General features: G+C 42.2%; 1 protein-coding gene across 2 annotated transcripts; it reads right to left on the bottom strand.

Annotated features, from left to right (window-relative positions):
* Window positions 1–28,038: 28,038 nt before the first annotated feature.
* On the bottom strand, window positions 28,039–127,795 carry LOC115150525 (E3 ubiquitin-protein ligase RAD18). 2 transcript variants are annotated; one of them, XM_029693931.1, is made up of 13 exons: window positions 127,584–127,795; window positions 127,127–127,205; window positions 126,909–126,970; window positions 126,724–126,794; window positions 108,672–109,117; window positions 106,517–106,616; window positions 104,518–104,705; window positions 103,408–103,478; window positions 103,158–103,218; window positions 77,169–77,309; window positions 73,017–73,188; window positions 50,930–50,965; window positions 28,039–28,745 (listed from the first exon to the last, which is right to left on the bottom strand). In XM_029693931.1, the coding sequence occupies exons 1-13, from the start codon at window positions 127,632–127,634 to the stop codon at window positions 28,619–28,621; spliced, it is 1,605 nt and encodes a 534-aa protein (XP_029549791.1). In that variant the 5' UTR covers window positions 127,635–127,795; the 3' UTR covers window positions 28,039–28,618. The 2 variants fall into 2 exon arrangements, 1 of the variants encoding a protein (XP_029549791.1); XR_003867121.1 differs by having other exon boundaries at window positions 28,728–28,745; window positions 72,982–73,188.
* Between the last annotated feature and the right edge of the window lie 16,384 nt (window positions 127,796–144,179).

The following is a 144,179-nucleotide window of genomic DNA, read 5'->3' as shown; positions in this document are numbered from 1 at the left end:
AAGTGGCAGTAATAAAGCCTCTCTTGAAAAAGCCAAACCTTGACCGAAAAATATAAAAAACTATCGGCCTATATCGAATCTCCCATTCCTCTCAAAATGTTTTGAAAAAGCTGTTGCGCAACTACCTTCCTGAAGACAAACAAAGTATACGAAACGCTTCAGTCTGGTTTTAGACCCCATCATAGCACTGAGACTGCACTGTGAAGGTGGTAAATTACCTTTTAATGGCGTCAGACCGAGGCTCTGCATCTGTCCTCGTGCTCCGAGACCTCAGTGCTGCTTTTGATACCATCGATCACCACATTCTTTTGGAGAGATTGGAAACCCAAATTGGTCTACATGAACAAGTTCTGGCCTGGTTTAGATCGTATCTGTCGGGAAGATATCAGTTTGTCTCTGTGGATGGTCTGTCCTCTGACAAATCAACTGTAAATGTCAGTGTTCCTCAAGGTTCCGTTTTAGGACCACTATTGTTTTCACTATATATTTTACCTCTTGGTGATGTCATTCGGAAACATAATGTTAACTTTTATTCATGCTTTTGTCACTAGTAGGTTAGACTACTGCAATGCTCTACTTTCCGGCTACCCGGATAAAGCACTAAATAAACTTCAGTTAATGCTAAACAAGGCTGCTAGAATCTTGGCTAGAACCAAATAATATGATCATATTACTCCACTGCTAGCCTCTCTACACTGGGTTCCTGTTAAGGCAAGGGCTGATTTCAAGGTTTTACTGCTAACCTACAAAGCATTACATGGGCTTGCTCCTACCTATCTTTCCGATTTGGTCCTGCCGTACATACCTACACGTACGCTACGGTCACAAGACGCAGGCCTCCTAACTGTCCCCAGTCCACCTGGCCGCGCTGCTGCTCCAGTTTCAACTGTTCTGCCTGCGGCTATGCAATCCTGACCTGTTCACCGGATGTGCTACCTGTCCCAGACCTGCTGTTTTCAACTCTCTAGAGACAGCAGGAGCGGTAGAGATACTCTGAATGATCGACTATGAAAAGCCAACTGACATTTACTCCTGAGGTGCTGACCTGTTGCACCCTCGACAACCACTGTGATTATTATTATTTGACCCTGCTGGTCATCTATGAACATTTTAACATCTTGGCCATGTTCTGTTATAACCTCCACCTGGCACAGCCAGAAGAGGACTGGCCACCCCTCATAGCCTGGTTCCTCTCTAGATTTCTTCCTAGGTTCTGGCCTTTCTAGGGAGTTTTCCCTAGCCACCGTGCTTCTACACCTGCATTGCTTGCTGTTTGGGGTTTTAGGCTGGGTTTCTGTACAGCACTTTGAGAAATCATCTGATGTAAGAAGGGGTTTATAAATACATTTGATTTGATTTGGTTTGATACAGTGCCTTCAGAAAGAATTCACAACCTTTACATTTTTTCACATTGTGTTGTGTTACAGCCTGAATTCAAACACATATCCAACACAAAACAACACATCACTGAGAAACACTTCATATTTTCAAGCATGATGATGGTCACATCATGTTATGGGTATGCTTGTCATTGGCAAGGTCTAGGGAGTTTTTTTTGTATATAAAAATAAATGGAGTAGAGCTACGCACAAGCAAAATCCTAGAGGAAAACCTGGTTCAGTCTAAGGGGTGTGAATACTTATATAAATACATGTTTCACTGTCAATAAATGTGCAATAAAATTCTAAAAACATGTTTTCACTTTGTCATTATGGGGTAGTGTGTAGATAGGTGAGCATTTAAAAAAAATATTTAATACATTTTTAATTCATGCTATAACAACAGCCTTCCCTGTAGCTCAGTTGGTAGAGCATGGTGTTTGCAACACCAGGGTTGTGGGTTCGATTCCCATGGGGGGCCAGCACAGAAAAAAAAAAAAAATGTATGATATGTATGAAATTGTATGAAATGTATGTATTCACTACTGTAAGTCGCTCTGGATAAGAGCGTCTGCTAAATGACAAAAAAAAAAATGTAAAAAAATGTAAATGAAGTCAAGGGGTATGCATACTTTCTGAAGGCACTGCATGTTCTTGCATTTCTAGGAAAGTTGTCTCAATCAATACATCTTAAGTGGACAATTCTAATGGTTAGTTGAACCTCACAAATGAATGCAATTACAGAGCAGATCAGACAACGAACTGTATTGAGTCAGCAGAGAGCATGGTCTGAATGTATAGCTAGGCTATATAGGTTGGGCAGTCAATAACAAAAGAGACCCCACTCTCCTAATCAAAACGCAGTACAGAAATTCACAATTGCAATACACAAAGCTGATAAGTTTGACTTAAAACTGCATTGAGTGGCGAGTGACACCCACTTGATAATTTCATGTCCATTTCAGATTTTATATTTGTCATTTTGCTTCCTTTGTTGCCATTGTCTAACAAAAACAGAACATTAATACATTTGAAGTGTGAAGATTGCAGGAATGAAAACAGACAGACGGGTCTAGGAGAGAAAGGCCAGTGTGCTTCCCTGTTTCCTCCAAATAGAGTGATAATTATACAAATATTCCATTGGATTTCATATTCAACTTGTACTAATTTCTCTTGGCTGAAGTGCTCACCATTGTTGAACAGTCTCCACTGACTGAAAGAGCAAGAACAGAACAGGCCGATGAGTGGGGTTCCATGGCACCAAATAGAGGGGCTCCCTTCACAAATAATTAGGATGAAAGTGGATGAGGGGATGATAGTGTTTCTAAAAGAAGAGGCCTTCATTGAGTTGTATTTTACCTGCTAATTAAACCTCTTGTCCATTTCATTAGCAGATATCTTGCCCCCGTTCCCCAGGCCCCTCCCCCTCTGCATCTTAACTAGCTGTGGGAGGAGGAGGACTGACAGGGGAGCTGAGGTTACGTGCGGGAGCAGAGAGAGTTTCAGTCGGCTCATGTTAGTCAGCTGACTCTAGGGAAACTGTCTGGCTTCATCATGTCTTTCCTGAATCACATCATTACCAGCTGTCATGTAGCCTTTGATAAAGCGTATGTCAGCAAAGAAAGTCTTTTAGAGTCCTCGATGGGAATCTGCCTATTCATCTTTGTTGATATGCTATTAAAAAACACAAGGCAATAGTTTAATCACCAACTCCAATCATTAACTACTTTACACGTTAATCATTGTGTATTAATTCCTTGTGTTATAATTGTTTTTCTATAATTTTCTCTTTACATTGATGGGAAGGTCCCGTAAGTAAGCATTTCACAGTAAGTCTACACCTGTTGTTTACAAAGCATGTGACACATGCAATTTGATTTGATTTTGACAATCCAGTTTCTTTCTCTCGCTCTGCCAAGTAGTGAAAATGAAGTTTCTCCCATGAGGGTAAAGAATTCTGCCTTTCTTCTCTATCATTATCACTTCAACAGGTGAACATGGCAACAGTGTAGTCGAGCAGAGCTCTGGTCTGGGGAAATGACTGAGAGAATGCTTCATGCTTTGTAGCTATTGGGAATCAGAGTCAATTACAGGCTGTCCAATGACTGATTGGAGAGGCACTCCAGACATCCCTGGCACTAGACTGCTACGCACTAAAATGGAACAGAAACCATCCACAAGGAAATGTACTTTTTGAGGTCAATGGTGTGTGTCCGTGAGCCAATTTTCTAGTTACAAAACCCATCTGTTGATTGTGACCACACAATCAAATAAAATTGTCAAATACACATATTTTGCAGATGTTATTTCAGGTACAGCGAAATACTTATGTTTTAGCTTCAACAGTACAATATACCTAACAGTACACACAATTCCCCCTCCCGCCCAGTATATAAATACACTGAAAAAAAATATAAACGCAACATGCAACAATTTCAAAGATTTTACTGATTTACAGTTCATATAAGGAAATCAGTCAACTGAAATTAATGCATTAGTCCCTAATCTATGGATTTCACGACTGGAATACAGATATGGGTCTGTTGGTCACAGATACACTATATATAAAAGTATGTGGACACCCCTTCAAATTACTGGATTTGGCTATTTCAGCCACACCAGTTGCTGTCAAGTGTATAAAATTCAGCACACAGCCATGCAATCTCCATAGACAAACATTGGCAGTACCAGTGGTGTAAAGTACTTAAGTAAAAATACTTTTAAGTACGACTTAAGTAGTTTTTTGGGGTATCTGTACTTTACTATTTAAATTTTTGAAAACTTTTACTGCACTACATTCCTTAAGAAAATAATGTACTTTACTCCTTTCATTTTCCCTGACACACAAAAGTAGTCATTACATTTAGAATGCTCAAGCATGCCAGAATTATGGCACCTATAAATATAACGCTTTGTCATCCTGTAACGGCTGTCTTCGGGTAGAGAGGACCAAAACACAGCGGGTTGCGTGCTCATCATTATATTTATTAAATAAATGAACACGGAAAAACAATAAAACGACGACAGGAAACAGTTTAGCAGGCTATACACATAACAGCAGTGCTAAAACACAACTACCCACAAAATCCCCAGGTGAAAACAAGCATCTAATATATGACTCCCAATCAGGAACAACGACGCACAGCTGTTCCTGATCGGGAGCCACACAAACCACACAGAAATAGACAGACTAGAAAACCATAGAAAACCAACACTAGAACATATACTCAAACCCCACACTACATAAACCAAACACCCCTTTAATAACACACACAACCCCAACCATACAAAACAAATACCCTTCTGCCACGTCCTGACCAAATATTAATACAATTACTCCCTCTGCTGGTCAGGACGTGACACATCCCTACTGTCTCTGATCTGGCGGACTCACGAAACACAACTACTGTGTTTGTAAATTATGTCTGAGTGTTGGAGTGTGCCCCTTTCTGTCCATAATTAAAAATTATATGAAAATAGTGCCGTCTGGTTTGCTTAATATAAGGATGTATAGCATTTACTTTTACCCAAGTATGACAATGTAGTACTTTTTCTACCACTGTACTTAAATACACTGCTCAAAAAATAAAGGGAACACTTAAACAACACAATGTAACTCCAAGTCAATCACACTTCTGTGAAATCAAACTGTCCACTTAGGAAGCAACAGTGATTGACAATAAATTTCACATGCTGTTGTGCAAATGGAATAGACAACAGGTGGAAATTATAGGCAATTAGCAAGACACTCCCAATAAAGGAGTGGTTCTGCAGGTGGTGACCACAGACCACTTCTCAGTTCCTATGCTTCCTGGCTGATGTTTTGGTCACTTTTGAATGCTGGCGGTGCTTTCACTCTAGTGGTAGCATGAGGCAGAGTCTACAACCCACACAGGTAGTGCAGCTCATCCAGGATGGCACATCAATGCGAGCTGTGGCAAGAAGGTTTGCTGTGTCTGTCAGTGTAGTGTCCAGAGCATGGAGGCGCTACCAGGAGACAGGCCAGTACATCAGGAGACGTGGAGGAGGCCGTAGGAGGGCAACAACCCAGCAGCAGGACCGCTACCTCCGCCTTTGTGCAAGGACGAGCAAGAGGAGCACTGCCAGAGCCCTGCAAAATGACCTCCAGCAGGCCACAAATGTGCATGTGTCTGTTCAAACGGTCAGAAACAGACTCCATGAGGGTGGTATGAGGGCCCGACGTCCACAGGTGGGGGTTGTGCTTACAGCCCAACACCGTGCAGGACGTTTGGCATTTGCCAGAGAACACCAAGATTGTCAAATTTGCCTGACTGCCATTAGGTACCGAGATGAGATCCTCAGACCCCTTGTGAGACCATATGCCGGTGCGGTTGGCCCTGGGTTCCTCCTAATGCAAGACAATGCTAGACCTCATGTGGCTGGAGTGTGTCAGCAGTTCCTGCAAGAGGAAGGCATTGATGCTATGGACTGGCCCGCCCGTTCCCCAGACCTGAATCCAATTGAGCACATCTGGGACATCATGTCTCGCTCCATCCACCAACGCCACGTCGCACCACAGACTGTCCAGGAGTTGGCGGATGCTTTAGTCCAGGTCTGGGAGGAGATCCCTCAGGAGACCATCTGCCACCTCATCAGGAGCATGCCCAGGCGTTGTAGGGAGGTCATACAGGCAAGTGGAGGCCACACACACTACTGAGCCTCATTTTGACTTGTTTTAAGGACATTACATCAAAGTTGGATCAGCCTGTAGTGTGGTTTTCCACTTTAATTTTGAGTGTGACTCCAAATCCAGACCTCCATGGGTTGATAAATTGGATTTCCATTGATTATTTTTGTGTGATTTTGTTGTCAGCACATTCAACTATGTAAAGAAAAAAGTATTTAATAAGATTATTTCATTCATTCAGATCTAGGATGTGTTATTTTAGTGTTCCCTTTATTTTTTTGAGCAGTGTACATTTAAAACCAGATACTTTTAGACTTTTACTGAAGTAGTATTTTATTGGGTAACTTTCACTTTTACTTGAGTCATTTTCTGTTAAGTTATCTTTACTTTTACTCAAGTATGACAATTGAGTATATTTCCACCACTGGGCAGTACAATGGCCTTATTGAAGAGCTCATTGACTTTCAACGCGACACCGTGATAGGATGCCACCTTACCAACAAGTCAGTTGTCAAGTTTCTGCCCTGATAGAGCTTCCCCGGTCAACTTTAAGTGCTGCTATTGTGAAGTGGAAACGCCTAGGAGCAACAACGGCTCAGCCGGGAAGTGGTAGGCCACACAAGCTAACAGAACGAGATCGCCGAGTGCTCAAGAGCATAGTGCGTAAAAATCATCTGTCCTTGGTTGCAACACTCACTACCGAGTTTCAAACTGCCTCTGGAAGTAAAGTTAGCACAATAACTGTTTGTCGGGAGCTTCATGAAATGGGTTTCCATGGCCGAGCAGCCGCAAACAAGCCTAAGATCACCAGGCGCAATGCCAAGCATAGGTTGGAGTAGTGTAAAGCTCGCTGCCATTAGACCCTGGAGCAGTGGAAACACGTTTTCAGGAGTGATAAATCAGCTTCACCATCTGGCAGTCCGACGGACGAATCTGGGTTCAGCAGGTGCCAGGAGAACGATACCTGCCCGAATGTCAACTGTAAAGTTTGGTTGAGGAGGAATAATGGTCTGGGGCTGTTTTTCATGGTTCGGGCTAGGCCCCTTAGTTGCAATGAAGGGAAATATTAACGCTACAGCATACAATGGCATTCTAGACGATTCTGTGCTTACAACTTTGAGTCAACCGTTCGGGGAAGGCTCTTTCCTGTTCCAGCATGACAATGCCTCCGTGCACAAAGCAAGGTTCATAAAGAAATGGTTTGTCGAGATGGGTGTGGAAGAACTTGATTGGCCTACATAGAACCCCATCGAACACCTTTGTGATGAATTGAAACGCTGACTGCGAGCCAGGCCTAATTGCCCAAAATCAGTGCCCGAACTCACTAATGCTCATGGCTGAATGGAAGCAAGTCCCCAGAGCAATATTCCAAACTTGAAGGTCACTTTTTGCCCACTGAAGTCGGTTACGACACTGAACTGCAGTCAGATCAAGACCCTTGCTAAGGACGATGCGCTTCCCTGAGACGGTTTTGAACAGTTTGTGCAGAAATTCTTTGGTTGTGCATACCCAGTTTCATCAAATGTCCGGGTGGCTGGTCTCAGACGATCCCGTATTTGAAGAAGCCATATATGAAGGTCCTGGTTTGGCGTGGTTACATGTGGTCTGCGGTTGTGAGGCCAGTTGGACGTACTGCCAAATTCTCTAAAACGATGTCGGAGGTGTCTTATGGTAGAGAAATTAACATTAAATTATCTGGCAACAGCTCTGGTGGACACTCCTGTACTCAGCATGCCAATTGCACTCTCTCTCAAAATTTGAGACAACTGTGGCATTGTGTTTTGTGACTAAACTGCACATTTTAGAGTGGCCTTTTATTGTCCCCAGTACAAGGTGCAACTGTGTAATGATCCTGTCAGGAGGATGGATTATATTTGCAAAGGAGAAAGGCTCAATAACAAGGATGTAAACAAATTTGTGCACAACATCTGAAAGAAATAATATTCTTGTGCATCTATTTCTGGGATCTTTTATTTCAGCTCATGAAACATGGGACCAACACTTTACATTTTGAGTGTATATTTTTTCAGTGATTTAAAATGTATATAATGGCGTGTATTGACATTACGGACAGTTTATGAATAGGAAAGTTGTGTACAGCAGTATTTATATAGGTGGAGCCTTGACTACAATAGAGTATATACATATGAACAGTGCCTTCAGAAAGTATTCCTATCACTTGAATTTTTCCACATTTTGTTGTGTCACTGGCCTACACAAAATACCCAATAATGTCAAAGTGGAATATGTTTATATAAATGTTTACAAATGACCAAAAAATGTAAAGCTGAAATGTCTTGAGTCAATAAGTATTCAAACCCTTTGTTATGGCAAGCCTAAATAAGTTCAGGAGTAAACATTTGCTTAACAAGCCACAATAATTTGCATGGACTCACTCTGTGTGCAATAATAGTGTTTAACATGATTTTTGAATGACTACCTCATCTTTGTACCCCACACAATGCCTTGCAAAAAGGGCACCTATTGGTAGATGGGTAAAAATAAAAATAAACACATTGAATATCCATTTGAGCATGGTGAAGTTATTAATTACACTTTGGATGGTGTATCAATACACCCAAAACATGCATCCTGTTTGCAACTAGGCACTAAAGTAATACGGCAAAAAATGTGGCCAAGCAATTCACTTCTTGTCCTCAATTCAAAGTGTTATGTTTGGGGAAAATCCAACACAACACATTGCTGAGTACCACTCTCCAAATGTTCAAGCATAGTGGTGGCTGCATCATGTTATGAGAATGCTTGTAATCGTTAAGGAATGGGGAGTTTATTCAGAATAAAAACTAAAAGGAATGGAGCTAAGCACAGGCAAAATCAGAGGAAAAGCTGGTTCAGTCTGCTTCCAGCAGACACTGGGAGATGAATTCACCTTTCAGCAAGACAATAACTTAAAACACAAGGCCAAATATACACTGGAGTTGTTTACGAAGATGACATTGAATGTTCCTGAGTGGCTTAGTTACAGTTTTGACTTAAATTGGCTTGAAAATCTATGGCAAGACTTGAAAATGGCTGTCTAGCAATGATCAACAACCAACTTGACAGAGCTTGAATAATTTAAAAACGATAATGTGCAAATATTGTACAATCCAGGTGTGCAAAGCTCTTAGAGACTTGCCTAGAAAGACTGGCAGCTGTAATCACTGCCAAAGGTGATTCTAACATGTATTGACTAAGAGGTGTGAATACTTACGTAAATTCAATTTCTGTATTTCCTTTGTCACTATGGGGTATTGTGTGTAGATTGGTGAGGGAAAAATATATTTAATACATTTTGAATTCAGGCTATAACACAACTAAATATGGAATAAGTCAAGGGTTATGAATACTTTCTGAAGGGCAGCAGTCTCTAAGGTGCAGGGTAGAGTACCAGGTGGTAGCCGGCTAGAAACAGTAACTAAGTTCAGGGCAGGGTACTGGGCGGAGGCCGGCTAGTGCTGACTATTTAACAGTCTGATGCCCTGGAGATAGAAGCTGTTTTTCAGTTTCTCGGTCCCTTCTTTGATGGACCTGTACTGTCTCCGCCTTCTAAATGGTAGCCGGGTGAACAGGCTGTGGCTCGGTTGGCTGAGGTGATACCAGGTGCTGTAGATGTCCTGGAGGGCAGGCAGTGTGCCTCCGGTAATGCGTTTCGCTGACCACAACACCCTCTGAAGAGCCCTGCTGTTGAGGACGGTGCAATTGCCGTACCAGGCGGTGATACAGACTGACAGGATGCTCTCAATTGTGCATCTGTATTAGTTCATGAGGGTCTTAGGGTCCAAGATTAATTTATTCAGCCTCCTGAGGTTGAAGAGGCACTGTTGCACCTTCTTCACCACACTGTCTGTGTGGATGGAGCATTTCAGGTTGTCAGTGATGTGCACGCTGAGGAACTTTTCACCCTCTCCTCTGCGGCCCCATCGATGTGGATGGGGGGTGTGCTCTCTTTGCCTCCTCCTAAAGTCCACAATCAGCTCCTTCGTTTTGCTGACATTAAGTTGGTTATTTTCCTTACACCACTCTGCCAAGGCCCTCATCTCCTCCCTGTAGGCTGTCTCGTCATTGTTGGTAATCAGGCCTACCACTGTTGTGTTGTCAGCAAACTTAATGATTGAGTTACCACAATCACCCAATGAAACATACCACAGCCGCCGGGATGATTATTCTTTTTCCTGGAGAGTTCTTTCTTCCTGTCCGTGCAATGGACAGAGTACCCTAATGGTTGAATGGACGGGGACAGTACATCCGGAGAAAGCTGTGATTCCGTAAAACAGAATATGTGACAGTCCCTGATGTCTCTCTGGAATGAAATCCTCGCCCTGAGCTTGTCTACTGTATTGTCCAGTGACTGAACGATAGCTGGTAACATACTCTGAAGCGTTGGATGGTATTCACACCTCCTGGGTCTGACTAGGAGCCCAGACCTTATTCCTCTTCTCTGTCAACGGCGTCTCGGGGCAGCCGCCGGGATGATTAGAATTACCTTGTGGGAGTTACAAACAAAGGATCACATTATACTGTATCTGAATATCTAAACAACATGGAGACAAACAAGCTTGATGTGTTGTATGCAGTCACAGTGAAGTTCTGTACAATAGCTCCAACCCAAACGCAGCTGTTGGTAAAGTTCAAAACCAGTGTAAATGAGGAAAGAATGAGGTTTTGCAAATCAACTTCCATTAACAGGATATAAAAGAACACTACAAATAATGTTCAGAAATCTCAATCAGGGTAATAGCAGACAAAAAACTACCAATCATGTGGGTATGTTTGTGATATTAAATTCACAGTACTAGTCTATTCAGCAGTGATGGGTACTATGTCTGACAATTCCTCATTAATTTATTCTGCTGTTATTAGGGTTGCCAAAGGAGGGTATATCTCTGGTAACTTTCAAAGTTTAAACTACCCACATTTTTGTAACTTCAAAGTTAGTGGCCTTTTTGGGTACTTCAGATTATCACAAGTGTCTGTAATTATCTTTGGCCCTCTGTGTGACATTATTATATGTAAAATATATAAAATAATAAAATAAGCTGTCTTTGATATAAATATTTTGGTGCCAAACTGGTGGCATTTGTGAAAAATGTCAATAGCTGAAAGAGTTGCAAATGCCACTGTTGATTGGATATATTTTTTCCTTAATTAGGATATTTTCTCTTGAACCATATGGTCTATCAACTAGAAACGAATGGACAATATGTAGATACCAGACATGGATAGTATAGTATTATTCTATCACACATTCAATAGTCAGTCCTCTGGACATTGTAACAGAGAGATACATTTTGGCCCCTTAGAGGGGGAATGGCTGACTAGTCCTTGGCCATTGTCCTTTGTGTTTCCTTGTGTTCCTGGACCATTTGCAATGCAGCTCCAGGTGACAGAGAGCACATACATTAGGGCCAAGCCTACATTACCATAAATTGCCATAGATTACCTGTTAATTACCAAAATTACTGAAAGTTCTAGGTAACTTTGGTAAATTACCATTAGCTTTGCAAGCTGTCATGTTACATAGAAACATACATGAAACATATTGTACATCTAATCTCTTTTCTATTAAGAGTTCCTCAGAGAATTTGGACCAAGTCCAAGTTGGACCACCCCCCTGTCCCCGAGGTCATCGCTCAGTGTCGCCGTCACTTGCTTGTCACACTCTGCACCCTCCACCCCTTTCCCCCCAGTCTGAAGGGCAATGATGAACCTGCTCACGTTCAGAGCTCCTAGGAGATGTGCTGGTGGCACACAATGTGACATCCTTCCCCTCTGACACACATACACACACACATACACACACAGGTCTGCAGGGCAATGGACGGCTACAGATGTTGTTAAGCATACGTCTCCATTGATGCAGCACTGATTAGCCACCCATAATGACTCTGACCTTTCCAGTGAAACTCCTTACAGACTAAACATGACGCACAAACACCACTACCACACTGATAATTAAAATGAGGTACAGGGACAAGAATAGTCCAATTCAACAGCAACAAAACAAATGCTCAGAGCCCTAGGCATAGACACTATGACACCAGCTCTGTGCTCCCAACAAAGAGTTTACCGCAGGGATCCATTTCCATATTGCTATCAGCACTATTATGTTGCTGCAGTCATCCAGCACTGCGTACAGTACCTTCAAATCAAATGTTATTGGTCAGATACACATATTTAGCAGATGTTATTGTGGGTGTAGATAAATGCTTGTGTTCCTAGCTCCAACAGCGCAGTAGTGTCTAACAGTGCAGTAGCATCTAAAAACGGTTCACAACAATACATACAAATCTAAAAGTAAAAGAATGGAATTAAGAAATATATAAATATTCGATGGAGCAATGTCAGAGTGGCAATAACTAAAATACATTACAATATAATACAGTATATAAATATGAAATGAGTAAAGCAGTATGTAAACATTATTTAACCATTATTAAAGTGACTAGTGTTCCATTATTAAAGTGGCCAGTGATTCCAAGTCTATGTATATAGGGCAGCAGCCTCTTAAGGTGCAGGGTTGCGTAACCGGCTGGAAGCCGGCTAGTGATGGCTATTTAACAGTCTGATGGCCTTAAGTTGGCAATCAGCTTTGATGCCCCAGCTTTGATGCACCTGTACTAGAGGTCGACCGATTAATCAGAATGGCCGATTAATTAGGGCCGATTTCAAGTTTTCATAACAATCGGTAATCGGTATTTTTGGACACCGATTACATTTTAATTTTTTTTACGCCTTTATTTAACTAGGCAAGTCAGTTAAGAACACATTCTTATTTTCAATGACAGCCTAGGAACGGTGGGTTAACTGCCTTATTCAGGGGCAGAACGACAGATTTTTACCTTGTCAGCTCGGGGATTCAATCTTGCAACCTTACGGTTAACTAGTCCAACGCTCTAACCACTTGCTTTACATTGCACTCCACGAGGAGCCTGCCTGTTACGCGAATGCAGTAAGAAGCCAAGGTAAGTTGCTAGCTAGCATCAAACGTATCTTATAAAAAACAATCAATCAATCAATCATAATCACTAGTTAACTACACATGGTTGATGATATTAATAGTTTATCTAGCCTGTCCTGCGTTGCATATTATCAATGAGGTGCACATTCGCGACTGTCATTGCTCCAACGTGTACCTAACCACAAAAATCAATGTCTTTCTTAAAATCAATACACAAGTATATATTTTTAAACCTGCATATTTAGCTAAAAGAAATCCAGGTTAGCAGGCAATATTAACCAGGTGAATTGTGTCACTTCTCTTGAGTTCATTGCACGCAGAGTTAGGGTATATGCAACAGTTTAGGCCGTCTGGCTCGTTGCGAACTAATTTGCCAGAATTTTACGTAATTATGACATAACATTGAAAATTGTGCAATGTAACAGGAATATTTAGACTTAGGGATGCCACCCGTTAGATAAAATACGGAACGGTTCCGTATTTCACTGAAAGAAAAAACTTTGTTTTCGAGATGATAGTTTCCGGATTCGACCATATTAATGACCTAAGGCTCATATTTGTGTGTTTATTATATTATAATTAAGTCTATGATTTGATATTTGATAGAGCAGTCTGACTGAGCTGTGGTAGGCACCAGCAGGCTCGTAAGCATTCATTCAAACAGCACTTTCGTGCGTTTTGCCAGCAGCTCTTCGCAATGCTTCAAGCATTGCGCTGTTTATGACTTCAAGCCTATCAACTCCCAAGATTAGGCTGGTGTAACCGATGTGAAATGGCTAGCTAGTTAGCCGGGTGCGTGCTAATAGCGTTTCAAACGTCACTCGCTCTGAGACTTGGAGTAGTTGTTCCCCTTGCTCTGCATGGGTAACGCTGCTTCGAGGGTGGCTTTTGTCGATGTGTTCCTGGTTTGAGCCCAGGTAGGAGCGAGGAGAGGGACGGAAGCTATACTGTTACACTGGCAATACTAAAGTGCCTATAAGAACATCCAATAGTCAAACGTATATGAAATACAAATCGTGTAGAGAGAAATAGTCCTATAATTCCTATAATAACTACAACCTAAAACTTCTTACCTGGGAATATTGAAGACTCATGTTAATTAAAAGGAACCACCAGCTTTAATATGTTCTCAAGTTCTGAGCAAGGCACTTAAACGTTAGCTTTCTTACATGGCACATATTGCACTTTTACTTTCTTCTCCAACACTTTGTTTTTGCATTATTTAAACCAAATTGAACATGTTTCATTATTTATTTGAGGCTAAATTGATTTTATTGATGTATTATATTAAGCTAAAATAAGTGTTCATTCAGTATTGTTGTAATTGTCATTATAACAATTAAATAAAAAATAAAAAAATCGGCCGACTAATCAGTATCGGCGGTTTTTGGCCCGCCAATAATCGGTAGCGGTATCGGCGTTGAAAAAAAAATCATAATCGGTCGACCTCTAACCTGTACTGACCTCGCCTTCTGCATAATAGCAGGGTGAACAGGCCATGGCTCGGGTGGTTAATGTCCTTGATCATTTTTTTGGCCTTCCTGTGACATTGTGTGCTGTAGGTGTGCTAGAGGGCAGGTAGTTTGCCCCCGGTGATGCGTTGGGGAGAATGCGCCACCCTCTGGAGAGCCCTGCAGTTGCAAGCGGTGCTGTTGGTCGTACCAGGCGGTGATACAGCCCGACAGGATGCTTTCAATTTTAATCTGTAAAAGTTTGTGAGGGTTTTAGGGGACAAGCCAAATGTCTTCAGCCTCCTGAGGTTGAAGAGGCTCTGTTGCGCCTTCTTCACCACATAGTCTGTGTTGGTGGACCATTTCAGATCGTCAGCGATGAGTACGCCAAGGAACTTGAAGCTTTCCACCTTCTCCACTGCGGTCCTGTCGATGTGGATAGGGGCGTGCTCCCTCTGCTGTTTCCTGAAGTCCATAATCAGCTCCTTTGTTTTGCTGACGTTGAGTGAGAGGTAATTTCCTGGCACCACTCTCCCAGGGCCCTCACCTCCTCCCCTGTAGGCTGTCTTGTCATTGTTGGTAATCAGGCCTACTATTGTCTTGTCATCTGCAAACTTGATGATTGAGTTGGAGGCGTGCATGGCCACGCAGTCATGGGTGAACAAAAGGGGGCTGAGCACGCATCCATGTGGGGCCCCTGTGTTGTTTCATATGTTCACCACTGGGGGGCCGCCCATCAGGAAGTCCAGGACCCAGTTGCACAGGGTGGGTTTCAGACCCTGGGCCCCGAGCTTAATGATGAGCTTGGATGGTACTATGGTGTTGAATGCTGAGCTATAGTCAATAACAGCATTCTTAGATAGGTATTCCTCTTGTCCAGATGAGATAGGGCAGTGTGCAGTGCGATGGCGATTGCATTGTCTTTGGATCTATTTGGGCGGTAAGCAAATTGTAGTGGGACTAGGGTTTCAGGTAAGGTAGAGGTGATATGATCCTAAACTAGCCTCTCAAAGGACTTCATGATGACAGAAGTGAGTGCTATGGGGCGATAGTCATTTTGTGCAGTTACCTTTGCTTTCTCGGGTACAGGAACAATTGTGGACATCTTGAAGCAAGTGGGGACAGCAGACTGGGACAGGGAGAGAATTAATATGTCCGTGAACACTCCAGCCAGCTGGTCTGTGCATGCTCTGAGGATGCGGCTAGGGATGCCGTCTGGACCGGCAGCCTTGCGAGGGATAACACGTTTAAATGTCTTATGTCAGCCACGGAGAAGGAAAGCCCACAGTCCTTGGTAGCGGGACGCGTTGGTGGCACTGTGTTGTCATCAAAGCGGGCGAAGAAGGTGTTTAGCTTGTCCGGAAGCAAGACGTCAGTGTCCACGACATGGCTGGTTTTGCCTGTGTAGTCCGTAATTGTCTGCAGACCCTGCCACACACGTCTCGTGTCTGAGCTGTTGAACTGTGACTCCACTTTGTCTCTGTAGTGATGTTTTGCGGCCATATTCCCAGTCACCTTGCCATGGCTAAATGGCTACCCGGAACATATCCCTGTCCGCGTGATCAAAACAATCTTGAAGCATGGATTCCGATTGGATAGACCAGCGTAGAAAAGACCTTAGCACGGGTAATTCCTGTTTGAGTTCCTGCCTATAGGAAGGGAGGAGCAACATTAAGTTGTGATTAGATTTGTTGAATGGGAGGCAGGGGAGGGCCTTGTAGGCATTTCAAAAAGTTGAGTAGCAGTGGTCCAATATTTAACCAGCGCGAGTACTACAGTCAATGTGTTGGTCTAACTTCGGAAGTGCTTTTCCCAAATTTGCTTTGTGAAAATCCCCAGCTACAATAAATGCGGCCTCAGGATATGTGGTTTCCAGTTTGCATAAAGTCCAGTGTAGTTCCTTGAGGGCCGTAGTGGAATCAGCTTGAGGGGGAATATACACGGCTGTGACTATAACCAAAGATAATTCTCTTGGGAGGTAATACAGTCGGCATTTGATTGTGAGGTATTCTAGGTCGAGTGAACAAAAGGACTTGAGTTTCTGTATTAATCATGAGTGGTTAATCATGAAACATACACCCCCGACTTTATTCTTCCCAGAGAGTTCTTTATTCTTGTCTGCGCGATGGACTAAGAACCCAGATGGCTGTACGGATGGGGGCAGTATATCCCTGGGGCTTAGGATAGTCGAGGTAATATGTATATCTACAGTTGAAGTCGGAAGTTTACATACACCTTAGCCAAATACATTTAAACTCAGTTTTTCACAATTCCTGACATTTAATCCTTGCAAAAATTCCCTGTCTTAGGTCAGTTAGGATCACCACTTTATTTTAAGAATGTTAAATGTCAGAATAATAGTATAGAGAATGATTTATTGCAGCTTTTATTTCTTTCATCACATTCCCAGTGGGTCAGAAGTTTACATACACTAAATTAGTATTTGGTAGCATTGCCTTTAAATTGTTTAACTTGGGTCAAACGTTTCAGGTAGCCTTCCACAAGCTTCCCACAATAAGTTGGGTGAATTTTGGCCCATTCCTCCTGATAGAGCTGGTGTAACTGAGTCAGGTTTTTTAGGCCTCCTTGCTCGCACACACTTTTTCAGTTCTGCCCACAAACTTTCTATAGGGTTGAGGTCAGGGCTTTGTGATGGCCACTCCAATACCTTGACTTTGTTGTCCTTAAGCCATTTTGCCACAACTTTGGAAGTATGCTTGGGGTCATTGTCCATTTGGAATACCCATTTGCGACCAAGCTTTAACTTCCTGACTGATGTCTTGAGATGTTGCTTCAATATAGCCACATAACTTTCCATCCTCATGATGCCATCTATTTTGTGAAGTGCACCAGTCCCTCCTGCAGCAAAGCACCCCCACAACATGATGCTGCCATCCCGTGCTTCACGGTTGGGATGGTGTTCTTCGGCTTGCAAGCCTCCCCCTTTTCCCTCCAAACATAACAATGGTCATTATGGCCAAACAGTTCTATTTTTGTTTCATCAGACCAGAGGACATTTCTCCAAAAAGTACGATCTTTGTCCCCATGTGCAGTTGCAAACCGTGGCCTGGCTTTTTTATGGCTGTTTTGGAGCAGTGGTTACTTCCTTGCTGAGCGGCCTTTCAGGTTATGTCGATATAGGACTCGTTTTACTGTGGATATAGATACATTTGTACCCGTTTCCTCCAGTATCTTCACAAGGTCCTTTGCTGTTGTTCTGGGATTGATTTGCACTTTTCGCACCAAAGTACATTAATCTCTAGCAGACAGAACGCGTCTCCTTCCTGAGCGGTATGATGGCTGCATGGTCCCCTGGTGTTTATACTTGCGTACTATTGTTTGTACAGATGAACGTGGTACCTTCAGGGTTTGGAAATTGCTCCCAAGGATGAATCAGACTTGGGAAGGGCTACATTTTTTTTTCTGAGGTCTTGGCTGATTTCTTTTGATTCTCCCATGATGTCAAGCAAAGAGGCACTGAGTTTGAAGGTAGGGCTTGACATACATCCACAGGTACACCTCCAATTGACTGAAATGATGTCAATTATCCTATCAGAAGCGTCTAAAGCCATGACATCTTTTTCTGGAATTTTCCAAGCTGTTTAAAGGCACAGTCAATTTAGTGTATATAAACTTCTGACCCACTGGAATTATGATATAAGTGAAATAATCTGTGTCATGCACAGAGTAGATGTCCTAACCGACTTGCTAAAACTGTAGTTTGTTAACAAGAAATTTATGGAGTGGTTGAAAAACAAGTTTTAATGACTCCAACCTAAGTGTATGTAAACTTCCGACTTCAACTGTAGGTAGATATAAAGTGACTATGCATGGAGAATAAACAGAGAGTAGCATTAGCGTAAAAATGCAAATAATCCGGGTAGCCATTTGATTAGCTGTTCAGGAGTCTTATGGCTTGGGGGTAGAAGCTGATCAGAAGCCTTTTGGACCTAGACTTGGCGTTCCTGTACCGCTTGCTGTGCGGTAGCAGAGAGAACAGTGTATAACTAGGGTGGCTGGAGTTTTTGGCAATTTTTTAGGGCTTTCCTCTGACACCGCCTGGTATAGAGGTCCTGGATGGCAGGAAACTTGGCCCCAGTGATGTAATGGGCCTGTACACACTATCCTCTGTAGCGCCTTGCGGAGGGAGGCCGCAAGTTGCCATACTAGGCAGTGATGCAACCAGTCAGGATGCTCTCGATGGTGCAGCTGTAAAACCTTTTGAGGATCTAAGGACCCATGCCAAATCTTTTCGGTCTCTTGAGGGGGAATAGGCATTGTCGTGCCCTCTTCACGACTGTCTTGGTGTGTTTGGACCATGATAGTTTGTTGGTGATGTGGACACCAAGGAACTTGAAGCTCGTAACCTGCTCCACTACAGCCCCGTCGATGAGAATGGGGATGTGCTCGGCCCTCCTTTTTCTGTAGTCCACAATCATCTCCTTTGTCTTGATCACGTTGAGGGAGAGGTTTTATCCTGGCACCACACTGCGAGGTCTTTGACTCCTCCCAACAGGCTGTCTCATCGTTGTTGGTGATCCTTGCCCTGAGCTTGTCTACTTTATTATCCAGAGACTGAACATTAGCGAGGAATATACTCGGAAGCGATGGATGGTGTGCATGCCTCCTGAGTCGAACTAGAAGTCCACTCCGAATACCTCTTCTCCGCCCGCGGTGTTTTGGAGCAGCCTCTGGAATAAGTTCAATTGCCCTGGGGGGTAAAAACAAAGTATACAATTCGGAAAAGTCGTATTTATGGTTGTAATGCTGGTGACTTACCGCCACTCTGATATCCAAAAGTTCTTTACGGCTGTATGTAATAACACAAAAAAATGTCTGGGCTAATAATGTAACATAACACACCTGGCCTCCTAATCTTTATTTGGCGATGCACAAGGCTGCAATATTTAGATAAATAGAAAGGCTCCGTGTTCATGGCTGCATGCTTAATATTAAAGTGGAATCCTGTAGTGTTGATTAACCATTTTTGCCTGTGCTAGCCTAAAGATCTGGGCTCTGATAGCACATAGCTCAGGCTGCTAACATGCCTCTGGGGAATGCATTGCAATTCAGTGGCAATTAAATGGGTACTTTTCATCACTCTGTAGTCCGTACCACAGCACACCGCACACATATTCACCAGTCACTCACAGGATGTCTAAAGTTTAAACAGGCTGTCAAACTCTGCCCCTCGTCTCAGAATTAAGTTAGAACTGATTTTCAGTTTAGTATTTGACTGCCTGCTTCATGTGTCATTACGCATACTGCAGCATTTACAATATGCCTCTGAAAATAAATGCAATTAGAAAGGGAGGAAATGCAATAACCCATAAATGAACCTCATGAACGTGGGTGAAATGCTTTTCCCCCATCTGAATGTGAGAAGAGCAACCCAGCGCTAAGACAGACTGGGGCTCTAAGGCAGGAACTCAATATAACCCCTCATAGCAATGTTAATACAGTGTCTTTGTTTACAAGACTTGGCACATCTTATTCTGAAAATTGGAAAGGTGAAACTAGGCCCTGCTCTGTACTGTGTAAATGCTGCATTGCAGTAGTAATTGAATTGAGCCCATAATGTACTGCCAACCCAGCAGTGGAGGAGTTCAGCAGGGCAGACAGGGTGGTGTGGTGCATGACTGGCTGTGTGTGAAGGAGAGTTGGATAAACTGGCCCTGCCCGAGGGAGAGATTGCTCTGATCCCTGACTGTGACATTGAGATTTGACCCCACTCTCTGGAGGCTGGTGGTCACCCTGAGGGTCTTAACTGGGACAGCTCTACTGTCTTCTAGGATATTCTTGTACCTTTTGTTACAGGTGTTGCACCTGTCGCCTTGATAGTAAGTCATTAGTTTCATCTGTGCTGGCACAGGTGATATTTAATAGCTGCAGAGCCAATGCTCCAGGTGGCATGAGAGATGTTAGAAGAGCTAGACTGCTGTTTAACTCTCACTCTTTAAAGCTGCACTATGTAACTTTTTGGACAGCCTGACCATATTCATATAAAAATGTGTTATAGATGTGGCATTCTCATTGAAAGCAAGATAAGAAGCGGTAGATGTTCTGTGTGTGCTATTTCTATGCTTCCCATTCTGTAACGGCTGTCTGAGGAAGAAGTGGACCAAAATGCGGCGGAGTTAGGGTTCGTCATATTTAATTAAACGAACACTATGCAATTTACAAAACAACAAAAACTGACAGCCAACACAGTCCTGTCAGGTACAAGCACAATGACATGAACAATTACCCACAACCCCACAAGGCAAAGTAGGCAACTTATGTGTGACTCCCAATCAACCACAACCCTCCACAGCTGTGCCTGATTGGAAGTCACACGGCCAAAATCAATGAAACAATAAAAAACACACTCCCTTCTGCCACGTCCTGACCCAACTACCCCCTCTACTGGTCAGGACGTGACAGTACCCCCCCCTCAAGGTGCTGACGCCGGGATGCACCTAAAAAAGGAAAACATGAAAATCCTCAACAAAATTTAACACCTAAACAATAAGGGAGGGAAGGGAGGGTGGCTGCCGTCACCGACGGCACTGTGCTACACCCTCCCTCCCCAACCCACCTATCCTGGAGGTGGCTCAGGTGCAGGACGTGGACCTCGCTCCACCTTCGGCGTCGCCCACTTTGTTGGCGCCGATAGCTGCGCCGGGCAGACGGGCCACTCGGGCTGACCCTGGCAGACGGACCACTCTGGCTGGGTCGGAAGACATGCGGGCCACTCGGGCTGGGCCGGAAGGCATGCGGGCCACTCGGGCTGGGCCGGAGGGTAGGAGGGCCACTCGGGCTGGGCCGGAGGGCAGGAGGGCCACTCGGGCTGGGCCGGAGGGCAGGAGGGCCACTCGGGCTGGGCCGGAGGGCAGGAGGGCCACTCGGGCTGGGCCGGAGGGCAGGAGGGCCACTCGGGCTGGGCCGGAGGGCAGGAGGGCCACTCGGGCTGGGCCGGAAGGCAGGAGGGCCACTCGGGCTGGACCGGAGGGCAGGAGGGCCACTCGGGCTGGACCGGAGGGCAGGAGGGCCACTCGGGCTGGACCGGAGGGCAGGAGGGCCACTCGGGCTGGACCGGAGGGCAGGAGGACCACTCTGGCAGATCCTGACAGGCCGGGCACCCTGGCAGATCAGGGCAGGCGGGCACCTCTGGCAGAACAGGGCAGGCGGGCCACTCCGGCGGTTCAGGGCAGTCTGGCCACTCCGGCGGTTCAGGGCAGTCTGGCCACTCCGGCGGTTCAGGGCAGTCTGGCCACTCCGGCGGTTCAGGGCAGTCTGGCCACTCCGGCGGTTCAGGGCAGTCTGGCCACTCCGGCGGTTCAGGGCAGTCTGGCCACTCCGGCGGTTCAGGGCAGTCTGGCCACTCCGGCGGTTCAGGGCAGTCTGGCCACTCCGGCGGTTCAGGGCAGTCTGGCCACTCCGGCGGTTCAGGGCAGTCTGGCCACTCCGGCGGTTCAGGGCAGTCTGGCCACTCCGGCGGTTCAGGGCAGTCTGGCCACTCCGGCGGTTCAGGGCAGTCTGGCCACTCCGGCGGTTCAGGGCAGTCTGGCCACTCCGGCGGTTCAGCGCAGTCTGGCCACTCCGGCGGTTCAGCGCAGTCTGGCCACTCCGGCGGTTCAGCGCAGTCTGGCCACTCCGGCAGTTCAGCGCAGTCTGGTGACTGTTGACTGGCGGGCAGCTCTGGCGACTGTTGACTGGCGGGCAGCTCTGGCGACTCTTGACTGGCGGGCAGCTCTGACGACTGTTGACTGGCGGGCAGCTCTGACGACTGTTGACTGGCGGGCAGCTCTGACGACTGTTGACTGGCGGGCAGCTCTGACGACTGTTGACTGGCAGGCAGCTCTGACGACTGTTGACTGGCGGGCAGCTCTGACGACTGTTGACTGGCGGCCAGCTCTGACGACTGTTGACTGGCGGCCAGCTCTGACGACTGTTGACTGGCGGGCAGCTCTGACGACGGTTGACTGGCGGGCAGCTCTGACGACGGTTGACTGGCGGGCAGCTCTGGTAATGGTTGACTGGCGGGCAGCTCTGACGACTGTTGACTGGCGGGCAGCTCTGGTGATGGTTGACTGGCGGGCAGCTCTGACTGTTGACTGGCGGGCAGCTCTGGTGACTGTTGACTGGCGGGCAGCTCTGGTGACTGTTGACTGGCGAGGCTGGGCTGACGCACTAGACTCCTGATGCGTGGGGCTGGTATTGGACTTGCCAGCCTGGAGACACGCACCTCCATGCTAGTGCGTCTAGCGGGAAACACCGGACCGAAAGGGCACACTGGCGGTCTTGAGTGCAGGGTTGGCATCACCCCTTCCGGCTCGATGCTCCCCTTGCCCTGGCACCTGCGGGGCGCTGGTACTGGGCGAACTGGGCTGTGCGTCCGTATAGGCGAGATGGTGCGTACCACAGCGTAACATGGCGCCCTCCACCTCATACGCACCTCCCTGTAATCACGGGTAGCTGGCTTACGGCTCTTCCCTGGCCTGGCCAAACTACCCGTGTGCCCCCCCAAAAAAAAATCTTGGGGCTGCCTCTCGGGTTTGAACGCTAGTCGTGTACCTCGGAAACGTTCCCGGTGGTTCCTCTGTCCAGCTGCCTCCGCTCTCCTGAGTGCCTCCACCTGTTCCCATGGGAGGCGATCCCTTCCGGCCAGGATCTCTTCCCAGGTGTAGGCTCCCTTGCCATCCAGGACGTCCTCCCATGTCCATTCCTCCTTTTTTCTCATCCGCCGCTTGGTCCTGGTTTGGTGGTGGGTAATTCTGTAACGGCTGTCTGAGGAAGAAGTGGACCAAAATGCGGCGGAGTTAGGGTTCGTCATATTTAATTAAACGAACACTATGCAATTTATAAAAACAACAAAAACTGACAGCCAACACAGTCCTGTCAGGTACAAGCACAATGACATGAACAATTACCCACAACCCCACAAGGCAAAGTAGGCAACTTATGTGTGACTCCCAATCAACCACAACCCTCTACAGCTGTGCCTGATTGGAAGTTACACGGCCAAAATCAATGAAACAATAAAAAACACACACTCCCTTCTGCCACGTCCTGACCCAACTACCCCCTCTACTGGTCAGGACGTGACACATTCTTAAGTTTTGTTTTTGCGTCTTTTACTTTCGGTTTTGCACACCAGCTTCAAACAGTTGAATACAATATTTTTGGTCATGGAAAAGATACGTAACAGCAGTTTAGATGGTAGAATTATTATCTACACTATACTTGCTTTTTTTTGGCACAAACTGAAATTAGGCAAACTGATTTGGCAACCAGGAAATGGCTATGTGATATTTGCATAGTGCATCTAAGTTTGCTCTTCAGCGTGCGGGACGGAGGGAGGAAAACTGGGAGAGAGTGAGGAAGCAGTGTGCCGGGATGAGCACGTCACTTTAATATTGGGCCAGTGACTGTATCTCTGTGCCGCAGTGAGGTGCCCCTGTCCGTCTTTGCTCAGTGTCCAGTCAGTGCAGTTGGCCCCTGCAGTGTGAGGGGTCGAGACACCTCCCTGCTCTGGTCCAGTGACTGGAGCAACACCATATCACGGTCCGGCCTTGCTCCAGCTATGCTGTTTTCATTTGAGGTCAGGTCTCCAAAGTGCTCCTGCTTCTTCACCCCTACATAGAAAACCGGCAGGCCTCCTCCTTACAGTTCTCTCGCTCTCTTTTGTTTTCTTTCTGACCTTGACTACATATTGAATTATATTGGCCCGCTCTATGCTTTCAAACAAACCCAAAATCAGTTTGAGAGCTGTTTATACATAGGCGCTCAGCGTGAATTGAAAATGACAGGCAAATCCAACCCGTCTCAGCTCCAGCTAATCTGTGGCAGACAAACAGCAGGCCAGGCATGGGAGCAAACACCTGATGCGGGGATTGAGGGTCGGACAGACTAAAGGAACAGATTAACATTGAAACAACCACATCACACATCCAACAACTGCACAGGCACAGAGCTGGGGAAGGGCAAGGTGAATTACCAGAAGAATCATCCTGGTCTTTCACATAACTTTCCTCTTAAATTTGTAGTCCCTGGGGTCATTTGCACAGCTGCAATCTTAAGCACAATAGCAGAGCTCCTCTAGAGAACATCTCACCTAACCCCTGCAAATGTGTACCAGAGGTCTTTGTGCACAAAACCACCTGTATATTGAGGCCCCGGTGCACTGCTATCATGGGTGTCATGCACGAAGTATGTGAGGAAGGGGGGGGGGGTCGTTATTCTATAACTAGAGGACGCCTGATATCGCCAAGTATACGTTGTCTAGTATTGTCTCTTTGCTACAGTTGAAGTCGGAAGTTTACATACACCTTAGCCAAAAACATTTAAACTCAGTTTTTCACAATTCCTGACATTTAATCCTCAAAAAATTCCCTGTTTTAGGTCAGTTAGGATCACCACTTTATTTTAAGTATGTTAAATGTCAGAATAATAGTAGAGATAATTATTTATTTCAGCTTTTATTTCTTTCATCACATACACTCAATTAGTATTTGGTAGCATTGCCTTTAAATTGTTTAACATGGGTCAAACGTTTCGGGGAGCCTTCCACAAGCTTCCCACAATAAGTTGGGTGAATTTTGGCTCATTCCTCCTGACAGAGCTGGTGTAACTGAGTCAGGTTTTTTAGGCCTCCTTGCTCGCACACACTTTTTCAATTCTGCCCACAAATGTTCTCTAGGGTTGAGGTCAGGGCTTTGTGATGGCCACTCCAATACCTTTACTTTGTTGTCCTTAAGCCATTTTGCCACAACGTTGGAAGTATGCTTGGGGTCATTGTCCATTTGGAAGATCCATTTGCGACCAAGCTTTAACTTCCTGACTGATGTCTTGAGATGTTGCTTCAATATATCCACATAATTTTCCTCCCTCATGATGCCATCTATTATGTGAAGTGCACTGCAGCAAAGCACCCCCTCAACATGATGCTGCCATCCCCGTGCTTCACGGTTGGGATGGTGTTCTACGGCTTGCAAGCCTCCCCCTTTTCCTCCAAACATAACGATGGTCATTATGGCCAAACAATTCTATTTTTGTTTCATCAGAACAGAGGACATTTCTCAAAAAAGTACGATCTTTGTCCCCATGTGCAGTTACAAACCGTAGTCTGGCTTTGTTATGGCTGTTTTGGAGCAGTGGCTTCTTCCTTGCCGAGCGGCCTTTCAGGTTATGCCGATATAGGACTCATTTTACTGTGGATATAGATACTTTTGTACCTGTTTCCTCCAGCAGGTCTTGCCTGATTTCTTTTGATTCTCCCATGATGTCAAGCAAAGAGGCACTGAGTTTGAAGGTAGGCCTTGAAAAACATTCACAGGTACACCTCCAATTGACTCAAATGATGTCAATTAGCCTATCAGAAGCTTCTATAGCCATGACATAATTTTCAGGAATTTTCCAAGCTGTTTAAAGGCAGTCAACTTAGTGTATGTAAACTTCTGACCCACTGGAATTGTGATACAGTGAATTATAAGTGAAATAATCTGTCTGTAAACAATTGTTGTAAAATGTACTTGTGTCATGCACAAAGTAGATGTCCTAACTGACTTGCCAAAACTATAGTTTGTTAACAAGAAATTTGTGGAGTGGTTGAAAAACGCGTTTTAATGACTACAACCTAAGTGTATGTAAACTTCCGACTTCACCTGTATGTAGGGCCATCTACTTGAAGCGTTGTCTGTCTTCCCAGTAGCCTACGTGGTGTCTGAACTGCTGACTGCTCATAATTTGCAGATGATCGTTGACACATCAACCAGGATTAAGGGGCAGGGCAATTTGTGACTGTTGTTGTTTCCGTAATCAGTGGCTGTATTGGAGGGGAAATGGTATCTCCTCTCCTAGGCAATCAGCAATTACACTTAACAAAAATATAAATGCAACATGTAAAGTTGGTCCCATGTTTCATGAGCTGAAATAAACATCACAGAAATGTTCCATATGCACAAAAAGTGTATTTCTGTAAAATGTGGTGCACAAATTTGTTTACATCCCTGTTAGTGAGCATTTCTCATTTGCCAAGATAATCCATCCACCTGACAGGTGTGGCATATCAAGAAACAAATTAAAAAGCATGATCATTATTACCCAGGTGCACCTTGTGCTGGGGACAATAAATGGACAATCTAAAATGTGCAGTTTTGTCACACAACACCACAGATGTCTCAAGTTGAGGGAGTGTGCAATTGGCATGCTGACTGCAGGAATGTCCACCAGAGCTGTGGCCAGAGAATTGAATGTTAATTTCTCTACCATAAGCCTCCAATGTCGTTTTAGAGAATTTGGCAATACCGGCCTCACAACCGCAGCCCACGAGTAACCACGCGAGCCCAGGACCTCCACATCCATTTCACTGGTCACCCCCAAAGCCAACTCCTCCTTTGGCTGCCTTTCCTTCCAGTTCTCTGCTGCCAATGACTGGAACAAATTGCAAAAATCACTGAAGCTGGAAACTCATATCTCCCTCACTAACTTTAAGCATCAGCTGTCAGAGCAGCTTATAGATCATTGCACCTGTACATAGCCCATCTGTAAATAGCCCACCCAACTACCTCATCCCCATATTGTTATTTATTTTTTTGCTCCTTTGCACCCCAGTATCTCTACTTGCACATTCATCTTCTGCACATCTATCACTCCAGTGTTTAATTGCTAAATTGTAATTATTTCACCACTATTGCCTATTTATTGCCTTACCTCCCTAATCTTACTTAATTTGCACACGCTGTATATATACTTTTCTATTGTGTTATTGACTATACCTTTGTTTATTCCATGTGTAACTCTGTGTTGTTTGTGTCACACTGCTTTGCTTTATCTTGGCCAGGTCGCAGTTGTAAATGAGAACTTGTTGTCAACTGGCCTACCTGGTTAAATAAAGGTTAAATAAAAAATATATATATATATATTTCTGCTATGCAAGTAACCATTTGGCTGTACCTTTTACACCTTCTGTAGAGACCCATCCACTTAGAAAGATGTGGCCAGTGGTGTAAAGTACTTAAGCAAAAATATTTTCAAGTACTGCTTAAGTATTTTTTGGGGGTATCTGTACTTTACAAATTATATTTTTGGGCAACTTTCACTTTTACTTCACTACACTCCGAAAGAAAATAATGTACTTTTTACTCCATAAATTTTCCCTGACACCCAAAAGTACTCGTTACATTTTGACAGGAAAATTGTCCAATTCATACACTTATCAAGAGAACATACCTGGTCATCCCTACTGCATCTGATATGGCAGACACTTTAAACACAAATGCTTTGTTTGTAAATTATGTAAATTATGTATTGGAGTGTGCCCCTGGCTATCCGTCAAAAACATTTTTTTTAAATTGTGCCGTCTTTATTTATTTATACTTAAGTACATTTTTGCAATTTCATTTACTTTTGATACTTAAGTATTTTTAAAACCAAATACTTTTAGACTTTTATTCAAGTAGTATTTTACTGGGTGATTTTTACTTGAGGTATTTTCTATTAAGGTATCTTTACTTTTACTCAAGTATGACCATTTAGTACTTTTCCCACCACTGGATGTGGCTGGGGTTTATAGAATTTATTTCACATGACCCATCAATTTAGAGAAGTGTGTCTGAGTAAGCGTAATCTAATATTTATTAAATATTTTTACTTTCTGTTTACCTGGAATTTTTCCTTATCGTAGGCTACTACTTTAAGTCTTAATCTTTACTACACTACTCAAAGGTTTAGCACATGACCTCACATGTGAATCCTTAAAGAGATAGTGGGGTTGGCTTAACAGGGTGTGAACAATGCTGAATGGGTATAGACAAAGGAGAGATCTCCAGTAGTATCAAAACATTCAAAGGTCCTTTTCTCAAAATTGAGGTAAAAAATGTATCAAGTTTCAAAGCAGAATTACTTTCCCATTGTTCCTCAAAAATGCAGTATATGATATACAATTTTGTAGCTCTGAGTCTCTACTTTTATCCAGTGTTAAAAAACATAATTTCCCATATGTGCTCTTTATGACAGACTGTTACAATTAGGTGAAATAAACTGTTTTTTTCGCCACCAAGTTTCACCACTCAAAATGTATCTAATTGGTGGAACAACCCAGTTATAAAATGACAAATAAAATGTATTGCATAACATGCTATATCCTGAAAATGTGCTTAAAGTAATTAGATAGAAAGGTGAAGGCGTTTAACAGAGTTCAGCTCGACTCCTTCCTGTCCTCTTCCCAGGTTTTCCGGGCTCGTTTTCCCAGGACAAGTGGCGGAGAAGAGTCTTCCTCCTTGGAGCAGGAAGCCCGTTTCCCACTCGAGGCGTTCTCCAAAACTCTGGGGAGAGAAATTCTCAGAAGTGAGTCTAGGGCCTTTGATCATATAACAAGCCCCAGGATAATGGAGCAGAAAGGCCAAATCACATTATTAGAAAATAATCAAGTAGGACAATGCAGGACATCTATGGAGATATTCTCTCACAGACAAATGGAACAGCAACAGCTGTCTATTAGCCCGGATGAGTCCTGGTTCATGTGGTTGATCCGGGGGAAAGAACAGAAGAACACTATGGTTATATCTCCCATCCCTATGTGGTATCACCACTAATGATATAGCTAGATTAAAGCACTCCTTGGCAACAGTGTTTCCAGGGAAACGATGCTGATGTGTTGAAGTGTTGGTCATGGTGGTCAATGCAGTACAGTGCAGATCCTAATTGACTGTCTACGGTCACTGCAGATGGCTAATAACATAAAGGATCTCCCTGTTCTGCTCTGTTCTCTTCTCACATTCCCTTGTGGCCACATACCCATGAATACAGACAGAAGGTCAACATGTGGAGGTCATGTCTCTGCAGAGGGCAGCAGGTCACAGACCCCCTCTACACTGTCAGGCTCAGTAGGGCCCTGTGGAGTGAATATAAAACATCACTACATGTAAAGCAGGGATAGGCAACTTTGATGGGAGTGGGGGCCACAGAAAAACGGAACTCATCCTGGGGGGCCGCAGTGGCTCATGGGTCTGCAGTACCCACATCCATACACCCCTCCTGCAATTCAACACATTTTGCCATGGGGCAGAGAGAAGATTTAGCAATTTTATAACGGATTTCCTGCAATTCTACACATTTTGCCATTGGGTGGAGGAAAATGTTTGCAGTTTTTAATATGATAACTGATGATCAATGGGCCCTATCCCGGTTAGTAATTCAACCATTCTTCATACAAGTTTAGATAGCCAGACGCTGGACTAACTTACCAATCTAAAATAGTTTTGCTGACATGGGCTAATTGAGTGACAGCTGATGCACAACCACATTTCGAAATTGCACCTTGTGGATTCTATTATTCTAACTCTTAACAGTAAGTTATTGGTCCGCAGTTGCCCATCCCTGACGTAAAGTGTCAGCCTGGCAGGGTGCTGCAGCTCAAAGAGCACAGTCTCAATAAGAGCTACGGTGGCCCTTCAGGTCACCCTCCTAGGATTTTTTATTCTATTTCACCTTTATTTTAGCAGGGAGTCCAATTGAGACCAAGGCCTCTTTTTCAAGGGAGCTCTGCATGAACACAAAATATAAAATGTAATAATAGCATACAATACTAGAATTCATTTAAGAAGCAAAACACATTCTTCAACAATGAGGTCCTTCATTATCAACTTGAACTGCCCTAAAGGCACCAGAACATCAAGGTGCAGAGAGCTCTGCAGATCATTCCATATACAGGGCGCATGCAGATATACCTAATTCCGTAGAGATCAACCGGACATCTAGAGTTAACCATCCCTGTGATCGGGTCTGCTGATACGTATGTCTGTAATTTAACAATGAAGTAAGGTATGGCAGAAGTTTGCAAAAGAGGGTTTTATAAAGAAATAGAGAACAGTGCATTGATCTACGAGAGGGCCAGCCTACTTTCTGATACAGAATGGAGTGATGTGTACTGAAACTGTAGCCCACAAGAAAGTGCAGTGAGTGCACTATGACAAACATCCAATGGTTTCAATACAGCAGTAGCAGCATTCATATAGACAATATCACCATAATCTATAACCGGGATGAATGTCAACTGAATGTCTGTTTTTTTGTTGTTGCTATTTAACGAAAGGCATGACCTATTCCTATAAAGCAGTGTTCACCAACCGGTCGATCTCCAAGCAATTCCTAGTTGGTCACCAAACATTTCTGTAAAAAAAAATAATAAAATCTTTCTTCACGCTGTTAACAGTAGGTGCACTTGATTCAGCAGTGTAATGTCGTGTGTGTAGGTGGCAGGGAAGTCAGGCGCAGGAGAATCGAACTTGGTATAAATGGAGTAGTTTGATAACGTTTAACAAATCTCCAAAACCAAAGTACATAATAAGAGGGATGGTGAGTCAGGTGGGAGGCAGCCTCACCACTGCTCTCTCCTCTGACTGACCATCAGATAGATGCAAGCCATCAGTCCAGTAAAAAAATTAAAAAATGATTATGCTCACTCAGCTGTCACTCACAAGTATTACAACAAATGATCTAGTACCAGTGGGATCAAATACCTAAAATGTTGAAATGTAATTTATAAATGGTCTGAGAAGTACCACATTGGCAGAGAAATTCAAGCATGGCCAATATGCAGTGAAAATGTATTGGGCCTATAGTCTACTGCACAAACCTTATCGCTACAGAACAGTTTTTATTTGGTTAATGTTGCATAGGCTTGTTTTTTATGTTTTAAAAAAATCAGAGTGATAGATCTCTGCTTCCATTTTGACTCAGAAAAGGTTGGTGACCACTGCTACAAAGGAAGCCCATTTTAATTCTTAACTAACTCATCAATATGCTTTTTGAAAGATAGCCTTTCTTCAATCCAGATACCCAGATATTTATAAGCCGGGACAAAAACAATGTGGGCACCATCCAAAGCAAATATGCAGAAACCATCAGATACATTTGAAAGCTTTTTGGAAAATAACATACAGTTGAAGTCAGAAGTTTACATACACTTAGGTTGGAGTCATTAAAACTCATTTTTCAACCACTCCACAAATTTCTTGTTAACAAACTATAGTTTTGGCAAGTAGGTTAGGACATCTACTTTGTGCATGACACAAGTACATTTCACAACAATTGTTTACAGACAGACTATTTCACTTATAATTCACTGTATCACAATTCCAGTGGGTCAGAAGTTTACATACACTAAGTGACTGTGCCTTTAAACAGCTTGGAAAATTCCAGAAAATGATATAATGGCTTTAGACGCTTCTGATAGGCTAATTGACATCATTTGAGTCAATTGGCGGTGTACCTGTGGATATATTTCAAGGCCTAGTTTTAAACTCAGTGCCTCTTTGCTTGACATCATGGGAGAATCAAAAGAAATCAGCCAAAAAATTGTAGACCTCCCCAAGTCTGGTTCATCCTTGGGAGCAATTTCCAAACGCCTGAAGGTACATTTACATTTGACATTTTAGTCATTTAGCAAACACTCTTATCCAGAGCGACTTACAGTAGTGAATGCATACATTTCATTAAAAAAAATTCTGTGCTGGCCCCCCGTGGGAATCGAACCCACAACCCTGGCGTTGCAAACACCATGCTCTACCAACTGAGCTACAGGGAAGGCTACGTTCATCTGTACAAACAATAGTACGCAAGTAATTACACCATTGGACCACGCAGCCGTCATACCGCTCAGGAAGGAGACGTGTTCTGTCTCCTAGAGATGAACGTACTTTGGTGCAAAAAGTGCAAATCAATCCCAGAACAACAGCAAAGGACCTTGTGAAGATGCTGGAGGAAACAGGTACAAAAGTATCTATATCCACAGTAAAACGAGTCCTACATTGACATAACCTGAAAGGCCGCTCAGCAAGGAAGAAGCCACTGCTCCAAAACCACCATAAAAAAAGCCAGGCCACGGTTTGCAACTGCACATGGGGACAAAGATCGTACTTTTTGGAGAAATGTCCTCTGGTCTGATGAAACAAAAATACAACTGATTGGCCACAATAACCATTGTTATGCTTGGAGGAAAAAGGGGGATGCTTGCAAGCCGATGAACACCATCCCAAACCTGAAGCACAGAGGTGGCAGCATCATGTTGTGGTGGTGCTTTGCTGCAGGAGGGACTGGTGCACTTCACAAAATAGATGGCATCATGAGGGAGGAAAATTATGTGGCTATATTGAAGCAACATCTCAAGACATCAGTCAGGAAGTTAAAGCTTGGTTGCAAATGGATCTTCCAAATGGACAATGACCCCAAGCATACTTCCAAAGTTGTGGCAAAATGGCTTAAGGACAACAAAGTCAAGGTATTGGAGTGGCCATCAGAAAGCCCTGACCTCGACCCTATAGAAAATGTGTTGGCAGAACTGAAAAAGCGTGTGCGAGCAAGGAGGCCTAAAAAACCTGACTCAGTTACACCAGCTCTATAAGGAGGAATGGGCCAAAATTCCCCCAACTTATTTGGGAAGCTTGTGGAAGGCTACCCGAAACGTTTGACCCAAGTTAAACAATTTAAAGGCAATGCTACCAAATACTAATTGAGTGTATGTAAACTTCTGACCCACAGGGAATGTGATGAAAGAAATAAAAGCTGAAAAAAATATCTCTCTACTATTATTCTGACATTTCACATTCTTAAAATGAAGTGGTGATCTTAACTGACCTAAGACAGGGAATGTTTGCAAGGATTAAATGTCAGGAATTGTGAAAAACTGAGTTTAAATGTATTTGGCTAAGGTGTATGTAAACTTCCGACTTCAACTGTATACTTATTTTTCCCTGCATTAAGTACCAAGTCCAGTTCAACAAAGGCTTTCTGAAAACCATAAAAGTTCTGAAAGAGCCTTGTCAACAGAAGGGCCAACAGAACACACTAAAGTATCATCCACATACAAGGGGAGTTTACAATTTCTTAAAAAAAAAAAAAAAAAGTTTATATAGATAGAAAAAGTACAGGGCCCAACATCGACCACTGGGGGACAACTTTTCATAATATCAAGGAATCCTGATTTAACACCATCAGAAGAAACACATTGTGTCCTGTCTGTCAGGTAGTTTTAAAACCAATTGCAGTCTGCCTGACCCAGGCAATTTACAATGCCATTTATCACCAAAGAAGCAACAGACATAGTGCTATGAATGGCCTGAAACCAGACCGATGGACACTAAGCTGAGTGTTTATTAAAGATTCAACATTTTTCGCTAAGCAAGACAGTTTAGAGATCGGCACCACCTTGGGGAGCACATGAGGAGCCTTCCAGGCCCTAGGGATCACACCCGAAATACAGTCAGGTCCATAATTATTGGCACCATTTAATAAAGATGACCAAAAATAAATACAAATACTGATCTATATTGTATGCTGAAAGAAATGAGGAAATAATATTATTTTATACTAATACAATTGCTCAGGGAAATATATTTTGCTTAGCAAGTAATAAAACAAATCTCAAAAAGATGGGGTCAAAATTATTGGCATCTCTGTTTTCAATACTGTTTTTCAATAACCTTTTAAAAAAGTTTTATGACATTGGAAAACACTTTGGGAGGGATCTTAGACCATTCCTCCTTACAGAATCTTTCCAGATCCTTGATATTCTTAATCTACTCATATGAACTGCCTTCTTCAATTCAAACCACAGGTCCGGAGGCTAAGATGACCATTGCAAAATGTTGATTTTGTGGTCAATTAACCATTTTTCTGTGGATTCTGATTAGTACTAGGGGTTATTGTATTGCAGGAAGATCCACTTGCAGCCAAGTATCAGCCTTCTGGCAGAGGCAACCAGGTTTTTGGCTAAATTGTCCTGGTAATTGGTAAAGTTCACAATGCCGTTGACCTTAACAATAGCCCCATGACCAATGTAAGCAAAATAGTGCCATAACAGCAATGATCCACCACCATATTTTACAGTAGGTATGCGGTACCTTTCTGCATATGCTTGTTTTTCAACCTGTTTGCCTTCCAGCAAGACAATAACTCCAAGCACACATCAAAATCCACAAAGAAATGATTAATTGGCCACAAAATGTACATTTTGAAATGGCTATCTCAGTCAAAACAGGGGTGTCAATAATTTTGACCCCTACCATTTTGAGAAAAGAAATGATTACTTATTAAACAAAATCTTTTTCTAAGAGCAATTGTATTAGTATAAAATTATACAATGATTGTACAAAACATTAAGAATACCTTCCTACTACCGAGTTGCACCCCCCAATCAATAAGGAATCATAGCTTTCACCTGGTCGGTCTTTGTCATGGAAAAAGCCGGTATTCATAATCTTTTGTACACATTTCCCAGTTTTTTGCCTACAATATAGCTCATCTTTTGAATTATTTATTTTATACAGTCATTTTTGCTCATCTTTACCAAGGGTGTTAAAAATGTTGGACCCCACTATCTGTGCTCCAGGTCTGAATTAAATGCCCCACCTGACTTTCCAAGGCCTGCTGATTTCCTCTCCGAAATGATGAAATCTCAGAGACGACGCGCATTTCCTATTGCTTTCTCCTGAACTTTCTCACCTCTTTCTCTCTCTTCTTCTCACTCTCTCTCCATGTCTCCGGGTCCCGTGTGGCTCAGTTGGTAGAGCATGGTGTTTGCAACGCCAGGTTGTGGGTTCGATTCCCACGGGGGACCAGTACGGAATTATTATTTGAATTTTTTTAAATGTATGCATTCACTACTGTAAGTCGCTCTGGATAAGAGCGTCTGCTAAATGACTAAAATGTAAAATGTAATGTCTGCTCGGCCGCCAATTGCCAGAGTGACACAGAGAAACCTGAGAAGCAGTCACACGATGTTCTCTCAGAGAAAAAACGCATCAAAATTAATTAACACCATGAGTAAGCTGGTTTTCAGGTCGACAATCTGCCCAAATCATTTCCCACCATCTCCATTTCATGTGGAATAACTGGAACAGACTGGCTAAGTAGCCCCGAGATATGGGAAAATGAAGAGAGCAGTATAGAAGAATTCTCTGTGGCTTGAGGTTCACTCTACTTTGGCCAGGGCATGGCCAATAAGTCACACAGCCAATTATCACATCGAGCTTTGTCCGCTTGGCATCCTCGCTATGCAGCAGAATGGATGTGCACTGCTAATGCAATGGCACCACAGAAGAGAAGTTATTATGTACTTCCCTCCCTCTCACAGCAACATTGTTACAATGAGAGAAGACACTTGCCAGGAAAAAAATCTAATTAATAGTTCATTTTGATTGCTGCCTAGTTACTCAACTTTTATAAGCCACCTCCAATTAAACAAAGTTTTACTCTTATACACCAACACAAACACACTAGAGTCGACAGAGAGGGCTGACGTGCTTCTAGCTCTTAGGAAACTTTGCAGTATTTTTTTTTTTTTTTCATGTAATATTTACAGTTGAAGTCGGAAGTTTACATACACTTAGGTTGGAGTCATTAAAACTCGTTTTTCAACCACTCCACAAATTTCTTGTTAACAAATTATAGTTTTGGCAGGTCGGTTAGGACATCTACTTTGTTTACAGACAGATTATTTCACTTACAATTCACTTTATCACAATTCCAGTGGGTCAGAAGTTTACATACACTAAATTGACTGTGCCTTTTAACAGCTTGGAAAGTTCCAGAAAATGATGTCATGGCTATAGAAGCTTCTGATAGGCTAATTGACATAATTTGAGTCAATTGGAGGTGTACCTGTGGATGTATTATTTCAAGGCCTACCTTCAAACTCAGTGTCTCTTTGGTTGACATCATGGGAAAATCAAAAGAAATCAGCCAAGACCTCAGAAAAAACAATGGTAGACAAAAATACAACTCTTTGGCCATAATGACCATTGTTATGTTTGGAGAAAAAAGGGGGAGGCTTGCAAGCCGAAGAACACCATCCCAACCGTGAAGCACAGAGGTGGCAGCATCATGTTGTGGGGGTGCTTTGCTGCAGGACGGACTGGTGCACTTCACAAAATAGATGGCATCACGAGGATGGAAAATTCTGTGGATATATTGAAGCAACATCTCAAGACATCAGTCAGGAAGTTAAAGCTTGGTCGCAAATGGGTTTTCCAAATGGACAAGAAATAATAAAGAAAGAAAAAAAATAATAATAAAGAAATTAAATAAAAGCTGAAATAAATCATTCTCTCTACTATTATTCTGACAGTTCACATTTTTAAAATAAAGTGGTGATCCTACTGACCTAAAACAGTGAATTTTTACTGGGATTAAATGTCAGGAATTGTGAGAAACAGAGTTTAAATGTATTTGTCTAAGGGGTACGTAAACTTCCAACTTCAACTCTACATACATTTTTTTGTGTTATTAAATATATCATAATGGCGGCGCGTGTACAATGCGAGGCTCGGCGTCTACCCAGATTTTGCGAATTAGCAGTAATTTACTTAATAGTTCTTAGTTTATTCACTCAGTACAACTTACAACTTCCACTGGAGATCATGAAGACGCCCCGGGAGACTGAAACATCGCAGAGAGGAAGTGTCCGGAGGCAGCGTTCAGATCGTAAACAAAGGTGAGGAAAGCAGAGTGGCCTACAGGCTAGGCAAACGCTAACCTCACATTGGCTTTCACTATCTAGCCTTTTCCTCGCTAACATCCGGTCACTTGTGAACAAAATGGATGAAATACGACTAAGAATCATCTCACAAAAAAGGATTATGGATTGCAGCGTCATGATTTTCACGGAAACGTGGCTAAACAACAGCATACCCGACAACGCTATTGGGCTAGAGGGGCGTGACGTCTTCAGGGCTGATCGTACGGCAGAGGACTCTGGTAAGACCAGAGGAGGTGGGCTGTGCATTTATGTAAACAAAGCATGGTGTACAGACAGTAACATAACCGGGAGTTACTGCTCAACCAATTTGGAGTACTTGATGATTAGGTGCAGGCCTTTCTACTTGCCTCGGGAGCTTACATCCATTGTTGTTACTGCAGCCTATTTACCTCCGGATGCTAATGCTAAACTAGCAATGAAAGAACTGCAGGTTGCTATTAGCAAACAGCACATCCTGATGGTGCTTATATTGTTGCAGGGGATTTTAACCACTCAAATCAGATTTTTTTTCTCTCCGAAATTCCATGTCTCCTGCCCCCACAATACACTAGACCATGTGTATACAAACATTCCAGAGGCTTACAAAGCCATTCCCCTCCCCCACCTGGGACAGTCTGATCACCTTTCCCTGTTCCTACTCCCCAAGTATTTACCCCTCATTAAACACGTGAAACCATCAGTGAGGACAGTCAAAGTGTGGCCATAGGGATCAAAAGTATTACTACAGCACCAATTTCAACACCAGACTGGAGATTGTTTGCCACTCAGGCCACCCTTGACTCCCATACGGACATTGAAACATATGCTTCTTCCGTTCTGGATTACAACATCTGCATCAACAATGCCACCACCCATAAACTAATAAAGACCTTCCCCAACCAGAAGCCTTGGATGAACAGAGAGGTCCGACTACTGCTAAAGTCAGGGCCAACCTGAAAAAGTCACCACAATGTCACCACCCATAAACTAATAAAGACCTTCCCCAACCAGAAGCCTTGGATGAACAGAGGTCCGACTACTGCTAAAGTCAGGGCCAACCTGAAAAAGATATCAAGATGGCTAAACATGACCACAAAGTGCGGATTGAAGAGCACTTCAACAACAACTCCGACCCTCGATGCAGGTGGTAGGGCATCCAAGCCATCACAGACTACCGGTCAAAAAACCCTACCCCCACAGCCAGCGACGTCTCCATCGCCGACAAGTTAAACAGGTTCTATGCTCACTTCGACAGGGACAACAAAGATCCAGCCATCAAAGCTGAGCTCCCCCCAGATGACCTCCCCCTCAGACTATCCATAGCAGATGTGTTGTCGGCACTGAGCAGGGTGAATGCACGCAAGGCTGCAGGTCCTGATGGCATCCCCGGTTGTGTGCTCAGGCATGTGCTGGGCAGCTGGCCGAGGTCTTCACTGACATTTTCAACCTGTCACTGGCCCAGCCGGTTGTCCCCATGTGCTTCAAGACCGCAACCATTGTGCCAGTGCCAAAGCAGTCGACCGCATCAAGCCTGAATGACTTCTGACCTGTTGCACTCACCCCCACGATCATGAAGTGCTTCAAAAGACTGGTTTTGGCCTACCTTAAGTCCTGCCTCCCTCCATCACTGGATCCCCACCAGTTTGCTTACCGAACAAACATCTCCACAGCTTTACACTCTGCCTTGACTCACCTGGACAAAATCAACACCTATGTGAGAATGCTGTTCATAGACTTTAGCTCAGCATTCAATATGGGCATTCCCTCTAGGCTGGTCACCAAACTACATGACCTATGGATCAGCCCCTCTCACTGTAACTGGACTTTGGACTTCCTAACCAACAGACCCCAGTCTGTCAGGTAGACAACTTCACCTCCTCAACCCTGAACCTGAACACCGGTGTGCCACAGGATTGCGTGCTGAGCCCCCTCCTGTACTCCCTCTTGACCTACGACTGCGTTCCTGTACACGGTTCCAACATTATTGTCAAGTTCACAGACGACACCACGGTGGTAGGCCTGATCAGTGGCAATAACGAGTCAGCCTACAGGGAGGAGGTCAAGCACCTGGCTGCATAGTGCGCTGACAATAACCTGGCCCTCAATGCAAAGAAAACCAAGGAGCTCATTGTGGATTACAGGAAGTCTAAAAGCTGCAGCCACACCCCAGTTCTCATTGATGACACTGAGGTGGAGAGTGTGCCCAGCTTCAAATTTCTGGGTGTCTACATCTCCGAGGACCTCTCCTGGACCCGCAACACCTCAACCCTGCTCAAAAAGGCGCAGCAGCGCCTGTACTTTTGAGGAGGCTGAAGAAGGCCCGCCTGTCTCCCAAGATCCTGGTGAACTTTTACCGCTGCACGGTCGAGAGCATTCTGACTAACTGCGCCACAGTGTGGTTTGGCGGATGCTCCGTGGCTGACAGAAAAGCCCTGCAACGGATGGTGGAAACCGCCCAGCACATCACTAGTGGCCAGCTCCTTGCCATCGTAGACCTACAGCGCAAGCGGTGTCTGCGTAGGGCACGCGACTTCAACAGCGACCCTTCACATCGGTGGCGGTGTCAGAGGAAGGCCCTAAAAATGTTCAACGACCCCAGCCACCCCAGTCATAGACTGTTCTCTCTACTACCGCATGGCAAGCGGTACCGGAGTGCCATGTCTAGGACAAAAAGGCTTCTCAACAGTTTTTACCCCCAAGCCATAAGACTCCTGAACAGGTAATCAAATGGCTACCCGGACTATTTGCATTGTGTGCCCCCCCCAGACCCTCTTTTACACTGCTGCTACTCTCTGTTTATCATATATGCATAGTCACTTTAACCATATCTACATGTACATACTACCTCAATCAGCCTGACTAACCGGTGTCTGTATGTAGCCTCGCTACTTTTATAGCCTCGCTACTGTATATAGCCTGTCTTTTTACTGTTGTTTTATTTCTTTACTTACCTATTGTTCTCCTAATACCTTTTTTGCACTATTGGTTAGAGACTGTAAGTAAGCATTTCACTGTAAGGTCTACACCTGTTGTATTCGGCGCACGTGACACATAAACTTTGATTTAATTTGATTCACGGTACTACTGGACTCTGACATTGCTTTGCAAAGTCTGATTAAGGACATTATTCAGTTGTACATGTACATGTCTACCTCGGTAACCTCATTGCTGCTATCCCTGCATTTCAGTTGCATGCCTCCTTGCACTTTCAATTTGCCTTCATTGCACATTTAGACTTGCCATTTGTACTTGCCATTTGCCTTTATTGCACATTTATACATGCCACTTAATAACATACATTGTACTTAATTGTTTCACTTGTACATTTTTTGCACTCTTTTATTTGCACTTCTAGTCAGATGCTAACTGCATTTCATTGTACTGTACTTGTACTTGTTCAATGGCAAAGTTTAATCCAATTTAATCTAATACAGCCAAGAAGAACTATTGGATATCAGAGCGGCGGTAACTCACCAGCACTAACATCATTATGACCAGGAATACAACTTCCCGAACCGGATCCTTTGTTCGCACCCCCCAGGGCAATTGAACGGATTCCAGAGGCCAACCCATAACACCGCAGGCGGAAGAGAGGTACCCGGGAGTGGTCTTCTAGTCCGACTTAGGAAGCGTGCACACCACCCACCGCTTCCGAGTATATCACTCGCTAATATTCAGGCTCTAGATAATAAAGTTGACGAGCTCAGGGCGAGGATTTCTTTCCAGAGAGACATCCGGGATTGTAACACTCTGTTTCACGGAAACATGGCTCTCTCGGGATATATTGTCTGAGACAGTCCAGCCAGTTGGGTTCTCAGTTCATTGCGCAAACAGGAATAAATATCTCTCCGGGAAGAAGTGCGGGGGTGTATGTTTCATGATTAACGACTCCCAGCCTATAGACAGAAACTAAAACAGGAAGCTCCCGCCCCCAGGTCTGTTCAACGCTGGTCCGACCAATCGGATTCCACGCTTCAAGATTGCTTCGATCACGTGGACTGGGATATGTTCCGCATTGCTGCGAACAACAACATTGATGAATACGCTGATTCGGTGTGCGAGTTCATTAACAAGTGCATCGGTGATGTCGTACCAACAGCGTCTATTAAAACATTCCCCAACTAGAAACCGTGGATTGATGGCAGCATTCGCACAAAACTGAACGCGCGAACCACTGCTTTTAATCAGGGCAAAGTGACCGGAAACATGACCGAATATAAACAGTGTAGCTATTCCCTCCGCAAGGCAATCAAACAAGCTAAGCGTCAGTACAGAGACAAAGTGGAGTCGCAATTAAACGGCTGAGACACGAGAGGTATGTGGCAGGGTCTACAGTCAATCACGGACTACAAAATAAAAATCAGCCCAGTCGCGGATCACGATGCCTTGCTCCCAGACAGACTAAACAACTTTTTTGCTCGCTTTGAGGACAATACAGTGCCACTAACACGGCCCGCTACCAAAACCTGCGGGCTCTCCTTCACGGCAGCCAACGTGAGTAAAATATTTAAACGTGTTAACCCTCGCAAGACTGCAGGCCCAGACGGCATCCCCGGCCGCGTCCTCAGAGCATGCGCAGACCAGCTGGCTGGTGTGTTTACAGACATATTCAATCAATCCTTATCCCAGTCTGCTGTCCCCACATGCTTCAAGAGAGCCACCATTGTTCCTGTTCCCAAGAAAGCTAAGGTAACTGAGCTAAATGACTACCGCCCTGTAGCACTCACTTCCGTCATCATGAAGTGCTTTGATAGACTAGTCAAGGACCATATCACCTCCACCCTACCTGACACCCTAGACCCACTCCAATTTGCTTACCGCCCCAATAGGTCCACAGACGACACAATCACACTGCACACTGCCCTAACCCATCTGGACAAGAGGAATACCTATGTAAGAATGCTGTTCATCGATTACAGCTCAGCATTTAAAACCATAGTACCTTCCAAACTCGTCATTAAGCTCGAGACCCTGGGTCTCGACCCCGCCCTGTGTAACTGGGTCCTGGACTTCCTGACGGGCCGCCCCCAGGTGGTGAGGGTAGGTAAGAACATCTCCACCCCGCTGATCCTCAACACTGGGTCCCCACAAGGGTGCGTTCTCAGCCCTCTCCTGTACTCCCTGTTCACCCACGACTGCGTGGCCATGCACGCTTCCAACTCAATCATCAAGTTTGCAGACGACACTACAGTGGCAGGCTTGATTACCAACAACGACGAGACAGCCTACAGGGAGGAGGTGAGGGCCCTCGGAGTGTGGTGTCAGGAAAATAACCTCGCACTCAATGTCAACAAAACAAAAGCGATGATCGTGGACTTCAGGAAACAGCAGAGGGAGCAGCAGAGACACAGTAGGACCCAAAAGCATAATCAGTGCTCTAACTCCCGCTTGCGCTGGTCTGGAGCAATGAAGTGGTGACGCAGGGTACCGTACTAAACCACAAATGACCAAAAAAAATCAGCTGGCGGGTGGAATGAAAACATTACTTCAATCTGCAGGTCGGCTCGCGGTTAAGTCTTTTTTTTAGAGGGTCGGAAACCTTTAAAAATCGAGATTTAAAAAAATGATTTTATACAAAACCAGGAACTTTTTGTGTTGAATTGTGTTGCGAATCCCATTATGTGAGCGGCGAGGCAGTCATAGCTTAGGCCTAGGCTACCAGCCATGCGAGAGAAAGATGAGCAGGGTGTCATGTAAAAATCTTCCCAGCTTGAAATAGTTCCCAATCGTTCTGCTTGTGTTGTGATTGTGACGGCATGTTGTAAACATTTTCCCAGTCAATAATTGCAGCGCATGTCTGTGTAGATGGCTATAGCTCATGCAGATGTTTCTCTCACACCCCCCTCATCCTTGATTTATCTAGCTAACCAGCATAATTAGCTGTAAACTGGTCGAGATGGCTTGTTCTCAGAGGTGTCCAGTTTTAAGTTGTTTGTATGCTAGCTAATTTAGAAAATGCACATATTTTCTTTATGAAGATTTTTAGAATATTTGCATGAAAATCTGTCACCAATTTCATGGAAACCTAGCTACAGACACACATGCAGAACATTATGGTGACTGATAAGGTAGGAAAACATGTACACACACTCTCTCTCTCTCTCTCTCTCTCTCTCTCAATGAAGTTGTGCAAATGTGCCTCATTTAAGGCTGCTGTCAGTATGGCTGAGATGAATATAGGGGTGGCTCTGCATGTGTTCAGAGTTGGATGCAGCACCGTACCACATACACATTTTAGTTGCATACAAAGCCCTGCTGAAATTTAATCCACTAAGCCTTTTAAGGAACATCAACCCCACACTTTTGTTCGGTGAAAAAAGTTGTCTACACAGATACACACACTCAAATCTGAGTGTGAGAAGTGGACAGCTAAATTCTAATGGCAATTTTTTTTACCCCCTTTTACTCCCCAATTTCGTGATTACGATCTTGTCTCATTGCTGCAACTCCTCAACGGGCTCGGGAGAGACGAAGGTCAAGTCATGCGTCCTTTGAAACATGACCCACCAAGCCGCGCTTCCTAACACCTGCTCGCTTAACCCGGAAGCCAGCTGCACGAATGTGCTGGAGGAAACACTGTTCAACTGATGACCGAAGTCAGCCAGCAGGCACCTGGCCCACCACAAGGAGTCGCTAGAGCGCGATGAGCCAAGTAAAGCCCCCCCCCCCCCGGCCAAACCCTCCCCTAACCCGGACGACGCTGGGCCAATTGTGCGCCGCCCTATGGGATCAAACCCCAAGCTGTAGTGATGCTGCAATACAGCGATGCAGTGCCTTAGACCACTGCGCCACTCAGGAGGCCACACCGAGACTGATGCGGATCAAATTGACATTGACTTCTCCCCAGGATAGACTTTCCTGAAACTTGATAAAACTGTAGAAAAAAGGCACTGATGGCCAACTACATCTGTTGAATGGTAGAGCATGGCGCTTGCAACGCCAGGTTTGTGGGTTCGATTCCTACGTGGGACCAGTATGAAAAAGTTTGAAAAATGTAGGCACTCACTACTGTATGTCGCCCTTGAGAAGAGCACTTGCTAAATGACAAAAATGTAAAGATTTATAAAAAAAACTCTACGGGTCCTTACTCAAACTTTTGCTTAGACCAGAAGCTTAGAACTTTGGTCTAAAATGGCTAGTCGCTAGCTTTTCTCATAAGCAAACCTGGAACAATTAGATACTACGCTAAGTAGGATTAGCTAAGCACCTTGATTATATCCGGTAACAGAATAACGAATCAACCTATGAGAGATCTTACACTGTAGAGCCACCATCCAATTGCATTTGTTAAAACAGGCCAACTTGGCCATCAGAGGGAGATTCTAAAACCTCCAACTTCAAGGTTTACTTTGTTACCATTGGTCAGAGTTAGAAAATAAATGCATAAAATGAGGGATTTTTGTATGGGGTCAATGAGTGTTGAATTTGGTCATCAAAAACTGTTATGGCTAATTTACTAAGTGGGGCTTACTTGATCGAACAGAAGTTTCGTAATGGCTAGGTTACTACGAATGCACTGATATAAATTGGACGCATGTGGCATTTCGGCAACTTAAAAAAAATGACTTTATCGGAGTTGTGCCTGTTGTCATTGAGATAGATAGGACATATCATTGACATAACACATTACATCTTGGACATGGACAAGTAGTCAACACAGTGTGGATTCCTATAAGTTTGGAGCAATCAGCCAATGAAGAACAAAATGTACTACTTTAAAATGGAAATAGCCTTAATTGCGCTGCCAATGTGGTCACAGACGCTATAATGGCACAGATACATAGATGAGTCCTCTCTCTCCATGGCCTGTTGTTCATATGTGTATTTGCCTACTCATTGGCTAGAATACTCCCACCGTATCTCACAGCTGAGTGAGCATAATAATATACAGTACCAGTCAAAAGTTTACTCATTCAAGGGTTTTTCTTTATTTTAAATATTTTCTATAATAATAGTGAAGACATCAAAACTATGAAGTAACACATATGGAATCATGTAGTAACCAAAAGAGTGTTAAACAAATCAAACATATTTCAAAGTAGCCACCCTTTGCCTTGATGACAGCTTGCACACTCTTGCATTCTCTCAACCAGCTTCATGAGGTAGTCCCCTGGAATGCATTTCAATTAACAGGTGTGACTTGTTAAAAGTTAATTTGTGGAATTTCTTTCCTTCTGAATGCGTTTGAGCAGATCAGTTGTGTTGTGACAAGGTAGGGGTGGTATACAGAAGATAGCCCTATTTGGTAAAAGACCAAGTCCATATTATGGCAAGAACAGCTCAAATATGCAAAGAGAAACGACAGTCCATCATTACTTTAAGACATGAAGGTCAGTCAATGTGGAACATTTCAAGAACTTTTAAAGTTTGTGCAGTCGCAAAAACCATCAAGCACTATGATAAAACTGGCTCTCATGAGGATCGCCACAGGAAAAGAAGACCCAGAGTTACCTCTGCTGCTGAAGATAAGTTCAGATTTACCAGCCTCAGAAATTTCAGAAACTGTTCAGAGACTCTGTGAACCAGGCCTTCGTGGTCGACTGCTGCAAAGAAACCACTACTAAAGGACACCAATAACAAGAAGAGACTTGATTGGGCCAAGAAACACAAGCAATAGACCGGTGGAAATCTGTCCTTTGGTCTGATGAGTCCAAATGTGAGATTTTTGGTTCCAACCGCTATGTCTTTGTGAGACGCAGACTAGGTGAAAGGATGATCTCCGCATGTGTGGTTCCCACTGAGAAGCATGGAGGAGGTGGTGTGATGGTGCTTTGATGATGACACTGTCTGTGATTTACTCAGAATTCAAGGCACACTTAACCAGCATGGCTACCGCAGCATTCTGCAGCGATATGCCATCCCATCTGGTTTGCGCTTAGTGGGACTTTCATTTGTTTTTCAACAGGACAATGACCCAACACACCTCCAGGCTGTGTAAGGGTTATTTGACGAAGGAGAGTGATGGAGTGCTACATCAGATGACCTGGCCTCCACAATCACCCGACCTCAACTCAATTGAGATGGTTTGGGATGAGTTGGACTGCAGAGTGAAGGAAAAGCAGCCAACAAGTGCTCAGCATATGCGGGAACTCCTTCAAGAGTGTTGGAAAAGTATTCCAGGTGAAGCTGGTTGAGAGAATACCAAGAGTGTGCAAAGCTGTCAACAAGGTCAAATGTGGCTACTTTGGAGAATCAAAAATATATTTTGATTTGCTTAACACTTTTACGGTTACTAAATGATTCCATATTTATTATTTCATAGTTTTGATGTCTTCACTATTATTCTACAATGTAGAATAAGATCACACTATCTACCAAGAGAGTTCTCATCTATATTATTCGTAGACATCTATTTTCCACCACAAAACGATGCTGGCACTAAGACCACACTCAACCAACTTTGTAAGGCCATAAGCAAACAAGAAAATGCTAATCCAGTAGCGGCACTCCTAGTGGCTGGGGACTTTCATGCAGGGAAACTTAAATCGGTTTTACCTCATTTCTACCATCATATCACATGTGCAACCAGAGGAAAAAAAAATCTAGACCACCTTTACTCCACACACAGACATATATACAAAGCTCTCCACCGCCCTCCATTTGGCAAATCTGACCATAATTCTATCCTCCCGATTACTGCTTACAAGCAAAAACTAAAGCAGGAAGTAGCAGTGACTCGCTCAAAACGGAAGTGGTCAGATGACGCAGATGCTACGCTACAGGACTGTTTTGCTAGCACAGACTGGAATATGTCCCGGGATTCATCCAATGGCATTGAGGAGTATACCACCTCAGTCACCGGCTTCATCAATAAGTGTATCGACGACGTCGTCCCCACAGTGACCGTACGTACATATCCCAACCATGAACATGGATTACAGGCAACATCCGCATCAAGCTAAAGGTTAGAGCTGCTGCTTTCAAGGTGCGGGACACTAATCCGGACGCTAATAAGAAATCCCGCTATGACCTCAGACGAACCATCCAACAAGCAAAGCGTCAATACAGGATTAAGATTGAATCCCATTACACCGGCTCTGACGCTCATGGATGTGGCAGAACTTGAAAACTATTGCGGACTACAAAGGGAAACCCAGACGCGAGCCTACTAGATGAGCTAAATGCCTTTTATGCTCGCTTCGAGGCAAGCAACACTGAAGCATGCACGAGAACACAAGCTGTTCTTCTCAAAGCATGCACGGACCAACTGGCAAGTGTCTTCACTGACATTTTCAAACTCTCCCTGACCAAGTCTGTAATACCTACATGTTTCAAGCAGACCACCATAGTCCCTGTGCCCAAGGAAGCAAAGGTAACCTGTCTAAATGATTACCGGCCCATAACACTCACATAGGTAGCCATGAAGTGCTTTGAAAGGCTGGTCATGGCTCACAACAGCATCCTTCCGGATACCCTAGACCCACTCCAATTTGCATACCGCCCCAACAGAGCCACAGATGACGCAATCTCAATCGCACTCCACACTGCCCTTTCCCACCTGGACAAAAGGAACACCTATGTGAGAAGCTGTTCAATGACTACAGCTTAGCATTCAACACCATAGTGCCCACGAAGCTCATCAGTAAGCTAAGGACCCTGGGACTAAACATCTCCTTCTGAAACTGGATCCTGGACTTCCTGATGGGCCACCCCCAGGTGGTAAGGGTAGGCAGCAACATGTCTGCCACACTGTTCCTCAACACTGGGACCCCTCAGTGGTGTGTACTTAGTCCTCTCCTGTACTCCCTGTTCACCCACGACTGCGTGGCCAAACGACTCCAACAGCATCATTAAGTTGCGACATGCATGCTCTCATCGGCTGGCCCTCGCTACATATTCATCATCAGACCCACTGGCTCCAGGTCATCTATAAGTCTTTGCTAGGTAAAGCTCTGCCTTAGCTCACTGGTCACCCTAACAACACCCACCCGTAGCACGCGCTCCAGCAGGTATATCTCTCTCGTCAATCCCAAAGCCAACACATCCTTTGGCCGCCTTTCCTTCCAGTTGTCTGCTGCCAATGACTGGAACGAATTGCAAAAATCGCTGAAGTTGGAGACATATCTCCCTCACTAACTTTAAGCATCAGCTATCTGAGCAGCTTACCGATCACTGCAGCTGTACACAGCCCATCTGTAAATAGCCCATCCAATCTACCTATCGCATCCCCATAGTTTTTATTTACTTTTTTGCACACCAGTATTTCTAATTGCACATCATCATCTGCACATCTATCACTACTGTGTTAATTTGCTAAATTGTAATTACTTCGCTACTATGGCCTATTTATTGCCTTACCTCCTCACGCCATTTACACACACTGTATATAGACTTTTTCTATTGTGTTATTGACTGTACGTTTGTTTATTCCATGTGTAACTCTGTGTTGTTGTTTTTGTCACACTGCTTTGCTTTATCTTGGCCAGGACGCAGTTGTAAATGAGAACTTGTTCTCAACTGGCCTACCTGGTTAAATAAAGGTGAAATAAAATAAAATAAAAAAGTTTGCTGACGACACAACAGTGGTAGGCCTGATCACCGACAACGATGAGACAGCCTATAAGGAAGAGGTCAGAGACCTGGCATTGTTGTGCCAGGACAACAACCGCTCCCTCAATGTGAGCAAGACAAAGGAGCTGATCGTGGACTACAGGAACAGCGGTCTGAACAGGCCCCCATTAACATCGACGGGGCTGTAATGGAGTGGGTTGAGAGTTTCAAGTTCCTTGGTGTCCACATCACCAACAAACTATCATGGTCTAAACACACCAAGACAGTCGTGAAGAGGGCACGACAACACCCTTTCCCCCTCAGGAGACTGAAAAGATTTGGCATGGTCCTCAGATCCTCAAAAAGATCTACAGCTGCACCATCGAGAGCATCTTGACCGGTTGCATCACCGCCTGGTATGGCAATTGCTCGGCATCTGACCGTAAGGCGCTACAGAAGGTAGTGCGTACGGCCCAGTACATCACTGGGGCCAAGCTTCCTGCCATCCAGGAGCAATATACTTGGCGGTGTCAGAGGGAAGACCAAATAATTGTCAGAGACTCCAGTTGCCCAAGTCAGACTGTTTTCTCTGCTTCTACCCCCAAGCCATAAGACTGCTGAACAATTAATCAAATGGCCACTGGACTATTTACATCGACCCCCCCCCCCCCATTTGTTTTGTACACTGCTGCTACTCGCTGTTTATTATCTATGCATAGTCACTTCACCCCTACGTGCAAATTACCTCGACTAACATGTACCCCCGCACATTGACTCGGAACCGGTACCTCCTGTATATAGCCTCGTTATAGTTATTTTATTGTGTTACTTTTTATTATTTTTTGCTTTAGTTTATTTGGTAAATATTTTCTTAGGTCTTTCTTGAACTGTACTGTTGGTTAAGGGCTTGTAAGTAAGCATTTCATGGTAAGGTCTACACTTGTTGTATTCAGCACATGTGACAAATAAAGTTTGATTTGATTTGAAAATAGTAAAAATAAAGAAAAACCCTTGAATGAGTAGGTGTGTCCAAACTTATGACTGGTACTGTGTATATATATATTTTTTAGGAACTCAGTCGGGGTGTCAACTTACACTTGAGAGTCAGAATAGTAGAATGCACAAGGTACAATTTACAAATTTGGTTGCGCACCAGCAGTTTTTATCTTGTTATGTCAGTCAATCAATTATTATTTAGAGTGGTAAGTAAGTCTAGCCAGCTATCTAAACTTGTAGTAACCATGGTTGATTTCCTGACCATTGGACCCCCATTGATTGTGTTAGTCACTCTCACTCAGAGATCATATTAAAAACCGCAAATAAAATGTCTGTCCTATGGCAAAATGTGTACAATTGCAGGAAATTAGCTGCAAAACCGTTTTTGTTGTTGTTCCCAAAAATGTTCTCTGCGCTCGATGGCAAAATGTGTAGAATTGCAGCAAACTTGCCATAAAACCTGTTTGGGATAGGGGCAGTATTTTCACGGCCGGATAAAAAACGTACCCGATTTAATCTGGTTACTACTCCTGCCCAGAAACTAGAATATGCATATAATTAGTAGATTTGGATAGAAAACACTCTAAAGTTTCTAAAAATGTTTGAATGGTGTCTGTGAGTATAACAGAACTCATATGGCAGGCCAAAACCTGAGAAGATTCCATACAGGAAGTGCCCTGTCTGACAATTTATTGTCCTTCTGTAGCATCTCTATCAAAAATACAGCATCTGTGCTGTAACGTGACATTTTCTAAGGCTTCCATTGGCTCTCAGAAAGCGCCAGAAAGTGTAATGTGGTGTCTGCAGTCTCTGGGCTAAGTACAGCAGCTCTGTTTGTGAGTGGTCAGGCACGAGACTACTCCATTTTTTTCTTTCAGCCTTTGAATGAATACAACATTGCCCGGTTGGAATATTATCGCTATTTTACGAGAAAAATAGCATAAAAATTGATTTTAAACAGCGTTTGACATGCTTCGAAGTACGGTAATGGAATATTTTTAAAAAATTGTCACAAAATGCGCTCGCGCGTCACCCTTCGGATAGTGACCTCAACGCACGAACAAAACGGAGCTATTTCAATATAACTATGGATTATTTCGAACCAAAACAACATTTGTTGTTGAAGTAGAAGTCCTGGGAGTGCATTCTGACGAAGAACAGCAAAGGTAATCCAATTTTTCTTATAGTAAATCTGAGTTTGGTGAGGGCCAAACTTGGTGGGTGTCAAATTAGCTAGCCATGATGGCCGGGCTATGTACTCAGAATATTGCAAAATGTGCTTTCGCCTACAATTACCTGCTATTGGTAATTTCCCTCCATCAGCTAACTCCAAATGACAAAAACACAGCAGAGTGAACTGAGCAGAAGAATGCATTTCTCCAACAGATGACAACAGTGGCAACATGGCAGGAGCTGACATGGGTGATAATTATGATGATGAACATCAGGAGTGTGTTGGTGTGAAGGTTTTGTTATTAACTTTGTCTGAAGATCAGAGTCACTTACTCATAGCATCTGCCAGCGAAGATGTCGGAGACGGAGCTGAAAAAACAGAGAGGAGAACATACCATTAATAAACTTCTCAGAGCATCAATCAGTCATCCCAGCAGGGCATCACCTCATTGAAACAGCAATGCAGCAGCATCTGATAGCAATGCAGTACAAAAGTAACACACAGACAGAGAGAAAGAGAGAAGAGAGAGCGGGAGAGTCATTGGCACCAATACCAACAGGCTATGAATAGGACTATAACACTCCTGAATCTGTCACTGATGTCCATGGGCTTTCACTACTCTTAGCTCAGCATTTATCACACATACAGCCTGCCACAGGGAAAACCTCTGTAAAACATTGCTAAACAAGTCATGCCTCTGAAGGGCATGGTGACTCAGAGCTCTGGTTCTGGGAAAGAATGGGCCTAAGCTGTAGGATTTATACCAGTCAGGATTCTTGGCTGACTGAACCTGGGGGATGATATGGGATTCAGAGATCAGCATGGGGCACACAAACAAGATAAAAGGTCAACCCAGCTTTCAGGAAATGTTGGATCCTAAGCAAACAAGAGGAAAGTTTAGGTACAAAATATATTTTTCTGATCATTGCTAGACAACCATTTCCAGGTCTTGACATAGATTTTCAAGTAGATTTAAGTTAAAACTAACTCGGCCACTCAGAAACATTCACTGTCTTCTTGGTAAGCAACCCCAGTGTATATTTGGCATTGTGTTTTAGGTTATTGTCCTGCTGAAAGATTAATTCATCTCCCAGTGTCTGGTGGAAAGTAGACTGAACCAGTTTTTCCTCTAAGATTTTGCCTGTGCTTAGCTCCATTCCATTTCTTTTTTTATCCTGAAAAACTCCCAAGTCCTTAACCATTATAAGCATACCTATAACATGATGCAGCCACCACCATGCTTGAAAATATGGAGAGTGGTACACAGTAACGTGCTGTATTGGGTTTTCCCCAAACATAACACTTTGTATTCAGAACAAAAAGGGATTGCTTTGCCACATTTTTTGCAGTATTACTTTAGTGCCTTGTTGCAAACAGGATGCATGTTATTCTGTATAGGCTTCGTTCTTTTCACTCTGTCAATTAGGTTAGTATTGGGGAGTAACTACAATGTTGTTGATCCATCCATTAAACGCTAACTGTTTTAAGGTCACCATTGGCCTCAGAGAAACCCCTGAGCAGTTTCCTTCCTCTTTGGCAACTGAGTTAGGAAGCATTCCTACATCTTTGTAGTGACTGGGTGTATTGATATACCATCCAAAGTGTAATTAATAACTTCACTATGCTCAAACGGATATTCAATGTCTACTTTTTTATTTACCCATCTACCAACTAGTGCCCTACTTTCCAAGGTATTGGAAAACCTCCCTGGTCTTTGTGGTAGAATCTGTGGTTGAAATTCAGTGCTTGACTGAGGTACCTTACAGATAATTGAATGTAAGAGGTACAAAGATGAGGTAGTCATTCAAAAATCATGTTAAACACTATTATTGCACACAGAGTGAGTCCATGCAACTTATTATGTGACTCGTTAAGCACATTTGTACTCCTGAACTTATTTAGGCTTGCCATAACAAAGGGGTAGAATACTTATTGACTGAAGACATTTAAGCTTTTCATTTTTTTTTGAAGGGCCTCCGGAGTGGCGCAGCAGTATAAGGCAATGCATCACAGTGCTTGAGGCTCCACTACTGAGTCAGGTTCGATCCCGCACTGTGTCACAGCCGGCCGCGACAGAGTGACCCATGAGGCAGCGCAAAATTGGCCCAGCGTCGTCCGGGTTATGGGAGGGTTTGGTCGGCCGGGATGTCCTTGTCCCATCATGCTCTAGCAACTCCAGTGGCGTGCCGGGTGCATGCACGCTGACATGGTCTCCAGTTGTACGGTGTTTTCTCCGACACATTGGCTGGCTTCCGGGTTAAGCGACCAGTGTGTCAAGAAGCACGACCCTGCAAAGCCGCGCTGCTTCTTACCACACTGTGGGCAAATGCTCTCCTTTGATGGCCCTGGCACGCTGGAGAAGTGTGCTCTTCACAGATTAATACCAGTTCCAACTGTACTGGGCAAATGGCAGACAGCGTGTACGGCGTTGTGTGGGCAAGCGGTTTGCTGATGTCAACCTTGTGAACAGAGTTCCCCATGGTGGCGGTGGGGTTATGGTATGGGCAGGCATAAGCTACGGACAACGAACACACTTGCATTTCATCGAAGGCAATTTGAACGTGATGTGATCCTGAGGCCCATTGTCGTGCCATTCATCTGCCGTCATCAACTAATGTGTCAGCATGATAATGCACGGCCCAATGTCGCAAGGATCTGTACACTATTCCTGGAAGCTGCAAATGTCCCAGTTCTTCCACGGCCTGCATCCTCACCAGACATCTCACCTATTGAGCATGTTTGGGATGCTCTGGATCGACATGTATGACAGCATGTTCCAGTTTCCACCAATATCCAGCTACTTTGCACAACCATTGAAGATAAGTGGGACAACATTCCACTGGACACAATCAACAGCCTGATCAACTCTATGCGAAGGAGATGTGTCAAGCTGCATGAGGAAAATGGTGGTCACACCTGATACTGACTGGTTTTCTGATCCATGCCCCTACCTTTTTTTTAAGGTAAATGTGACCAACATGTGCATATCTGTATTCCCAGTCATGTGAAATCCATAGATTAGGTTTGAATACATTTATTTAAGTTTACTTGGCATTATCTGAACACCCCTGTAGGATCAAGCAGCAATTCATCAGGCCTTTGCAGAGTGCCATAGGGCAGACTATTTGACCGGCTGCTGGCGTTGGCTTGTTTAGCTCATGACTATTCCTGATGGCAATTATAGCCAATTGAGCGTCAGTCGCTCTCTGGAGAAGGCCAGTGGCCTTTTAGCTTTATTGGATGGTCTTACATCTGCTGATCAGACCATACAGGGTGCAGTGCAGACTAGCCGCAGCGGCCCTCAGCTCAGACAGGGGATGTTTCTTTTCTCTGCTTAAAAGACCAGCTACAGTCAACGGTAGTAAATAGCAAGAGGCTTGGGCAATATGGAGCCTAAACAGTTATATAACATTTACATTTACGTCATTTAGCGGACGCTCTTATCCAGAGCGACTTACAGTAGTGAATGCATACATTTCATAAATTTTTTCATACATTTTTTTTTTTTTTTTTCTGTGCTGGCCCCCCGTGGGAAACGAACCCACAACCCTGGTGTTGCAAACACCATGCTCTACCAACTGAGCTACAGGGAAGGCCATATAAGGCAGCTGTTAGTCAAAGTGAAACACCACAGCTGCATAGAACAATTAAAGCAGCATCATTAAAAGGGAGAATAATCACTGTAGAAAGTTTCTGCCACAATCCAATAAGATGTCCATTTCGTTGGTCTGCTTTACTCATTACTCTCCACAGACAACTCAACGGTTGCCACTTATAGCAAAGGGGAAGGTGTGTGGGCGCACATGTGTGTCTCCTGCAATTGTGTGTGGAAAAATCTAATTAAACAATACAAACTAAGTAAAGCTAGTTGTCAAGGCTAGGACAATACAAGAAAGTAATGCAAATGCAATCTGTTCAGGGTGCACCTAAGTGGTTGTAGATGAGATTTTTTTATAGTAAAACATTGCACTGTTCATCTCTATGAGGTGACTCCTATATACCGTACACGCTCCAGCTCAGACAGGCAGAGACCAATGATAGATGAGATGGCTAAACTGGAAGGAGCAGGTCTTAGCCTACTGTTTAGGCTTATTCAGTGCCGGGGTATCTCACTAGAACCCAGTGTTTTCCATTAGCACCTGCTAACGACTAATCAGCTGGTTACAGACTAATTTTCAGACGGATACTTTTTACACTTCATATTAACTAGGTTACTTTTCATTTAAAAGCCCTCTCACGCTAGAATGAACTATATGCATATTCTAGCAATTGATAGAATAGGTACCTGTCAGTCACAAAGCAAGCGATAACAAGGAAACGCAGTCTGCTGTCTGGCTCGCCTCCTGGTACAATGTGTGCATGCCGTGGTTGGTTGCGGTCAAATTTCTTTAAAGAGAGATGCTCGTGAAATTGCACGTCCCATGTAATGTAAGTGGTAACGATGAGAAGAAATCCATGACTTAATTATTGTTTTCTGGCACATTCATTTATTTTCTTTTGCGTGTTTCACATAGCCAGCCACACGGAGTCGTGGCGCATAGTAGGCTGTTTACTATGCTTTGACAACTGAACAGCAAGTGTTGACTAGTTTATAAAAGGGGTCGAACGATCTGAATAAAGTCGATCTCCAATATCCCTTTTCCATTCATAAATCATGCAACGTGGTTATATGTCCATAGTATCGCATCGGAACAAATAAACCAAAGGATTTCATAAGTTTCCTTTCCTAGGATGTCAGGGCTTGCCACTAAAGCGAGTGACTTATCTGTCAGTGTAGCCGACCGAATCGCATCGGTGGGAGAAAACATTTGATGAAGATGGTGAATCATCACTGCAGGAACAAAAGGCAACGGAGAGCCTCATTCTGGTTCAAATATGATAACTAGGGCCCTCACAGAATCCAGACATTAAAACGGAATTCAACAACATATTTTTGTTTTATTAAAATTGTATTAATTTGCCCAAGTTAATCATAAGACATGAACATAATGCATCAGTGATTTGTATTTCTTGCAACTTCTGAAGAGGCAACGAGAATGCCCCTATCTGTGTGTGTGCGTCACTTTGTGTAGCCATTAGCAATGATGCTAACGAAAACAGTCTTCTGGTAAACTGAAAGGCTTTCCCAAAAACCTTCTCAATTAAATATTAACAAGAAAGTAGCCTACGCTTACTTGGCAGAATGATATCATGATTGTTTCTGTTATACCAGTGGGTATTTGTTTAGCAAACTCTGCCATTACATGTGTGCTACAAAAACACCGCTAAACAACAGCCTCTTGCTAGGTGCACACTTGAATTGAAGGGTAACTACACCCAAAAATCTACATTTCTCAGATTTTCCCAGACCTCAAAAGTGGTCTCCTGATGCGGTTTAAAGCTGCAAAATGTTACTTTTTGGGCAAACCGACCAAATCCATATAGATATATGAGTTATAGATTTGTCATTATCATTGAAAGCAAGTCTAACAAGCGGTAGATCTGTCTTATGTGCGCTATTTCTATGCTTCCCGATCTTAAGTTTTGTTTTTTGCGTCTTTTACTTTCGGTTTTGTACACAAGCATCAAACAGCTGAACATACAATATTTTTGGTTGTGGTAAATATATTTCACAGCGGTTTAGATGGTACAATGATTTCTTACACTATACTTGCATGTTTTTCTTACATAAACTGAAATTAGGCAAACTATTCACATTTTTGCAACCAGGAAATGGCGGAGCGATTTCTGCATAGTGCACCCGTTGCAGACTTAGAACATCCAATTTTGTTGTAAAAGTGTGATTTTGAGAACGAAAATGGAAACCTGTCTATTTCTCACCACTCAGAACTTCAACCAGATTGAAAACGCCCGTGACCCACATGGAAACAAATGTGTGGGGAACATGCCGGGAGGAAAGTGGCATTCAGCAGCAAACATATCAAAATGACAGAGAATAAAAAAAACTTTTGGAATAAAATAACCTCCAGTGCTATGACAGTCTTTGTGTGGAAGGGGTGAGTAATAGAGGATGTGATATGATTTTGTTCATGGTTCGCATCCAAAAGAGTTTGAGATCTTCCAAGGACACGCCAACTGTGGACAGACAACTATATCCCATGGTCATCATATCAAGCAGATAGTTTGGGTCTGAATAAATACAAAAGCCAGGATAATGTGAGGTCCACTGAGTATTTTATCCAAAAACAGCAACTGAAAGGATGAGTCAAACTTGGCCTTGGAACAGAGGAACGGAGAGTGTGTGGCGCGAGGCATAATCAAATATGACCCCTTATCAAGCTTAAATCCACTGAGATCAGTGTCTTGGAGCCACGGAGGGCCTGGAAGGCAGGTAAGGACAACCCAGCACAAGGAGCACATGTCTGGGGATTTAAGCAGGTCTTTTTGAAGCTGATTCCAGTGTCATTGGAAAGCTATTAATAATGAAAAGACCAGCGTAAATGCTTTGAGACTAGGGGAAAATGAACAAAAAATAATGAACTAACAGAGAGGAACCTCTAGTGAACTATTGAGTGCTAATAAAGCACACTTTTTCAGCGGATTAACTCTGGCTTTGTAAAAACTACAAAGTCCCCCTGAGTCCATTAAATTAATGAGTCGTTATACTGGGATGGGAGGTGTTACCACATTTTGATTGCCTAATTCAAAGAAACCTAGCTAATTTGACATATACAGTATATTAAGCGCATTTATTTTTTGCCTGCAGAACAGCCTGAATTCTTCGGGCATGGAAACATTGCTCAATTGGTATCAAGGGACCTACCGTGTGCCAGTAAAACATTCCACACACCATTACACCACCGCCACCAACCTGTACCGTTGACGCTAGGCAGGATGGGGCCATTGACTCATGCTGCTTATGCCATCAGCATGACACAACAGGAACCGGGATTCGTTGGACCAGGTGATGTTTTTACACTCCTCAATTGTCCAGTGTTGGTGATCGTGTGCCCGCTGGAGCTGCTTTGTCTTGTTTTTAGCTGATAGGAGTGGAACACGTGTGGTCATCTGCTGCAATAGCCCATCCGTGATGGGTAAACCCTAGACACTGTCGTGCGTGAAAAGCCTAGGATGTCGGCTGTTTCTGAGATACTGGAACCGGCGAGCCTGGCACGAACGATCATACCACGCTCAAAGCCTCTTAGGTCACTCGTTTTGCCCATTCTAATGTTCAATCAAACAGTAATTGAATGCATCGATGGCTATCTGCCTGCTTTATATAGCGAGCCACGGCCATCTGACTCACTGTCTGTAGGAGTGAACCATTTTCGTAATAAATTGGCCATTGAGTGTATTTCACTAAATTGTTGTATGGTTTTATCTTCATACAGTGGTACATCCCTGAGAGAAATGTATCGCTAAAGTAAATCCTTATCTTACATTGTGTTATCTTACATTAATCCATGCTTTTGTTACTTCAAGGCTGGACTACTGCAATGCTCTACTTTCCGGCTACCCGGATAAAGCACTAAACAAACTTCAGTTAGTGCTAAATACGGCTGCTAGAATCCTGACTAGAACCAAAAAATTTGATCATATTACTCCAGTGCTAGCCTCCCTACACTGGCTTCCTGTTAAGGCAAGGGCTGATTTCAAGGTTTTACTGCTAACCTACAAAGCATTACATGGGCTTGCTCCTACCTATCTTTCCGATTTGGTCCTGCCGTACATACCTACACGTACGCTACGGTCACAAGACGCAGGCCCTCTAATTGTCCCTAGAATTTCAAAGCAAACGGCTGGAGGTAGGGCTTTCTCCTATAGAGCTCCATTTTTATGGAATGGTCTGCCTACCCATGTGAGAGACGCAGACTCAGTCTCAACCTTTAAGACTTTACTGAAGACTTATCTCTTCAGTAGGTCCTATGATTAAGTATAGTCTGGCCCAGGAGTGTGAAGGTGAACGGAAAGGCTGGAGCAACGAACCGCCCTTGCTGTCTCTGCCTTGCCGGTTCCCCTTTTTCCACTGGGATTCTCTGCCTCTAACCCTATTACAGGGGCTGAGTCACTGGCTTACTGGTGTTCTTCCATGCCGTCCATGGGAGGGGTGCGTCACTTGAGTGGGTTGAGTCACTGACGTGGTCTTCCTGTCTGGGTTGGCGCCCCCCCCTTGGGTTGTGCCATGGCGGAGATCTTTGTGGGCTATACTCGGCCTTGTCTTCGGACGGTAAGTTGGTGGTTGTAGACATCCCTCTAGTGGTGTGGGGGCTGTGCTTTGGCAAAGTGGGTGGGGTTATATCCTGCCTGTTTGGTCCTTTTCCGGGGGTATCATCGGATGGGGCCACAGTGTCTTCTGATCCCTCCTGTCTCAGCCTCCAGTATTTATGCTGCAGTAGTTTATGTGTCGGGGGGCTAGGGTCAGTCTGTTACATCTGGAGTATTTATCTTGTCTTATCTGGTGTCCTGTGTGAATTTAAATATGCTCTCTCTAATTCTCTCTTTCTTTCTTTCTCTCGGAGGACCTGAGCCCTAGGACCATGCCTCAGGACTACCTGGCATGATGACTCCTTGCTGTCCCCAGGCCACCTGGCCGTGCTGCTGCTCCAGTTTCAACTGTTCTGCCTGCGGCTACGGAACCCTGACCTGTTCACCGGACGTGCTTGTTTCACCCTCGACAACTACTATGATTATTATTATTTGACCATGCTGGTCATTTATGAACATTTTAACATCTTGACCATGTTCTGTTATAATATCCACCCGGTACAGCCAGAAGAGGACTGGCCACCCCTCATAGCCTGGTTCCTCTCTAGGTTTCTTCCTAGGTTTTTGGCCTTTCTAGGGAGTTTTTCCTAGGGAGTTTTTCTTAGTCACCGTGCTTCTTTCACATGCATTGCTTGCTGTTTGGGGTTTTAGGCTGGGTTTCTGTACAGCACTTTGAGATTTCAGCTGGGGTACGAAGGGCTATATAAATAAATTTGATTTGATTTTGATTTGCCCATGCTGCTCATAATTAGACTGAAGAGGCAGTCCTTGGTTTAAGCTGGCCCTTGAACTCAGTCATTACTCTCTCAACACTGAAACGGTTTTGTCTCCATGTTTGATGAATGTGTTAGGTAAGAGGTTATAATGAGGGCCTAAGGCCAAAATGCTAACATCTACACACCCTCTTCTATTTTAACTTCCAGTCTCCAAATGTTGTGGCAGGGACAGTCTAAACGTCCCTGTCAAGCAATGTGTAGCATGACCACAACCCTGATGTGAGACCTGACAGGATCCTACAGTAGCTGGTACCATATTCTGTGGACCAGGTATCAGACAGAGAGTGAGAGTGGTAGTGGTGAAGAACATCAGGGTTTGTCTAGCTTCTGTGACTGCAGGACATACACCTCCAAGCATGATGGCGTTCTGCCGTCCTGTGGGTTCCCTGCGGGCTGTATCCTGATGTGACTGCTCAGACCCTGCCTGGATGCACTGAAGATATACTGAGGGATGCTGCAACACAATGACCGAGGGCTTAATACTGACTGTGGAACTAGTACTTTGCAGAAGCTTATCTAAGTTAAAATGATTCCAGCTCTAAGATGGCCTTATTAAGATACAAATTCATCTGGCTATAATTGTTGAAGCCTATGCCTACTCACTGTTTTAGGGTTATTTTTGCATGCTCTTTGATATATTACTCCTCTCTCTGCTCATGGAAGTAAATCAATGCATGCCAGGGGAGCGCAACTTAAAAGTAAAAATCAATAAAGTAAATGTAGGCAGAAGAATCTACAGTTGTGCCTAGAGGGAATGAGATTCACCCGAAAGATAAACCGGAGAACCACAAAAAAGCAAACACATTGGGTCAATCTATCCCTAACAGCTGTTGTGAGCAGCCCTGATTTATCCCATAATGAGCAAAAAGCTGGAAGTAATGAGTCTCTCCTAAACATTAAATCAAAACCAAACAAGGCCCTGCTTTAAGAACACTTAGTATTCACCTCCCTAAGCTGGCCTTTCTATGATTAGAAGACTGCATTAAATGTTCTCTTCAGAGACACTCAAAACACCCAACACCGGCAGAGAGCTCTGCACTACTTCTAAGGAAACTTCAACAAAACCCACCACGTTGAATAAATTAAAGAGATAACTCACTTCAGAAATGAAACTCCTATCAATTTGGTGAGTCTGTGTTCTATGAGTAGGTAAAATAACTATTTCAACCATGATTTAACTACTAAGTGTTGTGTCTGTGAAATAAGGAAATCGTGTTGTAATGCGTCATCACAATGTTCTTGTCACTGGAGATAGGGAATAACTATGACATTTCATAATGCTTTTAAACAATTACTTGCACTCCAGATCACTAAATCAACCAATAGATGGTATGGCCATACATGTCTAGAACACATCCATCCGTCTATATTGTCATAAAGTATACACGACCGTTCAAAAGTTTGGGGTCACTTAGAAATGTCCTTGTTTTTGAAAGAAAAGCAAAACAATTTTACCATTAAAATAACATAAAATGTATCAGAAATACAGTGCAGACATTGTTAATGTTGGAAATTAATATTTTAGCTGAAAACGGCTGATTTGTTATGGAATATCTACATAGGTGTACAGAGGCCCATTATCAGCAACCATCACTCCTGTGTTCCAATGGCACATTGTGTTAGCTACTCCAAGTTTATTATTTTAAAAGGCTAACTGATCATTAGAAAACCCTTTAGCAATTATGTCAGCACAGCTGAAAACTGTTGTTCTGATTAAAGAAGAAATAAAAATGGTCTTCTTTAGACTAGTTGAGTATCTGGAGCATCAGCATTTGTGGGTTCGATTTACAGTTCCTGTTCTGAGAAATGAAGGCTATTCATGCGAGAAATTGCCAAGAAACTGAAGATCTCGTGCAACGCTGTGTTCTACTCCCTTCACAGAACAGCTCAAACTGGCTCTAACCAGAATAGTGGGAGGCTCCAGTGCACAACTGAGCAAGAGGACAAGGCTGTGCTGACCTTCTAGGCAGAGTTTCAAAGAAAAAGCCATAACTCAGACTGGCCAATAAAAAGAAAAGATTAAGATGGGCAAAAGAACACAGACACTGAACAGAGGAACTCTGCCTAGAAGGCCAGCACCCTGGAGTCGCCTCTTCACTGTTGACGTTGAGACTGGTGTTTTGCGGGTACTATTTAATGAAGCTGCCAGTTGAGGACTGGGAAATCTGACTTCAGTGACTGGGAACTCGGGGGGGAAAACGAGCTCCGACTGGGAAAATACGCTTTGAACGGTCATCCAACTCGGAATTATAAGTTGGGAACTCGGGTCTCTTTCTAGAGATACGAAGTGAAGATCACTGACATCATCATGATTCGACCTTGTTTTTTCCCAGTTCCCAGTTGCCTTGAAAGCACCATAAATCCAGTGAATGCCAGACTTTGATGTCAAAATCTGCCCACGAAGGACTGCCGCACCACCTTCCTGTTCAAGTGAGCAAAGCATAACAAGGTGATTCCAAAAATGCCTTTGTATGCTGCTGCATAAATTATGTAATATGCCAGGGAGATATGTACAGAGCATTCGGAAAGTATTCAGACCCCTTAACTTTTTCCACAATTTGTTACGTTAGAGGTTTTTAGTGATGTTTGCAAATGTATACTGCTCAAAAAAATTAAGGGAACACATAAACAACACATCCTAGATCTGAATGAAAGAAATAATCTTATTAAATACTTTTTTCTTTACATAGTTGAATGTGCTGACAACAAAATCACACAAAAATAATCAATGGAAATCCAATTTATCAACCCATGGAGGTCTGGATTTGGAGTCACACTCAAAATTAAAGTGGAAAACCACACTACAGGCTGATCCAACTTTGATGTAATGTCCTTAAGACAAGTCAAAATGAGGCTCAGTAGTGTGTGTGTGGCCTCAACGTGCCTGTATGACCTCCCTACAACGCCTGGGCATGCTCCTGATGAGGTGGCGGATGGTCTCCTGAGGGATCTCCTCCTAGACCTGGACTAAAGCATCCGCCAACTCCTGGACAGTCTGTGGTGCAACGTGGCGTTGGTGGATGGAGCGAGACATGATGTCCCAGATGTGCTCAATTGGATTCAGGTCTGGGGAACGTGCGGGCCAGTCCATAGCATCAATGCCTTCCTCTTGCAGGAACTGCTGACACACTCCAGCCACATGAGGTCTAGCATTGTCTTGCATTAGGAGGAACCCAGGGCCAACCGCACCAGCATATGGTCTCACAAGGGGTCTGAGGATCTCATCTCGGTACCTTATGGCAGTCAGGCTACCTCTGGCGAGCACATGGAGGGCTGTGCGGCCCCCCAAAGAAATGCCACCCCACACCATGACTGACCCACCGCCAAACCGGTCATGCTGGAGGATGTTGCAGGCAGCAGAATGTTCTCCACGGCGTCTCCAGACTCTGTCACGTCTGTCACGTGCTCAGTGTGAACCTGCTTTCATCTGTGAAGAGCACAGGGCGCCAGAGGCGAATTTGACAATCTTGGTGTTCTCTGGCAAATGCCAAACGTCCTGCACGGTGTTGGGCTGTAAGCACAACCCCCACCTGTGGACGTCGGGCCCTCATACCACCCTCATGGAGTCTGTTTCTGACCGTTTGAGCAGACCCATGCACATTTGTGGCCTGCTGGAGGTCATTTTGCAGGGCTCTGGCAGTGCTTCTCCTGCTCCTCCTTGCACAAAGGCGGAGGTAGCGGTCCTGCTGCTGGGTTGTTGCCCTCCTACGGCCTCCTCCACGTCTCCTGATGTACTGGCCTGTCTCCTGGTAGCGCCTCCATGCTCTGGACACTACGCTGACAGACACAGCAAACCTTCTTGCCACAGCTCGCATTGATGTGCCATCCTGGATGAGCTGCACTACCTGAGCCACTTGTGTGGGTTGTAGACTCCGTCTCATGCTACCACTAGAGTGAAAGCACCGCCAGCATTCAAAAGTGACCAAAACATCAGCCAGGAAGCATAGGAACTGAGATGTGGTCTGTGGTCCCCACCTGCAGAACCACTCCTTTATTGGGGGTGTCTTGCTAATTGTCTATAATTTCCACCTATTGTCTATTCCATTTGCACAACAGCATGTGAAATGTATTGTCAATCAGTGTTGCTTCCTAAGTGGACAGTTTGATTTCACAGAAGTGTGATTGACTTGGAGTTACATTGTGTTGTTTAAGTGTTCCCTTTATTTTTTTGAGCAGTGTATAAAAAACAAAAATATGAAATATCACATTTACATAAGTATTCAGACCCTCTACTCAGAACTTTGTTAAAGCACCTTTGGCAGTGATTACAGCCGAGTCCTCTTCGGTATGATGCTACAAGCTTGGGGAGTTTCTCCCAATCTTCTCTGCAGATGCTCTCAAGCGCAGTCAGGTTGGATGGGGAGTGTCGCTGGACAGCTATTTCCACATCTCTCCGGAGATGTTAGATCGGGTACAAGTCCGGGCTCTGGTTGGGCCAATCAAGGACATTCAGAGACTTGTCCCGAACCCACTCCTGCGTTGTCTTGGCTGTGTGTTCAGGGTCGTTGTCCTGTTGGAAGGTGAACCTTCGCCCCAGTCCTGAGCGTCTGGAGCAGGTTTTCATCAAGGATCTCTCTGTATTTTGCTCCGTTCATTTTTCCCACGATCCAGTCCATGCCGCTGAAAAACATCCCCAAAGCATGATGCTGCCACCACCATGCTTCATCGTAGAGATGGTGGCAGGTTTCCTACAGACATGATGCTTGGCATTCAGGCCAAAGAGATCCATCTTGGTTTCATCAGACCAAAGAATCTTGTTTCTCATGGTTTGAGAGTCACTTAGGTGCCTTGTGGCAAATTCCAAGCGGGCTGTCGTGTGCCTTTTACAGAGGGGTGGCTTCCGTCTGGCCACTCTACCATAAAGACCTGATTGGTGGAGTGCTGCAGAGATGGCTGTCCTTCTGGAAGGTTCTCCCATCTCCATAGAGGAATTATGGAGCTCTGTCAGAGTTACCATCGGGTTCTTGGTCACCTCCCTGACCAAGGCCCTTCACCCCTGATTTAGTTTTTTTAAGAATGTGTTCTTGCGGACCTTCAATGCTGCAGACATTTTTTGGTACCCTTCTACAGATCTGTACCATGACACAATCCTCTCTCGGAGTTCTACGGACAATTCCTTCAACCTCATGGCTTGGTTTTTGTTCAGACATGCACTGTCAACTGTAGGACCTTATATAGACAGGTGTGTGCCTTTCCAAATCATTTCCAATCAATTGAATTTACCACAGGTGGAATCCAATCAAGTTGTAGAAACATCTCAAGGATGATCAATGGAAACAGGATGCACCCAAGCTCAATGTCGAGTCTCATAGCAAAGGGTCTGAATACTTATGTAAATAAGGGATCCGTTTTCACTTTGTCATTATGTGTGTAGATTGATTTAGATTTTTTTTTTTTAAATCCATTTTAGAATAAGGCTGTAACATAACAAAATGTGTCAAAAGTCAAGGGGTCTGAATACTTTCCGAATGCACTCTATACTGTAGCTAAGAAAGTAATACTCAGTTTATGTTGTGTAGTAAGCTGTTAGTAGCCATGTGCCTCACCTTAATAATTTGGTCTATTTTCACCTCTTAAAATGTTGCCTACTGTTCTGACTTGGTGGTGCACATGTAGCCTATAACCTGTTTTAGAGAAACTTCATCATTGAATATTGTAACAGCTTTCATTGCCTGCTTCTATGCTCGCTTTACTTATCCTACAGTTCTGACTTGGTGTACTGGGAGAATATTGTAAGAACGGCCCATGTTCTGAATTCTGTCGGTGTACATTTCAAAAGTGCTGAACAAATCGTTATATTGACTACGTCCGCCCTAGCGCGCTCATGAATGTCTTAATTGAAATTACGGATTGCCTCTTATCTGCTTGTCGTCCCCTTATGCCATTGTTTGTACATCTCAATTGTCAGTAGAAACCACATTTGTTTAAGCAAGTCAGCCATATCAGTTGTGTAGCTTGCTAGCTACATCAAATGCTGATACTGACTTTGATATTATCACAGACAGAAGTGGAAACCCAGACACTTCACAGGGGCTATAAAGCAGAAGCATCTGTTTATTACGTTTTCTCACTAGCCAATATGCTAGTGAGAGGAAGTGCAGTAGCGGGTAGCGGGAGAGGATGGACTGAAACTGGCCCGACATTCTGCAAATTTTCTCATCAAAGAAACATCTGATCTCAATACATTTTTCCTTTTTCCAAAACTATAATCAGTTACAAACACAGTGAACTAAGTTTTATAAACGTCACCCTTTGCCAAAGTTTTTTTTAAATTGCGTTGTTTAGAAGGAGAGCAAGATCGAATTGAGTTTGTGAACATGCACACTTCACAGAGGAGGCGTTAAAGGAGTTTTTGTAGGGTTTTTTGATAAACGCTGAAAATAAGGTCTATGATAAACACATTTTTAGGATATCTTACACTTTTGTTTTTTGAGATAATCTTCATCAGCTAATGTTACTTTTTGTGAATTTTGAAGCATTTATGTAGGCTAATTAAAAAAAAACACAAACCGCAAAGGCTTTATAATTCATAAAGGTCAATTCAACTGACTGAAATTATCTCATATAACAAAATGTATAAGATCTCCAAAGCCTGGAGATCTTATACAGGTTAAATTACCAGAGATTCTCACGTCGCTATTATATTAGGCTATCGGTATTACTGGGCTATATCAGCCAATAGGCTAGACGTAGTTTGAAGAGAGCAGAGTTAGAGAGACTTGCACTTTCTCTAAAGCTACGTGTTATAACCTACCTTCCAGGAGAGGGATGATTTTCAGACTTGGGTGATCAATATTTATTTCTAAGCAATGTAGTAAACTTTAGCCTAATCATATTTAGGAATTACATTTCCTTGAAAAGATAACTGCCCCATGCTTCTCCGCCCAAGCATAGGCTTTAGACTACTCTATTTAATTGAGACCACACCCACACCTGGTCTTGCACATATGGCTAATGAACTGGAAACAGCAAGAATGATGAGATTGGACATGTGCACTTTCTCTTGAGCTACGTTTTGCATATAGGATATAGCCTACGTTTTAGGATGATTTGCAGGCAGAGACAAATAAATGGGTAACTATTTAATGAAAATGTGCATCGCTCACTCACCATGGTAGCCTATGCACGCGTTGCGCCTTTTCAATGATGATAAAACATTTTTATTGCACCTTGACTAATGTTGGTTGAGCATCCTCCACTTATTTTCATTTTCCACATTTTATTTACAGACACTGTAGTAAAATATAGACAGCCTACTTAATTTCAATGAGACTACACTACTACTAGGCGCACTTGATCTCGCATGCCCAACATGGATGTAGGCTACTTAACTTTAAGCAGGAAATTCTGCAAGTGTGTGAATAACGTGACAAAGATGTGCTTTTAATACAATAGGTAGGCTAACGCAGAAAGACGCAGAAAGACGACTGTTTCCAAATAATCCGTGGTACAACAAAAATATTTTCCTCACACAATTGTCAGTCTGACTACCCACTCCCAACCGCAGCATGAAAAATACAGACCGTGCTGAAATGTTCCACGGGGATCCAGCTGGAATGCAAGCCCTCTACCTCAGACCTTATTTTTGACATTTATCTCAAAACCCTATTCTTTCCAATTCAATTAATATGCCCCATAGGAATCGTTGAATGAACCACAGGTAACTCGTTTCAGTTTTTTAGTAATGCAAACTGGCAAACTCCTAGTGATGGGTCGTTCGGGAACGAGTTGGCTCTAAGAGCCGGCTCTTGTAGGCAAACGTTGGGAGCCAGCTCGCATATCAGAAGAGCCAAATTTATTTATAAAAATATAAAATTCAAAGAACGAAAAAATTAAATATAGGCCTAAATGCTCAAGCGCACACATTCGTTCTGACTGTCTGCTCAGACTAACAGTCTCACCTGCTGTTCCTGTCAATCAGACACGCAGTGTCAACCAATGAACTAAAGATGCGTGAGGGAGGGCCGAGCCAACTCACTGACAGTCACACACTTAGCAGCAGAGGAGAGAGAGGAAGGACAGCTGTGAAAACATCAGCTGGAAAATAAGTCGGAAGCACAGTAGCATTTGGATACATTTTAATAATGTAGACAATGTTAGAGCACAGTGTAGAATTTGCCAAAACAAAATCTCATAAAGCTGGTTCTACGCACAACCTACACAGGCATATGCGAACTGTGCACCCAACTGTGAAGCTAGCTGTAGCGGAGTTTCGAGAAACCAGCGGGCCTGCTAGTGATAGTGGTGGAGCCAGCACCTCCACACGTGGAGATGTATCCACTCAGTCAAGTAGGCCTACTCTGTGAACCACAGCAACAAAGTCTTCTATGGACCAGTTTATGCCAAAGTCTATGTCTGTAGCAAAACAAGGCCAAATTGATATTGCATTGGTTAAAATGATTGCCACCGATTTCCATCCATTTTCGATCGCGGAGGACAGAGGTTTTAGAACGTATAGCAATAGTCTTAATCCAATGTACACAATTCCAAGCAGGAAAACCCTTTCAAAAATCACTTATTCCATAACTGTATGAGAGCACACAGGCTTCAGTGCGGGAAAGAGTCCAAAAAGCTACTACAGTTTGCCTTACCACTGACTGCTGGACATTACATGTCGGTTACATGTCACGTCACTGAAGATTTTTCGATGTCTAGCTGTCTTCTAGACTGCTTTGAATTCAGTGACAGACACACCTCAGAGAACTTGGCAGAGGAACTGTTGAGGGTGGCCAGAGAATGGCAAGTAGATGGAAAAGTGGTCTGTTGTGTTAGCGACAATGCAGCTAACATAAACAAAGCCATGAAAATGTTTAAATGGACCCATCATCCATGTCTTGCCCACACAATCAATCTGATTGTAAGAGATGCTCTGAAGGTGATGAAGTCCACTGTGGACAAAGTGAAAGCAGCTGTGGAATACTTCCACAGGAGCACAGCAGGTGCTGAAAAAGTCTACACAATGTCAAATGGGGATGCCTGAGCTGAGGCCTAAACAAGACTGCAGAGTCCTGGAACCTTCTGAGCAGGTCACTGTGGAGATGAGTGGAGAGAGGTACATTAAGCAGTTATTACTACATCATTATTTAATCCAGTATTATATATGTATATGAGCAGTAGATGAGAATGTAGTACCAGTAGACAAAACATGAACCTGAACTAATACATTTCTGTTCTCTCTTTTCAGCTATGTGACAGCCTCAAAAAGTATACTCCTGTGTAAGGGACTATAATTTGGAATGGAATATAATTATGTGCTATCAGAAACCGCTGCACTTGATCCCAGGTTTATGAAGTTAGCCTTTAGTGATGCCAGAGTGATTGATGAGGCTCTTCAAAGAATAACCTCAGCAGCAGGGAGGGACAGCCCCAGCAGTCACCTGGCTCAGGCACCAGGGAAACAGGAAGAAGGGGGATCAGATGGAGCAGAAGCACCAGCAGTAGCGCCACAAACGTCTGCTGTTTGGATGCTGTTTGACGAGAGAGCAACTGGGGATGCAGCACAAAGGAATCCCTCAGCAGATGCCAAAATGGAGGTCCGATCCTATTTGGAGGAGCCCCTCCACCAAATCCTCTGAGCTGGTGGAAGAACAAGGCCTCGGTCTACCCACGGCTTACTAAAGTCATGACAGGGAGACTCCGCATAGTGGCCACATCCGTTCTCTCTGAGAGGGTCTTCTCGAAAACGAGAAAAATAATTACTGAAAGAAGAAACCGCATCAGCCCCTCGAAAGTGAGGCAGCTTGCATTTCTGAATGCAAATATCTCATAAAAGCAAAATATGGTCAGCATTGCTGTGGCTGCTGGTTATAACATGGCAATAAAGAAGAGAGAAAAGAGGGACCTGTTTAATGTTTTAAGTGGGATACTGCAGTTTTGCACATTGACATTTATTTTTCTTTGATCTGGTGCAATATTCTATTATTATGCTGTTCAGATTGTATTAGTTTTGAATTTTTACATTTATATGCACTTTGTTTATATACATTAAAAAAGTTATATTTTAAATGCACGTGTAAGAGCATCCTTCTTTTTTACATTTATTTCAATTTGTGGGATACTGCAGTTTTACAAATTGTTATTGATTTTTCTTTGATATGGTGCAATATTCTATTATGCTGTTGAGATTGTATTTATTTTGAATGGCTAGATATATATGCACTTTGTTTATATACATTAAAACGTTATACTTTAAATGCAAATGTTTAATAAACTGTTTGACTTGAAAAAATACAAAACATATTTTTTTAAAGAGCCGTTCGGGAGCCAAAAGAGCTGTCTCTTTTTGGTGAGCTGAGCCGAACGAGCCGGCTTACTGAAAAGAGACGGAATGCCCATCACTACAAACGCCATGCTCAGAGAGTGCATTGCATTGTGGGTTTTATAGATCGACTTGAGCTGCAACCGATTTCCACATGTTGCTACCAACCTTATTATTTAACGAAAAAAATGAAACATGTTGAACATGTTGGAGCGTCTTTCTAAAATAAAGTCAATTTGAACTATTCTGGGCTATAGTGTAGGCAGGCTGTGGGTGTATGATCCTGATTGAACTCTTTCCAGATGCGCGTGTTGAGCTCTGTGTGAGCACCAACGAAATACTCCTGCTGAGAGTCCAACTTTAGCTACATACAAAATGTCTCAGTAATACTACGCACAGGACAGATCTCCTGTTTTGAGAAGTGTGAAGCATTAACACAGAGAAACCCTGAAGACAAGTCAAATGTCTGCTTGTTGAGGAGTGGAGCATCAGCTATTCAGCTTGCACAGGATAACGTTTTCCCAAGGTACAGACATAGGATCAAATTCGGGATACCCTCCTAGGACTGTGGCGGTCACGAAATTTCGACAGCCGGTGATTGTCAAGCAAATAACTGTCGGTCTCACGGTAATTGACCGTTAATTAACATAATCACATTTAGCATCTCTTGGCTTCCACACAGGTGACTACCTCATGAAGCTAGTTGAGAGACTGCCAAGAGTGTGCAAAGCTGTCATCAAGGCAAAGGGTGGCTATTTGAATATATATTTATATATTTTGATTTCTTTCACACTTTTTTGGTTACTACATGATTCCATATGTGTTATTCATAGTGATGTCTTCACTATTATTCTACAATGTAGAAAGTAGTAAAAATAAAGAAAAACCCTTGAATGAGTAGATGTTCTAAAACTTTTGACCGTCAGTGTACATTTTGAAAAGTCGAATAAATCCATGTAATATAGTCTACACCTTCACAATAAATCCATGATTTACTTTAGATAGGTCTAACGAAACATGATATGAAGAAAATGTAGTCTATTTCAGAAGAACAGAATAGCATACTCTGAGTTGACCTTATGTTACCTGGCTATGCCAAATGGCTGTGGGCTACACTAGATTATTTAGCAGACAAAATTTGCTTAGTGGCATTATTTTATAGTATGAAGAATACAATTGAACAAAGCTGAATAAAATAGAAAGGATATTTTCTCTAAACGATTTGAGGGAGTCCACACATGCAGCTATTCTGTGTTGAGCGGTTAAGAAAGAATTAGGTACTGCTATATGCTTAATTAAGAGTTATTCATGTAATGTTCTACAAACGTTGGGCTATATGTTTTGATTTTTAATACATTGAAAGGCATGAGCTCCGCTTTGTTTTTTTGCACCGGCTGTACACACTTCCTCAGTCTCTCATTCACAATTAGAGAAGCACTTGATAATGCCTAAAAATTCCCAGGGGCATCCTCTTTGTGTGGCCATAATACACCGGGGAAAAAAATCCATGCCTTTTGCAGCCCTTCTCCTGGAGTGCTACCTGCTCCAAAGCAATTCTCACTCACAGGCTACAAGTGAAGACAGACATCGGGGGCGCAATTGTGCGCGTCCTTATCCAATTCCTAGGTGCATAATGAAGATATTAGAAGAACTGTCCACATTTACTTTTCGTCAGCCAACAAGATGAGTAGGCCTAACGAACAGCAAAAGCACTAGCCTACGTCAATCTACTATCCCCCATAGTATAAAAGTTGTTCCTATTATATTCTGTGCGAGAAATAAATATTCCATACTCTGGGACAGTTGTGGGATGTGATAGATCCCAAATTAATACAACCACTAGCATCACTCAAACTTTTTTACGCAATGAGGCTGACGCAACAGATCAGAACATTTAGCTTAAAATGTTGATAAACTATTAGGCTATTTCTTCACATTATAAGCACAGCAATGCGCACACGACAGTAAGGGCAAATGTTCCATTAGTGGGAAAACACCATTATCAAAATTGACCACAAATGTGAATATGCATGTAACGCTTTTATTATAAAGGTGCATTTTTATGGTGAAAATGATCTTCCACAAACTTGAAACTCATGCGCTGCTTATGTATACCAGTTAGGCTCTACACCCCTTGTAAAGGGGATTCATGTGCTTAATTTTAAGAAGTTATTTGGCAACTTTAGTTGTGATACAAACCTTATCAAAACATATAGGCCTATGGGCTAGTCTACATGAGGTGCGTGACCATAATTCTAAAAAGTAATTTTACGTTTCTTGCCTTAAAATGGGCTTCATTCAGAAGTGATAATATATAATTCACAAATAAGCTAATAGTCACCCATCAGACTATTCTTGATTTAATCTTGACTTTACATATACTAAATAATGTATGCATAGTCACTTCAGCCCTACCTAGATGTACTAATTACCTAGACTAACCTGTACCCCCACACATTAACTCGGTACTGGTACCCCCTGTATATAGCCTTGATATTGCTATTTTATTGTGTTACTTTTGTATTATTTTTACTCTTTCTTGAACTGCACTGTTGGTTAAGGGCTTGTAAGTAAGCATTTCACATTAAGGTCTACACCTGTTGTATTCGGCGCATGTGACAAATAAAGTTTTATTTCATGTGTGAAATTTGTTTTGATTTAGAATGGACCATTATCATGCACCTGTCTCGAAACAGGGGCAGGGAAAAAATGCATGTCATCTGGACTTACAATAGCAAATGGAAGACGCTTTTCCTGTGGTTAATTTTCATGCTAGCCAGGTAGGTTATACACCTGTCGTAAAGATAAGCAATGTGCTTAATATTTGCTTAATATTAGGAAAGTTGAGAAATAAATAGTTGGCCTAGCCTATAGAAAGATGATGAAATCCTCCTCTTTTTAAGAGGCCATCACTCTGTTTTCTCAAGCAATTTCATAGTCTATAGAAATGTTGCTCATGGGCTCTCATGAAGTGTTTGATTAGATTTTCAATTACATTTGCAATGATGTCAGAGTGATTACAGGGACAATAGAGTGGCTAATATGGTCATCGCAACAGCCCTATACCATCCCCCAAGCCTAACCTTAACCATTAGTGGGGAAAACGCAAAACTGACCCAAGATAAGCGTCTCCGGGCAACTTCACCTTACTCAATTCTGCCGTCTCCTGGGCTCCCTCACCTGCTGATGGACACCTCACTGAGACATGGGCTCGGTGACCTGGAAATGACCGCTACAACAGAAGGCTGCTGCTGCTTCTCAGAGGGCTCCTCCACTGGTGATGTCATCAATACGCAGCAGGCCTCTGAGTCACTGGGGCTGGGATCACTCTGTTCCTGTTGTGCTGCCTTATCTACGGGAAGGAGGGAAAATAACATGGACTGTACACATGATCATAAAACTGGTATAAAATCATTTAGTGGTGAAAATGAGCTACGAGGAATCTGTGCTAGGAAACTTTGCTTGAAATCCATGTCATGGCTTATAATCTGGATCGGTCCTATTTTAACGTTGTAAACATGATTTGAGCAGACTGTGTGATAGATGCTAAAGTCATCCATGTTAAATTATATCTTACCTCATAGATATTTCCTCAAAGTAATGGGGAATACTTTTAACCACAAACACACCACTGTGTCTTCTAGGCAGAGGGCAAAAGGTTCATGACCAGCAGTTAATGATATTCTATATGTGGCTGACATTCTGAAGTGTGACTAATGCATTATGAATATGATTACCTCTGCATGTACTGATGTTTTGGTCTATGATGGGGGATTTCCATGGAAAAATATTAAATGCTTTATTTGGCAACAGTTGATCGCCATGTGGGTGTTTTTTTAAAGGAGCAAGCCAACAGCATGCTAGGTAGTGCTAGGTATCAACAGCAAATCCAGCACGGGCTGGAAGCTATAGCGAGCCGCGATTAGTCAATGTTGCTGCCATATCGCCAATAATTTACAACCTGAAGCCTGGCCTGTTCATGCTCTGTTTGACTATCTCCACTAGCTTCAAACACTTCAGCGCTAGCTTGGTGTTTGGTCTTGCCTTGGTGTTTGGTCTTGCCTTCCACTGAAAATTAATAGGCAGCATCACTTTTTCACCAAGTGTGACCTTTATCAAGACATACTGGGCATGAATCCCAATAGAGCTTGCGGGTGTGTTGCATGTCAGTAAAACATAATATACATAATAAATCATGTGGAAATATGTTTCCAAATGTTATGCAATGCATTTGTTTATTTTTTTGCTTACGTGCAAAGACGAACAACACATGCAGAGTTAAGAGAGTGTATTGTCTTTCATAATGAATTGTACTCTGGGGCTGTAACTCCCTGCACCACATGAGAAAGATGGCATGAGTATGGTGGTGTCAAATCAAATCAAGCTTTGTCACATGCGCCGAATAAAACAAGTGTAGACTTTACAGCGAAATACCTACTTACTACAAGCCCTTAACCAAGAGTACAGTTCACGAAGAGTTAAGAAAATATTTCCCAAATAAACGAAAGTAAAAAATAATAAAAAAACTAACACAATAACATAAAAATAAGGAGGACATATACAGGGGGTACCGGTACCGAGTCAGGGTGCGGGGGTACAGGTTAGAGGTCATTTGTACATGTAGGTAAGGGTGAAGGCACTATGCATAGATGATAAACAGCTAGTAGCAGCAGTGTATAAAACAAATGCCGGGGGGGGGGGGGGGTCAATGTAATAGTCCGGTGGCCATTTGATTAATTGTTCAGCAGTCTTATGGCTTGAGGGTAGAAGCCTTTTGGTCCTAGACTTGGCGCTCCGGTACCGATTGCCGTGCAGGAGCAGAGACTTGGGTGACTGGAGTGTCTGACAAATTATGAGCTTTCCTCTGACACTGCCTATTATATACAGTTAAAGTCCGAAGTTTACATACAATTATGTTGGAGTCATTAAAACTAGTTTTTCAACCACTCCACAAATATCTTGTTAACCTGTTATGGCTAGGGGGCAGTATTTTCACGGCCGGATAAAAAACGTACCCGATTTAATCTGATTATTACTCCTGCCCAGAAACTAGAATATGCATATAATTATTAGCTTTGGATAGAAAACACTCCAAAGTTTCTAAAACTGTTTGAATGGTGTCTGTGAGTATAACAGAACTCATTTGGCAGGCCAAAACCTGAGAAGATTCCAAACAGGAAGTTTGGCGACTGTGTGGTCCCATGGTGTTTATACTTGCGTACTATTGTTTGTACAGATGAACGTGGCACATTCAGGCGTTTGGAAATTGCTCACAAGGATGAACCAGACTTGTGGAGGTCTACAGTTTTTTTTGAGGTCTTGGCTGATTTCTTTTGATTTTCCCATGATGTTAAGCAAAGAGGCACTGAGTTTGAAGGTAAGCTTTTAAAAACATCAACAGGTACACCTCCAATTGCCTCAAATGATGTCAATTAGCCTATCAGAAGCTTCTAAAGCCATGACATAATTTTCTTGAATTTTCCAAGCTGGTTAAAGGCACAGTCAACTTAGTGTATGTAAACTTCTGACCCACTGGAATTGTGATTCAGTGAATTATAAGTGAAATAATCTGTCTGTAAACAATTGTTGGAAAAATGACTTGTGTCATGCTCAAAGTAGATGTCCTAACCGACTTGCCAAAACTATAGTTTGTTAACCTCAAACGTCCCACCCTAGTCAACAGCCAGTGGAATCCCGTGGTGCGATATTCAAATACCTTAGAAATGCTATTACTTCAATTTCTCAAACATATGACTATTTTACACCATTTTAAAGACAAGACTCTCGTTAATCTAACCACACTGTCCGATTTCAAAAAGGCTTTACAGCGAAAGCAAAACATTAGATTATGTCAGCAGAGTACCCAGCCAGAAATAATCAGACACCCATTTTTCAAGCTAGCATATAATGTCACAAAAAACAAAACCACAGCTAAATGCAGCACTAACCTTTGATCTTCATCAGATGACAACCCTAGGACATTATGTTATACAATGCATGCATGTTTTGTTCAATCAAGTTCATATTTATATCAAAAACCAGCTTTTTTACATTAGCATGTGACGTTCAGAACTAGCATACCCCCCGCAAACTTCCGGTGAATTTACAAAATTACTCACGATAAACGTTCACAAAAAACATAACAATTATTTTAAGAATTATAGATACAGAACTCCTCTATGCACTCGATATGTCCGATTTTAAAATAGCTTTTCGGTGAAAGCACATTTTGCAATATTCTCAGTAGATAGCCCGGCATCACAGGGCTAGCTATTTAGACACCCAGCAAGTTTAGCATACACCAAACTCCGATTTACTGTTAGAAAAGTTTGATTACCTTTGGTGTTCTTCGTCAGAATGCACTCCCAGGACTTCTACTTCAATAACAAATGTTGGTTTGGTCCCAAATAATCCATAGTTATGTTCAAACAGCGGCGTTTTGTTCGTGCGTTCAAGACACTATCCGAATGGTAAATAAGGGTTACGAGCACGGCGCATTTCGTGACAAAAAAATTCTAAATATTTCATTACCGTACTTCGAAGCATGTCAACCGCTGTTTAAAATCAATTTTTATGCAATTTTTCTCGTAAAAAAGCGATAATATTCCGACCGGAAATCTGCAATTAGGTAAACAGACGAAAGAAAATAAAGCATGGGGTTGACTCGGGCACGCGCCTAAGCCCTTTGTCCTCTGATCGGCCACTTGTCAAAAGCGATAATGTGTTTCAGCCTGGGGCTGCCTCGATATCGTTCAGCTTTTTCCCGGGCTCTGAGAGCCTATGGGAGCCGTAGGAAGTGTCACGTTACAGCAAAGATCCTCAGTCTTCAATAAACAGAGGCAAGAAGACCAACAACTTGTCAGACAGGCCACTTCCTGCATGAAATCTTCTCAGGTTTTTGCCTGCCATATGAGTTCTGTTATACTCACAGACACCATTCAAACAGTTTTAGAAACTTTAGGGTGTTTCCTATCCAATGCCAATAATTATATGCATATTCTAGTTACTGGGCAGGAGTAGTAACCAGATTAAATCGGGTACGTTTTTTATCCGGCCGTGTAAATACTGCCCCCTAGCCCTAACAGGTTAAAGGGGTATGACTAATGCCCACATTTGAGACATCACTATGACAGAACACGGATCAGAGCCAATATAAGAGGGCTGGCTGGGGTCATAGAGGTTTGAATAAGCTACCTCCTAATAAAGAAGATAGATTAAAGCTTATTGACTGAGCTCTGCTGAGAAGGCTGGGGGCTGTAAGATCTCCTGTGGTGACAGTGTTAACCCCCCTGTTTCATTCCCTCGGCATGCTAATAAGGGTTATGGTGGTACCTGCAGAGCTGGAGCTCACTCCCTGGTCCTCCTCTCCTCCCTCATCCCTTACTTCCTGCTTTATCTCCCTCTTCCTTGCAGTCTCCAGGCGACAGCGGACCTGGGCGATAAGGCGGGAGAACTCACTGTTATGCTGCTTCCCTGCAAGACAGAGGAGAAGGAGGGGTGAGAAACCAGGACAGGCACAAAGAGTACAGACATGCATATACACAGTCTCACACCCAGGCAGACATATCCTGTTTCTGAACTTTGCATAGCAGGAGACCTGCATTTCGATTCCATTTAACACTCAAAGAAAAACCCACATCCAAACACATCGAGAAACAAGTGTGGTTTAAGTCAGATAAATCAACACACCTATGATACAAACTCCCTCCTAAGTATTTTCTTGTTACAGTGAATTCAGCAAGTAGCCTTATTCTAAAATAAAAAAAATAAAAAAAATGTCTGTCAATATACACACAATAACCCATAATGACAAAGCGAAAACAGGTTTGTAGACACTTTTACAAATGTATTAAAAATAAAAAACAGAAATAGCATATTTACATAAGTATTCAGACCCTTTGCTATGAGACTCAAAATTGAGCTCAGGTGCATCCTGTTTCCATTGATCATCCTTGAGATGTTTCTAAAACTTGATTGGAGTCCACCTATCATAAATTCAATCGATTGTAAATTATTTGGAAAAGCACACACCTGTCTATATAAGGTCCCACAGTTCACAGTGCATGTCAGAACAAAACCAAGCCTTGAGGTCAAAGGAATTGTCTGTTGAGCTCCGAGACAGGATTGTGTCGAGGCACAGATCTGGGGAAGGGTACCAAAAAATGTCTGCAGCATTAAAAGTCCCCAAGAACACAGTGGCCTCCATCATTCTTAGAGGAAAGAAGAGCTGGCCTAGAGCTGGCCACCCGGCCAAACTGAGCAATCAGGGCAGAAGGGCCTTGGTCAGGGAGGGGACCAAAAACCCGATGGTCACTCTGACAGAGCTCCAGAGTTCCTCTGTGGAGATGGGAGAACCTTCCAGACGGACAACCATCTCTGCAGCACTCCACCAATCAGGCCTTTATGGTAGAGTAGCCAGACGGAAGCCACTCCAGAGCCCGGACTTGAGCCCGATTGAACATCTCTGGAGAGATCAGAAAATAGCTCTGAAGCGACGCTCCCATCCAACCTGACAGAGCTTGAAAGGATCTGCAGAGAGGAATGGTAGAAACTCCCCAAATACAGGTGTACCAAGCTTGTAGCGTCATACCCAAGAAGACCCAAGGCTGTAATCGCTGCCAAAGGTGCTTCAACAAAGCACTGAGTAAAGGGTCTGAATACTTATGTAAATTTGATATCAGTTTTACATTTTTAATAAATTTGCTAATATTTCTAAAAACCTGTTTTTGCTTTGCCATTATGGGCTATTGTGTGTAGATTGATGAGGGGGAAAAAACTATTTAATACATTTTAGAATAAGGCTGAAACAAAACAAAATGTGGAAAAGGTCAATGGGTCTGAATACTTTCTGAATGCACTGTATATCATAACTAGAGACATGCGCTCTGGAATAGAGACCATGTTAATGTAAGGTCCTGGTGGGAGTTCGAATATTGGGGCCCTCTCTGTGTACATTGTTGAAAACAGCCCAATATCCAGTTGAAGTGAAGGGGAAGGATAGTGTGTCATGAGAGGAGGTTTTTGTTTTGAATAGCAAAAGACAAAGACACTCAGGGTTTTACTAATATGATATATCAACTGACGAGGGAGAACCCCATAAAAAGGCCTCTCCGAGAGCTTATCAGTCTACGCAGAGTCTGTCAAATGATAACAAAAATCAAATCACAAGTTCCTGCTGGTGAAATAAACTCATCAAAACACTGGGCGATTTAGGCAGACAAAGCTAATGGATAAAGTTTGCAGAAGGGATTCAAGTAGAGGGCCAAAACAGATGGGTTCAGTTCAGCAGAACAAAAACATAAAATGTGGGGGGGGGTAAAAAAATACAATAACATAACTGAGAACAAACTCCAGAGAATGTAAAACCAAGAGTATGGAATCGCAATTTCAGGGTTGTTATGGCGAAACAATGGATCTGAGAGAAACAAAACGCTCCAAATATTTCTGCTCAGACCTCATACCTGGTTCCAGATTTAACTGAAAGGACAGTGTTTCATTCCTGTGCATATTAAACTCCTCATAGCATACGTGTCCTGTCAATACAACTTAGGGCCAAAGTAGTCCAGATCACACAGAGAACACACGCACCAGGACAGAATTGCATTACACCCGCCAGTGTAGTTAAGTGATTTCAACATGAGATTCCTTTCCTCTGCTATGCCTGTTATAGCCATGTTCTGCAGGACATTGTGTTCTCTCAGCTAGAGCACAGCTAACCTCCACTCATCTCTTGTGATCTGACTATCTGACTAAAGAAGATCATATGGATAGTAGCGACGGGGGACAAAATTGATAGTTACATGTCGGGATATTATTTTTAAATAGGTACCCAATTTGTTTTCAGCACTTTTATTTCCATGACTGATAAGTTTTCTCATGGCTCTCATCCCTCTGTAGCAGACATAAGGTGAGCAATATGTTTGGATAATGGAATCGCAATAAAGATAGAATTGTGAGGACCGTGATAATATCGTATCGTGAGGTCCTTGGCAATTCCTAGCCCTAATGGATAGATCCTCTGGAATCTGCTCAAGATATTCTTATTCTGATCACTTTCACATCTTGTACTGTAAACCAGTATCTAAAACCACTCGTAAATCACCATAAGACAAGACCAGACATCAGAGTCCTCTCATCGTAAAACATTGTGGACAGATATTCAGCTTCTGAAAGCACTGGACCCTGGCTGCAGCTGCTTAGGCCATTCTTGCAGCACCAAACATTCCGATGGTCAGAGTAAATTGAATTGAAGTGTGTGCGCCCCTGCATGATCCTGCTGCATGGTCCACATTAGGCCTCCATTTCACGCCTCCTTCTTTCCCCGAACCCTGACTCAGCAGTACTGTTCTGTTTGCACATGTACTGTACAGTAAATTAGATTCACCAAGGTGGGATATTCAGTGGCAGAACACTGATAAATTGTACCCGTTTACTTGCTTATCAGCAGGACTTTACAAAGCAAGAACGAAGAGGGCTAACATTATGTTTTGGATTCCAAGGTATAAATATTTATTACAAAATATATATATTTTTTAACTCAGATTAGGCCTACAAGACCAGTGGCTGAATCAGACTAATATTCTGAGGACTGTTTCTGACGTGGCTATGACAGGTTTCCACCTTGAAGAGTCTTGAGTGAGACCACTGATTGAAGGTCAAAGAACCCAAGTTTTATTGGAAGGTCACTGTGATCTGATGGCATGTAATATTTGAATATATTTGGAGGAATGAAAACAGACTTCAGTATATTACACCACCCAGTTAGAGCAGCATTCAGAAAGCCAAGGTGAATATACACAATTCATGGGTTCATTATGATCAGATCAGGTTTGCAATAAATAACTTTACTCAGACCCCCTCTCACCTGCAGAGGGGGAGAAGGGAACTGGTGGGGATTAACCACTCACGTCCTGTTGTAAATCAAGAAGATTATGGTCTGCCTCTCCAATATTCATCAAAGAAATGTACTTTGTTTCAAGATATTTTTTCCAGCTGAAACTCGAACACGTTCAAAAGCAACTACTGGAACAATATTTCTTACCTAGAATGTGGGGAGTGGTCAGAGGCGATCTATAGAACACTGTCTTTTTTTTTTGTAATGTCATTATAGATGTTATTGATGGGTTCTGATTTCTTAACTTTTGAAATCATGAAATATACTTTTTCATTTCACTGAGGGAGAGGGTAACGTATAACATTTACATTATGTCAGGATATGTTATTGTTAGCCATCAGGGATCCAATGGGAGGAGAAGAGACACAGTCTGGTACAAGTCACCATGACAGCCATAAGCTGGGGAGGAGTAAGGAATTTGGGCAGAGGTCAGGTTAGATGAAGTGAGGAAGAACATATCACTAATATTCTGGATAGCAACAGAGGTGTATTGGCTGTTCAGATGTGTAAGGAGGGGCTCAGCAAAGGAGCAAGGGTTAAATATCAGTGCTTGTGTGAATATTTTCTTTGTCTTATGCAGCTATATGACCCAGTGGGCGAATAAACTTAGTTTGAGCTTGATTAAGCGTCCGTTAGGTTCTAAATAAACAGAGTAAAAAAACTAACATTATAAAGGAAATACTGCAACCTAGAACATATACCCACTACATGCACGAAGTTTCCATACTATGCGTTGTGCATGTTAAAACATTATTTTTTTTTTTAAATGAAAGCGTTTTTGTTGAGAGGGATGTGATGAGAAAATAAGAGAATTGTTTTACATAACTTTGTACAAGTGACAAGTCACGCCTCTGAGTGAGGTCAGAGAGCGTGTCAGCTTGACGAAACAGCCACTTTCGAACAAACTATATAAAATGGTGGGTTAAGAAATTAACATAACATACCAGAAAAGCGTTGACCTGCAGCTGTACGTTTAAAGTGGTCTGAACTTTGAATCTCAACACGAGGTAGAGACGATAAACTCACCTCCCGGACAATCACTGGTATGGCTGATTAGCCATCCTAAGTAAAGTATCTTCGAAAGCGAATTTTAGTGGGACCATTCTACTACTCTGCTCAAACCATCATATTACACTACTCTCATCACCCCACTGGGAACCATCGACATGGCTGGCTAGCCTATCTTTAAAGAATCTGAAAGAGCTAATGGAAGGAAAATAAACTCTGTAGTTCTGTTCAGGACTACACAAGGCACCTGACAACTACAGAGAAGAACAACAGTAGAAGACTTGTTGGAACCCTTTTGGATAATCAGAGCCTTACAAGCGTGCCGGGGAAAAGGCACAACTTCCTTTCCAAGGTGGCCCTGTCTACCGAGAGAGATCCGGGAAACAAAGGCATTTCACGTAAATACATTCATGATTTCTTACTCCAAGCAGGCGGCAGTTCCTGAGCAAAGTATGTGATTACTGTAAGAGAGAGTAGTTTCTAAATGTACCAACGTTAAGTGTCTCTGTACCTCTCTCTCTCTCTCTCCATCACTTTTGTAACAAGCAGCCATAATGTTATCAGTCCGCTAGGGACATGTTTTTAATGTAGTAAGTGTGTATTTTTATCCTGTGTTACCATTAATTAGCTAGTAAATAAATATTAAACCAATTTGTGTTGTACTGAATCATAAGTAAGGCTCAGGTTTTATCAGATGCAAGGTTACAACTGTTCAGAATGATGATATGATACAAGGTTATGATTAATAAGTTGACTGTTTATAGATGTGAAAGGTAAAGACCTTTTAGAGTTTAATTCGGGAGATGGTAACTCTTTAAAGAACCGCTCTCGTGGTGCCCCAGATCCTAATGAGTTAAATGATACATGATTAATTTAATCTGGTAACAATTAAACATAGTTAGTTGATTAGATAAATAACAGTCCTCAGATTCATTCTAAAGTCAAGTCACGGCAATTACTTACTTGCCCGTGACTAATCTCGTTTTGGCCAGAGCTTTTCTTCTATTTACATGTCAATACAATATCTGCTCATAGCTATTTGTTGGGTTTAAAATCAATACATGCTATATTTAATTCTGAAATTCATATTAGTCTTTACGAAGCAAATTATAGTTTAACTGAATTAACTTCCATCACTTGTTTGTTTCGTAGCCAGGGACATTCCATGTACAGAGTGAACTCTAACGCGTGCAATGCCTGCTTTCAAAGTTTTGTGGCTAAAAAAATATGTTTCATATGCAGCCCCAGAATGACAAAGCACTTTTATGGCTGTAGTTCAAGTCTAAGCTGTAATGAAGAAATGACAGTTGCATGGACAAATACTGATCATTATCAAACCAGTAATTTACATCTAAACGAGCTCAAGACCTGGTATCTGTTCCAACTTCTATCTGTGTGACATCCTGTCAGCATCTGTTGAAGACCCATACTGCTGCCTTGCTTGCTCCTGTAGCCTAACTGACTCAAAGTGGAGTACATCTTTCTCAGTAGCAGGATGACTGTCTCCAGGAAATTCCATGTTTGATGTGGATCCAATCACACAGTCACCTCGTTCTTATTGGCAACCCGTTAAGTCAATCACACAGGGACCACCACTCTGTGCGCAAACGTCACCATCCGCAACTGATAAAATGTCACAACGACCTGCCTCCAAACATGGGTTCAGCTGGACACAGAGAAAGAGAAAAAGGGAGCAGAGAAGAAAGAAGAGAAGATCATCATCTCCTTTCTCTGGCCTTATCGTCTCAGGCTTTGATCCAGCTCAGGTGAGCAGCTTTCATGAACAATAACAAAACAGATGTCCTTAACAGTGAAACTTCCTTTTACTACTTGATGGCTAGATGGCCAATAGTCGTTAAGATGAAATGATGGGTGTTTAATACTGTGCATGCATGGAGGCAGACAAGAGGGCTAAAGGTTAATTGCAATAAGCCCAAAATAAATGAGGGGTTTAATCGTTTTGAGGGGAAATCGCAGCATCTGGAAATCTGGACAGAAAGAGAAGATGTATGTGAGAACTGACAGAAAAAGGCAACAGATTTTTTCTAATACTGTATTAAACGTTTTGGTCTCTAATCTTAACATTTCAAGATGAAGTTTAATAATAGAGGTAAAATTGCCTTAAAGTTTTTATGTTTTCTTTTGGGGTAGGTTAAGGCCACCATTAGCCATAAGAGCATATGATATTATAATGCACCAGCATAAAGCAACACATGTAGTAAAGGAGTAATTCCAAAAAGAACATTGAATGCAGAGAGACATCCGAGTGAAAAATATAATCATTGTTCAGTTATAAAATGTTGTCAACTGTCAGTAATTGCCTGGGCACAAATAACTGGCTTATTATGAATCACAGATGTTTGATGGAATGAGGAACATGTGCAGAGAAAAATGGTGGTAACCTGGTTTCTTATCTAGATATTCTTCTGTTGGGCATAGGCTGGATCCTGAAGCCAGCTGTCTTGGCAGAGGGTCAGGGTAATAATTAGGTAGATATGATGCTATACACTGTATACAGTGGGGTCCACAATGATTGAAACCCTTGATAAAGATGAGCAAAAAGGACTGTATAAAATAGATTATTCAAGTACTGAGCTACAGGTAACTGCCAAAATAAAGAAAACACTTGAGTAAATGAGGGATACAAAGCATATTGAAAGACAATGCTTTCACACAGGTGTGGTTCCTGAGTTAAGCAATTAATATCCCATCATTCTTAGGGTCATGTATAAAAATGCCCAGTTGCCCATTATTTTGATTACCATGCCTAGAACAACAAATCTCATTGACTTTGAAAGATGGATCTCAAAGGAGCATAGGGGGTTTAAAGTGTGTTGGCACGCGCACCAGTCACCAGATCTCAACCCAATTAAACACTTATGGGAGATACTGAAGAGGCGCCCGAGACAGCATTTTCCACCACCATCAACAAAACCCCAAATGATGGAATTTCTCGTGGAAGAATGGTGTCGCATCCCTCCAAGAGTTCCAGACACTTGTAGACTTTATGTCAAGGCGCATTGAAGCATACAATATACATTTGACCTTAAGAAAGGCCTCAGGACCTGGGGAGGCAAAATCTCCCCATAACATCAACAATCCACCAACATAGAGAATGGGGTCATTTGTGGACATTTCTTTGAGCATACAATACAGGTCAGTATTTCAATCATTTGGGACCCCACTGTATGTTAAAGGACAATTCCCCCACTTTATAACTGAGTAAAACATTAAGGACATCTTCTTAATGTAGCGCTGCACTTGCTCCTTCTGCCCTCAGAACAGCCACAATTCATCAGGGCATGGACTCTACAAGCTGTCGAAAGCATTCAACAGGGGTGCTGGCCCATGTTGACACGAATGCTTCCCAAAGTTGTGTAAAGTTGGCTGGATGTCCTTTGGGTGGTGGACCATTCTTGATACACATAGGAAACTGTTGAGCGTGAAAAACCCATCAGTGTTGCTGTTCTTGCTCATGCCACAATCTATAACCCATTCAAAGGCACTTAAAACTTGTGTCTTGCCCATTCACCCTCTGAATGGCACACATACAAAATCCATGTCTCAGTGGTCTCAAGGCTTAAAAATCCTTCTTTAACCTGTCTCCTCCCCTTCATTTACACTGATAGAAGTGGATTTAACAATTAACATCAATAAGGAATGATAGTTTTCATCTGGATTCACCTGGTCAGTCTGTCATGGAAAGTTCAGGTGTCCTTAATGTTTTGTATACTCGGTGTATATGAACAACAGTAAGATTTGATACACATTGATGTTTTATCGTTTTTTGTTAGTCATACTGCACAATTCCTTGTTTTTGTAATTTTGAAGTTTCTGTATTCCGTTTATGCACGCCCATTTATGCTTTAAAGCTCTGCCAGCCCAACAACTTCCAGTGTAGCACCTGACGCAATCTTCTGTACTGAGAGCTGTCAAAACACAGTAAACACGAAATGTCTTTCTACACCCATTACCTTCAAGACCTCCGCCTTATTACGGTGAACAATGTTCATCGTATCGTGAGAGGATCAGCTGTTGCTTAAAAAAAAGGGATTTAAGCTGTACATAGAGTTACATCAACAACTACTAAGGTGAGGACTCACAACTAGCTAGCTATCAAAACTACCCATTTGTTATTGGGTCAGTTCCCCTTGATTTTGATATTCAGTAATTTTTTCTAAAAGGATAAGTTGTTTTATTTGTATTTCTCAGTTTCCAGCAAGGCTCTTGTGACAAGAGGTTAGTGTGAGGGCAACTTGTTACAGATCAATGAGGAAATCCGAGAAGCAACACAGTTTGAGAGTAGAAAGAATGAATATAGAAAGCACAAGCTTTACTGCTCTGGTTGTTATAAGCAAGTTCCTGGGGATTCATAAAAGTGTCTAAAAATAATGGCATGGTGAGGACACTTGGGAATTGATTAGCTAGATAGTGTAGCCAGCATAGTACACTTCAACAGTCATATTGTAAATAATTCACTAAAGGTGTGAATTTAGGATATGCTCCCCTGAAACTATACTGAACAAAAATAGAAATGCAAAATGTAAAGTGTTGGTCCCATGTATTGTGAGCTGAAATAAAAGATCCCAGAAATGTTCCATGCGCACAAATAATTTATTTCTCTCAAATGTTGTGCACAAATATGTTTACATCCCTGTTAGTGAACATTTCTCCTTTGCCATTATAATCCATCCACCTGACAGGTGTCGCATATCAAGAAGCTGATTAAACAGCATGATCATTACACAATGGCGACAATAATCCACTCTAAAACGCGTAGTTTTGTCACAAACACAATGCCACAGATGTCTTAACTTTGAGAGAGTGCAATTGGCATGCTGACTGCAGAAATGTCCACCAGAGATTTGAATGTTAATTTCTCTACCATAAGCCACCTCCAACGTTGTTTTACAGAATTCCAACCGGACTAAATAACGCAGACCATGTGTAACTGCGCTAGGACCTCGACATCCGGCTTCTTCCCCTGGGTAATCATCGGAGACCAGCCACCCGTACAGCTGATGAAACTAAGGAGTATTTTTGTCTGTAATAAAGCCCTTTTGTGTGGAAAAACTCATTCTGATTGACTGCGCCCCTGCCCAGTCATGAGAAATCCATAGATTAGGGCCTAATGAATGTATTTTAATTGACTGATTTCCTTATATGAACTGTAACTCAGTAAAATCTTGAAATTGTTGCATGTTGCGTTTATATTTTGTTCAATATAGTTTGAGGATTTTGTTCTTTGAATTGTCAGTCTTTCTAATATTCTTGGTTTGTTGACCTATATTTGAACAGCAGTTATTAATTGTTGTTTAATCCTTGAATTATTTTCACAGACTGTGTTAAAGGACTTACTCCCTGTCATCCTGGCCCACTACCGTTGCTCCTGTGTTGCTGGGAATACTTTGTGCAACCTCAGTCGCACTGCTCTACCAGACAGAACACTACTGTCAACTTGGGATTGGTGTGGTTCTCCCTGTCCATAGTTGCACTGAGAGTGAGCAGAGGTGGCACAAGCAAAGAACAATGGTAAGGCTGTGTGTGAATGTTTACTGAAGGCTAATATGAATAATATAAATGAGTGATGTGAATGTGATGATGTAAGTGCCCCTTGGTATTCCTAGGGTGTGAAGCCAGGCCCTGTTAACAGGATGATAGTCCTGCCAACAAGACCCAAAGAGGAGACTGGCTGAGGGAGTGAGGTAAAATGTTTAGCATTCATCATAATCTGAGCTAATTTTTGACAACCGCTTTAAATTTGTGTAGCCAATATGCCTTGATTAAAATAGCCACAGTACATCAGATTATGCCAATCCTGAAACAATCCCTAGTGGTTCCTAACTCTAGACACTTGTGTAGATCCAAAAGGGATAGGTAAAAGCAGCCAATGAAACCAAATCAAATTGTATTTGTCACATGAGCCAAATAAAACAGGTGTAGACCTCACAGTGAAACGCTTATTTACAAGCCCTTAACACTTATTTTTCTTACAACTGCTTTGTTGGGTAAAAAATAGATAAGTAAGTAACAAATAATTAAAGAGTACCACTTGCCGTGTGGTAGCAGAGAGAACAGTCTATGACTAGGGTGGCTGGAGTCAAACAATTTTTAGAGCCTTCCTCTGACACCGCCTGGTATAGAGGTCCTGGATGGCAAAAAGCTTGGCCCCAGTGATGTAATTGGCCGTACACACTACCCTCTGTAGTGTTATACCCTATTTGGAAAAATACCAAGTCCATATTATGGCAAGAACAGCTCAAATAAGCAAAGAGAAACAACAGTCCATCATTACTTTAAGACATACAGAACATTTCAAGATCTTTAAAAGTTTACTCAAGTGCAGTCGTAAAAACCATCAGAGCTATTTCACCAAGGAGAGTGATGGAGTACTGCATCAGATGACCTGGCCTCCACAATCACTCGACCTCAACCAAATTGAGATGGTTTGGGTTGAGTTGGACCACAGAGTGAAGGAAAAACAGCCAACACGAGCTCAGCATATGGCAACTCCTTCAAGACTGTTGGAAAAGCATGTATATCCAATCCTTCTGAATCGACAAGTGTCTAGGCAGCAGGAACCAGGGGTTGTTTCCTGATAGGGCCTATGACTGGAATTCCTTGCCTTTATCACAGGAGTACCTTCTATGAGACAGAGCTACTGTATCTAGTTAGCATGCTTCCTAGCTGGACTGCTACATCCAAAATAATAGTGTTTGCAACAATAACAGCCAATTTTCATCTTAGCGACTGTCTTAAACAGTCCAAACAACATTTATACATTTTACATTTTAGTCATTTAGCAGACGCTCTTATCCAGAGCGACTTACAGTAGTGAATGCATACATTTCATAAATGTTTTCCCCCGTACTGGTCCCCCGTGGGAATCGAACCCACAACCCTGGCGTTGCAAACACCATGCTCTACCAACTGAGCCACACAGGCAAATCATTACAGATTCCTAGTCTATCAGTCTGTATCTTTGGTGCCAATGTAAGCAATGCTAGCTAGCTAAGTAGCTATACCTGCTGCATCTGAAATAAAGTGTTTTCAATGACTACAGACAAATATTATTCAAATCAGAAATCCATTTGCATTGCTAGTTATAGCCTTATGTTAGCTAGCTAACATTGAACCTAGTTTGTTAGCTTTAGCTACTTGCAGATTCATACTGACAATGTTTGTATTGGTAGTAGTAGGAGTTGGGATTATGACGGGAGATTATGGCCGTCTATTGTATTTCATGAACATGTGTGCATGTCTAGACAATAATGGCCCATCCACTTAGCTAAATGTGGCTGGGAGGTGGTTATAGCATTTCCTTCACATGATCCATCAATTTTGACAAGTGTGTCAGGGAAACGTAATCTAATAATGACGTTTACACACTTTGTTTTTGATATTGCTACTATGCAAGTAACCACTTCACTGTACCGTTTACACCTTCTGTATCCTGTGCATGTAACAAATAAACATAGATTTATTTAATATGTGTGTTTACCACATGGCCTCACATGTGAATCCTTAAAGAGATGGGTGGGCTTAAGAGGCTGTGAACGATGCTCAATGGGTATAGACAAAGAAGAGCTCTCCGGTTGGTGTACCAAAACATTCAAGGGCCATTTTCTCAAAAGTGGGGTTAAAAGTATATCAACTTTCAAAGCAGAATTACTTTCCCATTGTTCCTCAACTGCAGTGTATGATACTATTTTCTAGTCTCTACTTTTATCCCCAAAAAACCCCCACAATTTCAAGTTGATACATAAGACCGAATCGAGGAGGTTGGTTTCAGGGATGTAATTGAATTATTATTATTTGAATCAGCTGTGTAGTGCAAGGGGGAAAAAAACAAAACATAGTGCCCCAGGACAGAGTTTGGAAAACTCTGGTGTAAGGCACGGCATGGGCTTTGTACCGCTAATGAAGGTGAAGCACTGTTTGCTTTCTAAACACCTGAAAGAGCAATTTCCTGCAATGTAGCATGAAATATCATGAATTGTGACACAGGAACCAAGACATTTGAAATAAATCTTATTTTATTAACAGGAATAGAGAAACATTACAGGGCTACTTCCTAAATATTTGGGAGAGGAGAGGGGAAGAGTCCAACAGGAGGCCAGCTCTCTATGAGGGGCGAGTCCAACCGGCCTCATCTCGCTTTAACCATTGCAACCAGGTTCTTCGGCACCTGTAAACGCTACCTCTGGAATTCACGTGAGCTGTTAAGGACTGCAGCAACAACGGCAGTTTTGCAGGAGCAATTAAGTAATATGGTGCAGGGATTTCTCTGCCATTTTAACCCATGGGTGGGCCCCCTAAGCATTTCAAACCCCTACGTTATACACACACTAGAGGTGGACCAATTAATCGGAATGGCCAATTAATTAGGGCCGATTTCAAGTTTTCATAACAATCGGTAATCGGTATTTTTGACCACCAATTTGCAGATTTCTTTTTTTACACCTTTATTTAACTAGGCAAGTCAGATTAAGAACAAATTCTTATTTTCAATGACGGCCTAAGAACGGGGGTTAACTGCCTTGTTCAGGGGGGATTCATTTTTGCAACCTTCGGTTACTAGTCCAACGCTCTAACCACCTGCCTTACATTGCACTCCACGAGGAGCCTGCATGGCAGGCTGACTACCTGTTACGCGAGGGCAGCAAGAAGCCAAGGTAAGTTGCTAGCTAGCATTAAACTTATCTTATAAAAAAACAATCAATCTTAACAATCACTAGTTAACTACACATGGTTGATGATATTACTAGTTTATCTAACGTGTCCTGCGTTGCATATAATCGATGCAGTGCCTGTTAATTTATCATTAAATCACAGCCTACTTCGACAAACGGGTGTTGATTTAACAAGCGCATTTGCGAAAAAAGCACTGTCGTTGCACCAATGTACCTAACCATAAACATCAATGCCTTTCTTTAAAATCAATACACAAGTATATATTTTGAAACCTGCATATTTAGTTAATATTGCCTGCTAACATGAAATTGTGTCACATCTCTAGCGTTCATTGCACGCAGAGTCAGGGTATATGCTACAGTTTGGGCCGCCTGTCTCGTTGCGAACTCATTTGCCAGAATTTTACGTAATTATGACATAACATTGAAGGTTGTGCAATGTAACAGGAATATTTAGACTTAGGGATGCCACCCGTTAGATAAAATACGGAACTGTTCCGTATTTCACTGAAAGAAAAAAACGTTTTGTTTTCGAGATGATAGTTTCCGGATTCGACCATATTAATGACCCAAGGCTCGTATTTCTGTGTGTTATTATATTATAATTAAGACTATGACTTGATAGAGCAGTCTGAGCGGTGGTAGGCACCAGCAGGCTCGTAAGCATTCATTCAAACAGCACTTCGCTGTGCTTCAAGCATTGCGCTGTTTATGACTTCAACCCGGGTGGGTATAATTTGTGGAATGTTCCAACAGGAATCTATTCCAAAAACTTCGTAAATAACAATGTTGCCAAAAAAACAACGCATACAAAGTTGTATAGCGGCAGAATAAGATACCTGGTAGGGAGTGGTCTATTTTATTGCATTTTTCACTCATCACGTTTATTCTGAAAAATGTCTGTCCTCACTCTGGTTGCCTATGGACAAACATTAAGAATAAGCTATGTGGTGAGTTGATGCCTATTCGGCAGCTAGTTAGCTAGGTTGGTATGCATTGCTACTTTGTATGCGTTGTTGGTTGGCAACTATTTACTTTACGCTTTTTGGAACAGATTCTTGTTGGAACGTTCCACAAATTATACCCACCCCTTCAAGCCTATCAACTCCCAAGATGAGGCTGGTGTAACCGATGTGAAATGGCTAGCTAGTTAGCGGGTGCGCGCTAATAGCGTTTCAAACGTCACTCACTCTGAGACTTGGAGTAGTTGTTCCCCTTGAAGCAGCGTTACCCATGCAGAGCGAGGGTGGCTGTTGTCGATGTGTTCCCGGTTCGAGCCCAGGTAGGAGCGATGAGAGGGACGGAAGCTATACTGTTACACTGGCAATACTAAAGTGCTTATAAGAACATCCAATAGTCAAAGGTATATGAAATACAAATCGTATAGAGAGAAATAGTCCTATAATTCCTATAATAACAACTACAACCTAAAACTTCCTACCTGGGAATATTGAAGACTCATGTTAAAAGGAACCACCAGCTTTCATATGTTCCCATGTTCTGAGCAAGGTACTTAAACGTTAGCTTTCTTACATGGCACATATTGCACTTTTACTTTCTTCAACACTTTGTTTTTGCATTATTTAAACCAAATTGAACATGTTTCATTATTTATTTGGGGCTAAATTGATTTTATTGACGTATTATATTAAGTTAAAATATGTGTTCATTCAGTATTGTTGTAACTGTCATTATTACAAAAAAATATAATAATAATAATAATATATAAAAAAAAATGGTTTGTTTTTTAGTTTATTTTTTTGTTATTTAAAAAAGTTTTTTATTTTTATATATATATATATATATATATATATATAAAAATACATTTTTATTTTTTATAAAATCGGCCGATTAATCGGTACCGGCAACTTTTGGTCCTCCAAATAATCGGTATCGGCGTTGAAAAATCATAATCGGCCGACCTCTAACACACACACACACACACACACACACGGGATGGAAAAACACTAAGTTTGCAGAAAAGATAATGGACTTGTTTATATTTTTGAATAATATAATCTTTGAGAACTAACAATCACCAAAATAAAAGCGAGACACTTAGGGAGATTTGAAAATCCCCAAAACAATGAATTTAGCAGTATTCATTTTGTTATGTTTGAGCAAAAGAACAGCATTATCCATGGCAAACTGCAGAGAGTTGCAGGAAACTACCTTTAAAACAGCAACATTCTCACATCTACATGGCAAAATGTGCAGAATTGCAGGAAACTAGCTTTAAAACTGAAAAAAAAAATGGATCAGCTCCATGGAGAAATTTGTTCAATTGCACGAAATTGGCTTAAAATGTTCTCTACAGAGCCAAGATGGGGGCCTCTAAAATATAGCCGCGCTGTCGGCCGACCGCATTCATTGCCACGCCCCCTGCCACACCCACCACCTAAGTCCCTTTTTGATCCAGAAAAAAACCTGTGGTGTTCCCTTAAACATGGACAGTCGCCTACAACCAGCTTAATTTGAAGCAATTCTTGACTCCGACCATATGTCCTTCAGTTGTGATGTGAACATTTGTGTCATGAAGTGCACTCATACTGGTGGCTACAGCATTGACTGATGCTGTAACACTCCCTAATCTATTGTCCACAAGGGGGAAATAGAACACAGGGATTGAATTAAGATTATTTTTTATTAGGCCTCTGAATCAACACAAAAAAATGTAATTTACTAAATTACTCCCATCGTTTTTAGTCACTAGGGGTTGACAGTCTGATAAGGAAAAGCTAAAATAAATGGTTTCTAAAGCTACCATAACCAGAAAGGAACTGTGAAGCTTGAACACACTTTCATACACAGAACATCAAAAGTCAGTTCACCTGCGCGTCGCTAGTCTGAGTACCAGTCTCTTTAGACAACATTCCAATCCTTGTCATTGCTAAATAACATACTCAGATTAGCTCATTGCAGCAGTGCTGGCATAATATCACCCATTTCATATTTTGTGTCTGTTAGTTACTAAACTAACTTCCAATCGTTAAAAAATATTAATTACTACTTGCTGTTCAACAGGTTTATGAATCCAAGCTGAATATAATACATTTGATTATGAACAAAACATTTGTCTGCTGGGCTTGATAACATTAGGTACACAGAGCCAGCTAAGCAAACGTTACCTCAGTTCAGGCGATAGATGGTAGATGAACTGTCATTCCAAATATGATTGAATATTTACCATCTAACTCAGACTACACAAACACAGAGAAAGAATCCATTTGTGCATTGGGAAAAACATTTTCACATTAAAGCCATAATCTACACACAATACCCCATAATGACAAAGCAAAAACTGTTTTGAGAAATTTTAGGAAATGAATAAAACACAAAATATTGAAATATCCCATTTACTAAGTATTCAGACTGTTTATTCAGAACTTTGTTGAAGCGCCTTTGGCAGCGATTACAGCTTCAAGCCTACTTGGGTATGACGCTACAAACTTGGCACACCTGTATTTTGGGAGTTTCTCCCATTCTTCTCTGCAGATCCTCAAGCTCTGTCAGATTGAACGGGGACTCGCTGCACAGCTATTTTCAGGTCTCTCCAGAGATGTTCGATCTGTTTCAAGTCCGGGCTCTGGCTGGGCCACTCAAGGACATTCAGAAGCTTGTCCCGAAGCCACTCCTGCGCTGTCTTGGCAGTGAGCTTAAGGTCATTGTCCTGTTGGAAGGTGAACCTTAGCACCACAGACTGGGGCTAAGCACTGGAGCAGGTTTTCATCAAGGATCTCTGTACTTTGCGCCGTTTATCTTTCCCTCAATCATGACTAGTCTCCCAGTCCCTGCCACTGAAAAACATTCCCACAGCATGACGCTGACACCACCATGTTTCAGCGTAAGGATTGTATTGGCCAGATGATGAGCGGTACCTGGTTTCCTCCAGACGTGACACTTGGCATTCAGGCCAAAGAGTACAATCTTGGTTTCATCAGCCCAGAGAATGTTGTTTCTCATGGTCAGTGTTCTTTAGGTGACTTTTGGCAAACTCCAAGCGGGCTGTCATGTGCCTTTTACTGAGGAGTGGCTTCCGTCTGGCCACTCTACCAAAAAGGCCTGATTGGTGGAGTGGTTGTCCTTCTGGAAGGTTCTCCCATCTCCACAGAGGAACTCTGGAGCTCTGTCAGAGTGACCATCCGGCTCTTGATGACCTCCTTGAACAAGGCCCTTCTCCCACGATTGCTCAGTTTGGCCGGGTGGCCAACTCTAGGAAGTCTTGGTGGTTCCAAACTTCTTCCATTTAAGAATGATGGAGTGTTCTGGGGTACCTTCAACGCTGCAGAAATGTTTTCGTACACTTCCCCAGAACTATGCCTCGACACAATCCTGTCTAGGAGCTATACAGACAATTTATTTGACCTCATGGCTTGTCAACTGTGGGACCTTATATAGACAGGTGCCTTTCCAAATCATGTCCAAATCAATTCAATTTATCACAGGTGGACTCCAATCAAGTTGTAGAAACATCAAGGATGATCAACGGAAACAGGATGCACCTGAACACAAATTCGAGTCTCATAGCAAGAGTGTCTGAATACTTATGTAAATAAGTTATCCGTTTTTTTATAAATTTGCAAAAATATCTAAAAACCTGTATTCGCTTTGTCATTGTGGGGTATTGTGTGTAGATTGATGAGGATTTTAATTTATTTAATCCATCTTAGAATAAGGTTGTAACGTAAGAAAATGTGGATAAAGTCAAGGGGTGTAAATACTTTCCGAATTAACTGTATTTGACTAACCTGACTTAACTGTCAACATTCACCTCACTGGTCAAAATGTGGTAAGCTGCAGCAGCAGCAGGTGATAAGACAACCTGGCGCCAATGATTTTTTTCTTCTTGTCAATCACTCAAGCAAGAGCCTGCCGCCTGGCCAGCTCGTGCACATGCTCAGGTCTATCAACATTTCTTACTATGCGAAACAGGAGGGCTGGCATTGAAAAACCAGAGTTTACTTTTTGTAACAGAGAAAAAAAACTCAAGATACTTTGACGGATCTGCATGATTCACGTGGGTTACGAATTTAAATCAGAAAATCCGGAAATTACAAGTGATTCAATACGATAATATTAGGCTATTTGGAAAGGGCACAATGGCTGCCGGAGCTGCAACTTCACTCGGTGATGGTGGGAGTGGTTTTGCTGAATAGAATTATGGGCGTTTGAACCTTGAAAATAAAAATATTGAAGCAAAAGGACAATAAAAGCATTATATAGGCCGTTGAACATCTATTTCAAATATTTACAGATGTTATTAGACAAAGACAACCAGAGGAGCAAAAAGTGCCTTCAGAAAATATTCACGCCCCTTAAACTTTTCCACATTTTGTTGTTAAAACCTGAATTTAAATTAGATTTTTGTCGTCACTGGCCTGCACACAATGCCCCATAATGGTTGAAGTGGAATTATGTTTTTCGAAAATTTTACAAATTAAATTTTAAAAGCTGAAATGTCATGAGTCAATAAGAACTCAGCCCCTTTTATGGCAAGCCGAAATAAATTCAGGAGTAAAACATTTCTTAAGTCACATAGGTTGCATAGACTTAATAGTAATAGTGTATACCCGATATGGAATAGAACCTGTATTAAAATCTGGATGTCACCCAACCCTAAGTGTGAAATAGGACAAAAATACAGTACCAGTCAAAAGTTTGGACACATCTACTCATTCAAGGGTATTTCTTTATTCTTCAATATAGAAAATAGTAAAACTAATAGTGAAGACAACAAAATTATGAAATAACACATATGGAATCCTGTAGCAACCACAAAAGTGTTAAACAAATTGAAATATATTTTATATTTGAGATTCTTCAAAGTAGCCATCCTTTGCCTTGATGACAGCCATGTTCATTAAAAGTGTGCCTTGAATTCTAAATAAATCACCAAGTGTCACCAGAAAAGTACCCCCACACCATCACACTTCCTCCTCCATGTTTCACAGTGAGAACCACACAGGCGGAGATCATCCATTTACCTACTCTGCGTCTCACAAAAGACATGGCGGTGGGAACCAAAAATCTCAAATTTGGACTGATCAGACCAATGAACAGATTTCCACCAGTCTAAATGTCCATTGCTCATATTTCTTGGCCCAAGCAAGTGTCTTCTTCTTATTGGTGCCCTTTAGTAGTGGTTTCTTTGCAGCAATTTAACCATGAAGGCCTGTTTCATGCAGTCTCCTCTGAACAGTTGATGTTGAGATGTGTCTGTTACTTGAACTCTGTGAAGCAATTATTTGGGCTGCAATCTGAGGTGCAGTTAATTGCCGATTTCTGAGGCTAGTACCTCTAAAGAACTTTCTGTGGCATTCCTCATGAGAGCCAGTTTCATCATAGCGCATTATAGGTTTTTGCAACTGCACTTGAAGAAACTTTCCAAGTTCTTGAAATGTTCCGTATTGACTGACCTTCATGTCTTAAAGTAATGACGGACGGTCGTTTCTCTTTGCTTATGTGAACTGTTTTTGCCATAATATGGACTTGGTCTTTCACCAAATAGGGCCATCTTCTGTACACCAACCCTACCTTGTCACAACACAACTGATTGGCTCAAACACAATAAGGAATGAAATTCCACAAATGAAAAGCTGAAATGTCTTGAGTCAGTAAGTATTCAACCCCTTTGTTATGGCAAGACTAAATAAGTTGCATGGACTCTGTGTGCAATAGTGTTCAACATGATTTCGGAATGACTACCTCATCTACGTAGCAGACACATTCAATTATTTGTAAGGTCCCTAAGTCGAGCAGTGAATTTCAAACTCAGATTCAACTCCATAGACCAGCAAGGTTTTCCAATGCCTCGCTATTGGTAGATGGGTAAAAAGCAGACATTGAATATCCCTTTCATGGTGAGGTTATTAATTCGACTTCAGATGGTGTATCAATACATCCAGTCACTACAAATACAGGTGTCCTTCCTAGTTCAGTTCCCGGAAAAGAAGGAAACCACTCAGGGTTTTCATCATGAAGCCAATGGTGACTTTAAAACAGTTACAGTTTAAGGGCTGTGATAGGATAACACTGAGGATGGATCAACAACATTGTCGTTACTCCACAATACTAACCTAAATGACAGAGTGAAAAGAAGGAAGCCTGTACAGAATAAAAATATTCCAAAATATGCCTCCTGTTGCAACAAGGCACTAAAGTAAGACTGCAAAAAATGTGGCAAAGCTAGAAACATTTTGTTCTGAACACAAAGTGTTATGTTTGGCACAAACCCAATACAATAAATTACTGAGTACCACTCTCCATTTTTTTTAAGCATAGCAGTGGCTGCATCATGTTATGGGTATACCTGTAATCGTTAAGGATTGAAGAGTTTCAGGATATTAAAAAAAACGGAATGGAGCTAAGCACAGGCAAAATCCTAGAGGAAAACCTGGTTCAGTCTGCTTTCCACCATACACAGATGAATTCACCTTTCAGCAGCACAATAACCTAAAACACAAGGCCAAATCTACACTGAAGTTGCTTACCAAGACGCCGTTGAATGTTCCTGAGTGGCCTAGTTACAATCTATGGAAAGACCTGAAAATGGTTGTATTACAATGATCAACAAAAAATTTGACAGAGGTTGAAGAATTTTGAACAGAATAATGGGCAAATGTTGCACAATACAGGTGTGGAAAGCTACTACCTGGAAAGACTCCCAGCTGTAATCACTGCCAATAGTGATTCTAACATGTATTGACTCAGGGGTTTGAATGCTTATCTAATGAAGACACAGTATAATAGCTTTTACATGATTTTTCTTACAAATGTTAGAATTTTGACAGAGTATTTTGTGTAGATCATTCACAAAAACCTATTGCATTAGTCATCTCAGGGATCCTACTTGAAACATCACTGAGTAGCAATTTCCGGTTTTGCTCATCACTAAAGTCAATAAACATTCAATCATAAAATGTCAAACTGTGTAAGACTTCAATAAATACTTCATAACTGCCCAAATGTTATAAGTGTAGGAGTTGTTCTTTAAGGGCTGTGGAGACAAACTAATTTCAGTGTGCCCCTGTAGAGGCCCAGGGCTGACAGATTATTAACATAGCCTGCCAAGGGCACAGGAGCAAGCTGCAGTTAACTTTAATTTTAAAAATTAAAATGCAGTTGAAGTCAGAAGTTTACATACACTTAGGTTGGAGTCATTAAAACTCGTTTTTCAACCACTCCACAAAATTCTTGTTAACTATAGTATTGGCAAGTCGGTTAGGACATCTACTTTCTGCATGACACAAGTCATTTTTCCAACAATTGTTTATAGACAGATTATTTCACTTATAATTCACTGTATCACAATTCCAGTGGATCAGAAGTTTACATACACGAAGTTGCCTGTGCCTTTAAACAGCTTGGGAAATTCAAGAAAATGACGTTATGGCTTTAGAAGCTTCTGATAGGCTAATTGACATCATTTGGGTCAATTGGAGGTGTACCTGTGGATGCATTTCAAGACCTACCTCCCAAACTCAGTGCCTCTTTGCTTGACATCATGGGAAAATCAAAAGAAATCAGCCAAGATCTCAGAAAATAAATTGTAGACCACCACAAGTTTGGTTCATCCTTGGGAGCAATTTCCAAATCCCTGAAGGTACCATGTTCATCTGTACAAACAATAGTACGCAAGTATAAACACCATGGGACCACGCAGCCACCATATCGCTCAGGAAGGAGACGCGTTCTGTCTCCTAGAGATGAACGTACTTTGGTGCGAAAAGTGCAAATCAATCCCAGAACAACAGCAAAGGACCTTGTGAAGATGCTGCAGGAAACAGGTACAAAAGTATCTATATCCACAGTAAAACGAGTCCTATATCGACATAATCTGAAAAGCCACTCAGCAAGGAAGAAGCCACTGTTCCAAAACCGAAATAAAAAAAGCCAGACTACGGTTTGCAACTGCACATGTGGACAAAGATCGTAGTTTTTGGAGAAACGTCTCCGGTCTGATGAAACAAAAATGGAACTGTTTGGCCATAATTACCATTGTTATGCTTGGAGGAAAAAGGGGGAGGCTTGCAAGCCAAAGAACACCATCCCAACCGTGAAGCACGGGGGTGGCAGCATCATGTTGAGGGGATGCTTTGCTGCAGGAGGGACTGGTGCACTTCGCAAAATAGATGGCATCATGAGGGAGGAAAATTATGTGGATATATTGAAGCAACATCTCAAGACATCAGTCAGGAAGTTAAAGCTTGGTCGCAAATGGGTTTTCCAAATGGACAATGACCCCAAGCATACTTCCAAAGTTGTGGCAAAATGGCTTAAGGACAACAAAGTCAAGGTATTGGAGTGGCCATCACAAAGCCCTGACCTCAATCCTATAGATACTTTGTGGGCTGAACTGAAAAAGTGTGTGCGAGCAAGGAGGCCTAAAAAACCTGACTCAGTTACACCAGCTCTGGTCAGGAGGAATGGGCCAAAATGCACCCAACTTATTGTGGGAAGCTTGTGGAAGGCTATCTGAAACGTTTGACCGAAGTTAAACAATTTAAAGGCAATGCTACCAAATACTAATTGAGTGTATGTAAACTTCTGACCCACTGGGAATGTGATTAAATAAAAGCTGAAATAAATTATTCTCTAAATGTCAGGAATTGTGAAAACTGAGTTTAAATGTATTTGGCTTAGGTGTATGTAAACTTCCAACTGTGTGTGTGTGTAGAGAGATCTCTCTCTCTCATAATAATAATAATAATAATAATAAAAGCTGAAGTTCACTGAGAGGAAAAAAAATAATTGGTCTCCATTGACAGAGTTCTGTTTGGCATTGTTTTAGGGTCCTGCTCGCAACCTTGCTGTTCAATGACACAACAATAGCACACTGATGGAGGCACATTCATTGAGTGTGCCAATCTTGTTCAAACGTTTGGAAGAGAAAGCGAGACTGCTACCACATACTGCATGTGGCCAACACTCTGTGTTTGTGCGTGTGTCGCCATATCCCTGGTGTCTGCCCATTCACTGATCTAACAGCCATCGGAGTGAGTCATCGCGGGGACGGGCGAGCCTGGCTCTGGTCTGATTAATCAAACTGTTTTCATTTAAGACAGCTATTTATAATACACCCCTCCATGAGTCAGATCAATATTTCAATCTCCACATTTATCAAAGTTAGCACCACCAAGCTATTTCTAGTTCCACCCACCTTTTATCTTCCTCTGGCTATCACAGCCACTTAACCTTGCAAAGTGCCATACGGTCCCCTTACAAACTCTCGCTCTCACTTTGTCTGTCTGTCTGCCCAAGAGGCAAGGCAAACACAATCTGTCTCAGATTCTTCTGCATAAATTAAGTCCCGCTGGGTAAAGGCTATTACAGGTCAGAATTATTCACCAAAAAGACACTGAAACACCCCAGTAAACCTAAACGTTTCCCTCCTTCATGGTGTAACGTCTGCTGCTGTGAGAGTCCCTGATGCTTAATCACTTCATCACAGTTAGAGGCCTTCTCAGAGTATACAGCCACACAGCCACCAGGGGAGCTTATGGTCTTCCTGGCAATTCTCTCCGCTGAAGTGGGTCCTTAGCCATACGAGGGCATAAAGCAGGATCAATGGTGCACCCCTGTTGCACTCCCACTGTATTGATCTGATCTGTATATGTGACAGAGCTGCTCCTCTTATCTCTGGTTCTGGCCTGATTCACTTCACAGCTCTCAGAGGAAGATGACTTCTCCTAAACTGGTACAAGGACTAAAGTGAGTGCACCACTCTAGTGGACTGGAATGACTAAGCACTCTGAAATAATAAACACCGGCAGTGTTTTAGTATCTATTTTTTATTTAACTAGGCAAGTCAGTTAAGAACAAAGGCGGTCATTGTAAATAAGAATAATACAAAATTATATTAGTAAGCACTACATGATCGAGGGGGGAACCTCAGAGGAAAATTACTGGCATGAGCTCCCCAAGGAGATCACGTTCAAATGAAAAAAAGCATCGACATATCTAGCAGCTAACAGTTCAATCGATAAAAACAAATCTAAAGTAAGCACTACGTGGTAGAGGAATACTACAGTGTTTAGTATAGTATTCTACACAGTACACTGCAACATTCTAAAGTAAGCAATACGTGGTAGAGGAATACTAGTGTTTAGTATAGTATTCTACACAGTACACTGCAACATTCTAAAGTAAGCACTACGTGGTAGAGGAATACTACAGTGTTTAGTATAGTATTCTACACAGTACACTGCAACATTCTAAAGTAAGCACTACATAATCAAGGGCTACTACAGTGTGTAGCATAGTATTCTACAAAAATATTATAGTAAGCACTATAGTATAGTATTCTCCAGTACATGACAAAATTCTATAGTAATCAGTACACAATTGAGGGATACTACAGTGTTTGGGTATAGAATTCTCCAGTATATTACAACATTCTATAGTAAGCACTACATGATCGAGAGGGATATTACAGTGTGTAGTATAGTATTCTCCAGTATACTACACAATTCTAAAGTAAACACTACACGACTGAGGGATACTACAGTTTAGAGTATAGGTTTCTACAGCATACTACAGAATTCCATAGTAAGTACTTTAATATTCTATAGTAAACTATAGTATTTTTTGATGTGGGAGGTTTACTATGGATAAATTCATGAATACTTTGCACCAGTGCAAATAGAGTGAGAATACACTCAGAGCCCAGTGATGCTGCTAAACTATTTCTACGCCAACCCTTCACTGAGGTGACGTCAGCTCTGACTCACCAGGAGAAATCATTCAGATTCACTGAGAGACGAAACAGGGATCAACGGTCAACTTAATCAATATCGCACACATCCATTGTAGACAATAATACACATCAGTGCTAAAGTCAATGGAAAAAAGGCCTTCAAAAAACAATTCTGAACTCACACAGCACGTTTCCATCCACAGTTTTTATGCAAATAAAGTCATACTGTATAAAAAGAAATCACGACATCTGTGATGGAAACAGGAAGCTTTGGTACAAAATCTATAGGTGCCGACAGATACATTTGTTTGTTCGACATGCAGGGGATTTTTTTGTGTCGGTAAAATGTATTCTGCGAGAAATGGCAGTGGAAACGCTTTTATGCGCAAATATTCATATAATAACCATCATATTGAATTAAACTTGGATTTACGCAATGATATGGTGTGTGATCCTTCCACTACGACTTGGGAAACCATGCAATTTCTTAGGCTACAGATGAAATAACTTATGATGAACGTCACAGGGTGGTGAGAGAGTACATTGATCTTGATGATCCATTCCAATAAATAGAGGGTCTGATTCTGGTGACATGATGATCAATGCTTGACTGCCGTTTGACAAATAAAATATTCTCGCTCTTATCCATAATAATCTCATCATGTAGACTAGCCTACCCACACAGCCTACCTGCACTGTATGCTGTTGGCAAAATCAGGCACATTTGCTATTTAAACGCAACAGTTTGTGACAAAACTATTGGTAGAGCTGAAAATGCGATGGAAACACATTGAACTTTATCTTTTTTATTCGGTAAATGAAAAATAACATTTTGTGTGCACTACGTCATCACTCACTGATTTCTATCCGTAACAAATCCGTTTGGTGAAAACACCACTGGTGGGAAAATGCGCATATTTTCTTTATGCAGATTTTTGAATATTAGCATTAAAATCTGTCACAAATTGGATAACAACCTAGCTACTGACAACAGATCAATGGAGGAAGCGTACCAGTCAGACATGACTTACTGTAAGTTGAATGCATCTCATCGATTTGCCCCAGACTTTGGTTCTTAGAGAAGACCATAGCCTGCAACACAATTGGACAACAAAAAGACCATGTAAAGTGATCATTTGAACTTCAAGAACACACTAGACCAGGTTGTTTACGAGGGACAAGACCTTTTATTGGACATACTGCCATGTTGGGAACAACAGAAACTATCCGGTGGTCCTGTGGCGCTAGTCAATGATGCTTTGATCCTGTTTTGGTACGTACACTTTTGGTTTTCCCCTGCAGTTGGTTCCTGGCCCTCTCGTTGGCCTCCACTTCTTTGGCGATGTCTTTGGCTATTGAAAGAAGATGAACAGAGACCTTTATGACCCTCTGGATCACAGACATGGCTTGTTTATGTGAACTGTTGTTTTTACCACATTAAGGTATATGACCCAGAGACCACTACTGAGGAAATGAAGTATCCCCAGAGATGCACATTAACTATCAAGTAGTTACATTTTTCTGGGAGATTTGTACACACACGTCTTCTGGCCATTTCATGTCGATTAGTCTGAGCAGGTACTGTTGGATTAGAGAACCTGTCCGCCGAGGTAAAATATATAAAGTAGTGTGTTGTTAACAGCCTTTATCCTCTGACATGCCCAACTACTGACTGGATAGTACAGGCCAAGAGCTAGGTCTAGGAGGACATGCCATTATACACCGAGCATGATCATGTATCAAGGTCACTCACTGACATTCTTAGAGCATGTACAAGTACTGTAATAAACACCCTCAAGACATCACAGAAGCATGGCAAAAGTCAAGGCAAGAAAAATCATTTCAGCTCTAGCAAGTATTTTAAGTCTTGATAGGAGTAGACTCTCAAATCATGTGCTAGGCTCAAAGCAGACCTTGGTGTTTCATTCAAACACTGCTTCCCATCAGAGATGACTATTCTGTTGTACTGAACCTCTGACCGTTCCATGCAGAGGCAGATTCTGTGTCATCATGGGGAAATACTAACTCAGAGAGGACTTGGCAGGGCTGTGACATGGTCTGCAGTGCTCTCCCCAAACACAGTCGTCAGTGGGCCTGGCTCTGTACACACCACACTGGGCTGCTGTAAATTACCTCCGCTACACGCGCACGCACACAAATTGGAACTAGCAGGTGTGATTTCACATTTTTCTTGTAAAGGTTCGTCAATCGTGAATGATAGCTTGGAGTCAAAAATGGCCAAAACATTTATACAACGATGGCTTTGAATGGAGGAAACTACATTTATGGTGGTCAGAAGACTGCTTTGACATTAAAAGCAGATTTGTATCATCAGCCAAGGTTGACGCCCTGTCATCGTCATTTTTCACACAGTGAAAATGGCACTCTTACCTGATTTCGGTTCGAGGGCGTCGCACTGGGCATTGTAGAAGTGTACAAAGTCCTGGTGCCTCCTGACTAGCTGGTCTCTGGTGCCCTGGGCAGAGAGGTGGCACTCCTTCAGCCTCTTCTTCAGCTCCTGCATGGACAGCAGAGTGTATACCAGCTTCCTCATCGGCTTCCTCTCGGCACCTAGGGAGCTGTGCCATATGAAGCCATAGAGAAGATCAGTTTACAACTTGTTATAACATGGTCATTAGACTATTATTCATTCCATGATGAACTACAGTGAGGAAGTGTTGTTATTGCAGCACTCGGACCTCTGGCTGGCCCAATAAGAGTCCATCACAGGGAGGGCACCACAGAAGAAGACAACATAAATGTAATGTCCATAGTTAACCTTCGAATCCATATAAACTAGTGACCCACAGTGTTTGTCATTTTACCCTGATGAAGACAGCTTGTCTGTCGAAACAACGGTTATTAAATTATAGCATCTGAGCTCCTAGAGTGTGAGGCTCTCCTTTTCTTTATTATGGTTAACCTAAGGCCTGATATGCAGGGCGGAGCGAGGCTCTGTAATGAAATTATATTAGAGGCCGGGAGTCACTCCGCTACCACTTGTAAGAACAGACACATATTTGGAGCCAGACATCTTGGCAGCAGTGTATGGTATAAAGCTCTTCGCTATCGCTTACCCAGTGGTGTAAAGTACTTAAGCAAAAATACTTCAAAGTACTACTTAAGTTGTTTTTTGGGGTCTCTGTACATTATTTATATTTGACAACTTTTACTTCACTACATTCCTAAAGAAAATAATGTACTTTTTACTCATACATTTTCCCTGACACCCAAAAGTACAGGTTACATTTCGAATGCTTAGCAGGACAGGAAAATGGTCCAACTCACACTTATCAAGAGAACATCCCTGGTAATCCTTACTGCCTCGGATCTGGCGGAAACCCTAAACACAAATGCTGATTTTGTAAATGATGTCTGAGTGTTGGAGTGTGACCCTGGCTATCCGTAAATAAAATGTAAAAAATACAATTGTGCCGTCTGGTTTGCGTAATATAAGGAATGTGAAATTAGTTATTGTTTTACTTGATACTTAAGTATATTTTTGCAATTACATTTACTTTTGATACTTAAGTATATTTCAAACCAAATACTCTTACTAAGTAAGATTTTACTGGGTGACTATCACTTTTACTCAAGTTTGACAATTGGGTTTTTCCACTACTGCGCTTACCACCCACGTTAGGCTAATAAATATATTGGGGTTTTATCTGGGCTTTCTATGTAATTCTGTTTCAGTTCTGTTGTTGTTCCCCTTTCCTACTAACCATTATGTGAAGTATACTTTCAAATCTCTGCTTTCAGATAGAAAGTCCATGAGGAGACAAGGTTCTGACCACATGGCATCTCATCACCAAGACGCAATGCCTGTATTTATGAGTACAGTAGCATTGAAAACTCATCACCAGCTCCTATTCAGAGCTGAGTGGCAGGTCAAATGTGTTGAAGAGTATAGGAACTTGTGTAATCCATCACTCTGACATCAAGGTCACGAATCAAGGGTTCCGTGCTGTCATGTACACTTTGCCCGTTTATGATGGAGAATCAAATAGCTCAGGACTATATTTATCCTACTGTGGAACCTTCCATTAGATTTCTACAGAAATAAACATTTCCAGGTTGACTTCAAATTTGAAGGTAGAGTAGACAGTACTTTCAATAGAGGAAGGGATATTACATCTCCCCAAACATAAATCTAAACAAAATATACAACACAAATACATGTTAAAATAAATCAAAACATAAGTCACATACCTGACCTAGTGCTAGCTTTACATCAAAGTTAATAGAACATTCTAGGGGAATTCTAAGGGACACTTTTATGAAGTTTCAGCTTAGTTTGGATGTCATCAGTGTCAAGGATGTCTAAAATAAGTAGAAACGTCAAAAAAGTGAACTCTTGAACCCCTGTGAGATGTGTGTTCAATGGTACCTCCTAAGGCTCTCCTTCTTTTCCCCTTGGGTCAGACAGCTGTCCAGGTGCTTGTTGATGAACTGTTCAAGGATGCCCACAGAACACACAGGACACTCCACTGCAAAACACACACAGCAGGATTTATAGACAAACACACATATAGAAAAGGAGAAACACATTGTGAAATGGCCAGAGTTCCATGCAGCATTGAAATCATCCATCATTTAAGGGATAATCCAGTAATTGTGAATGCTTTTTAGCCAGTAGTTCTGAAGGTAGTGCTCAACACCCAAAAGTGGTCCAAAAAGTGGTCCCCTACTACATCACATATGTCCAGATACAGTACCAGTCAAAAGTTTGGACACACCTACTCATTCCTGGGTTTCTCTTTATTTTGACTATGTTCTACATTGTGCAATAACACATATGGAATCATGAAGTAACCAAAAAAAGTGTTAAACCAAAACATATTTTATATTTGAGATTCTTTAAAGAAGCCACCCTTTGCCTTGATGACAGCTTTACACACTCTTGGCATTCTCTCAACCAGCTTCATGAGGTAGTCACCTGGAATGCATTTCAATTAACAGGTGCGCCTTGTTCAAAGTTAATTTGTGGAATTTCTTTCCTTCTTAATGTGTTTGAGCAGATCAGTTGTGTTGTGACAAGGTAGGGGGGTATACAGAAGATGGGCCTATTTGATAAAAGACCAAGTCCATATTATGACAAGAACAGGTCAAATAAGCAAAGAGAAATGACAGTCCATCATTACTTTAAAACATGAAGGTCAGTCAATACAGAACATTTCAAAAACTTTAAAAGTATCAAGGCAGTTGCAAAAACCATCAAGCGCTATGATGAAACTGGCTCTCATGAGGACCGCCACAGGAAAGGAAGACCCAGAGTTAACTCTGCTGCAGAGGATATGTGCATTAGAGTTACCAGCCTCAGATTGTAGCCCAAATAAAATGCTTCACAGAGTTCAAGTAACAGACACATCTCAACATCAACTGTTCAGAGGAGACTGCGTGAATCAGGCCTTCATGGTCGAATTGCTGCAAAGAAACCACTACTAAAAGGACACCAATAAGAAGAAGAGATTTGCTTGGGCCAATAAACACGAGAAATGGACATTAGACTGGTGGACATCTGTCCTTTGGTCTAATGAGTTCAAATTTGAGATTTTTGGTTCCAACCCGCATTGTTTTTCTGAGACGCTGAGTAGGTGAACGGATGATTTCCGCATGTGTGGTTCCCACTGTGAAGCATGGAGGAGGATGTGTGTGAGTGCTTTGCTGGTGACACTGTCGGTGATTTATTTAGAATTCAAGGCACACTTAACCAGCACAGCTACCACAGCATTCTGCAGTGAAATGCCATCCCATCTGGTTAGCGCTTAGTGGGACTATCAGTTGTTTTTCAACAGGACAATGACCAAAAACACCTCCAGGCTGTGTAAGGGCCATTTGACCAATAAGGAGAGTGATGGAGTGCTGCATCAGATGACCTGGCCTTCACTATCACCCAAATGTCTTCACTATTATTCTACAATATAGAAAATAGTAAATATAAAGAAAAACCCTTGAATGAGTAGGTGTGTCCAAACTTTTGACTGGTACTGTATGTGCATCATGTCATTGCTCTCTCGCTCTGCTGTGTGTGTGCATCTTGCAAGCTGTCACTCAGAAGGTGAGGGGCTGAAGCTCATTGGCTAGAACTCAAATTGCTAGGGGGCTGTCCCACATGGGGGAAAATGTAAGAAAAATAGCGTAGCACAGCTTCCAGAAAAACAGTAGCTTTCAATCTAGGGATTTTGTGGCTAATTGAGGTAAAACAGTAATTCTGCTCATAGATTATGCATGTATGAACTACACATCCAGCTCAAACTGGGAGGTTTAAAAAATACTTAGTAGTCGCCAAAGGTCCTGAGCATGTCTTTAATGGACAAGAATATCCTATACAATTAGTAATATGAAAAACAGTACAACCAACACTGCTTTCTCTATGGAGGGCATTTCCATTTTAAGCATAGGCCCATACTGTATGCATTAGAAACACTATGTTTTGGCAGCCAAGTCTCTCATTTTCAAAATGTTCCAATGGAAAATAGAATTAGTGTCTTCACACACACCGAATAATTCCTGGAGACAGTCAGTCAGCAGGCAGGCCTTACCTTTAACTAGAGGCTCCAGGTCCTGTGATGAGGACTGTGAATCAGCCAGGGACAACAGCCCTGTCATGGAGGAGTCAATCTTCTCCATCTTCACAGACACCAGCACCTGGGCCGGTATGTCCTCAATGGGCTCTTCCTTCCCAGAGACCTGATGATCAGGGTCTACTTTCACAGTCTGTGTAGGACAGGGGCTCTCCTTCACTGTTTGGCTACGTAGAGGAGTGCCAGACAGTCTCTTTCTGCAGGGAATAGGTTGCTGTGCTGGCAGGGCCTCTGTAGTGAGAGAAGTTGTGGAGGTTGTGGGCCCCTTTCTGAAAAAGTGATTGAAGATGGAGGCCTCCTTCTTGGGGCCCGTGGTCTGTCTAGGTTTTTTACACTTGACAGATGAGGCCGGGGTCTTCCGGGATATTGGAGGCGAGTCAAAATTAGCGTTTGACAACTGCTGTCTGGGATAAGAACATCAGAGCTTTAGTGTGAATAAATAGTCAATCAGTCACAGCAGAGGAACAAGAGGACAAAGTTGACAAAGTTGACAAATCCTCCAGGTCTAAGTAGTCTGATAAAATTCATTCACAATTTCACACAAATATGTACAACAACCAAAAATCACACACACACAGTGAAACAAACACTCACTAAAATGGCTAAACAAAAACAGTTGCATCTGTTGAGGTGCAGGATTTCTTGGAGGTCTTGTGGCCCATTGGAAAGAGTAATGTGAGCCCCTTGACAGAAACTGCACATGTCCAATTATCTTGCACTTCCCTGCGAGCAAAAAAGACTGGGCCAGTTGGCCACAATCTTGGAAATGTGGAGAGCAAACAAATACAGCTGGTGCCTGGTAGCTGCAGAGCCATTACTGGGCCATAAAGTAGAATCAATGAGGTGTGCAATGCTCTGCTTTCCATATTGAAACCATTTTATTTGTCTTCGCTCTGAGCATTAGAGCAGGTCACAACACACTCCTGCACACAGGGCAGCCAGCACCCTCACAGCACACACTATGCGGAGCAGAAAAAGCCATAAATCCCCCACTAGGACTGCTCACAGTACCATACCCCTAAGTTAAATACAATAGGGTTAGAGCCTTGGGCAAGTAACTACTTCAAATCCCCAAGCCAACGAGATAAAACAAATCTGTCAATCTGGCCTTGAGCAAGGCACTTAACCCTAATTGCTCCCAGGTCGCAGCCAATAATGGCTGATCCCATGCTGTGACCAAACTCTCAGGCATGGGAGGGAGTGGGATATGCAAAAGAATGAATGTCCATTTCACCACACACTGTCCAGGTTATAAGCACCCCCTATTTGGCTTCACTCCAGAGACTACAGTATGTGAGATAACCAGCAGGGTCAAGGACACATTTAGACACCTTTCAGAAGCAGGGGAAAGCATACATTAACAATAAGCAGCAGTAGACTGGCCGTACAGACAATGCACAGACCAAAGACTGAATAAATTGAAGTAGGGAAGTGTTGAAACATAGCCTTTATAGTACCAAAGAAGGTCATGTTGAATACATCCTTTAGACAGGACTGTGTCATGGTGGTTAAATAACTGCTTGCTAACGTGTTATTTTAATGGATGGTATCTTACATTTCTTTGAAGAATTCCAACATTTAGGCCTAGGCTAATGTAATAGTTTAATAGAGGCTGACAGTAAGGCTAAGTATTGACACACATGTAAAGCTTTTTTCTAATTATGTTCGTTTTATCATGTACCCCATTAAAGTCAAAGCAGAAGCAGTATTGTTGTGTAAAAAGTAATGGTTACAATATCAATTTCAGTGATACTGAGCCCAACATTACTTGGTAGATATCAGATCAAAGTCAGATTTAGCAAAGTCCCATCCCTATTCAATAGTAGAAATGCCTCTCCATTAGAGGTCGACCGATTAAATCGGAATGGCCGATTAATTAGGGCCGATTTCAGGTTTTCATAACAATTGGTAATCGGTATTCTTGGACACCGATTTGCCTATTTTTTATTTATTTATTATTTTATAATATTTTTTAACTAGGCAAGTCAGTTAAGAACACATTCTTATTTCAATGACGACCTAGGAACGGTGGGTTAACTACCTTATTCAGGGGCAGAACGACAGATTGTTACCTTGTCAGCTCGGGGATTCAATCTTGCAACCTTCCGGTTAACTAGTCCAACGCTCTAACCACCTGCTTTACATTGCACTCCACGAGGAGCCTGCCTGTTACGCGAATGCAGTAAGAAGCCAAGGTAAGTTGCTAGCTAGCATTAAACTTCTCTTATAAAAAAACAATCAATCATAATCACTAGTTAACTACACATGGTTGATGATATTACTAGTTTATCTAGCCTGTCCTGCGTTGCATATAATCGATGCAGTGCGCATTCGCGAAAAAGGACTGTCGTTGCTCCAACGTGTACCTAACCATAAACATCAATGTCTTTCTTAAAATCGATACACAAGTACATATTTTTAAACCTGCATATTTAGTTAATATTGCCTGCTAACATGAATTTCTTTTAACTAGGGAAAATGTCACCTCTGCAACAGAGTCAGGGTATATGCAGCAGTTTGGGCCGCCTGGCTCGTTGCGAACTGTGTGAATACTATTTCTTCCTAACAAAGACAGCCAACTTGGGCAAACGGGGGATGTTTTAACAAAAGCGCATTTGCGAAAAAAGCACAATCGTTGCACGACTGTACCTAACCATAAACATCAATGCCTTTCTTAAAATCAATACACAGAAGTATATATTTTTAAACCTGCATATTTAGCTAAAAGAAATCCAGGTTAGCAGGCAATATTAACCAGGTGAAATTATGTCACTTCTCTTGCGTTCATTGCACGCAGAGTCAGGGTATATGCAACAGTTTAGGCCGTCTGGCTCGTTGCGAACTAATTTGCCAGAATTTTACGTAATTATGACATAACATTGAAGGTTGTGCAATGTAACAGGAATATTTAGACTTAGGGATGCCACCCGTTAGATAAAATACAGAACGGTTCCGTATTTCACTGAAAAAATAAACGTTTTGTTTTCGAGATGATAGTTTCCGGATTCGACCATATTAATGACCTAAGGCTCATATTTGTGTGTTTATTATATTATAATTAAGTCTATGATTTGATATTTGATAGAGCAGTCTGACTGAGCGGTGGTAGGCACCAGCAGGCTCGTAAGCATTCATTCTAACAGCACTTTCGTCGTTTTGCCAGCAGCCCTTCGCAATTCTTCAAGCATTGCGCTGTTTATGACTTCAAGCCTATCAACTCCCAAGATTAGGCTGGTGTAACCGATGTGAAATGGCTAGCTAGTTAGCCGGGTGCGCGCTAATAGCGTTTCAAACGTCACTCGCTCTGAAACTTGGAGTAGTTGTTCCCCTTGCTCTGCATGGGTAACGCTGCTTCGAGGGTGGCTGTTGTCGATGTGTTCCTGGCTCGAGCCCAGGTAGGAGCGAGGAGAGGGACGGAAGCTATACTGTTACACTGGCAATACTAAAGTGCCTATAAGAACATCCAATAGTCAAAGGTATATGAAATACAAATCGCATAGAGAGAAATAGTCCTATAATAACCTTAACCTAAAACTTCTTACCTGGGAATATTGAAGACTCATGTTAAAAAGGAACCACCAGCTTTCATATGTTCCCATGTTCTGAGCAAGGAACTTAAACGTTAGCATTTTTACATGGCACATATTGCACTTTTATTTTCTTCTCCAACACTTTGTTTTTGCATTATTTAAACCAAATTGAACATGTTTCATTATTTATTTGAGGCTAAATTGATAGTATGTATTATATTAAGTTAAAATAAGTGTTCATTCAGTATTGTTGTAATTGTCATTATTACAAACAAATAAACAAATAGGCCGATTAATCGTCCCGGCTTTTTTTGGGTCCTCCAATAATCGGTAACGGCATTGAAAAACCATAATCGGTCGACCTCTACTCTCCATACAAAGAGCACAACATTGCCTGCTCCACCTAACCTCATTGAAAGATAGTTAATCAAAATGCCAATACTGGATTATGGGAGTAGATAAAACAGCAGGCCACATAACAGGTAATTACTGCCTACTGTCTTCTAATCAGAGTAACATAATGGTGCCGGAAGGGATGGCTGCCATTTTACGGGCTCCAAACCAACATCCAGAAGTGGCGCTTCTAGTGGCCAGGGACTATACTGCAGGCAAACTTAAATCCATTTTACCTAATATTTCTACCAGCATGTCACATGTGCAACCAGAGGGAGAAAAAATAAAAAAATAAATAACTCTAGACCACCTTTACTCCACACACAGACGCATACAAAGCTCATCCTCCATTTGGCAAATCTGACCATAATTATATCTTCCTGATTCCTGCCTACAAGCAAAAATTAAAGCAGGAAGTACCAGTGACTCACTCAATACGGAAGTGGTCAGATGATGTGGATGCAACGCTACAGGACTGTTTTGCTAGCACAGACTGGAATATGTTCAGGGATTCATCCAATGGCACTGAGTAGTATACCACATCAGTCACCAGCTTCATCAATAAGTACATCGACGATGTTGTCCCCATATTGACTGTACGTACATATCCCAAACGGAACCCATGGATTACAGGCAACATCCGCACCGAGCTAAAGGCTAGAGCTGCCGCTTTCAAGGAGCGGGACATTAACCTCTCTAGGGTAGGGGGCAGTATTTGCACGGCCGGATAAAAAACGTACCCGATTTAATCTGGTTATTACTACTGCCCAGAAACTAGAATATGCATATAATTATTGGCTTTGGATAGAAAACACCCTAAAGTTCCTAAAACTGTTTGAATGGGGTCTGAGTGAGTATAACAGAACTCATATGGCAGGCAAAAACCTGAGAAGATTCCTTACAGGAAGTGGCCTGTCTGACCATTTCTTGGGCTTCTACACTCTCTTTATTGAAAACTGAGGATCTCTGCTGTAACGTGACACTTTCTACGGCTCCCATAGGCTCTCAGAAGGCGGCAAAAAGCTGAATGATGTCTTTGCAGCACCTGGCTGAAAAACATTAGCGCATTTGGTAAGTGGTCGATCAGAGGACAATGAGACTGAGGCGCGTGCACGAGTCGACTCCATGTTTACTTTCTCTCTCTTTGAACGAAAACAACGACTCCCGGTCGGAATATTATCGCTTTTTTACGAGAAAAATAGCATAAAAATTGATTTTAAACAGCGTTTGACATGCTTCGAAGTACGGTAATGGAATATTTTGAAATTTTTTGTCACGAAATGCGTTGGGCGCGTCACCCTTCTTTAGTGTCTTGAACGCACGAACAAAACGCCGCTCTCTGGATATAACTATGGATTATTTGGAACCAAACCAACATTTGTTATTGAAGTAGAAGTCCTGGGAGTGCATTCTGACGAAGAACAGCAAAGGTAATCAAACTTTTCTAATAGTAAATCGGAGTTTGGTGAGGGCTAAACTTGGTGGGTGTCTAAATAGCTAGCCCTGTGATGGCTGGGCTATCTACTTAGAATATTGCAAAAATGTGCTTTCACCGAAAAGCTATTTTAAAATCGGACATAGCGAGTACATAGAGGAGTTCTGTATCTATAATTCTTAAAATTATTGTTATGTTTTTTGTGAACGTTTATCGTGAGTAATTTAGTAAATTCCCCGGAAGTTTGCAGTGGGTATGCTAGTTCTGAACGTCACATGCTAATGTAAAAAGCTGTTTTTTGATATAAATATGAACTTGATTGAACAAAACATGCATGTATTGTATAACATAATGTCCTAGGATTGTCATCTGATGAAGATCATCAAAGGTTAGTGCTGCATTTAGCTGTGGTTTGGGTTTATGTGACATTATATGCTAGCTTGAAAAATGGGTGTCTGATTATTTCTGGCTGGGTACTCTGCTGACATAATCTAATGTTTTGCTTTCGTTGTAAAGCCTTTTTGAAATCGGACAGTGTGGTTAGATTAACGAGAGTCTTGTCTTTAAAATGGTGTAAAATAGTCATATGTTTGAGAAATTGAAGTAATAGCATTTATAAGGTATTTGAATAACGCGCCACGGGATTCCACTGGCTGTTGAGTAGGTGGGACGATTTCGTCCCACCTACCCTAGAGAGGTTAATCCAAAAGCTTATCAAAAATCCCGCTATGCCCTCAGACGAACCATCAAACAGACAAAGCGTCAATACAGGACTAAGATTGAATCCTACTGCACCGGCTCTTATGCTCGTCAGATGTGGCAGAGATTGAAAACTATGGTGCACTACAAAAGGAAACCAAGCCGTGAGCTGCCTAGTGTCACGAGCCTACCAGATGAGCTAAATGCCATATATACTCACTTCGAGGCAAGCAACACTGAAGCATGCATGAGAACACCAGTTGTTCCGGACGACTGTGATCACTCTCTCCGTAGCCGATGTGAGCAAGGCCTTTAAACAGATCAACATTCACAAAGCCACGGGGCCAGACGGATTACCAGGATGTGTACTCAAAGCATGCGCAGACCAACTGGAAAGACTCTTACTTGACTCTCCCTGATTGAGTCTGTAATACCTACATGTTTCAAACAGACCACCACAGTCCCTGTGCAAAAGATAGCGAAGGTAACCTGCCTAAATGATTACCGCCCGTAGCACTCACGTCGGTAGCCATGAAGTGCTTTGAAAAGCTGTTTATGTCTCACAACACCAGCCCGCCGGAAACGCTAGACCCACTTCAATTCGCACACCACCCCAACAGATCCACAGATGACGCCATCTCAAATTGCACTCCACACTGTCCGTTCTCACCTGGACAAAAGGAACACCTATGTGAGAATGCTGTTCATGGAGTACAGCTCAGCATTCAACACCATAGTACCCACAAAGCTCATCACTAAACTAATGATCCTGGGACTAAACATCTCCCTCTGCAACTGGATCCTTGATTTCTGACAAGCTGCCCCCAAGTGGTGTCATGACGTTGGCCTGTGGGTAAGGTTTATGACCCCCCCATAAATGCCTTTCTCCCTTCCCTCTCTCTCTCTCTCTCTCTGACTCTACTGAATGACTTTTGAATAGCCTTTGCTAAACATAGAGAGTCTGGGAACATCAAACAAGTGGGGGGAAAGGAACCATATTTCGGTAATCGAACCAGTTGAAAATATGCGTTGGTACTTAATGTATATGATGTCTGTTCGGTGGTCATCTGAGACATTATGACTGATGACATAAACTGTATCTGGGAAAGTCTACACATTATAGTTATCAGATTCACATGGAACTGTTGTGCAATTTAAAATGTTTAAATGTAAAACTATTTGTGAAAAGATGAAATGTAATTTTAGCTTCCAAATGAGAGAATTGGGTTTTCATAAGGTTAGAGCTCTGCTCAAATCAGTGGCCCGCCCCTGTGAAGAGACATGGGTTATGAACTATTAAACACCCTTCTCTCCCTCCACTATATAAGCCCTTGACGAAAATGTAACCTCCTGTTCCGAGGACGATAGGACGACGGTCCATACGTTAAAAAGGACTAAAATGTCAACTACAGAACTAAGCCAACCTCAGCGTGAGCTTTGGTTGTGAATGGTATGAACTTTGAACTCTTATTCACTAAAGTGAGACATCCTAGCCGTTGAGTTAGCAGCGGCCGCTGTAAACGTGGGCTAGAAAGGACGGACGACGATACTACAAAGTATACAATTTACCACCAGTGACATTCTTCCGAGGACAGGAAGATCTCTGTTGGCCAACACGGCCAGCATCGACGACCAACCAACCGAAGCGCAGCTCAGAGTAAATATTTATTGCATTTTCCTTTTCCAAATGGCCGGTAATTTAGAATGCATAAGATACTGTACTTACGATAGCACAACTTCTCCCTTTGTTCCTCAGTCTTCCCGCTCTTTCACTCAAACCCAACCCCCTCCCTTTGTGTAACCAGCCGTCATGTCGGCCCGTCCACCAAGGGTGTTTTCTGTATGACATAATTTGCATTCTGTGTATATGGAATTCTGTGTGATTGGTTAGGTATTTAGTAAATAAACTATTAAACCCAATTTTGTATTGCTGATTCAACTTGTTAGCCAGGGTCCGTGAAGGTAACCAAGAATTTACAACTTTCAGATGAGACTGAAATAAAGTGACGATTAATATTGACTGCTATTGAAATAAAATATTACTAGGTCTTTAAGAGTTTATTCGGAAGATAACAGCTCTAAAAACATTATTTTGTGGTGTCCTGACTTTCTAGTTAATTACATTTACATGATTAGCTTAAATCCAGTAAAATTAATTACAGAGAAAGAATTTTATAGAATAGCATGTCATATCACTTAATCCGGCATAGCCAAAGACACAACAATACTCTGAGTTGTTCTTATGTTAGGTCCTGATCTGGCTATGCCATATGAATGTGGCCTACACTAGATTATTTAGCAGACAAGATTTGCTTAGAACTCCTTTGAAATATTTGTATTATTTTATACTATGACTAATGCAGCTATTCTGTGTTGAGTGGTCAACAAACAGGTACTCCTATATGCTTAATTTAAAGGCAGTAATAAGTAAGCACAAATGTTCCATTTGCGGGAAAACAACATTTGCAAAATTGAAAGCAAATGCCAATATGCATGTAATGCTTTTATTATAAAGACGCATTTTTATGGTGAAAATTATCTTCCCCAAACTTGAAACTCACATTCTGCATATGTATGCCAGTTAGGCTCTACACCCGTTAAGCGGATGTGCTTAATTTTAAGAAGTTATTTGGCCACTTTAGTTTTGATTCAAACGTTATCAAAACATATAGGCCTATGGGCTGGACTATATGAGGTGTGCGACTATGATTTCAGAGTAGTGATGCAGAGTAGCATCCAGAGTAGTGATGCTAGACGGGCGGGCAGGTGCGGGCAGCGATTGGTTGAAGAGCATGCATTTAGTTTTACTTGCATTTAAGAGCAGTTGGAAGCCACGGAAGGCGAGCTGTATGGCATTGAAGCTCGTCTGGAGGTTAGTTAGCACAGTGTCCAAAGAAAGGCCAGAAGTGTACAGAATGGTGTCGTCTGCGTAGAGGTGGATCAGAGAATCACCAGCAGCAAGAGCGACATCATTGATGTATACAGAGAAGAGAGTCGGCCTGAGAAATTAACCCTGTGGCACCCCCATCGAGACTGCCAGAAGTCCGGACAACAGGCCCTCCGATTTGACACACTGAACTCTATCTGAGAAGTAGTTGGTGAACCAGGCGAAGCAGTCATTTGAGAAACCAAGGCTGTTGACTCTGCCGATAAGAATGTGGTGATTGACAGAGACGAAAAGCCTTGGCCAGGTCAATGAATACGGCTGCACAGTATTGTCTCTTATTGATGGCAGTTATGATATCGTTTAGGACCTTGAGCGTGGCTGAGGTGCACCCATGACCAGCTCGGAAACCAGATTGCATAGCGGAGAAGGTACGGTGGGATTCGAAATGGTCGGTGATCTGTTTGTTAACTTGGCTTTCGAAGACATTAGAAAGGCAGGGACATCTACTGCACCTGGTTCACAGGAAGGCCAAGAAGATCCTCAAAGACCTCAGCCATCCGAGCCACGGCCTGTTCACCCCGAAGGCAAAGACAGTACAGGTGCATCAAAGCTGGGACAGAGAGACTGATAAACGCATATGTCCCGAAGCAAGCACCAGCTAGCCTTTTGCTAGCCTCGAGCTAGGCCCATATACCAGCTAATTCTAGGGCTACAAAACCTCTTTTGCCAATTGGCCTGGAAATAATCAGACACCCATTTTTCAAGCTAGCATATAATGTCACAAAAAACAAAACCACAGCTAAATGCAGCACTAACCTTTGATGATCTTCATCAGATGACACGCCTAGGACATTATGTTATACAATACATGCATGTTTTGTTCAATCAAGTTCATATTTATATCAAAAACCAGCTTTTTACATTAGCATGTGACGTTCAGAACTAGCATTCCCACCGAACACTTCCGGTGAATTTACTAAATTACTCACGATAAACGTTCACAAAAAACATAAATTATTTTAAGAATTATAGATACAGAACTCCTTTATGCACTCATTATGTCCGATTTTAAAATAGCTTTTCGGTGAAAGCACATTTTGCAATATTCTAAGTAGATAGCCCAGCCATCACAGGGCTAGCTATTTAGACACCCACCAAGTTTAGCCCTCACCAAAGTCAGATTTACTATAAGAAAAATGTTATTACCTTTGCTGTTCTTCATCAGAATGCACTCCCAGGACTTCTACTTCAATAACAAATGTTGGTTTGGTTCAAAATAATCCATAGTTATATCCAAATAGCGGCGTTTTGTTCGTGCGTTCAAGACACTATCCAAGGGTGACGAAGGGTTACGCGCCCGACACGTTTCGTGACAAAAAAATTCTAAATATTCCATTACCGTACTTCGAAGCATGTCAACCGCTGTTTAAAATCTATTTTTATGCCATTTTTCTCGTAAAAAAGCGATAATATTCCGACCGGGAGTGGTAGTTTTCGTTCAAAGAGAGAGAAAGTAAACATGGAGTCGACTCGTGCACGCGCCTCAGTCTCATAGTACTCTGACCGAGCACTATCCAAACGCGCTAATGTTTTTCAGCCAGGGCCTGCAAAGCCACCATTCAGCTTTTTGCCGCCTTCTGAGAGCCCATGGGAGCCGTAGGAAGTGTCACTTAACAGCAGAGATCCCCTGTTTTGGATAGAGATGATCAAGAAGGCCAAGAAATGGTCAGACAGGGTACTTCCTGTACAGAATCTTCTCAGGTTTTGGCCTGCCAAATGAGTTCTGTTATACTCACAGACACCATTCAAACAGTTTTAGAAACGTTGGAGTGTTTTCTATCCAAAGCTAATAATTATATGCATATTCTAGTTTCTGGGCAGGAGTAATAATCAGATTAAATCGGGTACGTTTTTTATCCGGACGTGAAAATACTGCCCCTATCCATAACAGGTTAACATCAGAAGCCTCCTCCCTAAGTTTGTTTTCTTCACTGCTTTAGCACACTCCGCCAACACTGATGTCCTAGCCGTGTCTGAATCCTGGCTTAGGAAGGCCACCAAAAATTCTGAAATTTCCATCCCCAACTACAACATGGAGTAGAGATGCAATCTACTGCAGAGATAGTCCACAGAGTTCTGTCATGCTATACAGGTCTGTGCCCAAACAGTTTGAGCTCCTACTTTTAAAAATCCACCATTCCAGAAATAAGTCTGTTGTTATAGACCGCCCTCAGCCCCCAGCTGTGCCCTGGACACCATATGTGAATTAATTGCCCCCCATCTACCTTCAGAGTTCATACTGTTAGGTGACCTAAACTGGGATATCCTTAAACACCCCGGTCGTCCTACAATCCAAGCTAGAGGTCCTCCTTATCACGCAAATAATCAAGGAACCTACCAGGTACAACCCTAAAGCCGTAAACGCAGGCACCCTCATAGATATCATCCTGACCAAAATGCCCTGGAAATACACCTCTGCTGTCTTCAACCAGGATCTCAGACATCACTGCCTCATTGCCTGCGTGCGTGCGTAATGGTTCCGCGGTCAAACGACCACCCCTCATCACTGTCAAACGCTCCCTAAAACACTTAAGCGAGCAGGCCTTTATAACCAACCTGGCCTGGGTATCCTGGAAGGATATTGACCTCATTCCGTCAGTAGAGGATGCCTGGTTGCTCTTTAAAAGTGCTTTCCTAACCATCTTAAATAAACATGCCCCATTCAAAAGAAATGTAGAACTAAGAACAGATATAGCCCTTGGTTCACTCCAGACTTGAATGCCCTTGACCAGCACAAAAACATCCTGTGGTGTACTGTATTAGCATCGAATAGCCCCCGCGATATGCAACTTTACAAGGAAGTTGGGAACCAATATACACAGGCAGTTAGGAAAGCAAAGGCTATATTTTTTTAAACAGAAATTTGCATCCTGTAGCACAAACTCCAAAAAGTTCTGGGACACTGTAAAGTCCATGGAGAATAAGAGCACCTCCTCCTAGCTGCCCACTGCACTAAGGCTAGGTAACACCGTCACCACTGATAAATCCACGATAATTGAGAATTTCAATAAGCATTTTTCTACGGCTGGCCATGCTTTCCACCTGGCTACCCCTACCCCGGCCAACAGCTCTGCACCCCCCGCAGCAACTTGACAAGCCTCCCCCACTTCTCCTTCATCCAAATCCAGATAGCTGATGTTATGAAAGAGCTGCAAAATCTGGACCCCTACAAATCAGCCGGGCTAGACAATCTGGACCCTCTCTTTCTAAAATTATCCACCGCAATTGTTGCAACCCCTATTACTAGCCTGTTCAACCTCTCATATCGTCTGAGATCCCTGAAGATTGGAAAGCTGCCGCGGTCATCCCCTCTTCAAAGGGGAAGACACTCTAGACCCAAACTGTTACATACCAATATCTATCATGATCTTCTTGACCTTCCTGTGAACCAGGTGCTGTAGATGTCCCTGCCTTTCTAAGGTCTTCGAAAGCCAAGTTAACAGATCACCGACCATTTCAAATCCCACCGTACCTTCTCCGCTATGCAATCTGGTTTCCGAGCTGGTCATGGGTGCACCTCAGCCACGCTCAAGGTCCTAATCAATATCATAACCGCCATCGACAAAAGAAAGTCCTGTGCAGCCGTCTTCATAGACCTGGCCAAGGCTTTTCGACTCTGTCAATCACCACATTCTTATCGGTAGACTCAACAGCCTTGGTTTCTCAAATGACTGCCTCGCCTGGTTGACCAACTACTTCTCAGATAGAGTTCAGTGTGTCAAATCGGAGGGCCTGTTGTCTGAACCACTGGCAGTCTCTATGGGGGTACCACAGGGTTCAATTCTCGGGCCGACTCTTTTCTGTTCCCATCAATGATGTCGCAATTGCTGCTAGTGATTCTCTGATCTACCTCTACGCAGACGACACCATTCTGTATACTTCTGGCCCTTCTTTGGACACTGTGTTACCAAACCTCCAGACGAGCTTTAATGCCATACAACACTCCTTCCGTGGCCTCCAACTGCTCTTAAATGCAAGTAAAACTAAATGCATGCTCTTCAACTGATCGCTGCCCACACCCGCCTGCCCGTCTAGCATCACTACTCTGGACGGTTCTGACTTAGAATATGTGGACAACTACAAATACCTAGGTGTCTGGTTAGACTGTAAACTCTCCTTCCAGACTCACATTAAACATCTCCAATCCAAAATTAAATCTAGAGTTGGCTTCCTATTTCGCAACAAAGCATCCTTTACTCATGCTGCCAAACATACCCTCGTAAAACTGACTATCCTACCAATCCTCAACGATGTCATTTACAAAATAGCCAACACTCTACTCAGCAAATTGTATGTAGTCTATTACAGTGCAATCCGTTTTATCACCAAAGCCCCATATAGTACCCACCACTGCGACCTGTATGCTCTCGTAGACTGGCCCTCGCTTCAAATTTGTTGCCAAACCCACTGGCTTCAGGTCATCTATAAGTCTTTGCTAGGTAAAGCCCCGCCTTATCTCAGCTCACTGGTCACCATAGCAGCACCCAGCCGTAGCACGCTCTCCAGCAGGTATATTTCACTGGTCATCCCCAAAGCTAACTCCTACTTCGGCCACCTTTCCTTCCAGTTCTCTGCTGCCAATGATTGGAACGAATTGGAGAAGAAAAAAAAAATACAAAATCACTGAAGCCTTATATCTCCCTCACTAAATTTAAGCATCAGCTGTCAGAGCAGCTTACCGATTGCACCTGTTTTTTGCCCCATTGCACCCCAGTATCTCTACTTGCACATTAATCTTCTGCACATCTATCACTCCACTGTTAATGCTAAATTGTAATTATTTCGCCACTATGGCCTATTTATTGGCTTACCTCCCTAATCTTACAACATTTGCACACCCTGTATAAAGATTTTTCTATTGTGTTAATGACTGTATGTTTGTTTATCCCATGTGTAACTCTGTGTCGTTTGTGTCGCACTGCTTTGCTTTATCTTGGCCAGGTCGCAGTTGTAAAGGAGAACTTGTTCTCAACTGGCTTACCTGGTTAAATAAAGGTGAAATAAATAAAATAAAGAGCTTCAATCTCCAGGCCATCGATCTGTAAAACAGTCACCACTAGCCTGCCTCCGCCCAGTACCATGCCCTGAACCTTAGAGACTTCTCTCCGATCTACATAGTCATTGAACACTGGTCACGTCAATAATGTTTACATACTGTTTCACCCACTTTATATGTACAGTATATACTGTATTCTAGTCATGGCTCATCCCATACGACTTGTATTTTTTTCTGGATTACGTGTGTATTGTTTTAGTTTCTTTTGCTATATAACTGCATTGTTGGAGATAGAAACAAGCATTTCACTGCAAATCTGTGTACATGACCAATACACTTTGATTTGATGATGGAGCAGTGACAGCCCGTTCCTCAGACTGTCTTACCGTAGTGAGTTTTTCTATCAGCCCATGATGTATAACCAGTCTACCGTCTTCAGAACTGGATAATAATTGCTTTATTTGGCTCATAAAATAATAGTAAATAAATCATATTGTTTGTTCTCTCTCAGTTTAGTTTATTAATTTGACCACTTAAAAAGAAAAACAAGCACACACACACAACTTCAAAAGCCACAATAAAATCAATAAAAAAAATGTCATTGTGGTCCTCTTGAGACAAGATGGTTAGGCAAGATCCAAAACGGTTGCACACAGTATGACAGCGAGATAATAAAACATAAAAACAAAGAACATCTATCGCATCATTGCAGTTTAATTGTTAGGTACATTCAAATTGGCACAGAAGACATAAAACAGTTTTTTCGTTTATTTTTAAAGCTGCCCTGAGAAGACGTTGTTTTTATGGGCAGAGGCAACACATTCCACTCTGAAGCTCCAGCATACAAGAAAGTACCTTTCCCAGCATTACTCCTGAAACTTTATAAGCACAAATTAGCAACACCTTATCTGGTGCTATGATTGTGTGCATCCCTAACATGGGGAAGGGTAATCAGTAAGATATCTGGGTAAACCAAACCCAGTCTAATCTGGGAAACCCTCAACAAGCAGCCAGTAGAGTTCCTGAAAGCAAAGCAGCACATGTCTATGTGAGTATGTGGACTCACCTTCAATACCACCCTATTCTATCTGGAGATTACCCTTCAGCAGCTTAGATAAGCCCCCAAACCAGGAAGTACTAGCGTAGTCAAAATGGCATTGAATGAGGGCAGTGGCTAGCCCTCTACTGGAGGCCTTATCAGCATATTGGACTTTATAACCAAAAATGTAGTCCTTGCATTAACCTTCCCTAGCACTTTAGTGGCCATACTCACACATCCCAGGATTCCATCAAGGATTCATCCCAGGTAGCTAAGAGGTTTTAGTAGTCAACACCTCACCCCCTAACTCCACTCTGATTTCACAGGACCATCATAAAGTGGTGATTGAGAATAGCCTATGCCTAGGCTATTTTTGAAAGAGACAACTTTAGGACAACACCTTAGGCTAGAATATTTGATAAATAAGCTACTGTTTATAACTTTAACTTGTCTTAAAGCTTATGATAGGCCTAGTAGGTAGTGATGTGCAGTTTGCAAATGATTAGTTATTTTTGAACAACTCTTTTTACTGACTCGAGAGTCATGATTTGTTTTATTGAGTGACACTAGGTTATTGGCCATTTGGTTTTAAACCTCGCATGGAGGGATTTACCCAGATCACGTGAATAATTTATTTCTTAATAAGCTTAAAACTTGATTAAACTTGTCATTTGATTTTTCTATAGGCTATTGATATTGTTGGTTCTCTCTTATTATTAGTCCCCTGGCTACCTTACATTTTTTATGCTATTCAAACAACTTTGAGATGGAACTCCATTACATTCATTGTTTGATTAGAAGAAAGCCATGCATAAAACAATGAAAGTGTAGCCTAAGAGCCCAAAGTCAAATTCATAGCCTATCAAATGGAGAGAGAGAAGGTAATAGAGGCTAAGTTTTTTTAAAACAGCTAGTGTCCGTTTCTCATCTGACAGAGAGAAAAACTATATTTTCTGACTGGCCATTTTGCACTGCTTTGGTGGAATTCTCCATTCTCCATCCCACTATTGCGTTCTGTATATAACATATTTACTGAATTAGGCTATAAAAATAGGAATAGGTCAAGTATCAGAATGTCACGTGGCGCCAGTGAAGTTCAAATAGGCTAAACCATCGTCTGTCACATCACGATGTCATCACCATCAATGACAGCTGTCAATAGATGATGCTGTCCTAATATCGCCCAACCCCTAACACACACACACACACACACACACACACACACACACACACACACACACACACACACACAGTACCCCTATGCCCTCTGGGGAAGAGCGAGGAGATGGAGGACACTGTAGATTTGTAATTTTCCCCCACGAGGTGCGCTTTAGCATGGGTTGAGCCCAGGCGGAGGAGAATGAGATGAGTTGGAGATGATCTAAGCCTACATGACAGTTTTATCTGATTGCCTGCCTGATTTACTATTCAGATGCACAGAGTCCAGGCCAGTTCCATTGTGAATAACAGGGAGGAATGCAGAGACATGGTTTTAGAGGAGGCATGAATCACCCAGTTCCCAGAGGAAAGGGCATCCTGATAGTTACTAGGAAACCAGGAGACCTGCTCCCTATACACATCGTCCAATCTCATTCACAACATCTATATAGGGAGGGAAATACATTACCCTAAAGGCCAAAGTAAAGTATTCCATGCTGCTTGCTTTTTTGTTGTCATTTAATTGACAAACTGTAACACTATGCAACTGTCACATAAAGTGGTAGAAAAATGCTATTAACAGTGGGCGTTAGATCAATGAGCTGACAAATCGCAAGGCCAGGCGAAGCCTCCAGAGGGAAAAGAATCTGTTATCATTCCTTCCACTTTATCCTCAGTATAATCATTCTAAAATGACATTTTAATTGCATCCCCAAACATCGGAACAAAACTTATAAAGGCAGTACACAAAACAGCACTGTTTGACTGGTTCTGAATGTATACACTGAGTATACCAAACAGTTGGAACACCTTCCTAATATTGAGTCGACATCCCCTCAGAACAGCCTCAATTCGTAGGGGCATGGACTCTACAAGGTGTTGAAAGTGTTCCACGGGCATGCTGGCTCATGTTGACTCCAAAGCTTCCCACAGTCGTGTCAAGTCGGCTGAATGTCTTTTGGGTGGTGAACCATTCTTGATACACACGGGAAACTGTTGAGCGTGAAAACCCCAGCAGTTTTTGACACAAACTGGTGCGCCTGGCACCCATTACCATAAATCTTGTGTCTTGCCCATTCACCCTCTGAATGTCACACATACGCAATCCATGTCTCAATGCTTAAAAATCCTTCTTTAACCTGTCTCCTCCCCTTCATCTACACTAATTGAAGTTGATTTAACAAGTGACATCATTAAGGGATCATAGCTTTTACCTACAGTGCATTCAGAAAGTATTCAGACCCCTTCCCCTTTTCCACATTTTGTTACAGCCTTATTCTAAGATGGATTACATAATTTTTGTTCCCGCTTCAATCTACACACAGTACCCCATAATGACTAAGTCAAAAGATCAGTGGGACAGAATACTTTCCAAATGCACTGTAGATTCACCTGGTCAGTCTATGTCTTGGAGAGAGCAGGTGTCTTAATGTGTTGTATAATCAGTTCATAATACACATGTATTTGAAAATAATACGCACTTTTCAAAGAATGCTTTAAATCTTAGGTTGTCTTTTACAACTGAGAAATAAACTAATGAAACCTGCCAGTTGGGCTTATGGTATCAGGCATAGATTTCACCTTGAGACACTGAGCGTGGTGGCCTTTTCAAAATACAAAGTGTTGTGGTTTCTCTATTATGAATTGGCAGTTCATCTATGGTATTGGTAAGCACATTCATTAAGGCTCGGTTGAGCTACATGTTGCCTGAATAGATGCTTCAAGATATAGGCTAGATACATTATGGATTTTCTCTCAATTTCTCTGTTTTGCTACCAGCATATCATGTGAGTATTTAATACATAATAGGTACCTTGCAGATTTAAAGTTTGTGACCAGGTCATCCAGTATCCGGTTGTTTCTTAGGTCCTGTTCTGTTGTAGGCTAAAATAGAGAAAAATAAATGCTTGTCTGATTTTGACATGTTCAAGCCACCTAAACAGATTACATTTGAAAGTTTTATTGTCATGATGCAGTGTCACCATGCATCATACTTACTGAATTGCATACTGGACATTGTAATTTGTAGGACAGAAATTTTCTTATGCACAAAGAGCAGACTGTAATGAGAAATTCACATAATCAGGTGTGGATACAGTATTGTTATGAGACAAGTGTTATCTTCTATAGCCTACACCAAACGGTACAGCTATAACATTGTTTTGAAAACGAATGGATAGTTTGTGTCTAGTGACGACAAAATCTGGGTAACTTACAGTTGTGAGAGCATTTGGTCATCATTGCGATACTCAGGAATTCGAAACAAATGGGACATCGGAGAATGGTATCAACATTCTGCATTACAGAAATAATACCGTCAGGTAGGCTAGTATGATAGTTAATGTGATGCTCACCATGTAACTACCTACTTTTAGTAACGCGTTGCTAAAAGCATCTAAACTGACATGATTGTTATACACACTGCTGGGCTAAATAGCTAGCTTTTTTTGTTTGCTAACTAACGTTAGCTATATGTGTGTTTAAAAAGGCAAAACAATATAAGTAAGTTAGCTAGCTATAGTAACTGGCTGACACATATGTTATATTCGCTTGCTAACATGGGTTTAGACTATTTTGTTAAGCTATTTTGTTAAGCGAAAATAGTTAACGTTAGCTAACTAACTAACTAGCGTTAGCTGGTCGAGGTGGGAGTTGTTTTGAACCAGCACTTACTTTGAGGCAAGTCAGATTTGGTGGTAAATCAGCTTCATTCAAATTGGCCATGATGACAGTTCTCGATAAGCAGTACTTAATTTCTTACAGTTTTGATTCGCTAAACCCAAAGTGAGAAAATAAATCAGAAACTCTGTGACGAGTAAGTAACGTTAGCTATGTATTATCCCGCCTAGATTTCTTTTCGTACCAAATGCACATTTCCGGGAGGATGACGATTCTTCTTCTATGGTATAATGGCGTTTGCAACAAACAATGTGCATTCCGCCACCTAATGAGCGGGTTGATAATAGGGATCACAAGAAAGGAAAATATTTGGGTAAAAATAAGTAAATGATCATGCAAACTACCAAAAAAATAAATTAACTAAACAAAATCAACCTGCTTTTCGGTAAAAACCTCATTCTAATCAGGTCCCAACAAAGGCTCAGAAGCATCCTGTGAGGGCGGGGACATTTCCTAGCGACAAAAGTCCTTGTAGTGCTCCTGCCATTAAGTCTTGGAGCCCTAAAAATGTATCGGCTGCAGATATAATGATACCCAGCTTCTTGGACTTCTTAGACACTTGTGTCGTACAATTAATCACTGGGCTATAATGGCCACAAAATCCACCTTTTCCACAATAAGTGTATCCAGATCACCCAATTTACTTAGAACACTAGCAACAGGTTGCAATGCATCCACCGCCATATCTTCAACACTGTTGCCTCTTGGACTCTCTTCATCGCCTCTGCATAGGAGATTCGCTGTGCAGCCCTGATCCTTGACACCTCGACCTCCGTAACCCTAATAGAGCACTCAAGGAAGTCCGGAGTATGATCCCCACCACAGTTGCAACATTTCCATTCACAGATTATTCAACATCATACTTCTCCTGTCTGCAAACATTTGACACGTGAACATATCCTTTACAATTTCCACACTGTAGTAGTTACAGTTGAAGTCGGAAGTTTACATACACCTTAGCCAAAATGCATTTAAACTCAGTTTTTCACAATTCCTGACATTTAATCCTTGTAAAAAATTCCCTGTTTTAGGTCAGTTAGGATCACAACTTTATTTTAAGAATGTGAAATGTCAGAATAATAGTAGAGATAATTATTTATTTCAGCTTTTATTTATTTCATCACATTCCCTGTGGGTCAGAAGTTTACATACACTCAATTAGTATTTGGTAGCATTGCCTTTAAATTGTTTAACTTGGGTCAAACGTTTCAGGTAGCCTTCCACAAGCTTCCCACAAAATGTTGGGTGAATTTTGGCCCATTCCTCCTGACAGAGCTGGTGTAACTGAGTAAGGTTTGTAGGCCTCCTTGCTCGCACACGCTTTTTCAGTTCTTCCCCCAAATTTAGGATTGAGGTCAGGGCTTTGTGATGGCCACTCCAATACCTTGACTTTGTTGCCCTTAAGCCATTTTGCAACAACTTCGGAAGTATGCTTTGGGTCATTGTCCATTTGGAAGACCCATTTGCCACCAAGCTTTAACTTCCTGACTGATGTCTTGAGATGTTGCTTCAATATATCCACATAATTTTCCGCCCTCATGATGCCATCTATTTTGTGAAGTGCACCAATCCCTCCAGCAGCAAAGCACCCCCACAACATGAGGCTAACACCCCCATGCTTCACGGTTGGGATGGTGTTCTTCGGCTTGCAAGCATCCCACTTTTTCCTCCAAACATAACAATGGTGATTATGGCCAAACAGTTCTATTTTTGTTTCATCAGACAAGAGGACATTTCTCCAAAAAGTCCAATCTTTGTCCCCATGTGTAGTTGCAAACCATCATCTGACTTTTTTATGGCGCTTTTGGAGCAGTGGCTTCTTCCTTGCTGAGTGGCCTTTCAGGTTATGTCGATATAGGACTCGTTTTACTGTGGATATACATACTTTTGAACCTGTTTCCTCCAGCATCTTCACAAGGTCCTTTGCTGTTGTTCTGGATTTGATTTGAACTTTTCGCACCAGAGTACGTTCATCTCTAGGAGACAGTACGTGTTTCTTTCCTGAGTGGTATGATGGCTGCGTGGTCCCATGGTGTTTATACTTGCGTACTATTGTTTGTACAGATGAACGTGGTACCTTCAAGCATTTGGAAATTCCTCCCAAGGTTGAACCAGACTTGTGGAGGTCTACATTTTTTTTCTGAGGTCTTGGCTGATTTCTTTTGATTTTCCCATGATGTCAAGCAAAGAGGCACTGAGTTTGAAGGTAGGCCTCGAAATACATCTACAGGTACACCTCCAATTGACTCAAATGATGTCAATTAGCCTATCAGAAGCTTCTAAAGCCATGACATCATTTTCTGGAATTTTCCAAGCTGTTTAAAGGCACAGTCAACTTAGTGTATGTAAACTTCTGACCCACTGGTATTGTGATACAGTGAATTGTAAGTGAAATAATCTGTCTGTAAACAATTGTTGGAAAAATTACTTGTGTCATGCACAAAGTAGATGTCCTAACCGACTTGCCAAAACTATAGTTTGTTAACTTCACTAGGGTAGGGGGCAGTATTTTCACGGCCGGATGAAAAACATACATAAATTAAACAGCCTACTACTCCTGGAAGTGCCTTCTGATGAAGATCATCAAAGGTAAGTGAATATTTCTAATACTATTTATTAATTTAGATGACTCCAACATGGCGGCTATCTGTATCGCCTAGTGTTTTCTTCTGAGCTCAGTACTCAGATTATTGCAAAGTGTGATTTCCCAGTAAAGTTATTTTGAAAACTGGCAATGCGGTTGCATTCAGGAGATGTTAATCTATAATTCTTTGAATGACAGTTTAATATTTTATCAATGTTTTTGACGAGTATTTTTGTAGATTGTGGTGCTGATTCACCGGCAGTATTGGAGGCAAAATATTTTCTGAACGTCACGCGGCAATGTAAAATGCTGTTTTTATATATAAATATGAACTTTATCGAACACAAAAATGTATGTATTGTATAACATAATGTCCTAGGAGTGTCATCTGATGAAGATCGTCAAAGGTTAGTGCTTCGTTTAGCTGTGTTTTGTGTATTTGTGATGCATGCTAGTTGCTTATAAAATGTCTGTGTGGTTATTGTGTCGATGTACTCTCCTAACATAATCTAATGTTTTGCTTTTGCTGTAAAGCCTTTTGGAAATCGGACAATGTGGTTCGATTCAGGAGAAGTGTATCTATAAAATGGTGTAAAATAGTCCTATGTTTGAGAACTTTGAATTATTTTGTGGTTTTAAATCTGGCGCTCTGATTTTTCACTGGCTGTTGAATAGGGTGGGACAATTTCGTCCCACCTTCCCTAGAGAGGTTAACAAGACATTTTTGGAGTGGTTGAAAAACAAGTTTTAATGACTCCAACATAACTGTATGTAAACTTCCTACTTCAACTGTAGGTAACAACACATCCGCCACCCTGATCCTCAACGCGGGGGCCCCGTGCTCAGTCCCCTCCTATACTCCCTGTTCACTCATGACTGCATGGCCAGGCACGACTCCAAAACCATCATTACGTTTGCCGATGACGCAACAGTGGTAGGCCTGATCACCAACAACAATGAGACAGCCTATAGGGAGGAGGTCAGAGACCTGGCCGTGTTGTGCCAGGACAATCACTTCTCCCTCAACGTGATTAAGACCAGCCACCCTAGTCATGGACTGTTCTCTCTGCTACCACACAGCAAGCGGTACCGGAGCGCCAAGTCTAGGTCCAAAAGGCTTCTTAACAGCTTCTACCCCCAAGCCATAACACTCCTGAACAGCTAATCAAATGGCTACCCCCCCCCCCCCTTTTACGCTGCTGCTACTCTGTTTATTATCTATGCATAGTCACTTTAACTCTACCTACAGTACATGTACATATTACCTCAATTACCTCGACTATCCAGTGCCCCCCAACATTGACTCTGTACCAGTACCCCCTGTATATAGCCTAACTATTGTTATTTTACTGCTGCTCTTTAATTATTTGTTACTTTAAAAAATCTATATTTTACTTAACACTTATTTTTCTTAAAACTGCATTGTTGGTTAAGTAAGCCTTTCACTGTAAGGTCCACACCTGTTGTGTTCGGTGCATGTCACAAATAACATTTGATTTGACTTGAAATGCTCTCACCACATACCTCACATGTCAAGGCTTCACATATTCAGGTAGTCTCCTCAAACAACAATATTATCGACAGGCTTTTCTCCTTCCTTCCTTTTACCATTCAAGTCAGGCGACGTGTACTGACCACTCCTGGGATTTCCTGACTGAGGTTCTCATCAGCTATATCCAAAGAGACTCCAGCTATAACTCCGTTGGCAAGGCACCCTGCTCCGAAGATCAATACATGTTACTTCTGACGTGGACAATTTTGCCAGATCCAGTGCGTACTTCTTCTGTTCTTCATCAGCACAATTGTCCAAAACAAAGCCGCTTCTAGTCACCTTGATTGAATCCACCTTTCATCACAGATTTCCCAAATGAATCTCCTTGTCCAAAACACGCAGCCTAATAAGAAATGCATTATTGGACCGGTTCTTGTCTTCTACTACAACTTTTGCTAATTTTGTTCCATTCTTTGAATTCACCATTTTCCATTCATTATCACACACTTCACTTTCGGATTCAAGCACAGCCACCATTTCCTCCTTCACTGACCCTTCCCCCAGTTCATGCTTTGGGTTGGATTCTTCTTCTTGTGAATTTCCGGCAGACTACACGCTTTTTGGCCTATTGCTAGCTTTCTCAGTTCGGAATGTGGATTCCACATTGTGATAAAACAAAAAAATATAGGGAATGGGAAAAACTTAAATTGCACCACCATCTAACCCTGCACCACAGGAGGTTGGTGGCACCTTCATTCAGGAGAACGGTCTGGTGGTAATGGCTGGAGCAGAATTAGTGGAATGGTATCAAATACATCAAACACATGGTTTCCATGTGTTTGATGCCATTCCATTCGCACAGTTCCAGCCATTATTGTGAGCCGTCCTCCCCTTAGCAGCCTCCACTGCCCTGCACCTACACACTATCCCCAAAAACCCACCATCCCATCCCACTACTTGGCCCTAAATGATCCTACACCAGGCCTTTAACCTGGGAGGATGAAACTTCTTCTCTCAAAACTTCCTGTAGAACTTCTGCACTAAAATCTCTCACACCCACATTTTTCTCTTCTGCTGCAACTACCACATCTATCTTCTGTGATTTCTGCTCCATCAGCGCAGTGCAGTTGATCACCTTGGCTATAAACTTAATAAATGCAATCTTACTAAAACTCATCTTCTCTGGTTCTCTCTCTTCAGGGCTACTCACTGGAGCTCCCATGCCACTCACTCACCATCACAGAACAGCAAATATAACCTAACCTGACCTTATTAGGAATGAACTCTGTCAAAACTCAAGACAGACAGGGTATTCTCAGTCTCGACATTGCCACCGGGTCTACGTCTCACCAAACGGCGAGTGTCACAAACACTAGGAATGTTCCTTTTCATTTGATCCACCTCTACACTCAACACTACCCCACTGATCATCCCTTTTAGCTGCACCCTGCTCTGGCGAGCAAAGCACACTACAGGTTGAGCCCCGAGCTGCGTGATTCGAAGCGCCTGTGCTTCATCTGGGAGGCGGATACACAAAAAAATTGAAACAATTCCACTTCTCAAAACTTTCACAGATGTAAGCATTCCCAGTTATATGGGTCGGGCAAAAAGCAGGAATCCAATCTTTCCAGAAATCTCACTCCTACCAGTTCAAAATCCTCTCTGGTAGGATTCTCAGGGCATACGTTGGAAGTCTCCGCTACATCTGTCGCTGCAGGTAGGCCCACTTCATCCTGTAAGGCAGTAAGTTCAAATACAGATCACTGTAATTAATACCATGCACTTTTACAACGTTCATTTCATTTTAATAATGTTGAAGTAGTAACAATGAAATGTTCCTCACTAAAATAGAAGAAGATGGGACTTTAAACGCTGTGTTTTACATGTGGATTTTGAAAATAAAATTCTAAAATGAAGATGTTTCAATTTGTTTGTCTATTTGCCATTTTAAAAACTATGCAGCTATTGGAATAAACTGATTTTGGGTTAAGCCAAGTAACTATGAGTAAGGGAAAACATCATAAGCTTTTAAGCTGAGTTTAAATAAGACATCCGATTACCACTTTGCATTTAGAACATTGGTTTTATTATAGCCAGTGGCGACCGGTCATTCAGAGCCCCACCTGTTTAGCTATACATGACTGTTTTGCATGTTATTTTGTCATTAATATGTGTCACATATCAGTTTGCAAACAACTTGAAAAAATAATTGAGTTAATAAAGCTGAATACAAACATGGTCTCTTTTTGCTTTCTTGAATAAGGCTGCTCAGAAATGCAGGTGTTTCAGCCTAGCTCAGTGCTTTCTGTGATGGTGGGGCAGCCACCGGAAAATACGGAGCATTGGGGTTGGTAATGTTCTCTAGTTGCACTATGATTGGCTAAATGTTCTGTCACTCATGGAGACACTACGTCATGGCAAAATCTACAGGGAGATCTCGAAAGTTCAAGCCCCTTGGGTGCTGCCATAGAGTTACATTAGAATTGCCCATCCAAGAAGGCTCAAGGTCATTGGCCACAGATAAAATGACATCAAATTACGTTGAATCTAGTGTTCGTTTTCCAGGTCGGGAACTCTGGGAATCTTTCTAGAGCTGTGACCTGATGATCACTGACTTCATGATTCAAGCTTGTTTTTTTTCAGTTCCCAGTTGTCTTGAAAGCACCATAAATCCAGAGAATGCCAGACTTTGATGACAAAATTTGCCCACGAAGGACCACCGCGCCACAAAAAGGTGAGTCCAAAAATGTCTTGCATGCTGCTATATAAATTATGTAATATGCCAAGGATATATGTATACTGTAGCTAAGAAAGTAATACTAAGCATATGTTGTGTAGTAGCCCATGTGCTTCATCCTAATAAATGTGTCCTTTTCCCCCTCATAGCTTATTTAGCCTACTTGTCTGACTTGGTGGTGCACATGTAGCCTATAGCTTGTTTTAGAGGAATGTAATCATCGAATATTGTAAGAGCTTTCATTGTCTGCTTATATGCCCCCTTTATTTATTCTACAGTTCTAACTTGGTGTACAGGGAGAATACTGTAAGAACGCCTCATGGTCGGAATTCTGTTGCTGTACATTTCAGAAGTGCTTAACAAATAGTTATATTGACTACGTCCGTCCTAGCTCGCTCATTAATGTCTTAACCAAAATTACAGATTTCCTCTTATCCACTCGCCATCCCCTTATGCCATAGTTTGTACATCGCAATTGTCAGTAGAAACCACATTTGTTTAAGTGGACAATGGTGCCGGAGGGGATCGCTGCCATTCTATGGGCTCCTAACCAACTTTCAAATTGTTTGTAACTTATTTTGTACATAATGTTGCTGCTACCGTCTATTATAACCAAAAAGAGCTTCTGGATATCAGATCAGCGATTACTCACCTCGAACTGGACTAAGATTTTTTTTCTTTAATGATTCCGACACGAAGGACATACTGCTTCTCCAAGATCAGGCCCAAATTCCTGTCATTCGCATGAAGAAAAGACAGAAATACTGGGGGCGGAGATCAGGTGCCTTGTGAGAATTCGTCGGCGAGTGGGTAACCAACCTCTACCATCCATACTATTGGCCAATGTCCAATCACTGGAGAATAAAATGGATGATCTCATTTGAAGACTATCCTACCAACGGGACATTAAAAACAGTGATATTTTATGTTTCACAGAGTCGTGGCTGAACGACGACACAGATAACATACAGTTGGCCGGGTTTTCTGTGCATCGGCACACAGAACAGCTACGTCTGGTAAGACGAGGGGTGGAGGTGTGTGTCTTTGTCAATAACAGCTGGTGCGCAATGTCTAATATTAAAGGAAGTCTCGAGGTATTGCTCGCCTTAGGTAGTGTGGTCTTCAGCTTATTATAAGGTGCTCTAGCTACCAAGAGACTTCGCATCTATGTTATTCGTAGCCATCTATTTACCACAACAAACCAATACTGACACTAAGACCGCACTCAATGAGCTGTATAAGGCCATAAGCAAACAAGAAAATGCTCATCAAGAAGTGGCACTCCTAGTGGCCAAGACCTTTAATGAGGCAAACTGAAATCAATTTTACCTAATTTCTACCAGAGGAAAAAAAAAAACTCTAGACCACCTTTACTCCACACACAGAGACGCATACCAAGCTCTCCCTTGCCCTCCATTTGGCAAATCTGACCATAATTCTATCCTCCTGATTACTGCTTGAAAAAATGACGGACTACAAAGGGAAACCCAAACGCAAGCTGCCCAGTGATGCGAGCCTACCAAATGAGCCTTTCATGCTCGCTTCGAGGCAAGCAACACTGAACCATGCACGAGAGCACCAGCTTTTCTGGATGACTGTGTGATAATGCTCTCGTGAGCCGACATGAGCAAGACCTTTAAACAGGTCAACATTCAAAAAGACGCAGGGCCAGAAAGATTACCAGGATGTGTACTGGTGTACTCAAAGCTGACCAACTGGCAAGTGTCTTCACTGACATTTTCAAACTCTCCCTGACTGAGTCTGTAATACCTATGTGTTTCAAGCAGACCACCATAGTCCCTGTGCCCAAGGAAGTGAAGGTAACCCACCTAAATGATTACCGCCCCATAGTACTGACGTCGGTAGCCATGAAGTGCATTGAAAGGCTATCATGGCTTACATCAACAGCATCCTCCTGGATACCCTAGACCCACTTGTATTCGCATACCGCCCCAACAGATCCACAGATGACGCAATCTCAAATGAACTACACACTGCCCTTTCCCACCGGGACAAAAGGAACACCTACTGTGTGTGAGAATGCTGTTCATTGACTACAGCTCAGCGTTCAACACAATAGTGCCCACGAAGCTCATCACTAAGCTAAGGACCCTGGGACTAAACACCTACCTCTGCAACTGGATCCTGGACTTCCTGACGGGCCACCTCCAGGTGGTAAGGGTAGGCAACAACACGTCTGCCACGCTGAACCTCAACACTGGGGCCTCTCAGGAGTGTGTACGCAGTCCCCTCCTGTACTCCCTATTCACCCACGATTGCGTGGCCAAACACGACTCCAAAACCATCATTAAGTTTGCTGACGACACAACAGTGGTAGGCCTGATCACCAACAATGATGAGACAGCCTATAGGGAGGAGGTAAGAGAACTGGCAGTGTGGTGCCAGGACAACAACCTCTCCCTCAATGTGAGCAAGACAAAGGAGCTTATCGTGGACTACAGGAAAAGGAGGGCCGAACAGGACCCCAATAACATCAACGGGGCTGAAGTGGAGGTGGTCGAGAGTTTCAAGTTCCTTGGTGTCCACATCACCAACGAACTATCATGGTCCAAACAGACCAAGACAGTTGTGAATAGGGCACGACAAAACCTTTTCCCCCTCAGGAGACTGAAAAGATTTGGTATGGGTCCCCAGATCCTCAAAATTCTACAGCTGCACCATCGAGTCCTGACCGGTTGCATCACTGCCTGGTATGGCAACTGCTCAGCATCTGACCGCAAGGCACGACAGAGGGTAGTGCGTACGGCCCAGTACATCACTGGGGCCAAGCTTCCTGCCATCCAGGACCTATATAATAGGCGGTGTCAGAGGAAAGCCCATAAAATTGTCAGACTCCAGTTACCCAAGCCATTGACCGTTCTCTGCTACCGCACGGCAAGTAGTACCGGATCACCAAGTCTAGGACCAAAAGGCTCCTTAACAGCTTCTACCCCCAAACCATAAGCCTGCTGAAAAACTAATCAAATGGCCACCGGACTATTTGCATTGACCCCCTTCCATTTGTTTTGTACACTGCTGCTACTCATTGTTTATTATCTATGCAGTCACTTCACCCCCACCTACATGTAAAAATTACCTCAACTAACCTGTACCCCCGCACACTGACTCGGTACTGGTACCCCCTGTATATCGCCTTGTTATTATTTTATTTTGTTAATTTTTGTGTTCAGTGGTTATTCATTTAAATGTTGTGTCATACTGCAGCACACCTTGTGGGCTGCCGCAGAATTCTATGCCACGTTATTTAAGTGTGAGCCATTGTTGCCATTAACCCTTTCACACAAACCATCAAACGGGTGTGATCATTTTACAGTGGTCCCTGTAGCTACGATCAAACCAGTGTGATTAGAACGCTTATTTAGAACGCCTATTTAGAGCGGCCAGTTTCGAATGACGCAACAATCAGCATTTGAGCTGTCCACACTGTTTTTTCAAAAACATTTTGCACAAACACAGTCCTTACAAAGTTATGTCCAGAATGTGAGCAGTTTACTTTTGGATGCAATGTTCAGACATTCACAGCGGTATCTACAACATAACACAATCATCCAAACCGGAAAAATGTAGGCTACATTTTTTTCTAGCGCTAACTGAGGAAAGATTGACATAACACAAGCAGTCATATTTGTATAACTCTCGTTGGATCAGCCTGTAGTGTGGTTTTCCACTTTAATTTTGAGTGTGACTCCAAATCCAGACCTCCATGGGTTGATAAATTGGATTTCCATTGATTATTTTTGTGTGATTTTGTTGTCAGCACATTCAACTATGTAAAGAAAAAAGTATTTAATAAGATTATTTCTTTCATTCAGATCTAGGATGTGTTGTTTAAGTGTTCCCTTTATTTTTTTGAGCAGTATATTTTTCCATCTGATCGACACTGCTGCCCTCAATGGCCACATAGTTCACCACCAACTAACAGGTGAGATGATTACTGAACAAGGTCTTTTTGTTATTGGATGTACATGCAAACCATATACAGTTCCATTATGCAATTATAGTGACAAAATCTCACCCACCTACCCACTGCCTCATAGGTAAAGTAATTACCTAACAAAAGTACAGAGATCCTCATGAGAGAGCTGCTAGAGGAGCACCACACCCCTCGGTGCCCATCCACTGGGGGTCGTCCTGCTGCGGCAATTTCCCTGCAAAGACCCTCAAACTGATGCTCAAGGTAGTCACCCATGGAGGCACTGCAAAGTCTGCCTGTCTGGCACCAGGAGAAGTAAGCAGGAAAAGTTGACAAAATACATGTCTTTAGCTTGTGATACACCTCTATGTATTTCACCATGCTTTGGGGAGTATCATATGCTCAAGCACTATTGAGCACATCTGCAGCAATAAGTGACTGACTGACCTGACAGGTGACTTGACAGGTGACCTGCCATGATACTATGCCTTTAGAGGTGGGGGTGGAAATGCAGTTGTTCAGTCACTGCATGAATATTAAATATGGGTTATGCATATTCCGTTTTTTTCCCTCTAGTAAAACAAGTTGTTGTTGTTCAACCAACCACCACCAATACTGCAATAAAATAGACGACTATTACATATTGGCCTATGTGTTTTCTTGCTGTGTTTTCATCCAGTAAAACTGTTAAGGAGTAGCATATAAAAGCTGGCCTCAGTCTTCAGCTCCAAAGATGTCCAGCTCCAGTTCCAGTTCTTATATTGGCAAATACTGTCTGTGGTTTCTGAAAGTACAGAATAAAGAGGAATTATTCATTAGAATACAATATAAGGATATAGCAATAAAACAATATTACAAAGAAGTAACATAAAACACTGCTATAAAAATAGTATATTGCATTAACAAAATAACAAATTTGAGTTATAACAGTAAGAAACTAACTTTTGAGCTCCGCAAGGTGGCAAGGCAGGGCAGAACAGAGCTATGCTAAATAGGCCAAATAAAAACAAACCATGGTCATATTATTTTATTCATTTAACTAGGCAAGTCATATAATAACAAATTATTATTTACAATGACGGCCTACACCGGCCAAACTCGGACGACACTAGGCCAATTGTGCACCGCCCTATGGGACTCCCAGTCACAGCTGGTTGTGATACAGCCTAGATTCGAACCAGGGTGTCTGTAGTGACGCCTCTAGCACTAAGATGCAGTGCCGTGGACCGCTGTGCCACTTGGGAGTCATAAGGCCAGGGTAGCTTCAAAATACAACACAAACTAATACTTCTCAGATGCAATTAGCATTGTTTTCCAGAGCTAATAGAAGAATGTAGCTAGCTACCTAAGCATTGAGTATAACACCATAAAGGTTATGAAATGAGGAACGTTACCTCACATGTCCGCTGTTATAAGGAATATACACAAATATATTATGCTCCATACATACAGTAAGCTACAATAGAAAAGACATACAGAAACTATTATAACATAATAAGGCACGTACTTTGATAGAAACACACACAATTTCCAAAGTTATTATTAGTAATGAAAACAACAATAACTGTGATGCGGGCAACAGATGAAAAATGCAAACACGTGTGTGTGCAGATCCTGTTCTGACGGGAGATGCACAAATGTCTGCAGACTTGAACTGCACAAACAATTGGGAAGTGCTTGGGGAATTTTGTCTGGATCAGAAATGTCCAAAGAATTAATGGTCCGGAAAAGTAAAAATGACAATTTTTATGTGAATGAATGAGGAGGCAGAACACACCTCAATTCAAACTGTTCTTAGAAAATAAAAACTTGTTCGAAAATCATTTGAAATTGAAGTTGAAACAGTTTATAAATAAAAACAGGCTGCGTGCCTTGGTTTGAGGGCAACGCGGATTAAATGTACTGTTGCGTAACAATCACATTCTTGAATGGAGAGAACGTTCTAACATTACGTGCATAAAAACCTCACCCTGGGGCGACCGTTAGATATTTGGAACTCAAGCATGAAAGGGTTTTAATGCTAGTTAGTGCTAGTTTGACCACCAGAGGGCATCTTTGAGAAGCATTTGACAGTTTTTAATATTGGCTGTACTAAATAATTTAAAATCTTTTTTGTAAGAACATAGTATATGGGATTGATTTTAAAACCTGTTTGGGATAGGGGGCAGTATTGAGAATTTTGGAAAAAATATGTGCCCTTTTTTAACTGCCTCCTACACCAACTCAGAAGCTAGAATATGCATATTATTGTTAAGGTTTGGATAGAAAACACTCTGAATTTTCTAAAACTGTTTGAATGGTGTCTGTGAGTATAACAGAACTCCTATGGCAGGCAAAAACCTGACAAGGTTTCAAGCAGGAAGTACCCTGTCTGACAAGGAGTCGTGCGTCTTGCATCTTTTTATTGAAAAGTAAGGATCTTAGCTGTAACGTGACAATTCCCAGGGCTCCAATAGGCTCTCAGAACCCGCGAAAAACCTGAAGGTTTACGAGGGAGCCTCAGGCTGAAACACATTATCACCTCTTGTAAGTGGCTGCTCAGAGGACCTTTGAATGAGGCGCGTGCACGATTCGCTCCTGAGGAGAAATTTTATTCGGCTGTTTAGGCTCAATGCATATTCCCGGTCGGAATATTATCACTTATCTACGAGATAAATGGCATAAAAATTGGTTTTAAACAGCGGTTGACATGCTTCGAAGTACGGTAATGGAATATTTAGACATTTTTGTCAAGCCAATGCGCCATGCGCGACACCGTGATGAAGCATTCTGATAGTGTCTAGAACTCACGAACAAAACGTCGCTGTTTGGATATAACGATGGATTATTTGGGACCAAACCAACATTTGTTATTGAAGTAGAAGTCCTGGCAGTGTATTCTGACGAAGAACAAGCAAGGTAAGAACATTTTTCTTATAGGAAATGTGATTTTGGTGGAGGCTGACCTGGGTGGGTATCTAAATAGCTAGCCCTGTGATGCCGGGCTATGTACTTAGATTATTGCAAATTGTGCTTCATCCGAAAAGCTATTTTAAAATCGGACATATCGAGTGCATAGAGGAGTAATGTATCTATAATTCTTAAAATAATTGTTATGCTTTTTGTGAACGTTTATCGTGAGTAATTTAGCAAACTGTTAGTAAATTCCCCGGAAGTTTGCGGGGGTTATGCTTTTTCTGAACGTCACATGCTAATGTAAAAAGCTGTTTTTTGATATAAATATGAACTTGATTGAACAGACATGCATGTATTGTATAACACAATGTCCTAGGTGTGTCATCTGATGAAGATCATAAAAGGTTAGTGCTGCATTTAGCTGTGGTTTGGGTTTATGTGACATGATATGCTAGCTTGAAAAATGGGTGTCTGATTTTTTTCTGGCTGGGCACTCTGCTGACATAATCTAATGTTTTGCTTTCGTTGTAAAGCCTTTTTGAAATCGGACAGTGGGGTTAGATTAACGAGATTCTTGTCTTTAAATAGCTGTAAAATAGTCATATGTTTGAGAAATTGAAGTAATAGTATTTCTAACGATTCAAAAATCGCGCCACTGGATTTCAGTGGCTGTTACGTAGGTGGGACGAGTTCGTCCCACATGCGCCAGAGAGGTTAAGAAATGTAGCTTAATTAATTTGATTAAGATTATGGTGTTTCTATTCCAAGAAAAATGAAAAACTAAACCCTCAGGGTTTCCCGTTAGGAAAATATGGCGCTGTACAAAAATGTAAGAAGATTCTTAAGAGAAAAAAATAAGTTTATAAGATAGTTCTTAAGTGCAATTCCTCAACAATATCTTAAGATTTAATGATTTTCTCACAAACTTCTTAAACAACTTACAAATCTTCTTAAGGATTAGCCACTTTTTTTCAATTTTCGCCTAAAATGACATACCCAAATCTAACTGCCTATAGCTCAGGCCCTGAAGCAAGGATATGCATATTCTTGGTACCATTTGAAAGGAAACACTTTGAAGTTCATGGAAATGTGAAAGTAATGTAGTAGAATATAACACAATAGATCTGGTAAAAGATAATACAAAGAAAAACCAACTGTTCTTTTGTATTTTTTTGCACCATCATCTTTGAAATGCAAGAGAAAGACCATAATGTATTATTCCAGCCCAGGAGCAATTTAGATTTTGGCCACTAGTTGGCATCAGTGTGTGTGCAACGTTTAAGACTGATCCAATGAACCATTGCATTTCTGTTCAAAATGATGTGCCAACACTGCCCAAATGTGCCTAATTTGTTTATTAATAACTTTTCATGTTCAAAATTGTGCAACAATAGCATGGTATTATTTCACTGTAATAGCTACTGTAAATTGGACAGTGCAGTTAGATTAATAACAAGAATTTAAGCTTTCTGCCAATATCAGATATGTCTGTCCTGGGAAATGTTATTTTTAGTTACAACCTCATGCTAATCGCATTAGCCTACGTTAGCTCAACCGTCCCGTGGAAGGGACACCGATCCCGAAGAAGTTTTAAGATGTTTGTTGCTAGGCTTTGTGAATCTTGGACCAGAAGGCTCAAGCCCTTCAGGGTTGTCACTAGTTACCATCATAGAAATAAGAATGAATAGAACTGGGGTCCCCATTCAAGTCAATGATGCCAATAGGTGGACTGGGGGCGATTGTGAGTGTACCCATATGTCTGGCTTGGACAGGGAAGATACAACCTCCAGTGCTCCTGACCATCAGCCTTTTGCAGTACCAAGTGACTCAGAAGGGGGTGAGTAAATATGGCCAGGTATTCAAGGTATTTGCTATTTTCTGTTATTATAGGAGAATATAAATGTATCGCTACAGCACATATATAAATCAGTATATCAACAGTTAATGAGTTTTATTTAGTAAAAGTCCCAGCATACAACATTTGACTCAAATGGGTAGGCCTTGTCAAAGAGGTGGGGCTTTAGGAGGGATTGAAAGATAGTGATGTTCCAGAGCCTAGGAGCAACCCTGGAGAAGGCCCTGTCGCCAAAGCTCTGGAGCTTCGACCTGGGGATGACAAGGTGGCCCACTGTGGCAGAACTGATTGCGTTGTGGGTTGGTGGGGGAGAAGAAGGTCTGAGAGATAAGGTGGTGAAGGGCTTTGTAGGTCAAATCAAAATCAAAAAATTTCACATGTATAGCTTGTGTTTCTAGCTCCAACAGTACAGTAATACAAACAATTCACAACAATACACACAATCTAAAAGTAAAAGAATGGAATTAAGGAATATATAAATATTAGGATGAGCAATGTCTAAGTGGCATATACTAAATACAGTAGAATACAGTATATACATATGAAATGAGTAAAGCAAAAATATGTTAACATTATTAAAGTGACTAGTGTTCCATTATTAAAGTGGCCAGTGATTTCAAGTCTATCTATATGGGGCAGCAGCCTCTAAGGTGCAGGCTTACATAACCCGGTGGAAGCCGCCTGGTGATGGCTGTTTAACAGTCTGATGGCCTTGAGATAGAAACTGTTTTTCAGCCTCTCGGTCCCAGCTTTGATGCACCTGTACAGACCTCGCCTTCTGGATGATAACGGGGTGAACAGGTAGTGGCTCGGGTGGTTGTCTTTGATCTTTTTGGCCTTCCTGTGACATTGGGTGCTGTAGGTGTCCTGGAAGGCAGGTAGTTTGACCTCGATTATGCATTGGGCAGACTGGAGAGCACTGCGGTTGATGGCGGTGCAGTTGCCATACCAGACGGTGATACAGCCCGACAGGATGCTCTCAATTGTTCATCTGTAAAAGTTTGTGAGGGTTTTAGGGGACAGGCCAAATTTCTTCAGCCTTCTGAGGTTGAAGAGGCTCTGTTGCGTCTTCTTCACCACACCACACACCATT

This window comes from Salmo trutta, chromosome 16 (assembly GCF_901001165.1).
Source record: "Salmo trutta chromosome 16, fSalTru1.1, whole genome shotgun sequence".
Lineage (NCBI taxonomy): Eukaryota > Metazoa > Chordata > Actinopteri > Salmoniformes > Salmonidae > Salmo > Salmo trutta.
Note: the sequence above shows the minus strand (reverse complement) of the source record. Positions and strands in the feature narration are given on the sequence as shown.

Coding starts and splice junctions, on each gene's coding strand:
- LOC115150525 (XM_029693931.1), bottom strand. CDS start 127,634: ATGGCCAATTTGAATGAAGCTGATTTACCACCAAATCTGACTTGCCTC. Junction 126,971..127,126: donor GACCAAATGCTCTCACAACT/GTAAGTTACCCA, acceptor TTCTCATTACAG/TCTGCTCTTTGTGCATAAGA. Junction 126,795..126,908: donor AATGTCCAGTATGCAATTCA/GTAAGTATGATG, acceptor TCTCTATTTTAG/CCTACAACAGAACAGGACCT.